Source organism: Thalassophryne amazonica, chromosome 13 (assembly GCF_902500255.1).
Source record: "Thalassophryne amazonica chromosome 13, fThaAma1.1, whole genome shotgun sequence".
Taxonomy (NCBI): Eukaryota; Metazoa; Chordata; class Actinopteri; order Batrachoidiformes; family Batrachoididae; genus Thalassophryne; species Thalassophryne amazonica.
The window spans coordinates 53,943,675-54,087,853 of record NC_047115.1 but is presented as its reverse complement, the minus strand read 5'-3'; the positions used below and the strand labels follow the sequence as shown (position 1 = coordinate 54,087,853).

General features: G+C 41.3%; 1 protein-coding gene across 3 annotated transcripts; it reads right to left on the bottom strand.

The window, feature by feature from the left end:
* Positions 1–28,854: 28,854 nt before the first annotated feature.
* Positions 28,855–103,475, bottom strand: mlip (muscular LMNA-interacting protein). Of its 3 annotated transcripts, none has more exons than XM_034185190.1 (12): positions 103,268–103,475; positions 84,638–84,757; positions 72,576–72,713; positions 66,164–67,735; positions 65,613–65,684; positions 60,981–61,058; positions 60,813–60,896; positions 60,656–60,712; positions 58,314–58,358; positions 57,855–57,899; positions 57,604–57,723; positions 28,855–29,773 (listed from the first exon to the last, which is right to left on the bottom strand). In XM_034185190.1, exons 1-12 carry the CDS (start codon positions 103,295–103,297, stop codon positions 29,573–29,575), a joined length of 2,562 nt encoding a protein of 853 aa, XP_034041081.1. In that variant the 5' UTR covers positions 103,298–103,475; the 3' UTR covers positions 28,855–29,572. The 3 variants fall into 3 exon arrangements, with proteins under 3 accessions (XP_034041081.1, XP_034041080.1, XP_034041082.1); XM_034185189.1 differs by having other exon boundaries at positions 57,855–57,974; positions 58,314–58,355; XM_034185191.1 differs by having other exon boundaries at positions 58,314–58,355.
* Positions 103,476–144,179: the final 40,704 nt, after the last annotated feature.

Genomic DNA, 144,179 nt, shown 5'->3' with positions numbered 1-144,179 from the left:
TATAGGGTCTTCCCAATTGTATTTACAGTATATAGGCCTTTCCAAAGAATCAAAGCACTAAACAAAATAAACCCCAATAATAAAACAATAAATGCCAGTAACAAGAAATACACAACACCGCATACAAGGAGAAAAAAAAGGTATGACTTCTATATATGTGTTTTTGTCTTCCTACAAAAGGTATTTTTTGACGTGTGGCTTATACTTCAGTGTGACTCATACTCTGGAAAATATGGTCATTTAAGTTATTAATGTATTACAAATTGGTCAGTTCAGGTATTTCACCACAAAAGAATTAGTGCCACTGGTGCATAATACACAATACAAGTAAGTAACTTGTCCGGCAGCGCAGTATCATTTTGTGAAGTTGCTCACAGATCTCTTGTTCCACCTGCCAGGGTGTCACCATTTCTTTTCATATGGGTCTTGCTGTGGCAGCTACATAAAAGCAACTTGATCGCAGAGAATGTAATGTTAAGTTGAGCACAGGGTTCGAGGATATAATGAGGACGCGGGACAAAATCAACCTTCTTGATTCCACATGGGAGGTGAGGATAAATCAGAGGACACCTTTGAGCCATTTGACCTCCATTAGGAGATTAAACTACACCTTAAGGAGATGAAAGAAACTGTTTTATCAGAGTTACTGAATTGTACTATAGAAATCATAATCACCATTTTTAATTGGAATGCATCCTTAACTATTTTGCTTACCATTTTTAATTTGCATATTTTAGTTATATTGCAAGGATTTAAAAGTTTCTTACAGTATTGGCATGTGTTGATGTAATATGGTGATCAATTGCATAATTTCACACTTGCTCTAGAGAATTTCGATTAGTCGCCTGCTTGTTTGACAGTGTGTATTGTAAAATATGGGCCCGTCTGTTGGTTCCATGGTGCTTTACCTGAAAACAAATACGAGGAACAAAATATCCGCACCATTGTCAGTTGTGTGTAGATTAAATAACATATGCAGTAAGTTGGGGAGTTTCTTTTCCTGCAGCTGCATCACAGAGCCACCTCACGTGACACTCAAACCTTGCTAGGAGTTGTCGTCTCGATCAGCTCCTCAGGGTGTTCTTAGCTCCTGCTGGCTCTTGTCTGAACAAGTCTGAACCGGTGACAGTATGTCATGCATGTTTTCAATCAGTTAAACATGGGAACTAAGTGCCAAACTGATGTTTTGACTAACATGACAGAGATCTGTCATTAACCTCAAATATGTAAAAGCGTTAACAAAAATGATTTGGAAATCATTTACATTTGGCTGTGATATCATCTAGTAAATATCTTTTTGACAGCTTTAAAGTTAACTTGAATTTTAATTTGAAAGTTGTCGCTTTTCTTTTTTATTCCCTTAGCAAAATAAGTTTATTCAAGTGTACTATGAGTATACTTACACTCAACAAAAATATAAACGCAACACTTTTGGTTTTGCTCCCATTTTGTATGAGATGAACTCAAACATCTAAAACTTTTTCCACATACACAATATCACCATTTCCCTCAAATATTGTTCACAAACCAGTCTAAATCTGTGATAGTGAGCACTTCTCCTTTGCTGAGATAATCCATCCCACCTCACAGGTGTGCCATATCAAGATGCTGATTAGACACCATGATTAGTGCACAGGTGTGCCTTAGACTGCCCACAATAAAAGGCCACTGTGAAAGGTGCAGTTTTGTTTTATTGGGGGGGCGGGATACCAGTCAGTATCTGGTGTGACCACGATTTGCCTCATGCAGTGCAACACATCTCCTTCGCATAGAGTTGATCAGGTTGTCAATTGTGGCCTGTGGAATGTTGGTCCACTCCTCTTCAATGGCTGTGCGAAGTTGCTGGATATTGGCAGGAACTGGTACACGCTGTCGTATACGCCGGTCCAGAGCATCCCAAACATGCTCAATGGGTGACATGTCCGGTGAGTATGCCGGCCATGCAAGAACTGGAACATTTTCAGCTTCCAAGAATTGTGTACAGATCCTTGCAACATGGGGCCGTGCATTATCCTGCTGCAACATGAGGTGATGTTCTTGGATGTATGACACAACAATGGGCCTCAGGATCTCGTCACGGTATCTCTGTGCATTCAAAATGCCATCAATAAAATGCACCTGTGTTCTTCGTCCATAACAGATGCCTGCCCATACCATAACCCCACCGCCACCATGGGCCACTCGATCCACAATATTGACATCAGAAAACCGCTCACCCACACGACGCCACACACGCTGTCTGCCATCTGCCCTGGACAGTGTGAACCGGGATTCATCCGTGAAGAGAACACCTCTCCAATGTGCCAAACGCCAGCGAATGTGAGCATTTGCCCACTCAAGTCGGTTACGACGACGAACTGGAGTCAGGTCGAGACCCTGATGAGGACGACGAGCATGCAGATGAGCTTCCCTGAGACGGTTTCTGACAGTTTGTGCATAAATGTTTTGGTTATGCAAACCGATTGTTTCAGCAGCTGTCCGAGTGGCTGGTCTCAGACGATCTTGGAGGTGAACATGCTGGATGTGGAGGTCCTGGGCTGGTGTGGTTACACGTGGTCTGCGGTTGTGAGGCTGGTTAGATGTACTGCCAAATTCTCTGAAACGCCTTTGGAAACGGCTTAAGGTAGAGAAATGAACATACAATACACGAGCAACAGCTCTGGTTGACATTACTGCTGTCAGCATGCCAATTGCACACTCCCTCAAATCTTGCAACATCTGTGGCATTGTGCTGTGTGATAAAACTGCACCTTTCAGAGTGGCCTTTTATTGTGGGCAGTCTAAGGCACACCTGTGCACTAATCATGGTGTCTAATCAGCATCTTGATATGGCACACCTGTGAGGTGGGATGGATTATCTCAGCAAAGGAGAAGTGCTCACTATCACAGATTTAGACTGGTTTATGAACAATATTTGAGGGAAATGGTGATATTGTGTATGTGGAAAAAGTTTTAGATCTTTGAGTTCATCTCATACAAAATGGGAGCAAAACCAAAAGTGTTGCGTTTATATTTTTGCTGAGTGTATTTTTTACTAAAATTGAGGAAGTATACTTGAAGGTGACTTATAAAAGAAAAGAACAGTATAGTGAAGTTACTTGGCTTATACTAAAAACTATAAACAAAAGTCTAAGTCTAAGTACATTAACACTAAGACTTACACTTATACTTTAATACTAAAACTTGTACTTATACTTTAGCATACTTTTTACATCTTTCTGCCACAAAGTACTAACACTAAGTCAAGCCATTGACTCAAGTAACTGAAAATAAGTCATAAAAGTAGAGATTTTTTTCTATGTAGTTACTTATTTTTGGTTCCAAACGTTCACACTTTCTTTTACCTTTTTTGACAAGGAAGGAATTTAGTTCTCAGTTGAAGAAGCTATGTTTACATTTTTACAAATAAGGACTTGATCTTGGAGAGACCATTATGTTTACATTTTACATGCACTTTTTCCTTTAATTTTCTCCACAAAGGAAGGACTCTTGTGTACATACAGTATGAGTAAACTTTAAGAATACTTTAGGAGTATATTTTCAGTATATAAATAGTAAGCTACAAGTAATATTCCAAGCAAAATTAAAGTATAAAAAGTAAAATAAATCAAATCAAATCAATTTTATTTATATAGCACCAAATCACAACAAACAGTTGCCCCAAGGTGCTTTATATTGTAAGGCAAAAGCCATACAACAACTACAGAAAAACCCCAATGGTCAATACGACCCCCTGTGAGCAAGCACTTGGCGACAGTGGGAAGGAAAAACTCCCTTTTAACAGGAAGAAACCTCCAGCAGAACCAGGCTCAGGGAGAGCAGTCTTCTGCTGGGACTGGTTGGGGCTGAGGGGAGAGAATCAGGAAAAAGACATGCTGTGGAGGGGAGCAGAGATCAATCACTAATGATTAAATGCAGAGTGGTGCATACAGAGCAAAAAGAGAAAGAAACACTCAGTGCATCATGGGAACCCCCCAGCAGTCTAAGTCTATAGCAGCATAACTAAGGGATGGTTCAGGGTCACCTGATCCAGCCCTAACTATAAGCTTTAGCAAAAAGGAAAGTTTTAAGGCTAATCTTAAAAGTAGAGAGGGTGTCTGTCTCCCTGATCCGAATTGGGAGCTGGTTCCACAGGAGAGGAGCCTGAAAGCTGAAGGCTCTGACTCCCATTCTACTCTTACAAACCCTAGGAACTACAAGTAAGCCTGCAGTCGGAGAATGAAGCGCTCTATTGGGGTGATATGGTACTATGAGGTCCCTAAGATAAGATGGGACCTGATTATTCAAAACCTTATAGGTAAGAAGAAGAATTTTAAATTCGATTCTAGAATTAACAGGAAGCCAATGAAGAGAGGCCAATATGGGTGAAATATGCTCTCTCCTTCTAGTCCCTGTCAATACTCTAGCTGCAGCATTTTGAATTAAATGAAGGCTTTTCAGGGAACTTTTAGGACAACCTATTAATAATGAATTACAATAGTCCAGCCTAGAGGAAATAAATGTTGTGTGAGCCGCTGAAGAGGAGGTACTGCTGGCCCACCACCACCAGAGGGCGCCCTGCCTGGAGTGCGGGCTCCAGGCACCAGAGGGCGCTACCGCATCATGGGAGTAATCTGGGTGACAGCTGTCACCCATCACCAAACACAGCTGTTTCTACTCAGCACCGAAGTATATCAGGAGGACGGCGTCTCCACCTCAGTGCCGAGATATCGCCTAAGACCAAGGTAACATTCTCTGCAGCATATTCTGTGATTGACAAACTTGTTAAACCTTTCAGGACTGGTGACTACTGAGACCCTCCTTCTTTGGATAAGTACTCACCTTCCTGCTGAACTTTGCCAAGAGGTGGAGGCGGCTTCTCCCCTCTCTGTACTGGGTGCGTTCATCCACTCCTGTGTGTTCTTGCTCTCTCCTGCCAGCAGTACCGGATCCGACGAGCGGAGGCAGTGGCCACCTGGGAATTCGGGACTTGGCGGTTCCAGTATTTCCAGGGTTCGGTGGCAGTGGAGATCTGGGTGGTTCCGGTTCGACTGAGACGGACGTCTCCTATCTTCGAGCCTGCCCACACGACACCAGCGGATTCGACCCTAAACATTGTGTTTGTTATACTACTCGTGCTTGTTTCAGTAGTACATCTTGTTTTTTACTTCCTCCATTGTCCATTCATTGCGCCCCCTGTTGTGGGTCCGTGTTCCTACACTTTCACAACAGGATATCTCGGCCAGCGTCATGGATCCCGAGGGGCGTCAACCGGCTGTTGAACGGCCAATGGAAGACCAAGGCGCGGCGGAGGCTTCGGGAGGGGTAATCGGTGAGTTGCAGCGGATCCTCACCGCCTTCACCTCTCGGATCGATTTAATGACCGAGCAGTACATTCTCCTAAACCGCAGGGTGGAGGCTCTCGCCGCACAAGTGGAGGCGCGCCCTTCGGGCGCCGCTGCGGCTCTCCCTCCCGAGGACCCTGCGCGCGAAAGTGACGTTCCACTGGTCGTTCAACGGTCCCTTCCTCCGTTCCCAGAAGCATACATAAGCCCTCAAGAGCCGTACGGAGGCTGTGTGGAGACGTGCGCGGACTTTCTTATGCAGTGTTCGCTCGTCTTCGCACAGCGTCCCGTGATGTACGCGACTGATGCTAGCAAAGTAGCTTATGTAATAAATCTGCTTCGCGGGGAGGCACGCGCTTGGGCTACAGCGCTCTGGGAGCAGCACTCGCGGCTCCTTCATACATACGATGGGTTTGTACGGGAGCTCAGAACAGTGTTCGACCATCCCAACAGAGGAGAGTCCGCTTCAACCGCACTACTGTCAATAAGACAGGGGCGTCGGAGCGCAGCTGCCTATGCAGTCGCCTTCCGCATCGCGGCGGCGAGATCCGGCTGGAATAGCACTGCCCTCCGCGCTGCCTTTGTAAACGGACTGTCACTGGTCCTAAAAGAGCACCTGGTGGCTAAGGACGAACCGCGGGATTTAGATGGGCTCATCGATCTAGTCATACGACTCGACAACCGGTTAGAAGAACGCCGCCGGGAACGAGGCGAAGGGCGTGGCCAGGCACGCGTCGTCCCTCTCCCTTCCGGGTCCGATCGAGCTCCGCCCTCCCCACGCTCCTCTGTTCCTGCGCTCCGTGGGGTCACAGCTCCCCCTACTGACGAAGCTAGGGACACGAGTAGGGCAACATTTAGGGCACCAGATGCACAGAGGAGATGGACCCACGGAGCGTGTCTTGTTTGTGGTTCAATAGAGCACCATGTGAGAGACTGCCCCGAGCGGTCAAACGCCAAACGCCCGCCCCTAGAGACTGGGCCAGGGGTGGGTCAAAACATTCACGTGGGACACACCCACATTGCTACACGACTCCCAGTCACGATCCTGTTTGAGGATTCAACCCTGAAGGCCCCAGCACTGGTGGACACGGGCTCTGAGGGGAATCTGCTTGACAGTAGATGGGCCAGGGAGATAGGGCTCCCTCTGGTGGCTCTTACCTCGCCTGTGCAGGTTCGGGCGCTAGATGGCTCCCTACTCCCACCAATCACGCATAAGACACCCCCAGTAACTCTGGTGGTGTCAGGTAACCACCGGGAGGTGATCGAGTTCTTTGTGACTCAGGCCACCTCCCGTGTGGTTTTGGGTTTTCCCTGGATGCTAAAGCACAATCCCCGGATCGATTGGCCGTCCGGGGTAGTGGTTCAGTGGAGCGAAACCTGCCATCGGGAGTGTCTAGGTTCCTCGGTTCCTCCCGGCTCCCAAGCTAAGGAGGAGGTCCGAGTCCCGCCCAATCTGAAGGCGGTGCCGGCGGAGTACCATGACCTCGCTGACGTGTTCAGCAAGGATCTGGCTCTCACGCTTCCTCCCCACCGCCCGTATGATTGTGCCATTGATTTGGTTCCAGGCAGTGAGTTCCCGTCCAGTAGGCTGTACAACCTCTCACGGCCGGAACGCGAATCAATGGAGACCTACATCCGGGACTCATTAGCTGCCGGATTGATCCAGAATTCCACCTCACCGATGGGCGCAGGTTTCTTTTTTGTGGGTAAAAAAGATGGCGGGCTTCGTCCATGCATTGATTACAGGGGGTTGAACGAGATCACGGTTCGCAACCGATACCCGTTGCCCTTGTTGGATTCAGTGTTCACTCCCTTGCATGGAGCCAAAACCTTCACCAAGCTGGATCTTAGAAATGCGTATCATTTGGTTCGGATTCGGAAGGGAGACGAATGGAAGACGGCATTTAACACCCCCTTAGGTCATTTTGAGTACCTGGTCATGCCGTTCGGTCTCACTAATGCTCCCGCGACTTTTCAAGCGTTGGTAAACGATGTCTTGCGGGACTTCCTGCACCGGTTCGTCTTCGTATATCTAGACGATATACTCATCTTTTCCCCGGATCCTGAGACTCATGTCTGGCATGTCCGTCAGGTTCTGCAGCGGTTGTTGGAGAACCGTCTGTTTGTGAAGGGCGAGAAGTGTGAGTTCCACCGCACTTCTTTGTCCTTCCTGGGGTTTATCATCTCCTCCAACTCCGTCGCCCCGGACCCGGCCAAGGTTGCGGCGGTGAGAGATTGGCCCCAACCAACAAGCCGTAGGAAGCTGCAACAGTTCCTCGGTTTTGCTAATTTCTATAGGAGGTTCATTAAGGGCTACAGTCAGGTAGTTAGCCCCCTGACAGCCCTGACCTCTCCCAAAGTTCCCTTCACCTGGTCGGACCGGTGCGAGGCCGCGTTCAAGGAGTTGAAACGGCGCTTCTCGTCTGCACCAGTTCTGGTGCAGCCCGATCCTAGCCGCCAGTTAGTGGTTGAAGTGGACGCCTCGGACTCAGGGATAGGAGCGGTGCTCTCCCAGAGCGGGAAGACCGATAAGGTCCTTCACCCGTGTGCCTATTTTTCTCGCAGGTTGACCCCCGCTGAACGGAATTATGACGTCGGCAATCGGGAACTCCTTGCTGTGAAAGAGGCCCTCGAAGAGTGGAGACATCTGTTGGAGGGAACAGCCGTGCCATTCACGGTTTTCACTGACCATCGGAACCTGGAGTACATCAGAACCGCCAAGCGTCTGAACCCCAGGCAAGCCCGCTGGTCACTGTTCTTTGGCCGTTTTGACTTCCGGATTACCTACCGCCCCGGGACCAAGAATCAGAGATCGGATGCGTTGTCCCGGGTGCACGAAGATGAGGTCAAAACGGAACCGTCGGATCCCCCGGATCCCATCATCCCGGAGTCCGCTATCGTGGCCGCCCTCACCTGGGACGTGGAGAAGACCGTCCGGGAGGCCCTGACCCGTGTCCCGGACCCCGGAAACGGACCAAAAAACAGACTGTACGTCCCACCAGAAGCTAGGGCCGCAGTCCTGGACTTCTGTCACGGTTCTAAGCTCTCCTGTCACCCAGGGGTGCGAAGGACCGTGGCAGTCGTCCGGCAACGCTTCTGGTGGGCATCCCTGGAGACCGACGTCCGGGACTACGTCCAGGCCTGTACCACCTGCGCCAGGGGCAAGGCCGATCATAGAAAGACCTCAGGGCAACTACAGCCATTGCCTGTGCCTCATCGCCCCTGGTCCCACATCGGCCTGGATTTCGTCACGGGTCTCCCGCCGTCCCAGGGAAACACTGTCATCTTCACGATAGTGGACCGTTTCTCCAAGGCGGCCCACTTCGTGGCCCTCCCGAAGCTCCCTACGGCCCAGGAGACAGCGGACCTCCTGGTCCACCACGTCGTCCGTCTGCATGGCATACCATCAGACATCGTCTCCGATCGTGGTCCCCAGTTCACCTCGCATGTCTGGAGGAGCTTCTGCCGGGAACTGGGGGCCACGGTCAGCCTCTCGTCTGGGTACCATCCCCAGACCAATGGGCAGGCAGAGCGGGCGAATCAAGAACTGGAGCAGACACTTCGCTGTGTGACAGCCGCGCACCCGACGGCCTGGAGTACCCACCTGGCCTGGATCGAGTACGCCCACAACAGTCAAGTGTCATCAGCCACCGGCCTCTCCCCGTTTGAGGTGTGCTTGGGGTATCAGCCCCCCTTGTTTCCGGTGGTTGAGGGAGAGGTCGGTGTGCCCTCGGTCCAGGCCCACCTACGGAAGTGCCGTCGGGTGTGGCGGGCCGCCCGCTCTGCCTTGTTGCAGGCCCGGACGAGGGCGAAGAAACATGCAGACCGGCGACGAGCCCCGGCCCCCAAGTATCGTCCTGGGCAGGAGGTCTGGTTGTCCACCAAGGACATTCCCCTACAGGTTGACTCACCTAAACTGCAAGAACGATACATCGGACCGTATAAAATCCTCAAGGTCATCAACCCCGCCGCAGTGAGGCTCCAGCTTCCGGCCTCACTGCGGATCCATCCAGTTTTCCATGTTTCCCGGATCAAGCCTCTTCACACCTCACCCCTCTGCACCCCGGGTCCGGCACCGCCTCCTGCCCGGATCATCGACGGAGCACCGGCTTGGACTGTCCGCCGGCTCCTTGACGTCCGTCGGATGGGCCGGGGTTTTCAGTATCTGGTGGACTGGGAGGGGTACGGCCCCGAGGAGCGCTCCTGGGTGAAGAAGGGCTTCATCCTGGACCCGGCCCTCCTGGCCGACTTCTACCGACGCCATCCGGACAAGCCCGGTCGTGCGCCAGGAGGCGCCCGTTGAGGGGGGGGTCCTGTTGTGTGGGCCGCTGAAGAGGAGGTACTGCTGGCCCACCACCACCAGAGGGCGCCCTGCCTGGAGTGCGGGCTCCAGGCACCAGAGGGCGCTACCGCATCATGGGAGTAATCTGGGTGACAGCTGTCACCCATCACCAAACACAGCTGTTTCTACTCAGCACCGAGGTATATCAGGAGGACGGCGTCTCCACCTCAGTGCCGAGATATCGCCTAAGACCAAGGTAACATTCTCTGCAGCATATTCTGTGATTGACAAACTTGTTAAACCTTTCAGGACTGGTGACTACTGAGACCCTCCTTCTTTGGATAAGTACTCACCTTCCTGCTGAACTTTGCCAAGAGGTGGAGGCGGCTTCTCCCCTCTCTGTACTGGGTGCGTTCATCCACTCCTGTGTGTTCTTGCTCTCTCCTGCCAGCAGTACCGGATCCGACGAGCGGAGGCAGTGGCCACCTGGGAATTCGGGACATGGCGGTTCCAGTATTTCCAGGGTTCGGTGGCAGTGGAGATCTGGGTGGTTCCGGTTCGACTGAGACGGACGTCTCCTATCTTCGAGCCTGCCCACACGACACCAGCGGATTCGACCCTAAACATTGTGTTTGTTATACTACTCGTGCTTGTTTCAGTAGTAAATCTTGTTTTTTACTTCCTCCATTGTCCATTCATTGCGCCCCCTGTTGTGGGTCCGTGTTCCTACACTTTCACAACAATAAATGCATGAATTAGTTTTTCAGCATCACTCTGAGACAAGACCTTTCTAATTTTAGAGATTTTGTGCAAATGTAAAAAAGCAGTGAAAAAATAATGAAAAAACAGTGAAATAACCAAAGTGTATAACAGTATACTTTAAGTATACGATAATAAACAAAAAATAGGGACTCAAAGTATACAACTAGTACAATGGCAGTATATCGATAAGTGCACTTGTGGTATACTTTAAGCATAGGAGAGGGATATATCAAGTACATTGATAGTATATAGATGAGTGTACTTTTTGGATACCTTAAAGTGTACTTTTGCAAACTTAAAACAAACTTTAAAATATACTTTTATAAACTTGAAATGTTCTAATTTAGTCCGAAAAAGTATTAAATTTGTGTACTTTCTAGTATACTAACAGTACACGGTCTGCAGAATACTTGCTATACTTATACTGAAGCATACTTAATAAAATGAACTTTAAGTATACTACTTTTTGCTAAGGGTTTCCACCACGATGTATCATTGAAACAACACTCCAGTTGACAGTTAAGTTTATTGTCAACAGTAACGTCGTAATGATGCAAATGAAATTACATGTGTCATCTGTAAATGACAGGTTTCACTGTAAATGCTGGTTGAAGAAAGTAAAGAGCTGTTTAACCCGTTTTGTATAGACGAAGAAAACGGAAGTAATAAACACAGACAGGCTGCCTCAAGTGCTACATCAGTGTAGATTTAATTGCCAATTCAATTCAATTCAGTTTGTTGACGTGGCTCCAAATGTTGACATAAATTACCTCAAAGCAGTGAAAATGAGGATGGTCGAGACTGGGAGTCGGCAACCCGCGGCTCTGGAGCCACATGTGGCTCCTTATCCCCTCCACTGCAGCTCCCTGTAGCTTTGACAAGGGTCCATGTCTGTTAATCTTTTTTCTCTCTCTCTCCATGAGTGGCAGCGGTTTTTAAGTTGAAAATCTCAGAGGTTTACAGGCAGAGTGATGCTGTAATGTAACTGTAGTGCCTTTGCAGGTGACCGATTACAGAGTATCTTCACAAAGGCAAAAACTTTATTTTTGGACTAGACACTGTGTTCTCCTGAGAGAAGGTCAGTACAGCAGTGAATGTGAAAGAGAGCAGCAAGGGCGGATTTTTGCTGTGTTCAAAACACTCGGAAGGCACCAGATTCCAAACTCTAGCTTGGGGAAAAATTTTTCGCTCAGAAAAGGACAGCCCAGTTTTTTGTTGTTTGTTTGTTTGTTTTTTCGTGCTCCCATCACAAAGTGAGTCAAATTTTCATGATGGGTTTTTTAACTCACTATTACTAACCCTACTCTGACCCCAAACTCTAACCTTAACCATAGTCTAACCCTACTCCTCTCCCCAACCCTACCCATAACCACCCCTGACCCCCCAACCACTTCTTTTTTAATCTTAGTAATTAGTGAGAAAAGCAATGTAATTATGTATTGTGATTTGCAGTGGTGGGCATAGTGCCGCTAATCCGCTAACTGCTAATTATCAAAGATAAAGTTTTCATTATCGGATTAGCTTTTCAGTCAACTTTGAAAACCATCATCAGACCAATTATCTTCCGATAAGTTGTAGTCCGATAATTTTTAGACCGTTAACATACAGTATTTTTACAGATGTGGTAAACAAAGCTTAAAATTACAAATGTGTATGAAGTCTAAAATCAGTTGTGTACCTACCTGTTAAATGCTTTGTAGTAGATGTGCAGTGCTATCCTCTGCAAAGACAGAAAAGCTGGTTCCAGAAGAAACCACTCTATCCTCTGCAAGCAAAAGAGAGCTGGTCACAGAAAAGAAAAAAGCTCATTTCTTTTGACCCCATACTGATACACTGGCAATATCACCCAAGTCATCCAGAGGCATACAGTTTTAACTTATGGTTAAAGTTTTAACCAAACTAATATCAGACAAGTTATTTAAATTAACGTCACATCTGAAGTTTTATAAAGTGGAAATATCAGATATATGTTTTAGTTTTAAAGTAATGCACTAATTTTGAAGGTTTTAGTGTGGACCGCTGTGCCCAGTGCATTATGGGTAATCTCAGTACATTCTCAACAGAAGAAATACATTTGAGACGCTCTGATCAGGCTCCACATGGACAACAGCATTAAACTCTTTGTATATTGTGCCTAAAATGCTTGTGAATATATTCTCTGGGTTTATAGACATTATTATTGTGTTTGTTTTATGTAAAAATGCCAGAAGAAGCCCAGGTTGCTTCTCCATTATTTTCAGTTGGAATCATTGCAATCAATTCCTGTTTGCTCTTTAGAATCCTGCTTATGTCAAACACTGTCTGTCATCTTTGTTCCAGAGTAATATATTTAAGATGTCTGAAATTCAGTTTGCGTTTATTAAATTCCACACATCTTAAATGTAGCAGACATGGATTAGCTGGAATTTTGTTTTGGCAGTTTTCACAGTCTCTACTGCCATCTACTGGCCAGTGGAGTTCATGGCATCTGGGCACCAGTAGATGGCAGTGTTCTATTTATTTTGATACCAGTTATATCAGACGGTTATCTAATTACAACTTGGTTTTTTGTTTTGTTTTGTTTTTTTGCAAAAGGCGTTTTTTAAGAAATAAAAAAAGGCATATTTTACAAAAGCACATTTATATGTAAACACCAACACACATTACATAGACTGAATGAGTCAACCAATCAGTATTAGCGGAGGCATATTTTAACCATAATCCCTTTGGCATCTGTCTGTGTTTGTTACAAAACTTCAGAATTAGTGCATTATTTAACATTAAAAAATATATGTTATATTTTAACTTTGTACAAATGACAGAATTGACATTAATGGAGTTATTTGTTTTATTTTCCAAGACTTCCACCTCATTGCGATGCTGTTATTGAGGAGATAGTTGAGTTTTGCTGCTCCCCCTCTCAACTGCTTCTCTGCAGTAGGCAGAGCGCTCAAAGACAGAAGTGCTGACTCATTGTTTGGGTATGTCGTTGCCTTTGATGCTACCAGATCATGGTGTTAAAACGCAAAATCAGCTTGTTAGTAGTTGCAAGTGTACTGGAGACAATACTGAAAGTTATCGGTTAGCTGTAGCTTCTGATAAATTTTTGGGGCGGTTTATCGGTTTCGCTTTATAAACGATAACTTTTCAGTTAGCTGATTATCTGTTAACAAAGCTAACTTTTTGTTTAGCTGTGCCCACCACTGGTGATTTGTACTGTAGGTGTATGTAAATATGTATTGTATTGTGCTAGTTTATTTTGTATTGACAGTAACACACATCGTTTGATTGTTATGAGCACCGATTTTTCTTTAAAACTGGAAGTGGCATAGAAACTTAATAATATCTTTTAGATAACATACTCCCCCGGGACCTTTAACTACAACCCCTGGCAAAAATTATGGAATCACCGGCCTCAGAGGATGTCCATTTAGTTGTTTAATTTTGTAGAAAAAAAGCAGATCACAGACATGACACAAAACTAGTCATTTCACATGGCAACTTTCTGGCTTTAAGAAACACTATAAGAAATCAGGAAAAAAAATTGTGGCAGTCAGTAACAGTTACTTTTTTAGACCAAGCAGAGGGAAAAAAATATGGAATCACTCAATTCTGATGAAAAAATTATGGAATCATGAAAAACAAAAGAACGCTCCAACACATCACTAGTATTTTGTTGCACCACCTCTGGCTTTTATAACAGCTTGCAGTCTGTGAGGCATGGACTTAATGAGTGACAAACAGTACTCTTCATCAATCTGGCTCCAACTTTCTCTCATTGCTGTTTCCAGATCAGCTTTGCAGGTTGGAGCCTTGTCATGGACCATTTTCTTCAACTTCCACCAAAGATTTTCAATTGGATTAAGATCCGGACTATTTGCAGGCCATGACATTGACCCTATGTGTCTTTTTGCAAGGAATGTTTTCACAGTTTTTGCTCTATGGCAAGATGCATTATCATCTTGAAAAATGATTTCATGATCCCCAAACATCCTTTCAATTGATGGGATAAGAAAAGTGTCCAAAATATCAACATAAACTTGTGCATTTATTGATGATGTAATGACAGCCATCTCCCCAGTGCCTTTACTTGACATGCAGCCCCATATCATCAATGACTGTGGAAATTTACATGTTCTCTTCAGGCAGTCATCTTTATAAATCTCACTGGAACGGCACCAAACAAAAGTTCTAGCATCATCACCTTGCCCAATGCAGATTCGAGATTCATCACTGAATATGACTTTCATCCAGTCATCCACAGTCCACGATTGCTTTTCCTTAGCCCATTGTAACCTTGTTTTTTTCTGTTTAGGTGTTAATGATGACTTTTGTTTAGCTTTTCTGTATGTAAATCCCATTTCCTTTAGGCGGTTTCTTACAGTTCGGTCACAGACGCTGACTCCAGTTTCCTCCCATTCGTTCCTCATTTGTTTTGTTGTGCATTTTCAATTTTTGAGACATATTGCTTTAAGTCTTCTGTCTTGATGCTTTGATGTCTTCCTTGGTCTACCAGTATGTTTGCCTTAAACAACCTTCCCATGTTGTTTGTATTTGGTCCAGAGGTTAGACACAGCTGATTGTGAACAACCAACATCTTTTGCAACATTGCGTGATGATTTACCCTCTTTTAAGAGTTTGATAATCCTCTCCTTTGTTTCAATTCAATCAATCAATCAATCAATCAATTTTTTTATATAGCGCCAAATCACAACAAACAGTTGCCCCAAGGCGCAATTGACATCTCTCGTGTTGGAGCCATGATTCATGTCAGTCCACTTGGTGCAACAGCTCTCCAAGGTGTGATCACTCCTTTTTAGATGCAGACTAATGAGCAGATCTGATTTGATGCAGGTGTTAGGGTGATGAAAATTGGGATGAAAATTTACAGGGTGATTCCATAATTTATTCCTCAGAATTGAGTGAGTCCATATTTTTTTCCCCTCTGCTTGGTCTAAAAACATAACCGTTACTGACTGCCACAATTATTTTTCCTGATGTTTTATAGTGTTTCTTAAAGCCAGGAAGTTGCCATTTGAAATGACTTTAGTTTTGTGTCATGTCTGTGATCTGCTTTTTTCTACAAAATTAAACAACTGAATGAACATCCTCCGAGGCCGGTGATTCCATAATTATTGCCAGGGGTTGTAGAATAAGAGGGTATAGGAAATTAATGAATAGTGAGATACCTTACATAGGTGGGTTCACAACAAACATTCACCCTGTTTGTATACACAACAACAACAACAAAAATAATTAAAAAATTATGAAACAAAATTCTACTGTAAACATAAAATTTCATTTTATGCCCAAAATACATTCAAAACTAATTTGGAAGAAAAATTCAACCCTTTTGTACCCAGTGCAGGATTTGTTGTTGTTATTGTTGTTTGTTTTGTGCACTCAGAATACACAACAAACAGCAAAAAGAAAATGCACCTGCACTTAGCATTTTAGACTGTGTTTTATAGATTGTCAACCCAGGGCCTGTTGGGGAAAATCATCAGACAGACAGAAGTTATGTGCTCTTGACGACATCTCCCACTGATAATTTGTCTGAATAAATAGGAGAGATTGAATCAGACCACTGTTTTGTTTTTACTGCATCACCCACCTCTTTGCAATCTCTGAGATTTTCAACTCCTCTCTGCATCACCCACCACAGTTTGCAAATATAAATCTAAATACACAATATAAATACCAGACATACTGATCAATACTGGTTTACTGGCTACTACTGTTCCTCTCATTCCTGTCCTCTGTTTTTCTGTTACTCCTCTTCTCCCTGAGTGAGGAGTTGTATCGTCTGATGGTCTGAGGGTCAAAAGCCCCTTTCACACCGGCACAAATGTAGAGTTGCGCATTGTGGCGTACCTACTACATTGAGTTATGCAGCTCTACGCAGCTCAGCGCAGGTTTTTGCTCCCAACGCAGCAGTAAGTGAATTTTTTGTGCATAGAGCACTGAACGATTAAACCATGCCGTTTTAAGCAAGTCTGGGCTTCTGCATGTAAGTCTGCGCTACACTGAGCTACTGCATGCAAATCTACACAGCTGTACACTGTAGAAACTGAGTCAGTGGTTCTGAATGTTGTGTGCTAGAAACAGAAGCCAGTTTGTGAGCACTGCTGTGAGAGGTTTTGCAGGAGTGCGATCACCCTCATTGCCGTGTTGCTGCTGCTGAGTGCCAACACGATCGTTGATGGCTGTATATTTGTTCCGCGATCAACCTCGTTGTCTTGGTGGTGCTGTTGCCTCGGTTTGTGCAAACCAGTCAACAGTTTACAGAAGCACGACTTCAAGTGAGAAAAGGTTTGAAATTCGCGTGTGAACAGGTTTGATCCACACAGCATGCAGCGAGTGTGATCCAACGTGCGCAAGTCTGTGATAAATAATCCACACAGACCAGCTTGTGTGAATGAGCCGGCAGGGATCATCTATTAAAATGCACATCAGAAAACATAGTTACATTCTTTCAATTCATAAAATGATTTTCTTTCGAAATCTAGAGAACACAAACAGCAGGTCTCGGGAAAAAACAGCAGACAGAGAGACAGCACGCTCTCTCTCTCTCTCTCTCTCTGTGTCTCAATACTCAGGAAAAACGCTGAGTATGCGTGCATTTCAGGTGTACTCTAAACGCAACAATATGCTACTCTACGTTTGCGCTGGTGTGAAAGGGGCTAAAGGAGTTTTTCAGTCTGTTGGTCCTGCACTTGGAAAGGAGTAGTCTGTGGCTGAAGAGGCTCCTCTGGTTGCTGATGACTATGTGCAGAGGGTGGCTGGCATCGTCCATAATGTTCAGCAGTTTGTCCAGTGTTCTCTTCTGCCACTGTCACCAGAGAGACCAGCTTCATGCAACCACAGAGCCAGATCGCCTGATCAGTTTATCCAGCCTGGATGTGTCCTTCTTGGATGTGCTGCCCCCAGCACACCACAATGTAAAAGATGATGCTGGCTACTACAGACTGGCACACAGTAAATTATGCTGAGTAAAATTTACTCTGCTGGGATAATATTTGATCCCAGTGTAAATAGAGCAAAAAAAAAAAAAAAACAGAGTAAAATCAGCTCTACATTGTCGCCGACCGAACGGTCCTCCCCTAAAAATTGGCATCCCCCTGCCTCCACTGTGCATGCATCATTTTGGAGCAAATGGATTCATGGGATTAACCATCAGATGACAAGGTAAAACCTCTTAAATCATTCTAAAGTCAGTTTTAAGCAGAAACAAGGCCGTTATAAGCAGAAACGAGGCGATACTCGGTGACACTAAAATGACAGATGAGCAGTGAATGCATCAGGTAGCAGCTCATGTAGCTACAGCGCTCTGATCGCTTCATTCATCCTTTATGATGAAATAATGCTGAATTTTTGTGGAAATGTTTGTTGGACAATAGCTTCAGATATCTATCGCTGAAACAAATGATGACTGGAGTGTAGTATTCAGTGAAAACAAGGTGATAAACAGTGAACCACAGCTGATGACGCATCCACAGTGAAGGCAGGATGGACCGAGTTTTATGGCAGACCATTTGGTCGGCGACACCGCCTAGTCAGTGCAAGTGGTTCTACTCCAATAAGAGTTGATTTTACACTATGTTGAGTTGATTTAGCCCTGTGGTAGAGTATGTTTAACTGTATTTAGATGGACCAAATGTAATCCCAGCAGAGTAAGGTTTACTCACCAAACTTTCCTGTGTAGAACATCGACAGGAGTTTCCTGCAGATGTTAAATGACCACAACCTCCTCAGAAAGTACAGCCTGCTCTGTCCCTTCCTGTATGGTTTGTGTGGGTTGTCCAGTCCAGTTTACTGTCCAGCCACAGCCCGAGGTACAAGTACTTCCAACACAAAGAATAGCAATTAATTTATTATTGGGCCCATGTGTCTCCACTCAGCAGCTCTCTCCCAATAAACTCATTATCACCTGAATAGGTCATTCATTACCTTAATGTCAGTAACGCATCTTAGGATGAAGCAAAAAGATTGGTCACACTGACCTCTTTATTCTAGGGAAATAGGTCAACTTGGTCAGTTATGTTCAGTAACAGCATAAGCACAATATCACCTGAACAGTCCAAGACAAGGTTATCATTGTGCTGTGAGTGAAGAATCTTGGGATGGACCAAAATCCAATTGAAGATTGATGACTTTCACCAGTTCTATTGGGCAAAATAGGTCAACTTGTTTAGTAACATGCAGTATGAGTCAGTTAGTCAACCAGTCAGTCTGTTCATCGGTCCATCAGTCATCATAGAGTCTATCCTGGGCATTGAACCAGAATTTTTTTTTTCCCAAGTGGTTCATTCTGAACAGAAACTGTATTTTAACATTTGTGGTTTTGGGTTCCATCCCAAAATTGAGGTTCCCGAACCAGTTAGAACAACAACCAAAAAAATTGTCCTCGAACCGGTGAGTAATATTCCATGTCAGCTGTGGGACACTGAAAACACTGCATATGCCAGCCTTGATTGTGGTGCTGTAACGCTCCTGCAAAAAGTGTGTTTCTTGTATTTTTAAAAGACACAGTGCTGTGTTGTTCTCCGAGTCACAGAGAAGCTTGCGCAAACCCACTGCTGCCCATTGATTGACTCAGCAGCAAAAGCTACAGTTCTCACATGACCATAACCATAACAAGGCTGTGCTATGTATGAGTGTTATTAATATGGCTACCTACGAATAGCCACTTCCTAAAACTAGTCACACACTAAGTAAATATAATCTTAATCTGACCTGTTACATTGTTTCATTTGGATTCATCATCACAGCCTGACGAGAAGACATTCTTGGTTTGGAAGACGACGTCTGGGAAATACTTTAATTCCTTGTCGTGGAAATTACTGAAGATTGTTGAAAGAAGTCCCTCAATGTTTTTCTGCTCCAGGTGTGGTTCTCAGGTTGAACCAGAGAACTCCAGCATTTTGTCCCGTCAACAACAAGAAATATATGTTGTTTTAAAAGTTGAAATGCATCCCCGCTAGCGTTCAGCCATTTGACATATCTTCAGCATTCTGTTTGCGACAAAAATAAATCTTTGAAAAAATGAGGACTTCTTCATCACCTCTCAAATATGCAAATCAAAAGACAAAGACCGATCAAAAAAATGACACTGAATTTTTTCACACTATCACACATAGTCACAGGGTTAAAGTGTGAAATTGTCAAATGTTTGTGTCTTGCAGGACCAGTGGCTATCATCTCAGTTTGGTCAGGATTCTGAAGTAGAAAGTCACATGGAATCTAGTTTTTTTTTTTTTTTTACTGCAGTTGGAAAGCCCTCTATCTTTGCCAGATGAGACACATGACCTGCAAAAACAGGGATACACATCTGCATGTCATCACCATAGGGTCGGGTGTGGGACCATGCGTCGATACTGAAAGTTGCTGCATCTGTGTTACGGAGCCATCTTTGGTTCTGGATCACAACCACCCGGCACCTTTAACAATATTCAGCAAATTTTGTTGGAAAATAAGATCCAATTTTGAAAGACTCCATCTTGAGTCAGAGTCTGTGACTTTGCAAACTAAAAAAAAAATTGCATATCAGAGGAAGGGTCGGGGGGTATCTTAGTTCCAATATCCTCTTTGCTGTTATTAGATCTTTCCATTAAAAAAAGTTAACTTAAAACAACAGGTAGACTGGTGGCACCAAGTAAGTTTGAAATAGTGTTGGTATTAATTAGATTGGATGTGCATTAATCAGGTTGGATTTGAATAAATTCCACTGAAATAAATTAGTAATCACAGCTACTGACAATGCATGTTTATAATTAGCCAAGCAATCACACCATTCTAATGAGTCAACCTCCAGATGTAAATGGCGCCATCTACTCAGTAACCTTCTGCAATGTCACTTTAGGCTTTGAAAGTCATTAGTAAAGTAATGCATCTGTTTTTTGTTTTTTGTTTCCCTGGGGTCATTATTTTATTTTAACAAACATCACTTAATCCAGTTGTCCCCGAAGTTCAAATAAACAGGAAGGGAAGTCATGCTGAAAGCATGGCTTCAGTGTCACCACACACTTCTTTGCTTCCATTCACAAAAGTCAAGTGTGCACATGATTGCTAATGATGATCCATGCTGAAAGGCATGCTTCTATAGGAGTAAGAAAAGGAGACTATGGGGAGAGGAAGACAACAATGAACTGTGGATGGTGAGCAGGTTGCAAGTCAAAGTATCCTGATGGAAACTGATCTTCTTGTAAAGTGTATCTAGAAATGTAACATTTTCTGGGTTATAGGAATCGAAATTAGCAGGATGATGAAGGACGCCATTCTATCCACTTGCAGGACACAAAACATTTCCTCTACTCTGTCCAGGAACATCGACAATTGCTGGTTGACCCAATGATGTCCCTTATATGGTACTTTGTTCTGGCCAGGTTGAAGACAACCTCATCATTAAAAATTCACTCTTTATGGGTCCCTCTTGGGACCACCATTCCATGACCAGGACAGAAACTGCATTGCTCCTACTGAATCTGAGGTTTGAGTAACAGCTAACGTCTCCTCTCTAATATCCTGGCATAGACTTTCCCAAGGAGACTGAGAAGTATGGTTCATTTATAATTGGAACACACCCTCTTGTCCCCCTTTTTAAAGATCAGGAGCACCAAAGTTGGAACTGTGTTTACATTCTCTGTATTACATTAGACCGGCTCCCAGTAGGTGTTTGACTCCATCAGTGCTGCCCCTTGTCACCAATCACATTTGTGATTTTCATGGAAAAGATTTCAAGGGGCAGATTTCAAGGGGTGTCCAGTTTGTGAATCTCCTAATTACATCTCTGCTTTTGGCAGTTGATGTGGTTCTGTTGGCTTTATCAGACTGTGATATCTGATGTGCACTGGGTGAGTTTGCGGTCACTGGGATGAGAATCACCACCTCCAAATCTGAGACCATGATCATCTGTCAGAAATGAGTGAATATGGGTCAGGGGAGAGTTATTGCCCCTAGTGGCAAAATTTAAGTGTATTTGGGGTCTTGTCCACGAGGGGGTTTAAGATGGAGCGTGAGCTCAATCATAATGAAGAAAGAGGTGAGCCAAACAGTCAGAATCTCAATTCACCTATGATCATTATCATGAGTAATGACTGAAAGAACGTCTACAGTTATAGGCAGCAGAAGTGTGGTTCCTCCATCTGCATATCTGGGCTTACACTCCAGGACAGGTTGAGAAGCTTGAATATCTAGGAGGGACTCAAAATACAGCTGCTGCTTCTTCAGATTCAAAGGAGCCACCCTAGGTGGTTCAGGCATCTGGTGAAGATGCTGCCTTGTCATCTGCCTAGGGAGGCCTTTCAGGCATGTCCAAGTGGGAGAAGACCCTGGGGAAGACCCAGGACATGCTAGAGGAATTATAATACACAGCTGTCTTGTAAACACATTGGAATTCCCAAGGAAGAGTTGGCCAAGGAAAGAGAAGTGTGGGGTGAACTGCTTGTCTACTGCCACTGTGTTCAGGGCCTGAATAAGCATCAGAAAATGAATAAATGTATGGAAGGGAGCAGCATACAAGACTATAACTCTCTAAAAAGACACAAAGTATGTACTAGTCGTTGATACCACCTCCTACATTTGCATCTGTCATTCTTTGATGCATATCATCCCATGTGTCCATCATTAGTAAAACGAAAGTGATTTGAGCTGGAAAGCAAATAAAATTGAAATGGTTACATAAATTGCAATGCAAAGTTAAATGAAATTAGGAGTAAATAAACAGGATATAGATCAGGCAGATAAACAATATGGTTTTAATGGAGAAATTTACATTTTCTTGCTTTACATAATGTGTTTACAGTGTGTTTGGTGTTTAATGTGTTGACGGTAAACAGTCTATTAATTAGAGGCTGTGCATACGGAGCGTTCAGTGCCATGCATTCCAATCAGTTGTTGTGCCATCGTAAATTCATTTTGTGAAGCTCATAAAATTCAGTATTCTTTAGTGGTTGTGAGCACAGATTTTGGAAGTGCTGGATTGACTCAGAATGCGCTTTGCATTAAAAAATGTACTTCTATTAATATCATTCCAATTTCAGCAGTAACCTTCATGTGTCTGGGGACTCCACCTTTGGGACGAGGATACACCTGGGAAGAGCTTGTGGAGTCATGAGGTCACTTGGTAGAGGTGTTTGGCAATGCCAATATCTTTTCAAGAGGACTTTAGGGTCTTCATGCTTCCTGATGGAAGCTAACCAGTGACCTAAGGTGAAAATTAGGTACCTTTGGTACTAAGGCTCTTCAGAGACTCCTTGGGAACCACTGGAATATATAAGCGTTGTTAGTGCAGATTCCCCCTTGGTTGATCTGGTAGACCATTGGTTTCATGACTGAGAAGTCTAGTGTTTGAATTGGTCTAGAAGCTACAAAGATATATCATTTGGTTACAAACTGCCATTGTTGATGTGATGTGACAGGTGGCCTTGCAGTTCCACTTACAGGTAAAGGTTCCTAACACTTAGAGGCATCTTTGATCTTGGAATCACGTCAAAATATGCTTGAGAGAAATTCACAATGAATATGTTAATTCAGGAAGCCTAACATTTTATCAAAGCTTTATTAGATATATACGAGGTCTATTAGATAAGAAACCGACACTTTTATTTTTTTTTTTAACTATATGGATTTGAATGACGTGCGATTACACCAATCATGCTTGAACCCTCGTGCGCATGCGTGAGTTTTTTCACGCGTGTCGGTGATGTCATTTCCCTGTGGGCAGGCCTTGAGTGAGATGTGGTCCCGCCCTCTCGACTGAATTACTTTGTTTCACACGCTGCTCGAGACGGCGCGGGTTGCTTTATCTGAATTTTTTCTGGACCTGTGAGGAATATCCGAGTGGACACTATTCGAGAAATTAAGCTGGTTTTCAGTGAAAAGTTTAACGGCTGATGAGAGATTATGGGGTGTTTCTGTCGCTGTAAGGACTTCCCATGGAGCGGGACCTCACGCAGTGCTTCCAGGCGCCGTCGTCGGCCTGTTTCGACCTGAAAACATCCTAATTTAAGGCTTTATTCACCCAGGACGTCGTGAGAGAACAGAGAAGATTCAGAAGAGGCCGGCATGAGGACTTTATGCGGACATTCCACTGTTTGACATTTTTTAATGAAAGACGTGCGCGCAAATTCGCCGAGTCGTTTCCGTGACGACTCGGCAAATCTGTGTGCGCCGCGACAGGAAAAACACCTCTGTGTTGAAAACCATTTGTAAAATTCAGGCGGCTTTTGATGGCTTTCAACAAGTGAGTAACTGAGAAATTGTTCAACAGCTTGGGCATGTTCCAACTTGCCTGTTAAGGTTTCCAACGGAGGTGTTTTTCCTGTCGCGACCCCCCGCGGTCGGGTCCAGCCCGACATGCGACTCTGCCCGCACGTTCTTTCATTACAAAATGTCCGTTAACAATGGAATGTCCGAATAAACTCCTCATGCCGACTTCTTCTGAAAGTTCTCTGTTCTCTGACGACTTACTGGGTCAACAGAGCCTGAAATGTGGACGTTTTCAACTTGAAACGGCGAGACGCTGCCGCCTCGAAGCGCAGATCGCCGTTAGGCACCATAGGCCGTCCTTACTGCGACACTACCAGACCAAAATCTCTCATCAGCCGTTAAAATTTTTACCGAAAACCAGCTGAATTTATCGAATGGTGTCCACTCAGTTGTGCCTTACAGTTTTGAAAAAATTTTGATCAAACAAAGCAGCAGTCTCTGAGCCATTCATAAACAATGAAAAAATCGACGAAAGGGTGGGCGACTCCTCACTCAAAGACTGCCCACAGGCGAATGACGTAACCGACAGGCGTGAAAAAACTCTCGCATGCCCACGAGGGTTCAAGCATGTCTGACGTAATCACACGTGATTCAAATCCATATGGTTTTTGAAAAAAATAATAAGGTCGGATACTTTTCTAATAGACCTCGTATATTTTGCAGTTGTATGTCAGAAATTCTGAGTTCCCTGTTTCCATTGATATTATTACACATGCACTTCTTCCAAATCGTCAGCAAAATATTATAAAGCGAACTGACTATATTTGCCAATTTACCCCTTCAAGTTCTTTAGCTGAAATAAAATTAAAGCTCCATAGCAAGAATGTGCCAGAGCCATTCTTGCTATGCCAGAGCCATTCTAGCAATGTGCCAGAGCCACCTCTTTTCCTCCTGACGCAGTCAGTTCTGTCAGAACGCAGACAGACTGCCTTGTCCACAAGGCACATATGAACCACGTATGTAGGCGACACAGACTGCTGTCAGATGGCCATAAAAAGCGCTGCAGACTGCCTGCCCAATGTCCAAATGTCTGGAAACCGGAGTGTTCTGTACTCCCTTTGCACAGGACCTGTACTGGACATCAAAGAACAACCAATGTATGGATGCCATATGTGTCCATCCCATTCAATTACTCCTTCGCTCATCCTCTTTTTCCCAGGCTCACTGACCTCACATGCATGTGTGTGCGTAAAAGTGCTGACATGAGGAAATGGCCGCTTATTGTATGTGTGTGTTTTCATAATAAGCCGCCACACGTGTGCATGTGCTCAGCTGTCAGTGGACAGTTTTACTGCCGGCTAAACTTCGGAGTGGCGGGGGGAGTGCAGGTCATGCCGGCAGGCTTTGCCATGCCTGATCCATCTCGAGGTTCCCTCATACGTGCTCAAATCCTTTCGGATCCTGTTTATGCCGCCTTCAGAATATGTAAATTACGGTCAAATGTATTCAGACTGCCGTTGGATAGGTGTCCCATCTTGGCCGCGCTCAGAGAGTTTTGAACATGTGCGTCACACTCGGCCAGTTTTGACCAACTGTGTCGACTTCTGCAGATGCTTGTCAGAACATTTTGAAATTGAAAACCGACACTTTTTTGATGTGCGCCGATTCATACCTGCGATGCCATTCTGCATGATTCCGGCTATGTATGACGGGGGTATAGGTATAATTTTATGATATACCACAGAAAAAGGCACTTTATATTAGATTGATTTCTGCACAAAATTAATTTTGAGGAAAATTGAAAGTGATTACACCATTAACACAACTATTGTTTGAATGGGTTACAGTACCCAAGATATTGGAGATAAAAAAAAAATGTCAACTTGTTTTCTGATATAGGGTAAAACCCCCCAAAAATTGTAATTATCTGCATTTCCCATCTCAATGGTCAAGATGAAGCATTATATGTGACTGGTTTCATATACTGCAGCATGATTTGAAGTGATTCAAATATAAGCAAAATCATAACCTGTGTATCTACTACACTCAACAAAAATATAAATGCAACACTTTTGGTTTTGCTCCCATTTTGTATGAGATGAACTCAAAGATCTAAAACTTTTTCCACATACACAATATCACCATTTCCCTCAAATATTGTTCACAAACCAGTCTAAATCTGTGATAGTGAGCACTTCTCCTTTGCTGAGATAATCCATCCCACCTCACAGGTGTGCCATATCAAGATGCTGATTAGACACCATGATTAGTGCACAGGTGTGCCTTAGACTGCCCACAATAAAAGGCCACTCTGAAAGGTGCAGTTTTATCACACAGCACAATGCCACAGATGTCGCAAGATTTGAGGGAGCGTGCAATTGGCATGCTGACAGCAGGAATGTCAACCAGAGCTGTTGCTCGTGTATTGAATGTTCATTTCTCTACCATAAGCCGTCTCCAAAGGCGTTTCAGAGAACTTGGCAGTACATCCAACCAGCCTCACAACCGCAGACCACGTGTAACTACACCAGCCCAGGACCTCCACATCCAGCATGTTCACCTCCAAGATCGTCTGAGATCAGCCACTCGGACAGCTGCTGAAACAATCGGTTTGCATAACCAATGAATTTCTGCACAAACTGTCAGAAACCGTCTCAGGGAAGCTCATCTGCATGCTCGTCGTCCTCATCGGAGTCTCGACCTGACGCCAGTCCGTCGTCGTAACCGACTTGAGTGGGCAAATGCTCACATTCGCTGGTGTTTGGCACGTTGGAGAGGTGTTCTCTTCACGGATGAATCCCAGTTCACACTGTCCAGGGCAGATGGCAGACAGCGTGTGTGGCGTCATGTGGGTGAGCGGTTTTCTGATGTCAATATTGTGGATCGAGTGGCCCATGGTGGCGGTGGGGTTATGGTATGGGCAGGCATCTGTTATGGACGAAGAACACAGGTGCATTTTATTGATGGCATTTTGAATGCACAGAGATACCGTGATGAGATCCTGAGGCCCATTGTTGTGTCATACATCCAAGAACATCACCTCATGTTGCAAGGATCTGTACACAATTCTTGGAAGCTGAAAATGTCCCAGTTCTTGCATGGCCGGCATACTCACAGGACATGTCACCCATTGAGCATGTTTGGGATGCTCTGGACCGGCGTATACGACAGCGTGTACCAGTTCCTGCCAATATCCCGCAACTTCGCACAGCCATTGAAGAGAAGTGGACCAACATTCCACCCCCCCACCCACCCCCCCCAATAAAACAAAACTGCACCTTTCAGAGTGGCCTTTTATTGTGGACAGTCTAAGGCACACCTGTGCACTAATCATGGTGTCTAATCAGCATCTTGATATGGCACACCTGTGAGGTGGGATGGATTATCTCAGCAAAGGAGAAGTGCTCACTATCACAGATTTAGACTGGTTTGTGAACAATATTTGAGGGAAATGGTGATATTGTGTATGTGGAAAAAGTTTTAGATCTTTGAGTTCATCTCATGCAAAATGGGAGCAAAACCAAAAGTGTTGCATTTATATTTTTGTTGAGTGTATATCTCCCCATACTTTGGAGGGATGATGTCATCAGCTGACAGCCATTTAAAAAGAAGCAAGAGAAAGGACACTGCATATAAACATGACCACAGATTGTTGTTTTATTCAATGTTTCCCCACACTGACTGAAGTATTAAGCTTTACACAAAGTGTGAAATGTAACTGACAATAATTTATTATGGTTACCACATTTGATGTCTGAAGAAGAGCATGTCTTCAAAGATATAACATGATTTACCACTTCACCTTTGGACTCAGAAGTGCACAAACTACCTCTGTCCCAACAAGTACCGAACATACAACGGGTTGGTTAAATGAAACAAGAATTTATTGAAAATTAAACAATGTACAATTTTATAGATATATAGCTGTAAATTCTAAAATAGCGATATCCAGAAGCTCTATCCATTGGTTCTAAAATCACTCTGAAGCAGCCATTCTAGCAATACATAAATATATTTTTTTGAATTCCTAATTCAAAAACACAGTTTGTGTGTAATGTATTTTAAAAATAATAATTTTAAAAGCTTCTGACCAAGTAACTATCATCACAATACGTATCTTATGCATCATCAGGCATGTATATTAGACTAAAACATAAAACAAAAAATTAACAACAGTTTGAATGTGGCTCAAGATATACAATATACAGAGAAAAATATACAAGATATTGTCGACCAATGCACTTAAATTGACGTATTAATGTGGGCCATGAATTCTCAAAAGTTTGACTTTTGGTTGCTGTCAGATATTCAGGGTCACCACAATGGATCCAGTACAGATGCGCATTGGGCATTGGCACAAATTTTATGCCCTTCCTGCCTGGTGGAACTGCAGTGAAACACAGAAATATACACAGCTCAGGGATCAGGTAGATACGGAGCAGACTGCCTGCCCACTAACTCTCTAATAATTCATGTAACTAAAAGACACTAAAACTCAGGTACCTCCATCAAGGCCACATACCTAACAAAAATATGTTCCAGATCAAATGCAAAATAATAAAAAAAACCCTCACATTCTAATATATTATCCATCTGCTCACCAACTTTCATCAACATACCCTCACAGCATTTGAATTTATATGTTGCTATGTGCCAAACATTCATCTGACTCTCAGTTCTAGACTATATTTTGGATTACCTCTCAAATATAACCATTTATTATTATATAAAAATTATCTCCTCACCAAATTTAAATGAAATCCATTCATTATATTTTGAGTTATCCTGCTGACAAACAGTCAAATGCTGATATAAAGCATTACCTCCTTGACGTAGGTAAAAATACAATACATTTCAAGATACACATTAATACATATGTTAGTGAATTAAATGTAGTATGTATGTATCATTGAAAGCCACAGAATAAACATCTTTGAGTTCTACAATATAGTGAAAGCAGTGGGTGGCGGTGACCTTCAACACTTTATCATCAGTTTCTTCAGATATTTTTGTAAAGGTTTTCAATCATTTGGTGAAAATTACTAATGTGGCGTAACTAAAAAGATCTCATTCCTGTGAATACCATAAATATGACCTTTGCATAGCAATTTGTATCTTGTGACATTCACAGCTTTGTCCCAGAGACTTTCCTGCCACTCACTGACAATATACCATGCACATGAAAAATTAGATTCAAATTTATATTTGAGACAGTATTCAAGGTCAAGCCATGCATTGCTATTGAATATATTTTTTATTTAACAGAGTAAACATCCTGCAGGGCAAGATCCACAATGTAGTGGCCACAGGGCTGGTGTCAGTAACGAGTTAAAGCTGGGGAGACTGCTCTGTAAGCTTTTGTCACTTGTATATTGAAATCAATCGTCCACTGTGTTGGAAATGAAAATATCTTCTTTATTCTCTGTGATGCATCTGAACTCTGACCACAACTTTCCAAGGCCAGTTTTTATCTTGAAATACTTAAATGTTATCAAGAAGATCTTCATGTCATTATGCTCCATATATATATATATATATATATATATATATATATATATGAAAACCAAGATAAATATTTCTCTTTTGTACAGAATTCTATACAGAATTTTCTATATAGTATATTAATGTGTTATAATAGATATCACTTTTTTATTTGTTGAATCAAAGATGAAGAAATGAGTGCTGCTTTCACTGAGATATATTGCACTTTGCATACTGGTAGTGCACTTTGATAAGTGTAGTTTTCTTTCTGTTTCATTGAAAACAAAATGTATTTACATCAAAACAGTCCTGAAATGTTTTGTGTTGTCAAGTGTTTAAGCTGTTTCTACACATACACATTACTCAAACTCCTCGTAGATTTCTCTGTGTAATAATGAATTGTGTAAATCAAGAAAAAAAAATGTTGTTAGTGTTTATCTGTGCATCAATCTTCAAATCTGAATATTTAACATAAGGTTAATTATGTTAAATTCATGCCTTTCGTGTTAAATAGAATACATTCTAAACCTTCCATTCATCTTTCAGTATGACTGGCAGATGTTGAAACAACTTGCTGGGATCCATTTTTCCCCGGGGGAGTGAGCTGGTCTCCAGACTCTGTAATCTGAAGGTCACTTCCAGAAAACATAGTTCTTCTTTCAGGGCTCTTGTCTTGCAGGGCTCTTGTGTTGCTTTTCAAAGAAAAATCTCTCCCTGCCTCCACAAGATTTTCTACCTGAAATGGGGAAAAAAAAAATATTAAACTTGTGAACGGACCACAAAAACAAAGACATCAAGGGGTTCATAAGTTAACTGGGTGAGCATATATTATTTCCACTTTCACAATGGACAATGTTCTACAATGTGGTTGCCATGGGCTACTATGAGAGTGGAATATCGTGACAGTGGGTGGAGACAAGCATGAAGCTATGCTCTGGAGAGAAGGTGAATGAAGGTAGATAAGTTTATATTCTTAGGGTCAACTGTTCAATGCAATGGCAGATGTTGCAATGGGGTAAAGAAGAAAGTTCAGGCAAGGTGGAGTTGGTGGAAAAAGTCCATAGGGCAAGCACATTTTAGGTACCACTTAAGAGGACTAAACAACACTTACCAACCACCCTCAGTATTCCTTGACCTACATAAATATGTACCCTGGCCATCCCAGGGTGGTAGCTATAGCCAAGAATGAGTAAATGAAGAATTATATTGGGGTTAAAATTTAAAAATGCTCAAATCATATTGAATTGAATCATGTTTTTGTGAAGGCCATGGTATACTGAGGCTGCATTGTAAGTGTCGTTTAGTCCCCTGAAGTGGTACTGATTAAGTCATAAGTGATTACTGGTTCATGGACTAAAAATTTGCAGGAGGCATTTACCATGTACCACGTACATTTGTCAGTTCCATGCTGATCGGTGTGGTACTGACAAAATGATTGTTGGCTGAGCTACAGATGTCAGAGCTTAGTTGCTGCAGCTTTTTTGTGAAGGCCAAGGATAGAGAGGATTAGGAATGAACATATCAGAGGGGCAGGACAGGTCGGATAGTTTGGAGAGGACGTTTGAGAGGCCTGATTGAAATGGTTTGGATATGTGCAGAGGTAGGGCATGGAGTATATTGGAAGAAGGATGCAGTATGGAAGTATGGATCTGCCAAGAAGGAGGAGAAGTTGACAGTCAAAGGGGAGGATTATGCATGCAGTGACTGAGGATATGCAGGTGGTTTGCATGACAGCCAAAGATGAAAAGGACAGACTAAAATTTGGTGACCCATAATGGTAGAATCACGAAAAGAAGAGGTCCTGGTTGGCAATAATCCAGGTAGGCCATCCCCACCTCTTGAAAGTAGCTATCTATTTGCCACAGCCAGTTGATATTTGGGCCTCCCCTTGGCCTTTTCCATCTCCTGGGGTCCTCAACACTGAGACAACTGGATCATGCACAAACAAATGCACCACGTGGCCATAGTGTCATAGATGATGTTTTCTGATGATGCAAGCACTATGCCTCATCTAAGTTTCCCTACGCAATTGTTCATTTGACACAAAAGCATTCCAGCAATACCTCAGGATCCTCAAGAGAGACCCAGTGCCAAAGACATCCAGTTGCCACTTTAGGTCACTGAGTAGAGACCAGGGCCCGTATCAGCGAAGCAACCCAATGTCCTTTCAAAGAGCTCGTAACTTAGCCTAAAATTTCCTGGCAAGGAATCCTAGCCTAAGAGTGAGCCAGCAGCTGTCTGAGCAAGGAGGAGACAGAAACACCTATCTTTGTGAGGAGGTAGGGTTGACCCCGCTGCTAGGTATGATGCAGTACAACCGGCCCTGAATTGGGCCAGATACTAGCTTCTCTCTCCTAGCCTGTGATTGGTTGGCGGCAGAAACGCTGACGTCAGCCCATGTGTCAGTCTCACGTTGATGTGGCGCGAGCGCTGCTCTCCTATTGGTCATTTAGGAGAGGGAATTCCAGCGCTGCTCTCCTATTGGTTGTTTAGGAGTGGGAAATCTCACTCCAAAATGAAGGCCAGTATCCGGCTCAATTCATAGCCGGGCCTGTTGTCGGGCTATACTCTAAGATCTGTGATTGGTTGTCACAGAAAGGGGAGGAGAAATAGAAAAAAAAAACAAACACGCTCCGTCGTCGTAGTCATGAATAGACAGTGAAATCGACTGATCATATAAGCTGAACTGCATTAAGACGTGTAATTGTTAGGTTAACTTTGTTATGATGATGAAACTCAGCAAAATTAAATGAATTGTTACACAGCTTGAAAATGTCTATGAATACACTGTTTCTGCCATGTCTTTTCTACAGTTGCCTGAAGAAGACCTCACGGTCGAAACTTGTGTTTGCTTTTTTAGTCAATTAAAAGATTTTGGGAGCTCTATACCAGTGTGCAAATTTTGTCCATTTTAATTCAAACAACAAACAAAATCAGGTTGTACAATGTTTTTACTGTAAGATTAGAAAACCATTTTCAGCATTTTCACTGCTACACAGCAAAAACTGATGTTAAAAATATCACGATGCACATGACAATTTCTTGCAACATGTGTTTTTAGTGGTGTTGTCTATAGTGCTGAAAATACCCTTTCATATATCATACATTTATACACCCAGTGTCAGATATTCAGCACTATTTAAAGGTTAATATTTTCAAGCTCCAAAGCGTGAGAGTCATGTAAACATGAAAGTAGTGTTGTGACTTGAATTAAGACTGGGGGTTTTCCTGTGTATCTCTTGTAAGTTTGCTAAAGTTGAAATGGGATGAAACTATCCACACTGAATAATTCATGTGGATTTTGTTGGTGAAACCGTGTTCCCATACAAATTCGCCTGTTGTGACAGGTAAAATCAGAAAAACGGGAAGTGTTCAGAGCTAAGATCGATAAGTCTTCACTGTTCCTTTGGTATTTCAAGGACAGTCTGACACACAGGAGTAGCAAGAATGGATCCAGTATCTTTAAAACATCCAAATAACATTCTGTACCACAGTTCCACAGGTGCATATAATTGTTTTTTTCCACCACATTTTCCATTCATAATGGTCTCAGTAAACAAAAAGGAAAGACAATACCATTTAGTGAAACCCCAGAGTCAACAGTCAAGATCAAACCCTTCCACCAAGCAACACTTTCACCATGTTTAGTCCATAATGACTCCAAACCATTTGAGTTAAACAGTTACCACTTTCAATTTATAAAAACACATACACGCATATACATAAACACACATTTTCTGAGTGTGCTGGTGCCACACAACACTGCATCCACTGCACTACACAACCCTCCTGGCTGCTGTATGGCAACCACACAAGCAGACAACCAGTCCATCCTTACGTCTTCAAAGTAACAATCTATTTACTAACATGTGGGCATCCCCTTGGTCATTTTCTGTTGCTAGGGTAATAAGCACTAAATCACGTGCATACTGGATCATGCCTAGAGAAAAGCACAACATGGCCAAAATCAGTGGTGGGCACAGATAACCAAAAAATTAACTTCGATAACAGATAATCAGATAACTGAAAAGTTATCTTTGATAAAGATAAAACGATAAACCACCCAAAAATGTATCAGAAGTTACAGATAATCGATAAATTCCAGTATTGTCTCTGGTACATTTGCAACTACTAACAAACTGAATTTGAGTTTTAACACCACGATCACTTCTGGTAGTATCAAAAGCGACAACAGACCCAAACAATGAGCCAGGACTTCTGTCTTTAAACGTCTCGCCCTCTGCTGGAAGCTCCAGCAGAGGGCTTCCAGCACAGCAGTGAGCAGCTGCAAAGTCCAGCTTTCTCCCCAGTCACAACGCTCCGTCAAGCCGAGGTCTTGGAAAATAAAGCAATGCTGAGTTATGGTTTGGTGTATAAATAAAATGAATACTGATAGAATAATTCCATTAATGTCAATTCTATCATTTGTACAAAGTTAAAATATAACATATCTTTTAATGTTGAATAATGCACTAATTCTGAAGTTCTGTAAAAACACAGACAGATCGCAAAGGATTCTAGGTAAAATGTGCCTCTTCTGCTAAACACTGATTAGTTGAGTCATTCATTATGTAAACCAACACGTTAATGTGACGTGTGTTGTGTGTTGGTGTTTACAGATAAATGTGCTTTTGTAAAATATTCCATTTTTTTATTTGTAAAAACAGGCATTTTTACGGAGCCCTGGAAGTGTCGTCGCAAAATGTTTTGCATGTGGAGAGAATGTGCGCTCATTTTATTATATTGTGCACACATTTTATTATGTTTTATTATGTTGTGTTATGTTGATCAATTCTCCTTTGCCTGCAGAGGATAGAGTGTTTTTTTCTTAAAGCAGCTCTTCTCTGTTTTGCAGAGGGTAGAACTACACATCAGCTACGAAACATTTAACAGGTAGGTGCTCAACTGATTTTAAGTTTTATAAATATTTGTAGCTGTTCAGCTTTATTTACAACATTATCGGTCTAAAAATTATCGGACAAAAATTTATCACAAGATAATTAGTCCGATAACGGTTTTTAAAGTTATCTAAAAAGATAATCCGATAATGAAAACATTATCTTCAATAATTATCAGATTATCGGAACTGTGCCCACCACTGGCCAAAATATTGTACAACCTCTGGCAAAAATTATGGAATCACCGGCCTCGGAGGATGTTCATTCAGTTGTTTAATTTTGTAGAAAAAAAGCAGATCACAGGCATAACACAAAACTAAAGTCATTTCAAATGGCAACTTTCTGGCTTTAAGAAACACTATAAGAAATCAAGAAAAAAGATTGTGGCAGTCAGTAACGGTTACTTTTTTAGACCAAGCAGAGGAAAAAAATATGGAATCACTCAATTCTGAGGAAAAAATTATGGAATCACCCTGTAAATTTTCATCTCCCAAATTAACACCTGCATCATATCAGATCTGCTCGTTAGTCTGCATCTAAAAAGGAGTGAACACACCTTGGAGAGCTGTTGCACCAAGTGGACTGACATGAATCATGGCTCCAACACGAGAGATGTCAATTGAAACAAAGGAGAGGATTATCAAACTCTTAAAAGAGGGTAAATCATCACGCAATGTTGCAAAAGATGTTGGTTGTTCACAGTCACCTGTGTCTAAACTCTGGACCAAATACAAAACAACATGGGAAGGTTGTTAAAGGCAAACATACTGGTAGACCAAGGAAGACATCAAAGCGTCAAGACAGAAAACTTAAAGCAATATGTCTCAAAAATCGAAAAATGTACAACAAAACAAATGAGGAACGAATGGGAGGAGACTGGAGTCAACGTCTGTGACGGAACTGTAAGAAACCGCCTAAAGGAAATGGGATTTACATACAGAAAAGCTAAACGAAAGGCATCATTAACACCTAAACAGAAAAAAACAAGGTTACAATGGGCTAAGGAAAAGCAATTGTGGACTGTGGATGACTGGATGAAAGTCATATTCAGTGATGAATCTCGAAACTGCATTGGGCAAGGTGATGATGCTGGAACTTTTGTTTGGTGCCTTTCCAATGAGATTTATAAAGATGACTGCCTGAAGAGAACATGTAAATTTCCACAGTTATTGATGATATGGGGCTGCATGTCAGGTAAAGGCACTGGGGAGATGGCTGTCATTACATCATCAATAAATGCACAAGTTTATGTTGATATTTTGGACAATTGAAAGGATGTTTGGGGATGATGAAATCATTTTTCAAGATGATAATGCATCTTGCCATAGAGCAAAAACTGCAAAAACATTCCTTGCAAAAAGACACATAGGGTCAATGTCATGGCATAGGGTCAATGTCAATGAGCAGATCTGATTTCATGCAGGTGTTAATTTGGGGGATGAAAATTTACAGGGTGATTCCATAATTTTTTCCTCAGAATTGAGTGATTCCATATTTTTTTCCTTCTGCTTGGTCTAAAAAAGTAACCGTTACTGCCACAATCTTTTTTCTTGATTTCTTATAGTGTTTCTTATAGCCAGAAAGTTGCCATTTGAAATGACTTTAGTTTTGTGTCATGTCTGTGATCTGCTTTTTTTCTACAAAATTAAACAACTGAATGAACATCCTCTGAGGCCGGTGATTCCATAATTTGTGCCAGAGGTTGTAGCTGTCATTTTCTCACAATGCAGGTGATATTCCCCATTTCAAATAAACTAAGAAACTTCATGCCATAATCATCCAATCACTACCTTAGGTCACTGGTTAGCGCCCAAATCTCAGAACTATACAGCACTTCTGTAGACCTTCTGTCGAGAGATTGAGTAGATCTTAATCCACTTATGATCTTCAGATCCAGTCACATAAATATCACAGTCCAAATAAGTACTGATTATCATATACCTATAAATGATACGCCAATATAATTGGATAAAACACTAAAGAATAAATAGCAATACACCCTTTTCACAGACAGGTAATATTTTTCATACCACCCGAGTAATCAGCCAATCCAGACAGCGGAGCAGAGCCATGACAAAGAGGCGCAGTCAGAAGAACTGTGAAATACTGGTGAGTCACTATTAATAATTTCTTACGTGTCCAACCTCATAGGTTGATTATTAAAATTAAATGTATAAGTTCTAAAAGCCATCATAATTATTTATAGGAAAGCGTTCTATTTTTTTTCTAATAAGGTTTGAACTTTGAGTGTTTACACAGGACAGAAAAGTGAGAAAATGTTAATGCCTGTTTGAGAAAAGTGTATAAAGTGTGTAGTGAGGGGTTTTACAGCATTAAAACATCTATAATAACTGTAAAAAATAACGCTGACTACTACAAATACTTATTTCATGCAATAAAAGGCAAATTAATTATTTAATAATCATACAATGTGATTTTCTGGATTTTTGTTTTTTTTTTAGATTCTGTCTGTCACAGTTGGTGTACCTACGATACAAAATACAGACCTCTCCATTCTTTGTAGGTGGAAGAACCTGCAAAATTGACAGTGGATCAAATACTTATTCCCCCCACTGTAAATAGAAACAAGCCACCATATTGTCTGTGATGTCATCACAGCCTCCCAGCTGAGGAATGCATGTGATGTGTACAAATCCCTCTGAAAAATATGGAAGAATATATATGAATTTTTGCGCACAGCGGATGTGTGTGTTTCTCCAGGTAAAACTGGAGTTGCGTCAGGAAGGACATCCGGGGTGAAACTTGTGCCAATTACCAATGCAGATCTGGCTATATCCGCTGTGGCGACCCCGAACAAAACCTGGAGCAGCCGAATGAACAACAACAACTTTTTCATACATTTTAAATAAATTTTTCATGAGAATAGGCTGAACATGCACATGCACAAATCTCATGCTGCATAGTCAGACCAAGAGGGCTTCATTCACTGCACAGGATGCCATCACATCACTAAATCTCCACATAGAAAACAGATGTCGGCTGCTATATTACAGTTTTCCTCAGTTGCTAAAACACTAAACTCCATTCTCAGTGGCCCAGAATCAGTGTTGTTAGAATCAAACACTCTTTTGGCCAAACCTTAAATGCTGTTCAGGTACTCAGACACAATTTGCAAAACACATATGCTCTTTTTTGCTAAACCTTAAACACGTCCCCAATCATGAAACACTTTTCACACCGTGATACACTTGTGTTGCAAAACTGTAAACACAGACAGCAAAATGTGAACACACCTGTAATACAGCTTTCAACTTTTACACACAACAACTCACAACTGAACACACACGTTTCTAATATGTCATCAAAGAAATTGGGCAGGAAAAAAAATCAATCAAATCACTTTATTTATCCCTGAGGGGTGATTTTAAAAAGGCATGACAGTAGCTTGGAAGACTTTAAAAATAAATAAATAAATAAATAAAATAACACAACCATCAACAATATACACAGACCATGAAACCACTGGATCATAAAGTGCTTTTAAATAAAGTGCTATTAAAATGCGCTTCAAACATGAGATTCCAAGCCATGAGGGGGTTAAAGTTCAGCATTTAGGAGCTGGACAGCCCTGGGGATAAAGGTTGTCTTTCTCCTCTGAGTCCGACAGCCTGGACAATGAAGTCTGTGTCCTGAAGGGAGCCACACAAGCTCTGAAGAAACACGTGTGGAGTCATGTAATATTTTGTGAGCAGTTTTTACTGTCAGTTGATCACATAAAGAGGTTGCCCAATGATTTTAGAGCAAACCTTGGCCACATGCAGCAGACGACTTCTGTTTTGCAGGGTGATGGAATGGAACCAGCAAGTGAAAGAGAATGTGATTACATTTTCAATGAATGCATAATAAAATGTGAGAACGACCTTGTTTACATTGAATGATTTCAGCTTTCTGAGAAGGTACTATCTCCGGTGACATTTCTTGAGCAATTCATCCGTGTTAGGGGAGAACCTCAATGAGGTGTCAAAGAGTGTCCAGAGATATTTCTATTCTTCCACTATCTCCACCGGCTCCTGATGGATGATGGTGGTGGATAAAAGCCAGTCCAGAGTGCATAGGTGGCACACGTGCTTCCATTGGCAATGGACAGAAAGATACAGAGAGACAGAGGAAGAAGAGTTTGTGTGAGAGGTGGTGGACGAGGAGGAAAGGGATGAGTAAGAAGCCAAGGAAGACCGAACAATCATTACTGATGATATTCGGGCAGCTGGATCAGAAAGCACTCCATCCTATTTATGTCGTACACTGAAAAAAGAACCAAGTTAAAGTTTTTTCCAATTGCTAACACAGTAAAATGACATCCATAGCACAATTATTTTAACTGACACAGAGACAGCAAAACCTCCTCTCAAGTCTCCAAAAGTCTAAACACAGTTTCTGCTGTATACACATTTTGCAATTCAAAATGGCACTTTTTAAATGAACTGAACACGGTTCTCTGCATAAGACGCAACAATCTGACAAAAGTCACATGTTTGCAATTTCAAAAAACTGCCATTCAAAATGACACTACATGAGATAATTGGCCAATCTATGTTCCTGTCAGGCTCAGCGGAGGCGAGGCACAGACAGAGGCTGGACACAAATGCAGTCTCTCAAACAGGATGTATGAGTAAAAAATCAGGCAATGGTGCAGTAAACAGGAAGGCAGTCCGCGGAGCAAAAGTACCACGCAGGGGCGAGACACAACACGTGGTCATAAACAAGCAGGGTCAGTACACGAGCAAACTGGGTTTTCAGAGCTGAGGCAAAAAGCAGGATCTGGTACACAGAGCAGAGTCAAAAAATGGCTAGGCAAAACAGGACTGTGACCGAGTGCTGGTAAGTGATGTAAATCATCAAACGAGCAATGAGGGAGTGAACAGACGCAGTTTAAATAAGGAATGCGGTGACAGGAAAACAAGACGCACATGAGGATGAAGGATCTGGAAAGGGGGGCGTGGTTGACGGATGAGGAACAGGTGCGAGAGAGTGAGGGACGAAAACGCAATGTAGACAAACCAAAAGAACTAAGTGACTGGAAAATAAACGGTGGAAACTGTGACATGCTTAAGGCAGACAATAATTAAAGTGAGCAAAACAAAATGGGAAAAAACTAGGAACTAAAGTGACTAAGAAGCGGAAAACTAGGAGATCAATAATAATAAACAAAAGTGGAACAGAAGTGACACTGAATAAAGTCTAAAAATCAATACGACTGATGATAAGAAGACAATACAAAAAACTAATAAAAAGTAAAAGCAATAAATCACAAACAGCACATAATGAGATAGAAAACAAAAATACCGGTAATAAGCAAAACCTGTGACTAAAGCATAATGCAAAGAATGTGAAAAATTAAACTAAACTAAGACTGAACACAAAATGAATAGTAACAAAGTAAAACTCCTGACTACCAGAACTTAACAAGAATAATAAGACAGAGAAGATAAATAAGAAGCAAGACCAGAGCATGCAAAACAACTGCAGTTAACCAATACATACATGACAAACAAAAGATAACCATGAATGAAACTAGTGACTCAAGAATAAAGAAAAGCAATAAATGACTGAACCGAAAATACAATACATGAGTGAACCAAGAATACAATAAAGAATCAAACCGGGGATCGCATGAACACGTATAATCAGAACCAAACAAGAATGAAAATAATCAAGTGGCAAAAAATAAAAACAATAAAGCCAAGATCGGCCAATAATAAGACAGGCACCCAAACCGGACTAAAGCATGACAGTTCCACCTGCCTAAACACCTGAATGCGAAATTGTTAACACTTCAATCAGGAAATAAGCACTATAAAAAAGACCACAGGTGAGCTCTTCTTTCTTTTACAACAACAATGGAAGGCGTTGCAGAGAGAGGAAGAGGAAGAAGGACGGTGAGAATGAGAGGAAGAGTGAGAGGTAGGGGTAGAGCTGGTAGAGGAGTTCATGGCAACCTTAGTAGATCATGTCATCAACAAAGGGCTGATAATGCGAGAAGCTGGACAAAGAGTGCAGCCCAACTTAAGCCGTTTTACTGTCACCTCTGTCATCTGGATATTTAGACTGGAGCACAACATTTCTTTCACACTATGTAGTACACCCCATGTCATAGTGTATCAGTTGGGTGACACCTGTTTACTTCATGAATGGCTGATGTCATACACTAACTGTACAAGTTTCCTGTACAATTTACTCTACTGTGGGGGAAATATCTTTAGGTTTCATTGTCCAAGCCCTATATATTTGTTTTTTTGTTTGTTTGTTTTTCTACCATGGTGGTGGAAGGGGCCAAATGTTAACCAGGGTAGGAAGCTGCCATTGTAAACTTGGTTTTGGAAAATAATGAAATCAGATTATGTGAAATTCAAAGCCACATCATACAAGACAACACCATATTCAGCAACATGCAATGAGTCAGTCTGTCCACATTGGCTCACATTCTCAAGTGAAACCAAATCAGACTTAAACAACTTTATAAGGTGACTTTTCAGAGAAACTCTCAAAAAACAAAGAGCTCAGATGTGCATATGTGGATGTAAGTACAATATTGACTGCAGTACACTACACACAACATGTTTTCCAGTGTACTGGATAACACCATATTGACTTTTTGTTCTTTGGTTTCAGGGAGTACTGGAAATGGATGCTCATGCAATCCCACATGAGTCCATCTTTGTAGATGAGGCTGGCTTCAACCGAGCAAAAACCAGAAGGGGAAGAAACATCATTGGCCACAGAGCCATTATAGATGTTCCTAGCCAACGTGGTGGGAACATCACAATGTGCGGTGCCATCTCAAATACGCATGGTGTCCTCCAACGTCATGCCAACCTTGGACCATACAACACAGCCCATATTCTCACATTTCTGGACAGACTCCACAAGACTCTCACTCACATTCTCACATTCTCAAGGAACCAAGATTTTGCTCATTTACTAGTGTGCTTGGGGTCATTGTCTTGTTGAAACACCCATTTCAAGGGCATGTCCTATTCAGCATAAGGCAACATGACCTCTTCAAGTATTTTGACATATCCAAACTGATCCATGATACCTGGTATGCGATATATAGGCCTAACACCATAGTAGGAGAAACATGCCCATATCATGATGCTTGCACCACCATGCTTCACTGTCTTCACTGTGAACTGTGGCTTGAATTCAGAGTTTGAGGGTCGTCTCACAAACTGTCTGTGGCCCTTGGACCCAAAAAGAACAATTTTACTCTCATCAGTCCACAAAATATTCCTCCATTTCGCTTTAGGCCAGTTGATGTGTTCTTTGGCAAATTGTAACCTCTTCTGCACGTCTTTTATTTAACAGAGAGACTTTGCGGGGGATTCTTGCAAATAAATTAGCTTCACACAGGCATCTTCTAACTGTCACAGCACTTACAGGTAACTCCAGACTGTCTTTGATCATCTTGGAGCTGATCAATGGGTGAGCCTTTGCCATTCTGGTTATTCTTCTATCCATTTTGATGGTTGTTTTCTGTTTTCTTCCACGCGTTTCTGTTTTTTTTTTTTTTTTTTTTTTTTTTTCCATTTTAAAGCATTGGAGATCATTGTAGATGAACAGCCTATAATTTTTTGCACCTGCGTATGTTTTCCCGTCTCCAATCAACTTTTTAATCAAACTACGCTGTTCTTCTGAACAATGTCTTGAACGTCCCATTGTCCTCAGGCTTTCAAAGAGAAAAGCATGTTGTGTGGGCCGCCGAAGAGGAGGTACTGCTGGGCCATCACCAGAGGGCGCCCTGCCTGTTGGTGGGTTTCAGGCACCAGAGGGTGCAGTGGCCTGGTTGGATCACCAGGGGCACCTGAGCTGTCAGCTGTCATCCATCACCTCATCACACCATTCCATAAAAGCCTGGGAGAGACACCATAACTCTGCTGAGTTATCAGCTTACCTTACAGGTAAACTTCTCAGCCGTTATTGTGCCGTACGCACATGTTTTTGCTTCTGAACCTATTTGCAGTTGTAACCTTGTGTATACTTGCAGCTGGGAGCTGGTTTTGTGGAAGTTTGGAGGAGCTGGCATTTCCATTCCTCAATTTCCTAAGTATTACATTAGGCACTGCACATGCTCAGTTTTCCTGCTCTCTGGGAGTGGAGGATTTACCCTCAGGAAGGAACTGTGTTTTTGCTGACTGTTTGCTGGGTGTACACACACCCACCATTAACCTGTGTTTGCTCCTGCCAGCAGTACCGGATCTGACAGCTGGAGCGGTGGCCACCTGGGGATTCAGGACTTGGCGGCTCCGGTGTGTTGCAGGTCTCCGTTGGCGGTGGAACTTCGTGGGTCCCGGCTCTTCTCTGGATAGGTGTCTCCTACCCTCGGGCCTGCCCACACGTCACCATTTTTGGATTGACAGTCTAAAGCATATTTGGTTATTTGTGCACTTTTGCTAAATAAATTGTATTTATTTGGGAAATCTATTGACCGTTCATTTACGACCCCTGGCGTGGGTCTGTGCATTCACTTTCCCCAACAGGATAACTCGGCCACGTCATGGACTCCGAGGGGCGTTTACCACCGAGTGAACAACCAATGGAGATGCAAGGTGCGCAGGCTCCAGCAGGAGGTGTATTGGGTGAGTTGCAGCAGATTCTCACCAACCTCACTGGCTCGGTTGGATTTAGTGAGGATGGAGGCTCTCACCTCTCAGGTGGAGGCGCGCTTGCCAGGCGCGGCTGCAGCCACTCCTCCTGCGGACCTGTCGCAAAATAAAGAAAATCCAGTGGTCGTTCAACGGACACCCCCCCGTCATCTGAAGCTTACATTAGCCCCCCGGAACCGTACGGGGATTGTGTCGAGACGTGCGTGGATTTCTTAATGCAGTGCTCGCTCGTCTTTTCACAACACCCCGTGATATACGCGTCAGACCACAGCCGGGTGGCTTATGTCATAAATTTGCTTCGAGGCGAGGCACGCGCCTGGGCTATGGTGCTCTGGGAGTAGGACTTTGGACTTTGGAGCGCCTTGGGGCAACTGTTTGTTGTGATTTGGCGCTATATAAGAAAAAAGTTGATTGATTGATTGATTGATTGACTCACGGCTCCTTTCTACCTATACTGGGTTTATTAGGGAATTTCGACAGGTGTTATATCATCCTAACAGAGGCGAATCCGCTTCATATGCTGCTGTCGATAAGACAGGGACGCCGGAGCGCGGCCGAATATGCAGTCGACTTCCGTGTTGCGGCAGCGAGAGCCGGCTGGAATTCGGTAGTGCTCCGCGCCGCCTTTGTAAATGGGCTGTCTCCAGCCCTAAAGGAGCATCTGGTGGCGAAAGATCAGCTGCGGGATTTAGAAGGGCTGATAGATCTGGTTATACGATTAGACAATCGTTTAGAAGAACATAAACGGGAGCGAGATGAAGGACGTGGCCAGGCGCGCATCGTCCCTCCCTCTTCCAGGTCCGAAGCAGCGCCGTCTTCACCCCGCTCCAAAGCCAGGGCTTTCCGCGTAGCAGCAGCTCCCCCTGCTGATGAAGCTATGGACACGAGCAGGACTAAAGTGAAATCTGATTACAGACTGAGGAGGTTGGCCCATGGAGAGTGTTTTTACTGCAGAAAGACTGCCCCAAATGGTTAAACGCCAATGCTCGCCCTTAAAGACTGGGTTAAGGGTGAACCATAACATGCACGCAGGCATTCCACAGAAATGCGCACGACTCCCAGTCACAATCCTCTGTGGGGATTTAACCCTTACTGCTCCAGCACTAATCGACACTGGGTCAGAAGGGAACCTACTGGACAGTAGGTGGGCTAAGGAGGTGGGGCTCCCTCTGGTGGCTGTTCCTTCACCATTGAAGGTGCGGGCACTAGATGGCACTCTTCTTCCAGAAATCACACACCAGACACACCCCTTAACCTTGGTTGTCTCTGGTAACCACAGGGAGGAGATTGTGTTTTATGTGACACCTTCTACCTCCAGAATTATTTTGGGTTTTCCATGGATGGTGAAGCACAATCCCCGGATCGATTGGCCATCTGGGGTTGTGGCTCAATGGAGCAAAACCTGCCACCGGGAGTGTTTAAGATCCTCGGTGCCACACGGTGATGCTGTTAAAGAGGAGGTCCGAGTCCCCCCCAATCTCACGATGGTGCCGACTGAGTATCATGATCTTGCTGACGTTTTCAGCAAAGATCTGGCACTCACTCTGCCCCCGCACTGCCCGTATGATTGTGCCATTGATTTGGTTCCAGGCGCTGAGTACCCGTCCAGCAGGCTGTACAATCTCTCACGTCCTGAGCGCAAATCAATGGAGACCTCCATCCAGGACTGTTTAGCTGCCGGGCTTATCCGAAATTCTTCATCCCCATTGGGTGCAGGTTTCTTTTTTGTGGGCAAGAAGGACGACGGACTCCGTCCATGCATTGATTATAGAGGGCTGAACGAGATTACGGTTCGCAACCGATACCCGTTACCTCTATTGGATTCAGTGTTCACGCCCCTGCATGGAGCCAAAATATTTACGAAATTGGATCTCAGAAACGCTTATCACCTGGTTCGGATCCGGAAGGGAGACGAATGGAAGACGGCATTTAACACCCCCTTAGGTCACTTTGAGTACCTGGTCATGCCGTTCGGCCTCACCAACGCCCCCGCGACATTCCAAGCGTTGGTTAATGACGTTCTGCAGGATTTCCTGCACCGATTCGTCTTCATATATCTAGATGATATCCTCATCTTCTCCCCGGACTCTGAGACCCATGTTAAGCATGTCCGTCAGGTCCTGCAGCGGTTGTTGGAGAACCGGCTATTTGTGAAGGGCCCTGACCTCCACAAAAGTCCCCTTCACCTGGTCGGATCAGTGCGAAGCCAGGTTTAAGGAGTTGAAACACCGGTTTTCGACTGCGCAAGTTCTGGTGCAGCCCGATCCTAACCACCAGTTTATTGTTGAAGTGGATGCCTCTGACTCAGGGATAGGAGCCGTGCTGTCCCAGAGCAGGGAGTCCGATATTGTTCTCCACAATGGGTGCCTATTTCTCCTGCAGGTTGAGCCCCGCTGAGCGGAACTATGATGTTGGCAACCGGGAACTCCTGGCGGTGAAAGAGGCCCTTGAGGAGTGGAGACATCTGTTGGAGGGAGCTGTGGTCCCATTTGTGGTTCTTACTGACCATCGGAACCTGGAATACATCCAGACCGCTAAGCGTCTGAACCCCAGGCAAGCCCACTGGTCACTCTTCTTCGGACATTTCAATTTCAGGATCACCTATCGCCCCGGGACCAAAAACCTGAGGTCTGAGGCTCTGTCCTTGGTGCACAAAGAGGAGATTGGAACGAGGCTGTCGGATCCACCTGATACTATCCTGCCGGAGTCCACTATCATCGCCACCCTCACGTGGGACGTGGAGGAAGTGGTCAGGGAGGCCCTGACGCGACATCCGGCTCCCGGAGGTGGACCACCAAATAGGCTGTACGTCCCACCAGACACTCGGACTGCCGTATTGGACTTCTGTCACGGTTCCAAACTCTCCTGCCACCCAGGGGTGCGAAGAACCATGGCAGTGGTCCGGCAGCGGTTCTGGTGGGCGTCGGTCGAAGCTGACACCCGGGATTACGTCTGGGCCTGTACCACCTGTGCCAGGGGCAAGGCAGTTCACCAACCGGAAAGAGGACTCCTCCAGCCGCTACCTGTGCCTGGTCGCCTCTGGTCCCACATCGGCCTGGACTTCGTAACGGGCCCCCCTGCATCCCAGGGAATGACCACCATCTTGACGATAGTGGACAGGTTTTTCCAAGGCGGCCCACTTCGTGGCCCTCCCAAAGCTCCTGATGGCCCAGGAGACTGCAGACCTCCTGGTCCACCACATCGTGCGTCTGCATGGTATTCCAACAGACATCATCTCGGACTGTGGTCCCCAGTTCTCCTCGCAAGTCTGGAGGAGTTTCTGTAGGGAGCTGGGGGCCATGGTGAGCCTGTCATCCGGGTATCACCCCCAGACCAACGGCCAAGCAGAATGGGCTAACCAAGATCTGGAACAGGCCTTGAGGTGTGTTACCTCCGCACACCCGATGGCCTGGAGTCAACATCTGGCCTGGATCGAGTATGCCCACAACAGTCAGATCTCGTCAGCTACCAGCTTCTCTCCCTTTGAGGTCTGTTTGGGGTACCAGCCCCCATTGTTTCCAGCCATGGAGGGAGAGGTCGAGGTCCCCTCGGTCCAGGCCCACCTCAGGAGATGCCGTCGGGTGTGGAAAACAGCCCGCTCTGCTCTCCTGAATGCCCGGACGCGGGAAAAGACCATGCAGATCGCTGACGAGCCCCGGCCCCAGCTTACCAGGCTGGGCAGGAGGTTTGGCTATCCACCAAGAACATACCTCTGCATACAGACTCACCAAAACTCACCGACCGGTACATCGGACCATTCACCATCCTCAAGGTCATCAGCCCTGCCGCAGTGAAGCTTAAACTCCCTGCTTCACTGCGGATACATTTTCACGTGTCAAAACTCAAACCATACCACACCTCGGACCTCTGCACCCCTGGACCGGCGCCGCCTCCTGCCCGCATCATCGACAGTGAGCCAGCATGGACCGTACGGAAGCTCCTCGACGTTCGTCGGAGGGGTCGGGGGTACCAGTATCTGGTGGGCTGGGAGGGATACGGACCTGAAGAACACTCCTGGGTCAAAGAAGAGCTTCATCTTGAATCCTGCCCTCCTGGCGGACTTCTACCAGCGACACCCCGACAAGCCGGGTCGGGCGCCAGGAGGCGTCCATTGAGGGGCGGGTCCTGTTATGTGGGCTGCCGAAGAGGAGGTACTTCTGGCTCACCACCAGAGGGCGCCCTGCCTGTTGGCGGGTTTCAGGCACCAGAGGGCGCAGTGGCCTGGTTGGATCACCAGGGGCACCTGAGCTGTCAGCTGTCATCCATCACCTCATCACACCATTCCATAATGGTGCATTACAGTTTTTGCCAATTGCTTACAGTCATTTTGCAAAATTTGGCTTGTTATGTCAACTCTACACACAAGCAAGATAAGTTACAACAATTGTTGTAAAACCCCTCACAGCTCTGTCAAAATGAAACCCTACAATCAAAACCCAACAATCCCTTATAAAAATGTCATTCTAGCAACAAAATGATACACACATGCACCATTTTGAAACACTTTAAAATCGGCACCAACACACTGATGTGTTTTACGCAAAACACTGAAGTCAATATACTTTTATTTACTTCTTCTCAAACAAGAGCTGAAAGCTACAGTAGTTAACAACAAAAGTGTTATTTCCGTTTTTTTTTTTTTTAACAAAGAAATAAAAATTTCTTATGAATACCTAAAAAAAAGGCCAGAGTACTGTACAGTTCAAATTCAAAACACAAATCAGAAAACAAGTGTTTATAGTACTGTAGTTTACATACATGGTAGAGTAACATCAGAATGATGTTGTACTTGACAGTACTACCCACTGTGTAGTGGCTGAAGTTTGAGTTGACCCTTTGGCCACACTCTAAAAAATGAACCGCTGTCTCAATAAGAAAAAGTGATGTAACATTTTGCATATTTTTTTTTAAGTTATTTTACTGTAACTTCACTTCACAAAGTTATTTCAACTTATGTAAGTTTTGTGGCATTATGAAATAACTAAATTGAAGTGACAAAAGAAAAATATCTGCAAATTGAGACAGCACCTTTTTTAGAGTGCAGCTTCCCTCAGTGTGAGGCCGTGGTTGATCACATGGTCCATCAAAGTTGATTGAATTTCATCTGAAACATTTCTCCTTCTTGCTCTTCTTTGTCTTTGTCCACGTATCTCTCTTTGTCTTCTTTGTCCTCTTACTTTTTCTCTGGGTCTTATCGCCTCAATGATTGCAGATTTGACAAAATGTCTTACGTAAGCTCTATTTGTTGCCAAATGTTAAACTGGTGAGTTTTCTGTGTGAGTGTTTTCAGATGTGTGCATAAGTATTTCCAATTGCCAGATGTTTTGCATTTTTATTAAACGTGTTTTCCCAATGATACCAAGGTGTTTAATCCTTGAGTTTGGTGTCTAATGTAGGAAACTGTGTTTAATGTTCTGCAACAACTGTGTTGAAGAATTGCAAGCAAAGTGCAAAGCAGAAAATGTGTTTTGTCAATTTTTTGTTTTAGCTATTGATCCAAGAAGTTTTGGATTTGAAGTTTTATTCTAAGCATTCACTTTTTGGGTGTAAGCAGTTGGAAAAAACTGTAATGTCCTTTTTTATTTATTTTTAATATTTTCTTACAGTAAAAATTTCCAGTTACCTTCACGCCTTGGGGCAACTGTTTGTTGTGATTTGGCGCTATATAAGAAAAAAGTTGATTGATTGATTGATGTCCTGGATTTTATATAGTGTCTAATGAATGTTCTTCAGTGAATATATTTTTACTTGCTGTGTGTATGGTCTGAACACATTGTTTGGTTCTGAACACACACTAATTTTGAGGTGACAGTGAAAAGCATGGGGTTTTGTGAATGTAGTTTGACTTTTGAAAAACTGTAATATGTAAATGCATTAATATAAAAGAGTGGCTGCTTGACCTGCCTTCTCTCCCTTCAGTGAGTAGTTTTGTGATATCTCTTTCCCATAGACTGAGCATGTTACACAGAGTGTAGGAATCCATATATGGACTTCTGTGACATATGTCACAGTTGTTTAAAATGAGCAATTTCAGGCCTAACGTTTGCTTATACACATGCACAGACATAGAAATTCACCCTATTTTCTGAAGTATAAGTTGCAATTTTTCACTAATTTGGGAGTGACCGTGACTTACATATAAAAAATCATTAATAATTGCAATTTATATAGACCTTTCCAAAGTCAAAGCAATAAACAAAATAAAGTCCAATAATAAAAAAATGAACACCAATAATAGGAATTACACTGCAACAATGTACAAAAATCCCAGATCAAAATGATAATTGTGAAAATGATAATCCCGAAAAAGTACAATTTATACACTGGTACAACTGATACTTGTATATGTTTTTTCCTCTTCAGTGACCTTTTTTAACAGGTGTGATTTATACTCCAGTGGGACTTAGAATCCAGAAAATGTACATATGTTTAACATGAAACTAGGGCTGGGCAACGTTAACGCGCTAACGTTGCATTAATTGTTGAGGTCATTATCGCCAACAATTTTGTTCCTCCCCTTAACCCTGCATGTTTTGTTTTTTTTAGCCTTTTATGACTGTTGCTCGTACAAAGTTCTACAGGATCAGGCCCGGATCCAGACCGGTTTGGACCGATGCAGGTGCATCGGTCAAATTTTTTTTACGCATCGTTCGTCATCGGTAAAAAAAAAAAAAAAAACTTAAATAATCTCGAATAGCCGAACGTGTCCCCGCGGTGAACACAGCTTTTTGGTGGTTTTCATGTCAACCTATAGTCCGTAAATTATACGGATTTTTCTGAGTTTCAGAGTCATACGGACGTACAAATAAAGTCGGATATGCAGGGTTTGGTCTCTAATAAACTATTTCTGCACCGCGGCTCCACTTTGAAACCACGAACTATTGAAACAATGCTTCGATCCAGTAGCTCGTTGGTTCTTTGATTCACTGCTCTTCAGAAACGGCAAGCCAATTCTTAACCCCTCGCAAAGCCATTAAAATATCGTCAGTCACTTTTGTGTGGATTAAAGTCACTAACTGGGACTCTTGTCTTGTTGCTGTCAAGAAACGAGAATCGTCCTCTGTTCCGTTCACACAGCTCGAAACGCTGCGCGGCTGAGACAGTCCGGTTGGAATTAATAACTTAAAAATGAATCGCCGCTTTAAATAAAATGACACCTCTTTCCAAATGTAATACAGACAAGAAACTACAATCGACTAAAACTTTTTTTTTTCCTCCCAAAATGAAACGTGCTGTATTTTATTTTCAAATTACATCCTGAAGTGAAGCACAGTGGCTGTAAGCTCAGCTCAGATATATGGAAACACATTCATGCCAATGTCTGAAAGGAAATGCTTTTGACAAAAACTACAGATTTTGTTTATACCTATTTATGTCCAGAGATCAAGGATTCACCATGTAGAGTTCATTATGTACAAAGTTTAAGGATCCAGTGACCAAATTCATATTTATTTACTTTAAGACTCAATAAAATTTCAATTCAGTTTAATCGGCTTATAAAGTGCCAAATCACAACAAAATCTAAATATACTAAAACAAATACATCACAATTGTACACATATCAAATTGTGGTATGTGTACAATTGTGATGTATTTGTTTTAGTACATTTAGTCATGGACATGAATATTGTTATTTTGATATGAAACAGGATAACAAATGACCTGTCAGTGGTTTTGTATTTGATTTCATTAGTGTGTTTCAGTTGAAATTTACATTTTCAAATTTATGCAATGTTCATTTACATTTTCAAATAAAACTGTGCTTTTAAGCGGCTTTTGAATTCATTTTTGGGTATCACATATAGCATGCAATTAATCATGATTAATCACAGAAAGTCATTGAGTTAATGCGATTAAGATTTTTTATGTTTGCCTACCCCTACATGACACCCATTCATACTGAACTGTAAACATCAATTAAAAACATTTTTGCATAATACGACCCCTTTAAGCACGTATTAGATCTTTCTTGTTATCAGTCTCACAACAAAAACTGCACACAATCATCTCATTACCTCAGAATACGCTGTTACTCTCATATTAGGTGGGATCTATATTGCTTTCTGAAATGAATTTTAGCAGGATTACAGTGAACTGAAATAATCTTGCATGCCATATGCTGTGAATTAACAGCTAGGATATTTGCAACCTCATATTAATTCAGGATTAACAGATGGCATGATGTCAACTTGAACTGAAAGATCTGAGTTTTAAGAACAGCTCTAGGATTTGCATACAAGTAAATGAGTCAAGATCAACAATAAACTGCATCAGATAAACAATTTTAAGACGGGTGCTCATAATCTCAGTCATTTTGCATATAATTGTGCTCAGCTTTACTCAACAAAGCCGTGAAATGTGAAATAGTGCAGTAAAATACTGGTGTACATTCCCACAAGCTGCTGCACTACAATTTGTGCTGTTGTTGTCTTCAACATTTGTGAAAAATGCCTGCCTTCTGGGAGGAAAACAGTGATTAATGTCAAGCACGTCTGCAGTGTTGACACGTTAAAAGTGCTGGGCTGTAGGAAGTTGTTGAATGATGGCACTCACGGTCTGGAGTGTTTCTCACAAATTTGTAGATTTTTCTTTTGAGTCGTGTTGTTGACCTTGATGACTGGTGTGTTTTACAGCGAGATTCGGGATTCGTTTTGCTCTGCAGTGTGTGGATGGCAGTTTAACTCAATTGATTCTTTGCTCTTTTCTTTTCTTCAGCTATCAGAACTAAAACTGTGGCAACAGTTTCTAAGAACAAATGGGACACTGATTTTTCTGTCTGTATTTGGAAAATGTGTAACACAAAACAGCAAGAATACACAATTATTGCTATTCATGCTGGGCATTATTAAAGCAGCACCACCATGCTTTCTTCATGAGCAAAAATGTTATCATCATCAAATCTCTTCATGCCACGAGGCGCATAAGGCTGCAACTCTCACTCTCCAATTATTTTGTGCTGAGCCTGTCTTTGGCCCACCACTCCCCTCTACACTGCTTTTCCACCCTCCTACATGTTCTCCTTCAGGCTTCCACTCCATCACCACCCTACAGTCATTATTCCTCTCCATTCTGAGCACATGTCCAATCCAGTTCTATCCTGTCCTTCTGATTTCTGATATTGTGTCATTTCAGATGCATTGTGGCCACGATACTCTGAGGATCCGTCTAAGACATGAGAAAAGAAATCTGTTATTTTCCATGCTTCACATTCACAATCAAGAAAGCCTCACCATCATCTTGAACTGTTTGAGTTTTGTGTTCTGCCCAATGTGTTTCCCATATACTCCTCAGGTTGGAAAAGGCTCCTCATGCCTTGTGTAGATGTTTGTTGATATTTTCAGTGCCTCTCCTCTCGTTTGTCATAGTCGCGACAAACTCCTCTTTTAGTATACAGTAAAACTAGTCTAAATTATCATCGTATAAACCAGATACTCACACTCACCGGACAAAAGCAAAAGTCCCAATGCCTTTGTATGGTTTTCCATGTAATAAACACTGGATATACCGCATTTTGTACGACAGATTTTTGCTCACATTGAACAAAATGTCCTGCCCATCACAATGCATTTCCATTAAAAACCCCTCGTCTGTACAGGACAGAGCAGTCTGGCCATGCCCAGTCGCAACAGAGGCATGAAATGAAGTTCAGCACTGACACTATCTGTTTCGAGGAAAGTAGGTACCGTATTTCCTTGATTAAAAGGCAAGACATTTATTTTTTCAAACCGTGCTCAAACGCAGCACCTAAATGAGGCTGGCTGTAATTCAAGGCTGGAGATTATTAACACAGTGCTGCTTGCTGCCTGTGTTGTAATATGGTATTAAGTTCCAAACATATCTCTGGGTGTGGCAAACCAAAGACAACCACTTTAGATCAGAGTCCTCTGCGTGGCTATGAACAACCCCCCTACCCCCACCCCCCAGTAGCCTGACGTGCACCCGCTAAACGATGGAGACCGCAAGGGCTGTGATTGGTCACTTTTACGTTTTCACTCCTTCCTCTCCCATCATATTTCAAAAGTTTTTGCAGGGTGCACAGCGATTACATTTTGATCATGGATCAAATAGAGAAATATTTGGCAGAAAAGTCCCCAAATATGATCAACTGTGCAACACCGAGTTGGAAAAAATGACCTACAATTCATGTAGGGAAATTACACCTAACCTTGATTTGGAGGTTGATGATTGTATAAAGAAGTGGAGCTTGTTAAGGGACAAAATGATCAAGAAAAATTCACTATTCCTGCTGTAAATTGCATTAAGCTACCCACCAATGCAACAGAGCACTTTACAAGGGTCATGCGCACATCAACATCATTGCATGGCCATGGAGTTATGGAGTTGAAGAAGCATAAATTAGGCTTTAGCATTTTAATGTACCAGTCCGCAGTGGACTTAAATTAGCAGTGGCTAATTTAAGGTAGGCATTTACTTTTTTTAGACATAGTTTTGACTGAATGAGGCAGGCCCTTATTCAACGTCAGACATTTAATCAAGGAAATACGTAAGCCTAATTGGTGCGGGGGATTCCCCGTAGATCGTTCGGTGCCTCCTGACTGTAACTACGTAAATCCGTTATATACACGTAATGGATTCTGTCCATTTTATACATATTGTGGATTTAGATTATAACGGACAAAATTCGCTGGTCCACCTCAATCCATTATATGCGAGTTTTACAGTATATTAATAATTTTCTATGGTAGAAAATTTTCTCACGCCCTTGACAGAAACATTGCCAAATGTGATTGATATTTATAGAAATACAATGACAGCTGCAAAAATGCAATCTAACATTTTCTCATATTCCATTACAACCACAATGCGATGTCTCTCAGTCACCACCACCAGATGTTGGTGATCCAGTGCAACCACAACTGCATGAATATAACATCTATAATCACTCCCTGCAACTTCAGGTAAATTTTCAGGGGGCCCATCCAACCAGCATTCATCACCTTTTTGTTCTAGGTGTAGCCCCATGTCTTTTGTCATCACTCAGGTTTCCTCCTCTTTTCTCCTCCTTTTTCTACTGTAGTCACCAAAGGACTTTAGTCTTTTTGATATGATGGCATATAGCCTATTGGAGTATAAGATGACCCTGTAATACTTCCTGAAGGCTAATTATTTTTAAAGAAAATGTTTTTATGGATGGACTATTCCATCTTTCACCAAATTAAATATTTGTTCCATTGAAATAATGTAAAAACATTCATTATTTGTTTTATATAATGGAGGTACTGCTGGCCCACCACCACCAGATGGCGCCCTGCTTGGAGTGCGGGCTCCAAGCAGAGAGGGCGTTGGAGCCGCTGGAGGTGACAGCTGTCATCAATCAACACCAGCTGTCACCCATCACCACCACTATAAAGACCGGACTGCAACTCCACCTCCTCGCCGAGAAATCGTCTACCATACAGGTAATTTTCTCTGCTGACTTAAACTTTGAGTATTAGTCTGATCTCTTTTTGCAGCCATTTTCCTGTGGTGTGCCTTATCTGTGGAGTTGGCGTTTGGTGTGGACTGCGACGGCTTCGCCTCACACCCCACTCAGATAAGTGGTTAACTCAGGAGCTGCACGAGTGTGTGATTGGAGGTGGAGGTTCTCCCTCCTTAACTGAACACAGACTGTGGGATTACTGAGTGTGCGGACTCACACTCATCCAGAACTGTTTCTGTTTTCTGCCAGCAGTACCGGGTCTGACTGCTGAAGACAGTGGCCACCTGGGGCACAGGGCTTGGCGGCTCCGGTGTTCTTCAGGTCCGTTGGTGGTGAGGCTTCTGTGGGTTCCGGCTTCTCTCTCACCGGACGTCTCCTATCTTCGAGCCTGCCACACGTCACCTTTTGTTGGATTGATATAACACATATTTGTATCTGTCTGTATCACGTTGTGCACCTTCACAACATTAAATTGTTACTTTTTGGCTATTCCATTGTCCCTTCATTAACGCCCCCTGTTGTGGGTCCGTGTCACGACACTTCCCCAACAAATAGGAGTCCAAAATTGTTCTCAGTCAACTTGGAAAAACAGTCAGATAGTTCAAAAATAATTCTGACAATGTAGTCTGTGATCCTTTAACAAAATAAATTAAACTGTGTCAGTCCAGCGAAAAATCACATCAGAAATTTGTTCAGCTTTTCATCCTAACAGCTCTTTATGCCACCAGACGGCTTATGGCATAGTGGAGTATTTTTGTTTTGTTTTGTATGTGTGTGTGTTAGAAGAATTAGAACCACCAATTAGCTCCTTCAAATTGTCGCCTGTCAGCAAAACAAACTCTGCCATGTTTAGCTAACTGCCATCTCTCCTAGACATTTCCATGCCTCCACTGGAATGTCATCTGGACCAACTGCCTTTCCACTCTTCATCCTCTTCATAGCAGCCCTCACTTCTTCCTTGCTAATCTCTTTTACTTCCTGATTTACTCTCACCACATCATCCAGCCTTTTCTCTCGTTCATTTTCTTTATTCATCAACTCTTCAAAATATTCCCTCCACCTTCTCAGCACACACTCCTCACTTTTCAGCACATTACCATGTGCATCTTTTACCACCCTAACCTGCTGCACATCCTTTCCAGCTCTGTCCCTTTGTCTGGCCAATCGGTACAAGTCCTTTTCTCCTTCCTTACTATTCAACTTCTTGTACAGCTCGCAATATGCCTTTTTCTTTGCTTTTGCCACTTCTCTTCTTGCCTTACGCCGCATCTCCTTGTACTCCTGTCTACTTTCTTCATCTCTCCGACTATCCCAAAACTTTTTCGCCAACCTCTTTCTCCTTATGCTTTCCTGGACCTCTTCATTCCAGCACCAAGTCTCCTTGTCTTCCTTCCACTGTCCAGATGTCATACCCAGTACTGCCCTAGCTGTCTCCCTCACCACATCTGCAGTACTTTTCCAGTTGCCCAAAATTGCTTCCTCTCCAACTAGTGCTTCTCTCACCTGCTCGCTAAATTTCACACAACAGTCTTCCTCCTTCAGCTTCCACCATCTGATCCTTTGTTGAGCTCTCACTCTCTTCTTCTTCTTTACCTCTAAAGTCATCCTACAAACAACCATCCTATGCTGTCTAGTGACACTCTCTCCTGCTACCACCTTACAGTCTGTGATTTCTTTTAGCTTGCATCTCCTATAAAGAATGTAGTCCACCTGTGTGCACCTTCCTCCACTCTTATATGTTACCCTGTGCTCCTTCCTTTTCTTAAAGTAGGTATTCACCACAGCCATTTCCATCCTTTTTGCAAAATCAACTACCATCTGTCCTTCCCCATTCCTATCCTTGATACCATATCTACCCATTACTTCCTCATCACCTCTGTTCCCTTCACCAACATGCCCATTGAAGTCTGCTCCTATCACCACTCTTTCATGCTTGGGCACACTCTCCACCACCTCATCTAACACACTCCAGAAATCTTCTTTCTCCTTCATCTCACAACCTACCTGTAGGGCATATGCACTGATGATATTCATCATCACCCCTTCAATTTCCAACTTCACACTCATCACCCTGTCAGACACTCGCTTAACCTCCAACACACTTTTAACATACTCTTCCTTTAAAATGACCCCAACACCATTTCTCTTCCTGTCCTCACCATGGTACAACAACTTGTACCCACCGCCGATGCTCCTGCTCTTACTTCCCTTCCACTTGGTCTCTTGCACACACAATATGTCTACCTTTCTCCTCTCCATCATATCAGCCAGCTCTCTCCCTTTACCAGTCATACTACCAACATTCAAAGTCCCCACTCTCATTTCCACCCTTCTAGTTTTCTTCTTCTCCCGCTGTTCGTGGCAACGTTTTCCTCCTCTTCTTCATTGTCTTCGCCCAGCAGTAGCCCAATTTCCACCGGCACCCTGTTGGGCAATATGGGAATTCGATTCTGAGTCTGCATAGTTGGGTTGGCTTGTTTTACGCCGGATGCCCATTTATCCGGGCTTGGGACTGGCACTCAGAATGTACTGGCTGCACACCCCATGTGGCTGAGTTATTTCCATTCAGTTGTAAAGTTGGAAATCCATCCACATGCATGACATAGAAAAAAAAGGACAGAGTTTTGCAGAACTTATAGCCCCAATGAGTCTTCTAGATCTTACTGAAATCATTATTTTAATTTATGTTGCTAGTGGATTTAGATCACGACACAGCACTGAGTCAGCACTTTTAAAAGTACATATTGACATCAATGTCTGTGGATGCAGGGAATCCTGCTGTGCTGGTCCTATTGGATCTCACAGCAGCGTTTGACACTGTGGACCACACAGTACTTGTTTCCCATTTAGAACATCTTGTTGGTATTCATTTTAGTGTACTTAAGTGGTTTAAATGCTATTTGGCTGAGAGGAATTTCTCCATTATGATCGGTGACTTCTCCTCATCAACTACTCCTCTTTGTTGTGGAGTGCCACAGGGTTCTATTCTTGGCCCTATTCTATTTTTATTGCACATGTTGCAGTTGGGGTCAGTTATAGTTGAGCACAACCTGTCCTTTCATTGTTATGCAGATGATCTGCAAATCTGTCTGCCTATGAGGACTAATGGAAGTGATGCTTTGTTTTCATTGTTAGATTGTATTTATGATGTAAAGCAGTGGCTTTCACAAAATTTCCTTTACTTGGTGTATTACTGATGGTAATACTGAGACCCGTGTGTTTGGACATTCTGACACACACAAGTATAAAGTGGTACTATAGTAGTATAGAAGCAAAAAGTGGTAAAGTGTATACAAGTATAGTAGCATTTAGTCAACACACTAGCTTGTCGGACAAACACAGTTGAGTCCAGAGCACGTAGCAGCCTTTGCTAGAGGGACCCTGTACTCATTAAATAAATGGCATCATTTGTTCATAAGGAAGAGCACAGTAGAAAATCATTTGAAAACACTTTAGTTTTTGCGGCTTGCATTTCACATTGAATCATAGCAGCAGGTCTGTTGAACCACAGCCCTCTTTCATCGTTCACATTGTCCATTTCATTCCACAGCAACATTTTGGCTATTCAGATTTCACCGTCACAAGCACTGTGTCATCGTCTTACCTTCTTGTCAGTTACGTTTTGCTTGTTGATGTGCTGCCTGAAGGGGTTCAGATAAGATTCTTCATCTTCCACTGTCAGTCTTGGAATAGCCGTCATTGGACGAATAACTCCCGGCTTCGTCTGCACATATGGATTTTTTGACAGCAAAGACAAATTCACTGTCACATGTTAATTGATTTAACATCATCAAGTCAATAAATTAAGCAGGGGCATCAAAATTGCACATGGGGTTGGGGCAGGGTGGTAATTACCTTTCTTTCACCAAAGGCAGATGAATGCAAGCTGGACAAAGATGCCTGACGAAAGAAGAAAATTGGCAATATTGTTGCTATGCTGTCATTGTGACGTCGGAATGTGGATTCAATGAGCGTCTAAATGAAAGGCGTGAAAAAAATTATTTAACTTTATTTCTTGACAGAAACTGGCCGTTAATCAATTTTAAAACTGTCAATGTTTTTCTTGAGATATAACTGACCAGATAATAGAAAGAAACCAAAACAGGACATAGCTTATATCAAAATCCGTTGTATTATAATATTTCACCAAAATTGTTTTTTCACACCATCCTTTAGTTCTTTCAGCTGTATCAGCTTCAAGTAATAAATGAAACATTTCTGAAGGTTATGCAAAATCAGTGTTGTTGGCATGTTTGTTCTTGACGAAAATGGTGGCAAGCAACATTAGACAAAACATTGAAAATTTACACTCACATATTTAGTTTCACGTCCCAGTTTTCTTGGAAATGACGTCTTCTGCTCAAGATAAGGGAAAGAGAGAAATTTCAATGTTACACAAAGTCTACATGTCAGGGAAAATTGATAGATAATATTGCAAAATGACACATCCTTCATTGTATATGTGCAAGGTGACACAGTAGCACAACCTGTAGAATTATTGGACATTCATTTTGGAAATTGTTGTCATGTGAAAATTCACTGTAAGAAGACAAAGCCTACAGCAGGGCAATCATCAAATTTGGTTAATATTCATGAATTTATATGTCATATCTCAACTGTGGATGCACCATCTTGTTAAAAGATAAGTTCATGTTTAATACAACCATTGTCTTATTTAAACACTGTGACAAATTAAACTTTGACAATTATGTCATATTGCAGAAATATTGTTTTATTTTTTAGTTTTTTTGTAATTACTAAAATTTTAATATATAGGTAAGAAGTTTCATCTTTCCTCAGTGAGTAGAATTCACACATTTTCATCATCCGTCTCTCAGTTTGAAACATGTATCTTTAACATCTCTTAGTGCCCACCAGTATGCCCACAAACACACCAGGTTGTTTTATGTGAAAACCACAGGAGTGTTTTCTTTAGATGAATAATAAAAATGTATTTTCTTTTGTAGATTTTTAGATGATCACAAAGTCATAATTCACTTTTATCACTGATATGGTTTGTGTTGCAGTATAGATTGCCTGCGCCTGTTGTGATATTGTACAGATTTATTTATTTATTTGTTTGTTTATTTTTAGACTGCAAGATGTACGAGGTCTGTCAATAAAGTATAGGTCCTTTTTATTTTTTTCAAAAACTACATGGAACCCTTGCGCACATGTGTGAGTTTTTCCATGCCTGTCGGTGACGTCATTCGCCTGTGAGCACGCCTTGTGGAAGGAGTGGTCCAGCCCCCTCGTCGGATTTTCATTGTCTGGAAATGGCGGAATGAAAAGGACTTTTTTTCCATCAGAATTTTTTCAGAAGCTGTTAGAGACTGGCACCTGGAAACCATTCGAAAAATTTATCTGGCTTTCGGTGAAAATTTTACAGGCTTCACAGAGAATAAGGTCTGTTACTACAGCATTAAGGACCCCTTTAAGGACGCTCGGTGCACCGCGCTCCGAGCTGCGACGACGAGGCACAAGTCGCCGGACCATTTCTAAACGGATGGCTCTGTGGATACGAGACCGTCGTGTGCTCTTTCTCTGGTTATCACAAGAGCTGGACATCAGCCATTTTCCAGCAGATTTCACTTTTAACAAGAGATTTTGTCATGGAAAGTTGCGCGGAGGCTTCGCGCGTAAAGACCGATTCGCTTTGGAAGCGAGACAAAGGAACACCTCTGTTTCAGCGTGTCAGAGGACAAGTTTGGACATGTCTATCTCGGCTTTCAATGCTTACCAGTCCAGTAAGTATCAGTGAAATTGTGGAGAGCTGGACATGTTTTTTTTGGACATTTTGGACATTTTTGGACATTTTTCTGAAAAAATTCTGATGGAAAAAAAGTCCTTTTCATTCCGCCATTTCCAGACAATGAAAATCCGACAAGGGGGCGGGACCACTCCTTCCCAAGGTGTGCTCACAGGCGAATGACGTCACCGACAGGCGTGGAAAAACTCACGCATGCGCACGAGGGTTCAAGCATGTCTGACGTAAAAACATATGAATGAAATCCATATAGTTTTTGAAAAAAATAAAAAGGACCGTTACTTTATTGACAGACCTCATATGAAAGTCCATATAGAGCTATTCAGCGAAATGACTCTGGTCACACTCTGGCTAATAACTTGTCTTTTATCATTTGTGGTTGAATAAAGTGACAATTTTACACCATGAAAATATGTCAGATTTACAGTTATATTTGGAACGTTGAGCCAAATCAGTACTGTATGTTGCAGACAACTACACAACACTACAGTCAAAAACACTTCAACATAACAACAAAGTTTCATATTTTAACGTTAACTCAGTTTGTGCGCTGGACCGGTTTTGCTTTATTTCTTATTTTAGCTCCATGCCTCCTTAAGTTTTTGATTTTATTCCAGTATTTCACACCCTAACAGGAGCTCAGCCTGTTCTGTCGCTGTCAAATACAGTATTAACGTAGAAAATCCACCCACATGGAAACAGTCTTTTTTTCATATCTTCTCGGGTCTTTTTCTTTTGTTTTTTTCAGTGAGACATTTTCCTAGCAAGTTTTTCTGGCAAGTTTCATTCAAATTCACATCATTTCTTGTTGATTTGCTGCTAAGATGAATGTAGAATGTGTCATAATTAATGCCAGATTTGACAAATGCATTATATTTCTTATATTTACCTGCACACTGCTGTTGGCACTTGATGCTCTCGATGTCTGCGGCGACTGGGTTTTGCTCTGAAAGGTGGCAATATCACAATTACGGGTTGTCATATGAATCAAAATGTTTGACTGTTTTGATGCATTACATATAAATACTGATATGAGGTAAACTGACTTCTGGAAAGCAGTCCCCCAGTATCTCATCAATAGCGGCATAAAGTTCCTCTGACTGTTGCCTGAGCTGAGCAGGTGAGCACATCTGCAGAGATAGCAGAGAATAATTGATCTGTTGTGTGAAAGGCACAGTTTAAACCAGCAGATTATCTGTCAGCTAATACTATACCTCAGCATGGGTTTCTGGAGTACAGCCGTCCAATGCGGTGCATGGACTTTTCTGTCTCTCTACTTGCTTGTCTATTTCCTGTGAAATCAAGGGAGATCTGAAGAAAATATTCGGTTCCCTCTGCTTTAAGACTATGGATGCTAGTACCACAGAATATTATAAAACATCACCTCCAGATCATTATCAATTATTCAACCTTTGTTCATCTCAGACACTTCAGCTTCCTCTGCAGATCTGAACTGTTCTTCAGTATCAGTAATACTACAATGTGGCCTTTTAATTTTGCTTTTCAATCAGGCTCAGTTTTTAATGTTTTATTTATTGTATTGGTGATACGTCATTCATGAACAAATGAATGTTAAAGTGAAGACTCTATCTTGACGATCTATAGTGCACACACTAAAGGTGCCCTGACACTTGCGCGACTTTGATCCGCGCTTACACACCCATCGTCGTGACAATCCCACCTGCTGTTTTCCCAGCTGGACGTCGTGCCTTGTTCCACTGGATGACACGTGTTGTGTGCTGGACGCTGCGTATATAAAATAATAATTTCATAGCGGATTAATCATTTTCTCTCCGAGTTGGCTGTTGAAAATGCCTCTAATTGCTTCTGGAATCACAGAGGGCTGTTCCAGGTGGAACTTTTCTCTCTCGAGTGCACACCCTTAATGAGGTGGAGAACGCATTTGAAACTGTCTAAAAAGGTAATCATTTGTGATGTTTATATTGTAATGGCTTGTTAAATGTTTATGTTTTTATATTAAAAAAGTGAAAGGTGAATAAATCAACGTTTATGTATGTAACTATGATTGAAGGAGAGAAATGTAAATTTATTGTATTTTATATTGCAAGAAAAAAAAATTAAGGAAACACTTTGTAATCAGAGTACAGCATTAAGTCATTTCAACTTCTGGGATATTGATCTGGTCATTTAAGTAGCAGAGGGGGTTGTTAATCTGTTCTAGCTGCTTTGGTGTTAATGAAATTAATAAAGCCTGACCGATATATCGGCCAGCCAATATTATCAGCCGATATAAGCCCTTTTCAAAGTACTCACTATCAGCCGAAATTTTGCCGAAAGAATCCCGATAATTTCTCATAAACAGAACAGTTACTGAAATAATGTTTGTGTCGGCAATGTAAAATGTCCTTGCACCGTTTGTCCAGTAGATGGAGCTCTGACTCCATTCAACTGAGAGCTGCTTACACCCCTGCTTAAATGTGTTTATCATCGGCCCCCGTAGTTCGCCGTCACACTGCACTGATCGGCTGACAAAAGCATACAAGTAAGTTTACAAGTTAATTTAAAGATCTATATCCTTATCCTGAACCTATATCTAAGTTGTAGCAACAAGAGGTACAAGATCAGATGTATTTCATAACTCTTTTTAAGGATATCCATCCATCCATCTTCTACCGCTTAGTCCAATTAAGGGTCGCGGGGGGCTGGAGCCTATCCCAGCAGTCATAGAGCGCAAGGCGGGGTACACCCAGGACAGGACGCTAGTCTGTCGCAGGGCCACAAATAGAGAAACAAACACAGACACACCCACACACACACCTACGGACAATTTTAAAGTTTCCAAACTACCTAACCTGCATGTCTTTGGATGTGGGAGGAAACCGGAGCACCCGGAGGAAACCCACGCAAACACGGGGAGAACATGCAAACTCCACACAGAAAGGCCACGGGAATTGAACCCACAACCTTCTCGCTGTGAGACAACAGTGCTAACCACTAAGCCACCGTGCTGCCCTCTTTTTAAGGATATGTATTTGCTAATTTAACAAAGGTTTAATTCTTGATTGCATTTTTTGAACTTGAAACAACTTCTCTGTTATAAAGTTAATCAATATGAGGACAAAGCTTCGGCTTTTAGCTCATACCTTTTTTGTTTAGGGTCCAAAAAAAGAACATTTTATTCATAATAATAATATTGGCTGATTTATCAGCTATCGGCAAATCAGCCAATTTATCGATTATCGACATTTTTTCATCCAAATATTGTTATCGGCATCAGCCTCAAAAAATCCATATCGGTCGGGCTCTAGAAATTAACAACAGGTGCACTAGAGGGGCAACAATGAGATGACCCCCAAAACAAGAATGGTTTTACAGGTGGAGGCCACTGATATTTCCCCCCTCATTTTTTCTGACTGATTTTTCATTAGTTTTGCATTTGGCGAGGGTCAGTGTCACTACTGGTAGCATGGTGTGGTACCTGGACCCTACAGAGGCTGCACAGGTAGTCCAACTCCTGCAGGATGGCACATTAATATGTGCTATGGCCAGAAGGTTTGCTGTGTCTCCCAGCACAGTGTCAAGAGCTTGGAGGAGATTCTAGGAGACCGTTGGTTACTCTAGTAGAGCTGGACAGGGTCGTCATAGAAGGTCCTTAACCCATCAGCAGGAATGGTATCTGCTCTTTTGTGCAAGGAGGAATAGGATGTGCACTGCCAGAGCTCTACAAAATGACCTCCAGTAGGCCACTGGTGTGAATGTCTCTGGCCAAACAATCACAAACAGACTTCATGAGGGTGGCCTGAGGGTCTAACATACTGCAGTTGGCCCTGTGCGCAGTGGTTGGCATCATGGAGCTTGACTGGCATTTGCCATAGAACACCAGAATTGGCAGGTCCTCCATTGGCACCCTGTGCTTTTCACAGATGACAGCAGTTTCAACCTGAGCACATGTGACAGACGTGAAAGGGTCTGGAGACACCGTGGAGAACATTATGCTGCCTGTAACATCATTCAGCGTGGCAGGTTCATTGGTGTGTCAGTGATGGTTTGGGGAGACATGTCCCTGGAAGGACACACAGAAAAGCTAGACAATGTCACCCTGACTGCAACTGGGCATCGTGATAAAATCCTTGGACCCACTATGAGACCCTATGCTGGTGCAGCAGGTCCTGTGTTCCTCCTAGGGCATGACAATCCCCGGCTTCATGCAACAAGAGTATGTAGGCAGTTCCCGGAGGATGAAGGAAGTGATACCACTGACTGGCCTCCAGACTGGCCTGAACTAAGTCCAATAGAACACTTCTGGGAGATTATGTTTTGGTCAATCTGACAACACCAGGTTGCACCTCACACTTTCTGGGAGCTAAGTGATACGCTGGTCCAGATCTGGGATGAAATCCCCCAGGGCACCATCCGTCATTTCATTAGGAGCATACTAGGCATGAGAATTTCATCTCTGACAACGATTCGATACGCACCTCGATACACTACCAACAATACGATAGATATAGTGATACGATGTGATACAATTCACCCCTGTTCCCGATTCAATGCGATTTGATATGAATTTGATGGTGATTCAGTTCCTCACAATGCGATATATGCAATTTGGTGTGATACGACGCGATTCAACATGATGCAAATAAATTAAACCAAAAAAAGAAGCTGCAAGTCAGTATGGTACTATGGTATTCTTCTTCTGATTCTATACTAGAGGCAGATGATTTGTTTTGCTCCTTATAAGCAGCAAATTTACAAGATTCAACATTAAGGAACAGGAATCAGTTCCCTCATATTTGGAACCTGTTTGATCACAGTGTCAGAAATTAAACAGTACAGTAAACAGTAAGACATCATCACTCTCAATGAAGTGAATCACTCATTGACAGAGTCCCGCCTTGGCAAAAGTCATTTGAGATATTTTCTCACCAGTTTGCTGGAGCTTGGTTTACAAACTGAGGAATCCGAGTGGAGCAGCAGCGGTCGTATGGTTTAGCAGCACGGCATTCTTTACAAACGACCTGCTTCTTGTCAAGTTTCCCATTTTTTTTTAAAAGATGCTGCTGTTCTCTCATGACCTCCATGTTTGTAGTGGTAAAAATGTGCTTTCTGGTTTTGTCTGTGTTCAAAACACAACATGAAGCAGTGATGGTGCGTTGATGGATGCAAGCACGCAGCAAGCAATGCATCACGATTTCGCCCGTCATTTGTTGAATCGATGCACACTGAATGAATCAATACACTCACATAGCACATGTTTGTATTTAGATACCGATTCGTAAGGATGAATCTCCACATGCCTAGAGCATACACCGACGTTGTCAGGCATGCATACAAGCACGTGGGGGCCATACATATATCCCTGAGTAACATTTTGAGTTGCTGCAATGAAATTTTAGCAAAAAGGACAAGTCTGCCACATCATTTTTTCACTTTGGTTTTTGGGGTGTCTTTGAATTCAGCACACTGTAGATTGACAACTTTCATTTCCATCAAATGATGTGGGATCCTTTCATTCCTAACACATTACTCAGTCTATATCAGGAAATATCCAGCATGATTTTTTTTTTTTCCCCATTGAGATATGATGTGTTTTCAAAGTGTTCCTTTAATTATTTTGAGCTGTGTGTGTGTCTGTGTGTGCGCGCGTGCATGCGTACGTGCGTGTGTGAGGTTTTTTCCTCTTAATGATGCATTGTTTTGACAGATGTGACTAATAATAGTCGAAAAAATACGATGCTGACTTTTCTTTTGACTATGATTTGTTGTGATCAACTTGAAAATAATTTTCTATTGCTGCTACTGTTATTAATATTCACCAACACATGAGATGGGCCAGAGATAGAACTATGAATTCTCTGAATGCTTGATGCTGAGAAACTCACCTGCTGATCCAACAGAAGTGTGTTCGTGGGAATTGCGGCAAGTGATTTGTAGTTTAACCTATTCTTGTGTGTCTAGAGATGATGAAAAGAAACACAGGCAAAAAATGAAATTAAATAATTAAAACTGGTACATTCTCTGCAGAATGCCATTTTCATGCATTTTTACGATTTATGAAGCTTTCTCAATTTGTTGAACAGTTTCTGGTATTTCAGCAGCAAGTATTTAGAAGTCTTTATCACACAGCACACACAGTGTCACTGCACTTATACTGCTGCAGTTCTGACAGCGGATGTGATTACTGATGTTGGCCAAAAAAGCTCAGTGTCAGACAACTTTTCCACACTTTGAAGCGTGAAAGCACTTAGAGTTCCATACTTGCTGCAATTAGCTCGTTTACGTTTCATTAAATCTGTCTAGTCTGGAAGACTGAGCTCAGAAAAGCTGCTGTAACAATGAACACTTATCACCTGAGCCACACATATTAGTTGCACATATGTTAAAGTGCACATCCAATTAATATCTTCATGCACATGGCATGCACTGCAGCTACCTTTCTTTTTTTACCCTCCCTGTCACCGCAGTCTGATATTCCACTCCCCGGCCTTGGTGAGGGCGTGGAGCGCAGCGACAGAGACGGGGACAGAGTGAGGTCTCGGACTGGTGGAGCAGGAGAGGGTGTAGGCGTGAAGCAGTCCGGAGAAGGAGAGTTACCGGGCGACGGCCACCCGGGAAAAACAACATGTGTGTAGCTGGAGGGTGTCAGGCGGTGAAAGTGTTGTGGTGTCCTGATGCATGCAGAATCAGGGCGGATCTTCTTTGATTCACACCTTTCTGCTGTGTTTTGGCAGGAAGGGGGTGGTGTTGTGACGGTGTGTGCGGAGAAAGGTGTAACAGCAGGCGAGCATGATGTAGGTGGACAGGAAGGCAGTGATCTCATTTTCTGAGAGAGCAACTGAAGTTTATAGAGGGACGGATTTGTCTGGTGAATGGATTCTTTGGGCAGAGACGCTTCTTGTTCGTAACGATTATCATATGCGAGTTCCTTCAGATGTCTCTGAGTGCCGCTGCCTTCCAGCTCAGCGGACAATAACTTGGAAGCTGAAGTAGTTGAGTGTTGCTCTTTTTTGGAAGTGGCAGAGTCTGGTAGCTCTCGGTGCCTGGCTGGAGCTGCCGTTTTTAAATTTGATGCTGCTGAGCAAAGCAGTGACAGTGGCGCTCGAGGCAGCGTGATGCTTTTGTCTACATTGGAGGGGCTTTGAGGCAGCGGTGGAATATCTCGCCTGCCCCCGCTGACATAGGGAATTTCTGAGCTTATTTTCTCGGCAGTTTCACTACCTGATCCGCTGAGCTTGGTTAACTGCACGTGCAGCGAGGCGTTGTGAAAATGGCTCTGATTCTGCCCATCTATAGATGCAGATGAAGAGAACCTGGAGGAAATCTCCAGAGGAATGGAAGCCACGCTGGAGGCTGCCGAGCAGGCCTTACAAAAGGACAGCGTGACAGGGTTAACAGGCCAGCAGGGGGTGTACGGCCTCTGCAGAGTCGGGGACAGAATGGGAAGACGGCCTTTCCTCAGGATGGCTGTGAGGAGGGAGAGGCCGGTAAGAGGAGGCCGGTGCCTGGGAGGTGACGGCTGGGGGCAGAGGGGAGAAGATAAGCTCTCACAGGATGAGAAACAGGTCTCGGGGATGTGAAGCAGACTAGAGCCAGGAGCCAGAGTGTGCCTTTTGACCCGCACCACAGCAGGGGAGAAAATGCCAGAGAGGACAGAGGAGCAGGGGGAGAGTGTGTGACTAAAAGAGAGAGGAGACGCCGCAGTGGAAAGCTGCATGGCAGACCAGCTCTTGCAGTCTGAATGTATGGATTCTCGAGAAGAAGCCGGGGTGGAAAACAATCCTGCAGGGTGCACAGGGCTTGATCTGTCTTCTGACCCAGATGATCTGTTTCCAAATAAACCTGAGCTAACCTCAGCACCTCCGGCATCGTGGCACTGCTGCTGAAAAATTCCTCCGTGTTTATCAGTTTCCACAGAGGCTGTCCCAGCAGCTACGGGGTGGACGGGGGTATTTTCAGACAGACCGCTGACAGGACAGGGTGTCACATGATGCAGGGGTGGCTTCAGCTGCAAAAAATAAAATAAAATAAAACTTGTAACATAGCTACCAAAACATATCTTGTGTGAAGCCATTTATTGTCATACAACTGTGTTTACTCTTTTGAAATCATTATGACAGCAGAAACTAACCGAATAACCCTGATCAAAAGTTTACATGCTCTGGTGATTTTGACCTGATAACATGTAAACAAGGTGACACAAACGGGTTTGAATAGGAACAAAAGATAACCATCCTCACCTGTGATTTGTTTGTTTGTAATCAGTGTGTGTGTGTGTATGAAAGGTAAATATCAATTTTTCAATTTAATTTCAATTTTCAATTTATTTTCATTTATATAGCACCAAATCACAACAGAGTTGCCTCAAGGCTCTTCACACCAATAAGGTCTAACCTTACTAACCCCCAGAGCAACAGTGGTAAGGAAAAACTCCCTCTGAGGAAGAAACCTCAAGCAGACCAGACAAGCCCGGCACCAGAAAAAAAATATTAAGGGGGCGATGAGTTTATCACGGGAGCTGGGTTCCCCCCCCCCCCCCAAAAAAAGTGCGCACAGGAGGGGACGTGCCTCTGAGCGTGCGTAATGAATTGGGCGCGCTCCTGGAAAGCTCATGTATTTAGGCTACACCGTTGTAAGAGACTGACTGAGTAAGAGTAAAGAGTGAAGACAGTATTTTTTAAATTATTATTTGAACGTGTAGATCCTCGGTCAAGTGATCTCCTGCATACCACAAAACCAAACCAACAACTGATCTGAGAAACGACGCGAGACAGTAGATTAACCCCACATACAGTCCTCCATCACAAGCGCAAACACAGCGCAGTTGGGCATGTGCGCCACTCCATGGCACAGGGCACAACTACGCATGCAGTCACAAAGTTCTTCTGAAAAACTGGAGCGATCTGAATTCGGTTGGATGAATATGGGTGTGTGTGTGTGGAGACCATTCACCTCGTTCACAACGTGACAGAACTTAACGATGCGCTGTTACACGCAATAGCGCGCAACAACACGGAGCACTATTCTTGACCGTGCGTAATGGTTCCTGATCATTCTCAGACACAAGGGACTACTATTACAAATGTTTATTTGAACAGCTGTTATGATTGTGGAGTGCATAGAGTGGAAAATAAGGCGCTGTAAATATATTATAACCTAGGCAGCCTGATCTTTTAAATTTTTAGTTTTATATTTAGTTTTAATCAGGTTCCTTTTGTCTCTTTCTCTAAAATTGTATTGTAGCATTATTAGTTATTATTACTATTGTTGTTGTTGCTATTATTATTAATAGGCTATATAAACAAAAATAATTTTAAAATATTACAATTTGTAATAAATTTGACTCTTTTACGACAACAAACGCTGAGCCATTATTATACAGAAAACAAATGCACACAAATGGGCTGAGAGCTGCAACAGCTTAATGCTAACTTTAACATTGAAAATGCCATAGACATGCTAACGCCTTAGCATCGGTCCCGTTTTTAAGTTAGAAAATACAGACCATAAAATAATAGAAAATAAAGACCATAACAGGTCAGTTTAACATAAAATAGGTAAATATTACTCATAGACATATGCCCTTTAGGGTTTTAGTGGGGGAAAATTAAGATAATGAAAAATAAGACAATGAATCAACGAAGCATGAGATCGAAGCACTGTTTTGATCTGCGAATCACTGCTTCGATTGGTTCAAGGTTCAAAGCAAAGCCGGGCTGCAGAAAAGTTGTTACAGACCCACTGCAGGGTCTGTAATCAGTGTAGAGAAATGATCATTTTCCTAACCAACACCCCCAAAAACAACGGCCACTCTGAAGGACTGATAAGGGAATTGTTAAGCAAAAAGGTTATTAATGTCGGTGGATCGAATCATTTCTTAACGATACCCTTTGGAAAGGAGTAGAATGCCACTTCCTTGTTTGTTTTAGTGTACTTGGTGCAATTGACGTTTCTGGTTTCTGAGTCATAGGGAAAGCAACAGACTGGTCAAAGGTAACTGAACTGTATAAAACAGGAAAGGGATATAAAAAGATATCCAAGGTACTATGAATGACAATGAGCAGTGTTCAAACTGTAATTAAGAAGTGTAAAATGAGGAATTCTGTTGGAATCAAAACATGGTCAGGTAGACCAACAAAAATGTCAGCAACAACTGTGAGAAAATAGTTTGGGATGCAAAAAAAACCCCTCACAAACAGCTTGAAGAAAAATGGGCTGCATGCTCGAGTCACCAGAAGAAAACCATTACTATGCAAATGCCACAAAGTATCCTGCTTACAATTCGCCAAACAGTACAGAGAACAAAGTCATTTGGAGTGATGAGACCAAAATTGAACTTTTTGGCCACAGCCGTAAACATTATATTTGGAGAGGAGTCAACAAGGCCTATGATGAAAGGTACACCATTCCTGCTGTGAAGCATTGGAGGTGGATCACTGATGTTATGGGGATGTGTGAGCTACAAATGTAGAGGAAGCTTTGTCAAAAGTGATGGCAGGATGAATGCAGTATGTTATCAGAAAATTCCTGTTATAAATAGCAGACTTAGCCTCCGCCTAAAACTTGTGCCAATTACCAATGCTGATCGGGCTGTATCCGCTGTGGCGACCCCGAACAACACCAGGAGCAGCCGAATGAACAACAACAACTGGAGTTAATTTGCACTCATCAGCCCGAAGCTGCACAATGGAACATATTTGGATGTTCCACCATGACAACGATCCAAAACTTAAGAAATTTAAGAACTGGGGCATGTAAACTTTTGATCAGGGTCATTGGGTAGTTTCTGTTGTCATTAAGATTTAAAAAGAGTAAACACAAATGTTTTTTGTTGTTGTTATCAATCAGACTCTCTGAAAAATGGCCAAAAAATCAAAAATTCTGCCAGGGTATGTAAACCTTTGAGCACAACTGTCATTTATATACAACAGACGGAAGAAGTAAGTCCTAAATAGGCCTTAAGGCAGACTGCTACTGGTGCTTATCTCCTGATTCTGTAATGTCAAGCGGATGAGAGTCTACTACTCCCCCTGGTTGGGACACCAGTCCAACACAGGTTACTCCCAACTGAGGCCAGTACCCATTTACATCTGGGTGGACTGAGACAATGCAGATTAAGTGTCTTGTTTAATAGAATTCAAACCGAGGTCTACATATTTGCAGGCAGTTTGTTATTCACCCAACCACCTGCTCTGCTAGTTATATACAACTTATTATTATTATTATTATTATTATTATTATTGCTGTCTATCTATCTATCTATCTATCTATCTATCTATCTATCTATCTATCTATCTATCTATCTATCTATCTATCTATCTATCTATCTATTTATTTAATTAGCACTTTAATTGAAAAAAATCAAAATGTTCATCGGAACAATAATATTCTCCATAATAAGACTGAAAATTCAAATTTCAAATATAAAAATAATCTAAAAGTAGAAAACTACTAATAGACAGAAGAAAATAAGTTTGAAGATTAGCCTTAAAAACTTGGACATGGACTTTTCCATGTGAACAGGCAAAATGTTCTGCAAAATAAAAATACAATATGCAAAAGTTCTGAAGCCTCCTGAGTAATATCCAACACTTTTGATACAGCACAAGCTCACATCCTGTGACTGTAGGGAACCAGAAGGCACACATAAAGTGTAACAAGTTCAGCAAGACAGGTGGGTGCATGACCATTTCTCACTGAATTAAAAAAAAAATGAGGATTATTTTTAATACAAATCAGCACTTTTTCAGCCAGTTTTCTTTCAACAAGACACTGGATGGATGTGTGTATAATTAACTACTAATAACTAATAACTTTATTTCCATCAATTATTACAAAATACAAACAGTATATAATCTGTCTGGTGTAGGCAGTTCTCAAAAATTCAAATCAAATTACGAGTAGATGGTAGCAAAATATTCCATCTTTTCACATTTGATGTATAACTCCATGCCCTGACCGCGTTGCTGTGCATGTGTCAATCACGGCACTGTCAGCTGAGAGCAACAGAAACTGGTGGAGCGACGACGCCAAAATAAGTGGATTGAATGGATTTAACTGGATTGATTGATGGATTTACCATGGATTTAACTCAGTGCAGCTGAAGAGATGGAGAAATCTGGGGGCTACTCACAGAATTTCCAGTTTGGCAGAAGACACTGTTGCTACAGTAAGCTTTTTTGATGAGCCGACCACACCCTTTCGCAACAATTCACCAACCGAACTACTTACATAAAAATACACTGTGCAAATGATGGAATTGGATTAGAATGGGAATAACCATGTTGTGTCTGATGATTTGTGGATGTTCATGCTGGATTATGGTCACAAATATCCATTTTAAAACACCTATTTACCAGCTCCACTAATGTGTCGCCAGTAAAACTCAATTTGCGGCCGTACATTCCATGTCCGCAAATCATCAGACACAACAGAGTTATTCCCTAAATGTGTTGGAAGATGAGTAAGAGTAGTGAAGGAAGCCTCCAAGACATACAGACAATAAAGAAGGACTATAATCCTCTATGATTATGACTCAATGTGTTTATGCATGTGTGTGTGTGCATGCCTGTGTGCTAGCATGCGTGCATTTGCACACTATTGCACAAAAGTTTGAAAATGGGAATTGTGTGTTTTTCAACTTGAAAAGTGGTCATTAATTTTGCTTGTTTGTATTAATTATGTGTTTTAAAATGTAATTTTAAGAGGTTTAAGATGCCTGAAATATGCCTAACATCGTTGCACAGCACTGTATAGAAGCTGTTGCACTCACACTTATTTATATTGTCATCTTGCATGCAGAAATATTTCAACATCCTCATGCACAGACCCTGTTCTTCTATACTTACTTGAAGTTTTGTCTCTGGTTGGCTGGTGTTTCCTGCTCCTCCTTCCACCGAGTCCTTGATAAAAATTATCTCTGTTTTCAAAATGTCCCCGTCTGACATGGTCTTCCGAGTTGCCTCCTCATGGGACACAGTGAAATCCTGACAAGAGAAAACAAATCAAATGTTTAAGAAGAACTAAGAGAGTGAAATCTGAGAAAACCAGAGCTGAACTCCACCGAACCACTGAGCTCAGGGGTGTGATTGTTTGTTCCACATGCCATATTAATACGGTATGTGAAACACAGAGGTAACTTCGAGGCTCGCAGCAAATCTGTCAAACTGCCAGTGATGTCACACAGTAAACATATAGTCTGTGTATGGATAAAAATTACAATGGGATCACTTAAAATAAAGGTACATTAATTGATATTATTTAATGCAGCAATAAACATTTAATCACAGTTAATTATGAGTTCACTAATGTGTTTAGTAATCATTCAGTAATGTTGCTCACTGTATCCTTATACATTATTAAACTATGGGTAAATTAAAACTTTAGTTAACATGAACACCATTAATAAATGATGAGTGAACATAGTTACTGTATGTCTGGAAAGAAAATAGTGTGTAAGAAACCATGATCAAAATCATGAAACAGGTTAACATCTTTTATTTTTAAGAAAATCTGTGAAAGCTATGTGTCATCACTTTTTCTGGGATATAATATGCACAATTTTGTCTATCCAGTAGCATTATATTCAAGTTAGAATTCAAAAAGTATTCCACAAAAATATGTGTGATTATTATGTGACCCTAAGAGCTAATGGTGTTCTTATTTTTATGTGACATTAAATCTCACATTTATAGTAATAACCCCAAAAACATATATGACGTGATGCTCTCTTTCTTTATCCTTACTGCAGATAAGCAGTAATGAAATAAATGACTGATGGCCAAGGATGACATTTTATTCCTGGGACCAGAATCCAGGTAATTGGTAATGGCTTATGTCAGTAATTTCATTATTACATGTGCGAGCTTGGGGTATTTATGAGACGGGGCGTAGCTCGCACTGACGCACTCTGTGATGCAGTAATGGGGTACAAGTAAGAAGAAATACTGAGCTGTCTTTCTTGGAGCTTTCAGGGGTGTATTTGAAAGTTGCCGCATTGCAAAGCTTCTATTAGTATAATCAGACAAATAAAACTGCTGTTCTAGTGTGAATTAGACAGCTTTAAACACAACTTTACATACAATTTGGCAAAAAAAAGAAAAAAAAAACTTCCCCAACAGTCTATATTCCATTTCATCAAACAATAGTTATATTAAGTCACGTAGAATATCTGCTTCATTTCCATATGCAAGTAGTTTAAATTATTAGTTAGAAGACAAATGTATTTCAGTTTTTCTTCAGCGTCCTTTTCAGTCGGTAACTAGATTACTATAAATACACCAAGATAAATGGCTTGTTGTGTGGGCCGCCCGAAGAGGAGGTACTGCTGGCCAACACCAGAGGGCGCTCTGCCTGTAGACGGGCTTCAGGCACCAGAGGGCACAGTTCACCGCCAGGGACCCTGACAGCTGTCACTCATCATCTCATCTAGCCATCCATAAAAGCCTGGAGAAGACACCACACCCCTGCCGAGAAATCATCTGAGGTACTCAGGTAAAACTCTCAGCCATCTTTGTTCTTGTTCAGCTAAGCTTATTGTCGCAACGTACTTTCCTACTAAGCTCGAAAAGCTGTTTGCAGACGTTTCAGTACACTTGCAGCTGGTCAGGAGGAGTTGGTGTTTCCACTCCTCAGCTGTGAAGTGTGATTTGGGATCTGCACGACTGTGGATATTGTGAGAGTGGGAGGTGGTGTTTTTCTCCCTTTATCATCAGAACTCTGCTGACTGTTTGCTGGGTGTGTGCACACACCCACCCTTGACTGTTTCTGCTCCCTGCCAGCAGTACCCGATCTGACAGCTGGAGACAGTGGCCACCTGGTGACCTGGGACTTGGCGGCTCCGGTGTGTTCCAGATCCGTTGGCGGTGGAAATCGTGTGGGTCCCGACTCCTATCTGGACAGGCGTCTCCTATCCTCGAGCCTGCCCACACGACACCAACTGACTGTAGTATTGAATTGTATCTGTGCACATTTCACAACATTAAAAGTGTTACTCTTTATTTCCATTGACCGTTCATTTACGCCCCCTGTTGTGGGTCCATGTCATTACACTTTCACATAACATGGCTCTTTAAACAGAATGGGACATTATAAAAGATTGCAGAAATTGGTGGAATTACAGTACTCGGAAAATCTTTTCAATAGCTAATTTGCATTATTTATTTTTAAATAATTTTTAGGCTCCAGCTGAAGCAATGACTTTCTCCATAAATGACAGCCTTTTCATACAATGCTTCAAAACCCTGAATCAATTCATCAGTTGTGATTTTAAGATTCTGTTTGACCAAAACTTTTACAAAATGCCTTCCTAAATTCTCCATATTGCATATAGGTATTTATGTACTGCCATAGGGAGCACACTACTTGTTTTTCCCTGAATTTTACGAGGTTGGCAGGGTAACGCATTTCCATCTCCACCTCCTTTGTAACCCAGTCTGAAAAAAAGAAAGGTAGCACTAACGTATTGAAACATGCTATGTTTGCTTATTTTTGCATTTAAGATGACAAACTATGGTTATTTCATGAGTCAGCATCATGATTTTCTTCTTTGATGCTCACCCTGAGCTGGCCCCATGCCAAAAAAAACCCCACAAAATATCTGTAGATGAAGACCATCAGTTAAGTTCTCTAAAGACTGCAAAAGCTGTTGCGCCATAAGAACGATGAAGAACTCGCATTTGTGTTTGGTGCAAAACAGTTTAATGCAGATGCAGCTGCTGCTAGCGATCCAAAATATTTCTTTTGAAACAATTATGGAATAGGAGAAGTGAACCAAAAACCACCGATGGACCCAAGATTGTTGCCAGCAGATGGGAAGAAAGACAGCCACTCAGCTCCTGATCGCCCGGGTGGAAATAACGCCGCCGCACGATCTTTGATCGCCTGGGAGGAAGAAACACCAGGATGGAGCTTTCAAACACCCGTTTGGAAATAACACCCCTGCACGGCATTTGATTGCCTGGGAAGAAGAAACACCAGCACGCAGCTTTCAATCACCCGGGACGAAATAACACCGCCGCACAACATTTGATCACCTGGGAGGAAGAAACACCAGCACACAGCTTTCAATCACCCGGGAGGAAATAACGCCGCTGCACAGCATTTGATTTCCCAGGAGGAAATAACGCCGCTGTACAGCATTTGATTTCCTAGGAGGAAATAACACCGCTGCACAGCATTTGATTTCCTAGGAGGAAATAACACCGCTGCACAGCATTTGATTTCCTAGGAGGAAATAACGCCGCTGCACAGCATTTGATTTCCTAGGAGGAAATAACGCCGCTGCACAGCATTTGATTTCCTAGGAGGAAATAACGCCGCTGCACAGCATTTGATTTCCTAGGAGGAAATAACGCCGCTGCACAGCATTTGATTTCCTAGGAGGAAATAACACCGCTGCACAGCATTTGATTTCCTAGGAGGAAATAACGCCGCTGCACAGCATTTGATTTCCCAGGAGGAAATAACGCCGCTGCACAGCATTTGATTTCCCAGGAGGAAATAACGCCAATGCACAGCATTTGATCTCCCAGGAGGAAATAACGCCAATGCACAGCATTTGATTTCCCAGGAGGAAATAACGCTGCTGCACAGCTCTCAATTGCATGAGAGAAAGAAACACCAGCACGCAGCTTCAATCACCCAGGAGGAAATAATGCCACCGCATGACATTTAATCACCTGAGAGGAAGAAAGCCCAGCACAGAGCTTTCAAACACCCGGGAGGAAATAACGCCACTGCACGGCATTTGATCGCCTGGGAAGAAGAAACACCACCAGCACGTAGCTTTCAATCACCTGGGAGGAAATAACATCGCCGCACAACATTTGATCGCCTGGGAAGAAGAAACACCATGATGCAGCTTTCAATCACCCGGGAGGAAATAACATCGCCGCACAACATTTGATCGCCTGGGAGGAAGAAACACCAGCACGCAGCTGGGCAATTCTACGGTAACGAAATTACAATCTGAGCTAATCTGTCGTGGTTAGATGCCATATGTCCAGATTTTGCTGCTGTTGTAATTCCGTTACCATAGAATTGCCCAGCTTTCAATCACCCGGGAGGAAACAACGCCACTGCATGGCATTTGATCGCCTAGGAGGAAGAAACATCAGCACACACACACAAAAACGCAGTTTCAATCACATCCCAGGTGATCAAAAGCTGCACAGCTGTTGATTGCACAGGAGTCTCCTGAAAAAAATAATACCACCACACATCGACCGATCACACAGGAAACCTCTGAAGGAAATAATGCCAGCGCACAGGTACCGGTCACATGGGAGATTCCTGGATGAAATAATGCCACCGCACAGCTCTCGGCTGCATGGGAGACTCCTGGATGAAATAATGCCACTGCACAGCTATCAATCACATGGGAGACTCCTGGAGGAAATAATTCTGCCACGCAGCTCTTGATCACATGAGAGACTCCTACAGGAAATATTGCCCCTGCACAGTTCTCAATCACACAGGTGACTTCTGGAGGAAATAATGCCACTGCACAGCCCTTGATCGCATGGGAGACTCCTGGAGGAAACCTCCAACCTTATTGGGGTTGATGGCCTCCTGTCCAGGGGGAGTTCTAAACACTCACCCACTTCATGCTGTGGTGTCTTATGTGGTCATTTGGGAAAAAAATGGGTTTGATGAGACGTGGCTCTTTTTCCAGTATAACTGCTGTGGATTAAAGATATCACATTTGCCAACAGGTAAGCAGATAATCCTCTACATTCTGCCTACGTGTATAAAGATGGCATGTCACCACAGGGATTATTACTCATTTGTCCTGGGTACATAGAAAAAAAAACACAGTCATTCTTAGCTAGACACAGCTGTGTCACATCACCATTTTTCTGGAGTCTTTTCAGAGATTCTCACTTGTGTATGTGGGAAGAGAAGTACTATTATATATATTTATATAACGGCTGAGTGGATCCTTGTCATTTGATTGGTGCTTTGTATGTCACATGACATGGATTAATTCGTCCCATTTGTGTTGCATTGCATTTAGATTGCAGTTTGGTTCCATTTAGAGTGCAAATTTGGTTCCATACATTTGGTACCATTGCACTCTGCACACGTGCACACGTGCTCGCGCATGCACACGTGCCCCACACTTGCTCATGCACATGTCCACACGTGCTTGTGCACGCACATGCACATACACCCCACACATGCGCATGCACGTACACACAACACGCAGACACAAAACAAATCCACTGTGCTGTCTGGATGCTGTTGACAGAAAGTTGGAATGAAAAGCTGGACTAATTTCTGATGTGATTTTTTTTTTTTTTTTTTCGCTGCACTGAGGACGTACACAGTCTTTTTTTGGTAGTACACCTGCACACAAGCGCCGACCCAGTTGCGTATGTGTGCATGCACACGGGGGACAATGACTCTACTGACACATGATTTGATTGAGCTAACTGACGCTGTGAATTCTTGTAACACACACATATAGACACACACAAAAGGAATTTTTCAATACCACTGTTGCAAATGTGTTTGCTCTTGGTGTGGGTAAGTTTTAAACCATACTTGTGGGTACCACCTTGTGATTTAGCGCTGTATAAATAAAGTGATCTGAACTCTGTAGCATAATCTGAAATCTTGAATTTCATGATTGTGTAAATACGATTTTGGTGTATAAACACAATTTAACTTATTGGGGTGCATCACAAGCAGTTCCCTGAAGCAGAATTTCGGACTGGTTTAATATGGTTGATGTTGGTGTCATTTCATCTTCAACTGCTTATCCAAGATCAGGTCACAGGAGCAACAGCTCCAGTAAGGGACCCCAAACTTCCCTTTCCCAGGCCACATTTATCACCTCTGACTGGTGGATTTCCCAGGTCATTGTGGAGATATAATCTCTCCACCTAGTTCTGGGTCTTCCCAGAGGTCTCCTCCCAGATGGACATGCCTGGAACATCTCCCTAGGGAGGCACCTAGGAGGCATCCTTACTAGATACCTGAACCACCTCTACTGGCTCCTCTCAATGTGAAGGTGCAGCGACTCTGCTCTGAGCTCCTCACAAATGACTGAGCCTCTCACCTTATCTCTACAGGAGACACCAGTCACCCTCCTGAGGAAGTCCATTTCCACTGCTTGTTCATGCGGTGTAGTTCTTTTGGTTATGACCTAACCCTCATGACTATAGGTGAGAGTAGGAACGAAGATTGACCTTTCAGCTCAACTCCTTTTTCCTCACAAAAGTACAGTAGAGGGAATGCAATACCGTCCCTGCTGCACTGATTCTCCAGCCAATCTCATCCTCCATTGTCCCCTCACTTGTGAACAAGACCCCAAGGTACTTGAACTCTTTCACTTGGCGCTTAACTAAACTCTGGGTGTTTTAGTGAAGCATAGGGCTAGTGGCTGGTGATCACCTTCATATTTCGTGTTTTTCTTGTTGATTAATGTTGGCAAATTATACTGTATTTCTTGGCTTTCTGATGCCTGATTCTGTTTTTTCTCTCTGTTTAAGATGCAGCTTCATCCAGAAATGGGTGTGGTATTTGCGCTAGAGACACTCCGGTCCTGTGCACCAACAGCATTTCCTGTATATTCGTTTTGTGAATTGTTCTGTAATTTATGTCTGTAACATGGCCCAAGCAGAGGATCACCCCTTTGAGTCTGGTCTGCTTGAGGTTTCTTCCTCAGAGGGAGTTTTTCCTTACCACTGTTGCTCTGTGGGTTAGTAAGGTTAGACCTTATTTGTGTGAAGTGCCTTAAGGCATCTCTGTTGTGATTTGAAGCTATATAAATGAAAATAAATTAAAATTGAATTTGGGGCAAGACCGCATTCCCTACCCGGAGTAAGCAATCCATCAGTTTCCTGCAGAACACAATAGCCTCGGGTTTAGAGGTGCTGGTCCTCATCCCAGCATCTCCACACTTGGCTGCAACTCAATCCAGTGAGTGTTGGAGGTCACCGGCCGATGAAGCCAACAGGACCGCATCATCTGCAAAAAGCAGTGATGAAACCCTGAGCCCACCAAACTGAAGACCCTCCTCCCCCCAATTACGCTTCAATATCCTGTCCATGAATATTACAAATAGGATTGCTGACAAGGCGCACCCCTGGCAGAGGTCCACCCCTACCCGAAATGAGTCCTACTTACTGCTGAGGACCTGAACTTTGTGATTACAGAGATTGGATGGCCCTGAGAAGTGACCCCCCTGACTCCATACTCCTGCAGCACCTCCCACAGTATCTCCTGGGGTACCCAATCATATTCCTTCTACAAGTCCACAAAACACATGTGGAATGGATCCTTGTGAGAATGAAGAGCTGGTTGGTTGTTCCACAGCCAGGACAGGACCCGTATTGTTCCTTTTCAATCTGAGGTTTCACTGTCGGCTGAACCCTCCATTCCAGCACCCTGGAGTAGACTTTATGAGGGAGGCTGAGTAGTGTGATACCTCTATAGTTATATACTCTATACATGCATATTACATATAATATACATACACTCTCTGGTCCCCTTTTTTTAAATATGGGGACCACCACCCCAGTTTGCCACTCCTTAGGCACCTCCACACAATATTGAAGATACATCTCACCCAAGAAAGTCCTTCCACACCCAGAGCCTTCACTATTTCTGGATGGATCGCATCAACCCTGGGGGTTTTGCCACTGCAGAGTTGTTTGACTACCTCAGTGACTTCCACCAGGGAAATTGATGATGATCCCCCATCAGCTTCCAGCTCTGCCTCTACTATAGAGGGTGCTCCAGTCTGATACAAGAGCTCCTCAAAGTACTCCTTCCAGCGACCAATTACCTCCTCAGTTGAGGTCACATTCTTACTGTAGAGAGCTTGGATGGTTCCGTGTTTTCCTCTCCTGAGGTGCTGACTAAAAGTCCTTCTCCTTGGTTGCTCCAAGCTCCACCCACACTCGCTGCTTTGCCTCACCCACAATTGGGGCTGCCGCCCTTTGGGCCTGTCGGTACCTTGCAACTGCCTCTGGAGTCCTCGGAGATAACATATCACAGAAAGACTCCTTCGGACTGATGGCTTCCCTGACTACCAGTGTCCACCACGGTTTTCAAGGGTTACCACCCCTTGGGGTACCTAATTTGATTTGATTTTGGTGTCAAATTATTCTAAAATTTCAAAATAAACAAATAAATAAATTCCTGTCTCCATAACTTAAAAAAATGTTTTAATTACAATTACAATTACAATTGTAATTGTAATCACAGTTGTACAATTACAATTATTACAATTACCATTACAATTGTATTACAATTATTCTGACATCAAACTTAACACAGTGATATTGAGCCACATCTGAAATGTTATTTAAGCATATTAAACCAATCCAGTAGTGTCCATGCATAAATACAGAGGTGTGTAATTTAGTAGCTCTGTAGTTCAGTCCTGTTACATGGTGCAAAACATACGGATATTTTACTAGTCAGCACAGGAGGAGAAGTTGAAAACTAACAGTGGCACCACTCAGTGAGAACAGCTTTGAAGTCTGCAGGTCGGCTGAAGCATTTGGCTGTCGTAAGGCGCAGCAAGCTGCTGCTGTGATGTTGGTTCTGGATGTATCCAGCAGGTACCCTTCAGCGATCACAACAGGAGGTCTGCATCAGCCGGCAGGAATGAATACTTTCAATAGTTTTGTTAAACATGTACTTATGGCTACTTCTTGCAGTTGGGTGCAAGGTAACCAAAAAAATGCTCTGTAAAACATTTGTTGAGACAAATTAAATTATTTTTATACTGATATGCATCAAGCTACTGACAATGTACGTGTGTGGACATATGTTTAAATGCACATTCTTTAATAACATTCAAACTCAATTTCCCTCTGTTGCACATTTCATTTTATAAAAAAAAAATGTATGCTAAGTCTGTATGTACAAGTTACAATGTCTAATTTATCTCTCTATAGTTAATTTCTGAAAGAAGTGTTACGAAATAGATTTTCATTTGTCTTCCCACTCAGACATATTTTCAGTGATCACTGGTTTACGCAGCCTAAGATGAATGCTTCTTTGAAGAGCACTGAAGCTTCCAAAAATGGATAGCATACTTATAAAAGCTTCTAAAGGACTTGTTAATTTGTTAATTGAGGGAACTTTGTGTGTATTTAGGAGCTGAACTCACAAACCAACAGCATTTTACTTCACAAAGCTGCTTAGTGCCACAAGCAACTAATCTCTTATGCAAAAATATAAGAAGGTTGGAACAATACAGACTTCACATCATTGAGAAAGATAAATGTTGATGTTGTGTGAATTACACACAAACAATGAAATTATGTGACAGTTTCATTTACTGTGGTGGCACAGCAGTAGAGAAGGAGTACTCTTGCCTCACAGATCGGGGGCTCAAAGGAAAATGTAGTTTTTGGAATTTTGTCTTACAATGAAGCAGTTAAGATGTGCTTATAGATTTTCAGGTAGCATTGAAGGGTTAAACAAAACTATTGCAGTAACCATTTAGGAATTATAGCCATTTGGATACATATCGCCTCTATTTTCTCAGCAGACAAACTAAATATTAGGACCCCTTCGCACATAACACGAAAAAAGCAGGAACCGGCCGAAAAACCATGACAAAAAATGAATTGGGCAACCGCGAAAAATTCCACTTGCTGTCTGGAGGGACACATGGTCAGACAGGCGTGAACGATACCACGGTGACATTTTCATGCACACTTGTGCATGCGCACAAACACAGCGTGAGCAGGTTAGAGGTGTGATATGACATTGCACTCCCACAGCAGGGCAATTAGATGTTGGTCATATGTACATAAATCAACAAATACAGTTGTATGCAAAGGTTTGGGCACCCCTGATATTTTTCATGATTCTCCTTTATAAATCATTGGTTGTCTGGATCAGAAATTTAAGTTAAATATATCATATAGCAGATGAACACACTGATATTTGAGAAGTGAAATGAAGTTTCTAGTATTTACAGAAAGTGTGCAATAATTTTTTTAAACAAAATTAGGCAGGTGCATAAATTTGGGCACCCTTGTCATTTAATTGATTTTAATACATTTAGTACTAATTATAGGAACACAAAATTGGTTTGGTAAGCTCATTGACCCTTGACCTCCTTACACAGGTGAATCCAATCATGAGAAAGGGTATTTAAGGTGGCCATTTACAAATGTTTCCCCTCTTTGCATCTCTTCTAATGAGTGGCAACATGGAACCCTCTAAACAACTGTCAAACGACCTGAAAACAAAGAATGTTCAACATCATGGTTTAGGGAAGGATACAAAAAAGCTATCTCAGAGATTTCAGCTGTCAGTTTCCACTGTGAGGAACATAGTGAGGAAATGGGAGACTGCAGGCACAGTACTAGTTAAGGCCCGAAGTGGCAGGCCAAGAAAAATCACAGATAAGCTGAAGCGAAGGATGGTGAGAACAGTCATAGTCAACTCACAGACCTGCGCCAAAGACCTACAACATGATCTTGCTGCAGATAGTGTCTCTGTGCATCATTCAACTATACAGCGCACTTTGCACAAGGAGATGCTCTATGATGCTGTAATGCAGAGGAAGCCTTTTCTGTATACACTCCACAAACAGAGTCGCTTGAGGTATGCTAAAGCACATCTGGACAAGCCAGCTTCATTTTGGAATAAGGTGCTGTAGACTGATGAAATTAAAATTGAGTTATTTGGACATAACAAGGGCCAGTATGCATTGCTGGAAAAAAAAACACAGCATTCCAAGAAAAACAGTAAAATTTGGAGGTGGTTCCATCATGCTGTGTGGCTGTGTGGCCATTGCAGGTACTGGGAATCTTGTTAAAGTTGAGGGTCACATGGACTCCAGTCAATATCAGCAGATTCTTGAGAACAATGTTCATGAATCAGTGACAAAGTTGAAGTTGCACCAGGGCTGAATCTTTCAACAAGACAACGACCCTAAACACTGCTCAAAATCTACTAAGGCATTCATTCAGAGGAACAAGTATAATGTTCTGGAATGGCCATCTCAGTCCCCAGACCTGAATATTTTTGGAAAATCTGTGGTGTGATTTTAAGCGGGCTGTCCATGCTCGGAAACCAACAAACCTGAGATGTTTTGTAAAGAAGAATGGTCCAAAATACCTCAACCATAATCCAGACTCGCACTTGGAAGCTATAGGAAGCATTTAGAGGCTCTTATTTCTGCAAAAGGAGGAGCTGCTAAATATTGATGTGTTTTTTCTGTTGGGGTGCCCAAATTTATGCACCTGCCGAATTTTGTTTAAAGAATTATTGCACACTTTCTGTAAATCCTTAAACTTCATTTCACTTCTGAAATATATGTTTGTCTGCTATATAATATATTTAACTGAAATTGCTGATCCAAACAAACCAATGATTTATAAAGGAAAATCATGGAAATCATCATGGGTGCCCAAACTTTTACATACAACTGTATATGGAAACCCACAATAATGCGAAGCACAGATTCAGAACATTATAGGAATAATGAATGTACTGTATAACACAGTCATGTCACTGATCATGAATCTGTTGTTACTGTAAAAAAAAGAAAACACCACAGTTTCAAATAATTCCTCTCTGTACATGACCCATGGCCATGTATGTAAACAAGCTGATGGACTGACACATGGATGGCCACATCAGCCGCCACACCATCTGTCGTCAATGAAGAAGAAACCTCAAGCAGACCAGACTGAGAGGGGTGACCCACTGCTTAGGCCATTCTAACAGTTACAAGGTATTTACAGATTGTACAAGAGTTTCTTTACAAACAGAAAAAACAGAGTCCTTAATTTAAAATAGAGTCCACCTTGGGTCTCTAATACATAGACGTCCATGTCCAGCACCATGTCCAGGCTTCATTACGTTATAAATAACAATAAAACCAGTGTTTTTGATCATTTCAGCATTTATGTTTTTTCGACGAGCATACCTTATGTGTTGGTGCTGTCAGATCTCCAGCAGTTTCACCAATAACTCTTTGGATTGGTAATTTCTGCACCATTGGCACAAATGTGAATATCGAAGACTTTGGCAGCACTCCTAATGAAACCTGTAGAAGGAAAGAGAGTGAAAAAGAAAATGCTCATACCACAAAAGAAGAAGTTCACAGCTTCTTCTGTGGGCAGCTCCCGTTAGGGGTCGCCACAGTTGATCAATAGTTTCTATCTCACCCTATCCTCTGTATCTGCCTCTGTCACATCAACCACCTGCATGTCCTCCCTCAGTACATCCATAAACCTCCTCTTTGGCCTCCTTCTTCTCCTCCTGCCTGGTGGCTCCATCCTCAGCATCCTTATACCCTGGGTCACTCCTCTGCAAATATTAAACCATCTCCATCTCACCTCTCTGAGTTCTATCTAAACCATCAGGTTTGGAGACGAGACATTCATTCCTAATCCTGTCCATCCTCGTCACTCCCAAAGAGAATCATAACATCTTCAACTCTCCCACCTCCAGCTCTGCCTCCTGTCTTTTTGTTAGTGCCACCATCTCTGAGCCGTACAACATAACTGGTCTCACTACTGTTTTGTAAACTTTCCCCTTCACTCTTGCAGATATTCTTCTATCACAAATCACTTCTGCCACCTTTCTCCACCCACTCCACCATGTCTTCACTCTCTTCATCACCTCTCTACCACACTCTGCATTACTTTGGACAGTTGACCCCAAGTATTTAAACTCATCTACCTTAACCTCCTCTACTCCTTGTAACCACACTATTCCACCGGGCTCCTACACATTCACACAAATGTACTCAGTCTTGGTCCTACTGACTTTCATTCCCCTGCTCTGCAGAGCATATCTCCACCCTTCCAGGCTAGACTCAACCTGTGTCTGCTCTCACTACAGATCACAATGTCATCAGCAAATGTCATAGTCCATGTAAACACCTCTCTGATCTCATCTGTCAACCTGTCCATCACCATTGTGAGCAAGAAAGGACTCAGAGCAGATTTTTGATGTTATTCCACGTCCACCTTGAATGAGTCTGTCATTCCTACTGCGCATCTCACTGCTGTCACAGTGTTCTTGTACAAGTCCTGCACCACCCTCACATACTTCTCTGCCACTCCAGACTTACTTGTGCAATACCACAACTCTTCTCTTGGCATCCTGTCAAAAGCTTTCTCTAAATCCACAAAGACACAATGTAACTCCTTCTGGCCTTCTCCATACGTCTCCATCAGTACTCACAGAGCAAACATTGCTTCGTAGTGCTCTTTATCAGCATGAAACAATATTGCTGCTCCCAGATCTTCATCTGTTCTCTAAGCCTAGCTTCTACTACTCTTTCCCATAACTTCATGCTGTGGCTGTTCAACTTTATGCCTCTGTAGTTAATGCATGTCTGCACATCACCCTTGTTCTTAAAAATCAGAACTAGCATCCTTTCACTTAAGAAGATTTTAATAAACAGTCTGGTTTGGAACTCCACTGACATCTGGATCAACTGCCTTTCCTCACTTCATCCTTACTAATCTCTTGCACTTCCTATTTACTCTCTCCACATCATCAAGCCTTTTCTCTCATTTTCTTCATTCATTAGCTCCTCAAAATATTCCCTCTGCCTTCTCAAAACACTATCCTCACTTGTCAGCACATTACCATCTGCATCCTTTATCGCCCTAATCTGCTGCACATCCTTTTCAGCTCAGTGTCTTTGTCTGGCCAATCAATACAAGTCCTTTTCTCATTCTTTAGTGTTTATCTTCATGTACAGCTCACTATTGGCCTTTTCCTCTACTCTTGCCACTTCTCTTTTCACCTCACATTGCATCTCCTTGTACTTCTCTCCACTTTCTTCATCTCTCTCTGACTATTCCATTTTTTTTCACCAACCTTTCTCCTTATGATTTAGAAGAAGAATTTCATATAATTCTAACTGCACATGAATAATAAATAAATCAAATGTATCATTATGTATTATAAATGTATGTGATTCACTCTAAAAGCATTTTCTCATTCATTTCAGAGTACAGCTGATATCCTTCTCCTGTGTCAGGTTATGCAACCACATAATGATCTAACATGCAGGGATCAGGCAATCAAGCCCCCAGACTCAAAGGAGGATAATGACGCGCAATTAAATCAATTTATACACTTTCCTTTGGAAGGGGCCTCAGGGTTTCTGTTGTACAGCAGAAGTTTTCATGCACTATAAGCTGCCACAGACGCTGCTCTGGTGTTAACCTGCGTGCCTGTGAAATCTTTCAAGTTCACACCAATGACAAGCATGCCTCCAATGTCATTTTTTCTTTCATTACGTTTTCGGTCATTAGTACTTTTTGCTACTCTGAGCTTAAGCAGATCCGCAATTCCTTCTGAAAAATTAAAGGTTAGGAGTTAATTCTCTGCCAGTCTATTGCAAATACTCCATGTTATAACACACCAGCCCTGCAGGACAACTAAATGCACACTGTGAAACATTATTCACATCAGCTTGCCTCTCATCTAGCTTACAGTCTGAACACTAAAGGGTTTGTGGGTACAGCAATGCAATGCTGACACATTATCAGCAATAAATGATCAGATGCTACTGTAACCAACTACAATGTGCTTTCAAGCGTTGAATCCAAACCAACAGACACAAAAATTGTTTCTAATTACATCCTTGTGGTGTAGTTCCCCTTTGCTTTTCTACAGACTTCATGAGACTGAATTTGTGTTGAAATTCACTTATTATAAATGACCTTTATTTTTTTGTTATTTCACAAAACTGCAGCTAATTTTACTGATTACTTCTGTATTTGTGTTTTGGGAGTACCATACAGAGTTCACTGCATGAGATCATGTTTGTGTAGTTTATACTGCATTCAATGGAAACAGGGAACGTAGAGTTTTTGCCTTCCAGTTTTAAACACACACACACACACACACACATAAATAGTGTAATAAAGGTCTGATTAATCATTATGTCTCCCCACTGTGTCGTTTTAGTCATGCAATTTAGAAAAATATGGAACAGGGCTGCAACTAATGATTATTTTTGTAAGCAGAGGACAGAAAAGTTCAGGGCACAGAGGGAGTGTTGATTCATTCACTGTACAGGGCACCATTTGGACACAAAGGGCTTGATTCCATAAGACCCCACAACGAGGGCTAATTTGCATGGGCTTTCTAAACTTTTGGACATTGGGGTGAAGAATGATTTGCAAGTTATTTACTCAAAATAATTGCTCAAATGACACCTGTTGATAACATGACAGCAGTATTTAAATGAGGATTTTGTGTGTGTTTATGACTGTTAAGTACAAAATGAAATTCAATCAGCCACTTGCAGGTATGCACAAAATAAGAAGAACACACATTTTAATTGAACATGTCAGTTATTAAACATTTACCAAATCAAAAACTAATGTGTCATGACGTCATGAGGTTTATGACGAGAGGTGTACAGTGTTTGGCATTAGTCCAAATTCAGTACTGCTTGCATTAAGATGTTGGCTTAAAGCAACAATATTTCTGTGTGCATTCCCACAACAGCAGGGTCACTCTAGTGTTAATATAAGCTCTTCACCTTCACATAATTGGAGGGGATGTGATATTGAATTACAGTCATTTGTGTATGTATGATATGCAGGTGGTTGCAGCTGTTGTCCATATTGTCCAAGGAGCTGTCCAATGTCCTGACCATGGACTGGTGCTGATCGTTGTTAAGCAAATGTGCACAGCACATATGCACACAGGGCATTTTATTTCTATTTCTGTTACATAGAAAGATAATAACAAATGTTACATTTAATTTTATTCATGTAGTAGATGTTTTCTTCTGTTAAAATAGGCCACTATAACTTAATGTTCAATCATCGTGTTTGCTGTGTTAAAGAAGAACATTGAGTTGAAATAAATAAATGCATACCCAAACAGCTCATGGGGCATGACTACATCTGATTTATTGATTGCAGCACATTGGCTCAGTCACAACAGAATTTTCAGATGTGCTAAATTATATATGCAATTTCAGCCCCTGAAATTGTTTGGAGCCTCAGTAAATCATGTTGTGTGTGCTCACCTCACTTATATGCATGTTCAACACCCCCTCACTTTTGTCCACTCACATGAACACACTCCAAATTGCATATGTTTGAAGGCAAACATGCTAAATACACAGTCAATTTATTTCATTTATATATCACCAAACCACAACAAAGTTGCCACAAGGCACTTAACACAAGTAAGGTCAAACCTTACCAACCCCTAGAGCAAGCACACAGGTGAATGTTGTGTGGGCCACCAAAGAGGAGGTACTGCTGGCCCACCACCACAAGATGGCGCCCTGTTTGAAGTGCGGGCTTCAAGCACGAGAGGGCGTCGGAGCGACCAGGAGTGACAGCTGTCACACATCATCCGTACCAGCTGTCACTCATCCACTACTCATCACCACCACCATAAAGGCCGGACTGCAACTCCACCTCCCCGCCGAGAAATCAGCTACCAATCAGGTAATTTTCTCTGCTGACTCAAAACATTGAGTAATAATCTGAACTTCTTTGCAGCCGTTTTCCTGTGGTGTGTCCTTATCGGTGGGATTGGTGTTTGGTGTGATCAGCGATGGCTTCGCCTCACACCCCAAACCAGATAAGTGGTTAAACAGGAGCTGCACGAGTGTGTGATTGGAGGTGGAGGTGCTCCCTCCTAACTAAACACTGACTGTGGGATTACTGAGTGTGCGAACTCACACTCATCAGGACTGTCTCTGTTCTCTGCCAGCAGTACCGGGTCTGACTGCTGAAGACAGCGGCCACCTGGGGCGCAGGGCTTGGCGGCTCCAGTGTTCTTCAGCTCCGTTGGTGGTGGAAGCTGTGTGGGGATCCGGCTCTTCTCTCGCCAGGCGTCTTCTATCGTCGAGCCTGCCCACACGTCACCTGGTGTATGATTGACAGTCACCATATTGTTGTTGTCTGTACGTCGTTGTGCGATTCACAACATTAAATTGTTACTTTTGGCTTATCCATTGTCCATTCATTAACGCCCCCTGTTGTGGGTCTGTGTCACGACACTTTCACAACAGTGACAGTGGTAAAGAAAACTTCCCTCTTATGATTTGAGGAAGAAACCTCAAGCAGACCAGACTTAAAGGGGTGAAAAAATCCAGAGAATATATTCAAGAGAGTTTTAGGCACTAGAGTTTAATGCTGTTGTCCGTGGAGCCTGAACAGAGTGTCTGAAATGCATTTGTCCTGTTGTGAAGGTACTGAGATTACCCTATCCTACCCATAATGCACTGCTGGGCACAGCCTGTGCTCACTAAAACCTTAAAAATTAGCGCATTACTTTAAAACTAAAACATATATCTGATATTTTCACTTTATAAAACTTAAGACGTGACAGTAATTTTAAATAGCTTGTCCGAAATTAGTTTGGTTAAAATTTGAACTATAAGTTAAAAATGTATGCCTCTGGATGACTTGGGTGATATTGCCAGTGTATCAGTATGGTGTTAAAAGAAATGATTTTTTTTTTTTTTTTTGTGACCAGTTTTCCTTTGCCTGCAGAGGATAGAGCAGTTTTTCCTAGCAACAGCTCTCTTCTGTTTGCAGAGGGTAGAACTATACATCTGTTATGGAACTTTTAACAAGTAGGTGCTCAACTGATTTTAAAAATGTTTGTAGCTGTTTACTACGTTAACGGTCTAAAAATTATCGGACGAAAATTTATCAGAAGATAATTAGTCCGATAATGGTTTTTAAAGTTATCTAAAACGATAATCCGATAATGAAAACATTATCTTCGATAATTAGCTATTATCGGAACTGTGCCCACCACTGCTTTTGGGATTACCTGTATTTTCATCTTTTCAAACCAACAAACTGTACCTCGCAGCGGTTTTTCTGAAAAAAATTTTCAATTCCCATCTTTTCAAGATTACGACTGACTCCACTGAATATCACCAAGGTCGTGATGTCATGAGAAGACACTGTGGGGAGTCTTATAAGCTCAAGAAGTTGAAGTGTTCACACTGAACGCTCATCAGTGTGGCTGTAGAACAAAGGTGTGGTCAGATGGAGGCTTTGTAGCTTCACCAAGGCCAGTGAGAGAGATTAGCATGCAAGGAAAGTTCCTGCAAAAACAACGAATGACCAGTCTCCAAAGCTGCTCAAATGACCAACCAGCACTTATGGAGTAAGTCAGAGGTTCTGCCTTTGATCCCAAGAGAGCAGATGGAATTGATGGGTTGTTTTTGAGATGCCAAGCATCAACTGAAACAAAGAAGAAGTTCACTGGTCATGACCAATTGTCTGTCATTACTCAGCCACGCCACAAAACTAAGTTACTGTACCTCCGGTGTGCCTGAGTTACCAAAGGATACCAACAACTAGTTTGAGATAATAATTATTAAATGTCATTTATTGACTCACCAGGTTTATCTGCACTTGAAATCCCCTCCAAAAGCACACAGTCACTTCACAGTGGCTATGTGCGCTAATGGTGCCCTCAATTTTCAGTTAGATAACCTGGTTAGCGTTGCGTCAAAAATGTGATGCATCTCATTGAAAATAATGCTTTTTAGACCAATTTAGACCTACTTAAGCTGATGCTTCTGGTGTGAAAGCCCATTAGCCTCACTAGCAGGGAGAATTCTACAACTTATTCTCATACTGAAGTTGTGAGACATCAAGAAGTTAGTGAAGAGCACACTCATGTCTTTATAGAGACATAAGAACATTCCACAATTAACATACAAGTATATGATTTAACTGCGTTGTTTTACATGATTCATGTGTATGATTATTCTTTAACTATTTTGATGGTTATATACATAGATCAGAATGGTAAACCTCACTCACTCAAACACTCATCTTCAACCGCCTAGTCCAATTAAGGGTCGCGGGGGGGCTGGAACCCATCCCAGCAGTAATGGTAAACCTAATTCTTCAAACTATAATGGGTAATTATATTATTTTTGTAAAGCCTTTTAAAGCCAACTAAGGTACCAAGTAATTTAATATTATCAGGACAATTATTCAAAATATTAACCCCTTTAATGCAAACACAATGACTTTTTACAGTAGTTCGAATCTTTAGTTTCTCAAATAATAATATCCCTCTCAAATTGTCGCTGGAGGCCCTCATTTTGAACAGATCCTGGACATTACCAAAATGTAGTGATAATTTGTTTGAATTGAACCAATGTTTAAATTTCTGTAATTCATTCTCCATTGTGTCCAGGAGCTGTCCCAAATGCTCTCCACTACAAAACACAGTCGTATTAGCACCAAATAAAATACAACTTGTGGACTTGAAAACCAAACATATATCATTAATGTACAAAAGAAACAGCAATGGCCCAAGGACTGAACCCTGGGGCACCCCACATGTAATCTTCAAGAACTCAGCATTTGTATCACCAATGTGGACACACCTACTGTGTAAGTAACTGGTTATCCAGTCATGTGCCAATCCCCTGATACCATACTTCTGTAATTTGTCTAATAGCAAAACATGATGTATAGTATCAAATGCTTTCTGTAAAAAAAAAAAAAACCCTACAGTATATTGCCTATTCTCATCGCATTGGAAATTTGTTCAACGAAATCCATTGCAGTCAGTGAAGTAATGCGATTTTTTTCTAAAACCCTATTGCTGCCCGCTAAGAAGATGATGTTTAGCTAAGAAATAATTTAACGACATTACAAATACCTTTTCCAAAATTTTAGAAAATTGTGGTAAGAGGGAGACTGGCCTATAATTTGAAAAACAAAAGTTTGTCACCAGATTTGAACAATGGTATCACTTTAGCTATTTTCATTTTGAACGGAAATTTCCCAGTCATTAATTACAAATTACAGATATACATTAAAGACTTAACAATACAACCAATATTTTTAACCAAAAATATATCAAAATTGTCACTATCAGTAGATTTTTTTTTTCTCTTAAGTTCATGAACTATGTCAATAATCTCTTTTTCATCCGTTTCTTTAATGAACATTGAATCCAAAGCTGTTTTAATTGTTTTGCTGTAATCTGAAGAGCATGTTTTAGAAGATACAATTGAATTTGCTAAATTTTTACCCAGGATATTCTTTAACAACTTTTTTCTTATTTATGATTTAATTTAAAAACTTCCAAGTACTCTTTATATTCGTTTTATTTTATCTAATAAATCACTGTAGTACTGCCTTTTTACATGATCGTATGATCTTAATTAGTTTGTTTTTACATGTCTTATGTCATGCCCGGCCTGGGTCTAGGTCTTAGTCCTTATTTTGGTTCCCCTTTTTGCTCATCTCCGACCCCAGCTTTGATGTATTAGTTTTTTATTTTCATCATGAGTTATTCGGCTATGTTTTTCTTATCATTTTGTTACTTTTCATACATTAGCCAATGTCCAGTTCTGTTCTAGTTCTGTTCAGCCGGTTTGTGTTTTCATTGTTTATCATTTAGCTTTGTTCTGTATATGTTGGCTGTGTACTTTTATACCTGGTTTTGATTTTTGTTTATTAGTTTGTTCCTGTTTAATTTTGCTTTTGTATTGATTCCCTGTTCAGTTCTACTTGCTTTTGTTCTCATGCTCATGTTTGATTATGGTTCCTGTTGTTGCATTATATTCTGACCATAATTTCCAATTTAGCTCTGTTCTGTTTTTGTCATTTTGTTTCCACTCCGCACCTCCCATCATGTCTTTGTTCCTTGTCTCACGCCGGGTTACTTATGTTCACTCCACACCCTGCACCTGCCCCATGTCTTTGTTTCCCACCTTGTTTATGTCTGCTTTGTGTTTTCATTCACTCCCACTCTTGCTCCAGCTCACGTGTCTTTGTCTGTTACTTCACTTCACTCTGTGCTTTCCTTCCTTCACTATCTTGTACTCTGCACAACCTTTGACTCCCCCGGTCACGCCCCCTTCCAGAGACTTCCACACACCTGCTTCACATCACCCTAATTTGTTTGCCCCTTATTTAAACCATCACAGTCTCACAGCTCACTGCCAGTTTGTCGTCGTTAGTACACATCCTAGCTCTCGTATCCAGTCCTGTTTTGCCTAGCCGTGTGTTTTGAAATCTGCTCTGTTTTTTGACTACGCTTTTTGCCTCATCCCTGATGTCCATGTTTGCTCGTGCTTCTGAACCCTGCCTGAATATGACTGTGTTTTTGCCTGACCCTGCTTGTACCTCCGCTCCGCTGACTGATCACCTGTGTACCATACCTCAGCCTGAAATAAAGACGACATTTGCTTTTACACGTGAACCTGATGTGGGAGTCTGCATTGCGGGTCCAGCTGCTTCGGGTGCCCGGCACCCGCCCGCTCTGACATCTTATACCTTCTCTCAGCTTCATTTGTTCTAAATTTTACAAACGGCTTGTACAACAAAATTTTTCTTTTTACATGCATTCTGTACCAATAAGCAACTGGCCTTTCATTTACATGCATCCAAGGTTGATCAATATTTTTCTTATTTCCAACTTTTGACACAAAAGGGAAATGTTTATCATATAACTTGGAAATAACTGAAATTAATGATTCATAAGATTGATCTGCATCCTCAGTATAAATGTCACTCCAGTTTTGATGTAATAAATCCATTCTAAGATTTTCCATAGTTTCCATTGTTATTTTCCTTGTCAAGTTCGTTATGATGCTATGGTCAGTTTTATCAACTAATGAATTGCTATAATATGTGATATCCTTCAGACGCGGGCTGATAGAGATACATCAGGACATGTGAAAAGGTATACTTATCCATACATATCACATTGAGTAAACATGGTCCAAAAAAAGTCAGGAAGTCTGCAGCTATGTGAGTTCCTTTTTCAAATTTCTTGACATTATTTAAAGTGCAGACGGGATTAGGTGTGTAGTTCAAATAACCAGATTCAAAGCTGTGATATGATCTGAATATTTATTGTCATGGCACTCCATTAGACACGCTGACTAAATGCTGCCATTAAAAGAACTGTGTGTCCTCTTCTAAAATTGTTGGTGTATTTGAAGTTCTTATGTAAGTTTGTTTGCATGTGCTCTGTAGTCATAGCAGAGTGGGTTTAAACTGTGAAAGGTTAAAGAGAATGTTTCCTACTTGCCCATTGGAGCCCTCTTGAATGAGTAATTGCTGAGTGTTGCCGAGGTCATGCCGTCCTAAAAGATCGCATTTCCACCACCATTGCTTCACTGTGCTGCCTTGCTCAACATTGCCTGTCACCTCAGCACAGTTATGCACTGTGGTATGCCGGACCGTCCCATAGACCAAATACAAACAGCAATAAATCATCTCCTCAGGCCGACCCCCTTCCATGGGGAGCTTTTTAAAGAGACACATACATGACAAACTAAAATGTGCAAAACATACTTTGTAGAAGTGTATGATGTTTAAACAGAGTCAGTGTATTTGGAAGGTAGAATAAATGCTATTTTCTGAGATATTGCCAATTCTCATGAAAAATTAAACTTCCATCTACATATATGTTGACAGCATGTGCTGTTTTGTTCCATATCCCCTCCAACAGTTTTGCAACTAGGCCATTTGTTGAAGGTCTAGGTCCTTGAGGCCATTTTGCGGTGCTGGAGTATGTGTGTGAAGGGGAATACACGCTGAAGTAAGCTCCCATGTAGTGACATAACTGATCTGTAACTGTGCTGTAAAACCAGGGCAAACCCAGTGTAAGGAAGGTTTGTACATAGCGGGAAATCTACTTGCACTCTGGACACAAATTACTAAGTTGAAACTGTACCACCAAACTGATGATCGATACTCCAACTGTACAAATAACTCATTCTATGTGTTTAATCCATCACTGCTGTAGACAAGGATGAAAAAGTTGATACATTGCACTCAGATTGGTCTTCAAAACACAGTACAGCCATTTTGAAAAGCTTGGGTAGAACCAGCTTGAGCATCGTCATGGATGTATACTCAACAAAAATATAAACGCAACACTTTTGGTTTTGCTCCCATTTTGTATGAGATGAACTCAAAGATCTAAAAGTTTCTCCACATACACAATATCACCATTTCCCTCAAATATTGTTCAGAAACCAGTCAAAATCTGTGATAGTGAGCACTTCTCCTTTGCTAAGATAATCCATCCCACCTCACAGGTGTGCCATATCAAGATGCTGATTAGACACCATGATTAGTGCACAGGTGTGCCTTAGACTGCCCACAATAAAAGGCCACTCTGAAAGGTGCAGTTTTGTTTTATTGGGGGGGATACCAGTCAGTATCTGGTGTGACCACCATTTGCCTCATGCAGTGCAACACATCTCCTTCGCATCATCTGTGAAGAGAACACCTCTCCAACGTGCCAAACGCCAGCGAATGTGAGCATTTGCCCACTCAAGTTGGTTACGACGACAAACTGGAGTCAGGTCAAGACCCCGATGAGGACGACGAGCATGCAGATGAGCTTCCCAGAGACGGTTTCTGACAGTTTGTGCAGAAAGTCTTTGGTTATGCAAACCGATTGTTTCAGCAGCTGTCTGAGTGGCTGGTCTCAGACGATCTTGGAGGTGAACATGCTGGATGTGGAGGTCCTGGGCTGGTGTGGTTACACGTGGTCTGCGGTTGTGAGGCTGGTTGGATGTACTGCCAAATTCTCTGAAACGACTTTGGAGAAGGCTTATGGTAGAGAAATGAACATTCAATACACGAGCAACAGCTCTGGTTGACATTCCTGCTGTCAGCATGCCAATTGCACGCTCCCTCAAATCTTGCGACATCTGTGGCATTGTGCTGTGTGATAAAACTGCACCTTTCAGAGTGGCCTTTTATTGTGGGCAGTCTAAGGCACACCTGTGCACTAATCATGGTGTCTAATCAGCATCTTGGTATGGCACACCTGTGAGGTGGGATGGATTATCTCAGCAAAGGAGAAGTGCTCACTATTACAGATTTAGACTGGTTTGTGGACAATATTTGAGAGAAATGGTGATATTGTGTATGTGGAAAAAGTTTTAGATCTTTGAGTTCATCTCATACAAAATAGGAGCAAAACCAAAAGTGTTGCGTTTATATTTTTGTTGAGTGTATGATGGGGGAGATTGGGTATTTTGCTAATGTTTAAGATGTACCAGCTGGGGCATTGTGACAATAGGCCCTCGAATACATGAGCAGTTTTTCTGTTATGTTTTGATTATTCTCCTCCAGTCCAGAGCTAACAAAATATTAAAGTGTCTATAAATTAACAATTGTGCTTTTATTGTATAAAGGTTGGAAGCAACAAAATAAAATTTTCAAAAATAAACTGAGAAATAATTAAGTGATTGAAACAGAGCCGTATTTGATAATTTTCCACTCTCAACAATCATCCTTTACAACAGAAAATTGCTATTTACTATTTCAGGAAAATGCCCTCAAGTATGGAAATTGCAAAAATTAATTTAGAAGTGGCAAGTCAACGTCTCTGCAAGTTTCACACTTTCACCGCTTACAGATATACTTCTGATGACTGAGTCCAGGAACTCGCTGAAAGCCTGGATCTTAGTGTTGATCCATGACATCTACAAATCCAGACGCTGACTCCTCGCTCAGCTCCTCAGGTTCTGCAATCAGGGCATCCATGGATTCTTCAAAGTCAATAAACCTTTCCATGCCAACAAAGACACCTAAGCCACTGTTTTCTACAACCCTAACCAACACCCATAAGTCAGAACACTAGTCCTAGTATTCTTGCACAGTACAGGACACACAGTACCTGTCCATAGGCTCACTGGGATGTCCACCAACTTTTTGGGGATCTCAGGAAATTTTCTGGATGTCCTGGAGAGTAGCTCAGTCAGTTAATTCAAGCACTTTACCAAAGTCAACATAGGCTGCAAAGAAGGAAAGCAAGTATTCACACTTGCATTCAATGAGAACTAGGATGCGGTCTGCGGTTGACCTCTTGGGCATGAAAGCAGACTGCTGTGATTGCTAAGTAGCAAACATTAGGCACTGACTTCTTTTAAGAATAATCCTTCCAAGCACCTTTTCCTGCCACAGAGAGCAGTACAAAACCACTGTACTTGTTGCAATCACGGGATCACCCCTCATTAATCGTATCAAGCACTATTTAATCTTTACAGTTCCTTCACTCCAGTGCCAGATTGTCAATGTGCCTATTCCTGCTGTTTTACATTTGTTTGTGTTTTCCTTAGATTTTCCAACCGATGCTGCCTGTCCGCATCTCCTGAGTTTAGCCTTCTGTTTCTTGGTTCATACACTTGGTTTGTGTTCTGACCCTCTGCTTGTTTATCTTGATTACTGTCTTGCTGCTGCCCTCAGGGCTACTAGACTTTCAAAAACTATCTTCCTGTGTGCTGAACCGATCTTTGACCGATCTTTCAGCCTGTTTCCGCATGAATGACACTGTTACACGGACTCATCCTGTTGTGTATTCTGGTACAACTGACTTTTACCTCAAGCCATTTTTCAAACTTTGCTCAAGACTCTTTTCGACAACCTTTACACTAATATATCGATGAAAACTAACACTTGCACTGGGCTTTGCACTGGGTGTACAATGGGTTAGTTATTCTTTTATTGTACCAATAAGCAACTGGCCTTGAATACACTATCTGTATTATGATTGCAACTACATCAAACATCATAGATGTCAGGATATATTGTAACCATTCAAGTAATTGCATGAAAATACTATCTCCCTGCAACTTGGATGCTGTTGTGGTTCACAGATGCTACAAAAATATCTCAGTAGCTCACATTTTGAAGTAAACACATAAACAGTTGGGTGTGGCATTCAGCAAAGTTTAATTACAGATGAAGGGGGGGCCTCTCTTCGGAGCAGATAGGGTGTGTAAATATAGCAACTGCCAGCCGCAGCGATGGGAACGCTACTGAGCATGCAGGATCATCACTCCAGATCATAAACAAATGTTATTAATGCAAAGTATGATGTGAGGAGGAAATGCACATCTACAGGGGAAAACATAACCATGGTAATGTAAAGTTTAAGGTGGAGTTAGATTATCGTTCTGCATAATGTAAGACCGGCAATATATTGAGAATCTAAATAAATGTCACATATTCTCTTAGAATATTTTATTTTTTACAGCATGTTGTCTAATGTATTTAAATCTAGGCCATATTCATGTGAGTACAGTACATAAGCAGTTTGGTAACATCTATTCTTTTGTGCCAGTACAAAATATCCCATAACTTCAGTGGAGTATACTGTATGTAGTGTCTATGTGAATTCCTGAAAGCTGACAGAGGGTGGTTGTGGGAATATGAGGAGGAGGGTGGGTGGATGGTATTGAATATCTTTCTAGCATTACAGGATTTAATATCTTCACATTAAATGAAAATTTATAAACTGGATTAAATCTCAACTAAAATGACTATTCAATACAATCAATCTGGATTAAAGATTAAATTAAAAATTACATACAGAAGATGAAGGGGCAATGCTGAATGTAAGTGCAAACAAAATTATCATCACTCAAATACAAAATGAAAAAGTTTGAACCTGTTGAACAACATGCTGATTAACAATACATGGAAAAATATTAATACTATGTGATATTTTTTATTTATTGTTTATTTGATGAGGACAATGCACATTAATGAACACTTTGTACATTTTCATGCCATAGTGTAAATATGCCAGATTTAGCTAAAAGCTACTTTCCATCTGTAGTCCTCAGACACACAACAAACAATTACAATAAATAAATTAAAACAAAACATGAGATTATGTACAATACATCTCACCTGTGTTGACAGGTTTGATTGTTTTTGAGCCATTTTTTAAGATCATTTTTAAAAGCACTCAGGGTGGGACTGTCTATGTGCCAACAATGGACATCTAGGGGTTTCAATTTGTTGCTCAAAGATTATACAACACTCACATATTCGCAACAGTTTTTAGTGGCCATCCGTAGCTGAGTGACTGTGCTGGCACACTGGCAGCAATATGTACTGTGTGTGATACACACACACACACACACACACACATACATACATACATGCATGCATACAATGATTGATTGATTGATTGATTGATTGATTGATAGATAGATAGATAGATAGATAGATAGATAGATAGATAGATAGATAGATAGATAGATAGATAGATAGATAGATAGATAGATAGATAGATAGATAGATAGATAGATAGATAGATAGATAGATAGATAGATAGATAGATAGATAGATAGATAGATAGATAGATAGATAGATAGATAGATAGATAGATAGATAGATAGATAGATAGATAGATAGATAGATAGATAGATAGATAGATAGATAGATAGATAGATAGATAGATAGATAGATGTGTGCGTGCAAGAGCTCTCTCACTGTTGCGCCCTGTAGTGTGATAAATTTGCAAAGTGAAGCGATCTTGTTATGTGACCAACAAGAACAAACGATAAATAAATGAATTATAAATGAATGAAATAAATGAATCCGCCATTCCGGATCCGGCTCACCTCCAAAATTCGATGAAGTCTTCCATGTCATAATATCTATCGATGGTGCAAATTTAATTTCATTTTGTTTGTCTACATAAGTACAAAAACATTCCCTTTCCACCCAATAGGAATTCACCTGCACCACAGCTGACCACACCTCATTTTTAGACCAACATGCCCAACAGCACACAAATGAGCACAATTAATATACGAAGTCTATTAGAAAAGTGTCCGACCTTATTATTTTTTTTTTTCAAAAACCATATGGATTTGAATCACGTGTGATTACATCAGACATGCTTGAACCCTCGTGGGCATGCAAGAGCTTTTTCACGCCTGTCGGTTACGTCATTCGCCTGTGGGCAGTCTTTGAGTGAGGAGTCGCCCACCCTCTCGTCGATTTTTTCATTGTTTATGAATGGCTCAGAGACTGCTGCTTTGTTTGATCAAAATTTTTTCAAAACTGTAAGGCACAACTGAGTGGACACCATTCGATAAATTCAGCTGGTTTTCGGTAAAAATTTTAACGGCTGATGAGAGATTTTGGCCTGGTAGTGTTGCTTTAAGGACGGCCCATGGCGCCCAACAGCGATCTGCGCTTCGAGGCGGCAGCGTCTCGCCGTTTCAAGTCGAAAACTTCCACATTTCAGGCTCTGTTGACCCAGGAAGTCGTCAGAGAACAGAGAACTTGCAGAAGAAGTTGGTATGAGGAGTTTATTCGGACATTCCATTGTTAACGGACATTTTGTAATGAAAGAACGTGCGGGCAGAGTCGCATGTCGGGCTGGACCTGACCGCGGGAGGTCGCGACAGGAAAAACACCTCCGTTGGAAACCTTAACAGGCAAGTTGGAACATGCCCAAGCTGTTAAACAATTTCTCAGTTACTCACTTGTTGAAAGCCATCAAAAGCCGCCTGAATTTTACAAATGGTTTTCAACACAGAGGTGTTTTTCATGTCGCGGCGCACACAGATTTGCGCGCACGTCTTTCATTAAAAAATGTCCTTAAACAGTGGAATGTCCGCATAAAGTCCTCATGCTGGCCTCTTCTGAATCTTCTCTGTTCTCTCACAACATCCTGGGTGAATTAAGCCTTAAATTAGGATATTTTCAGCTCGAAACAGGCCGACGATGGCGCCTGGAAGCGCTGCACGACGTCCCGCTCCGTGGGAAGTCCTTACACTGACAGAAACACCCCATAATCTCTCATCAGCCGTTAAACTTTTCACCGAAAACCAGTTTAATTTCTCGAATAGTGTCCACTCGGATATTCCTCACAGGTCCAGAAAAATTTTTGATAAAGCAACGCGCACCGTCTCGAGCAGTGTGTGAAACAAAGGAATTCAGCCGAGAGGGCGGGACCACATCTCACTCAAGGCCTGCCCACAGGGAAATGACATCACCGACACGCGTGAAAAAACTCACGCATGCGCACGAGGGTTCAAGCATGATTGGTGTAATCGCACGTCATTCAAATCCATATAGTTTTTTTTTTAAATAAAAAGGTAGTAAACTTTTCTAATAGACCTCGTATAACAGCTGAGTGGATCCTTGTCATTTCATTGGCGCTTTGTATGTCATGGATTATTTGTCCCATTTGTGTTGCATTGCATTTAGAGTGCAATTTGGTTTCATTTAGCGTGCAAATTTGGTTCCATACATTTGGTACCATTGCACTCTGCACACATGCGCACACGTGCTCGCGCATGCACACGCGCCCCACACTTGCTCATGCACGTGTCATTACACTCTGCGCACTTACATGTACGTGCGCACACACACACAACGTGTGTGCACACACAAAACAAATCCATTGCACTGGAAGCCGTCTGGAGGCATGAAGAGCTGTTAGGAGGAAGTTAGAATGAAAAGCTGGACTAATTTCTGACATGATTTTTTTTTTTTTTTTTTCGCTGTACTGAGGAAGTACAAAGAATTTTTGACATGAAGTTGGTGCACGGCATCACAGACGACATCATGACAATTATTTTTGGACTCATATTTAAAGTTCATGTTGGATTGTTGATGTCAGAGCACCAGTGATGCACCAAAGCTGGACAAATTTCTGACGTGATTTTTCACTGGAGTGAGGAAGTACACAAACTCTTTTTCTTTTCTTTTTTTTTTCTTTTTTTGGAAGTACACAAAGTCAGTGCAATGCTGCACCAAAATGTAAGTCCCTTTTCTGTTGTTTATAAATTAATATAATATCAAATGACAAGGATCTATTTTAGCCATTATATAAAACAAATAATGAATGATTTTACATTCTTTCAATGGAATGAATATTTAATTCTGTGAAAGCTGGAACATACCATTCAACTTGGCTTCACTTTGTTGAATGGTATGTTCCAGCTTTCACCTCATGAAATATGTGTATCATTGAACTCATAAACATTCATTATTTGTATAATTGTATAATTTGTATAATCATTCATAAAAATGATCAATCTCATGACCGTGTGACTGCTTCACGTGACAATCACAACAGCGTTTGTTTTAATGAAACAATCTGTTGAGTTTACAGTTTAATATTTACCTAAATATTTAGCTAAATGAAATAAACACAGAATAAATACTTGGCTAAATAGTTTGTCAGCATTGAATAAATGTTTGGTTAAATAGTTTGTAAATATTTAATTGATTAATTTAAGACAATTTAAATTAACTAATTATGTAAATAAATTGAATAAAAAGTTATCTTAGTTTGTTGCGCTTTTTTCCACAACAGTTAAGAAGCAATAACATGAAAGATTCATTTTCAACCTAAATATCACAAAGAAGTGAGCTAGAATATGTAAGCCGACTTTTTCCGTCAACATATCTAAATGTGGAAAACGAAACCTTTCATTTGAAAACATATTTGTTTACAAATAGCACCTGATATTGCACTGCTGTAGTCTGTTTGTTTACATCTGTGTTGTTTTGTAAACACTGCTCTAATAAGGCTTATAATTTTGTGATCAGTTAACAGACATAGAAAATGCAGATTGTTTTGATTTGTTAGTGAAACCCTTAAATTAGTGATGTGAGGTAAAGTCAAGCTGTAATGGTTTAAAAATATCATGATTGTTGTTGTAAAACAATAATAAGCCTTTAAATCAGAGTTGCTTTGTTATTCATCCATAAAGCAAATACACACAAAAAAAAGTTTATGATTGACACATTTTGACAATTTAGCTTGTGTTTGCCAACCTTCTTACCTTCCCCAAACTCTTATTTAAGGTCTCCATTCTGTGTCATGTGTCTCTGTATCCACGCTGTCTCTGAGTCCAGACTTTGGCCAACTCCCCTTTATAAATCTATTTTAATTTTAATTTTACATAAATATAAATGTTGAATTTGCCACCTCCGGAAAGAAAGTTGCCTACGTCTCAGCCTGTGTGATAAAGTCCAGTGTGCATTAGGCTCGGCGTGTGCGTGCTCATGCAGAGTTCCTTTTATAGATACATTATAGCCACAAATAGTCAGGAGTCAGCCTGCAGGGCACCAGTCACAATGTGCACGCTGTGAGCTTCATGCTCCACCGCTCTTTGTCGTCCTGCCATGAATTATAATCGCTCCTTATTTTATCCTGAAGATGCCAAAGTAAAAATCTCGCTGCTTCTTCTTACGGTGAACATGTGCAGAAGCCGGTAAATTTCCTGGCTGAGTGAGTTTAAATGAAGCAGCTTAAGAACTGCAGATACCTGCATTGAGAAAAATGACTTGGTAAGAAAAACAGTGCTGCAGTGGAGAATAAATCATTTTGATATGTTCGTACGTGTCTGATTTTCCTCCGCTGGCCACTGACACTCATCTTATCTCACATTGTGTTGCGAAACTGTTTAACTTGCAATTAAAAAACTTTACTGGCAAATAGAAATCTTGGATTCTCAAGAGGGCAGCGTTACATTTAAATCACTTTGCTGCTGTACTGTTTATATTAAAAATAATCACATGATGTTTCATTGGAGTGCAAATGACGTGAACATGAGATGACCTGGCCTTCTCAGCAGGCTTCCAATAATGACATATCAGACTGCTTGGAACAAATTGCTTTCTCCTTTCCCATATCAGTGAGTGAAAGCAGACCTGTGGAGTGGATGCTAATCCTTTAAGTACACTATTCTTCATTCCTCTCACAGCTGCTCTTGTCTGTTTTCACTCCAATTCCTCCCCCCCCCCCCACCCCCCCCGCACCTTCCCAGTCCTGTTTGTGGCAGCAAACCACAATCAAATCATATAGGAACACCATGAAATGTTCCTCTTCCTTTCTTTTTTGCGTTAATCATTCGGTGTGATTACCGGGGTGTGGGGGCTTCATATGCATTCCCACAGCTACAGGGGAAGCTTGTACCTCCGTGCACCAACACACTGTTTTAGTGTCCTTGGTTGAGCCACATGGTGCACACAAACACAAAAATGATGATGGTATATCATTATTTTATACAACATATTTGAGGTTTATAGAGTATTTGCTGGAAGACACATTAGTCCTACTTGGAGCGTGCACATTTAGAAAACTACTGTGAAGCTGACGTTACGCTTATTTGCGGTGCACGCTAGTGAAGTGGCAAGCAGGGTATTGTTTTCACTGCCGTGTGAGTTTCTGTGGACAAGATAAATAAAAAACAGCTGGATGGATTTCCTTCAAACTAGGTGGAAATATTACTTGGAGAAATATCTAGAGGTGAATCGATTTTAAAGTAGGTTTGTAAAAGGTCAAAGGTCAAAATCAAGGAAAATGTGCTCCAAAACAAGCTAACAACCAACTGTAGATGGATCATTAGATTTTGGAGTAGTTTGGTCAAAGGTCAAGGTGGGGGATGTGCCAAAAATGCCTTTTTTTGTAGGTCTCAATAAGCAAGAAGCATAGATAGATCAAATCATAGAAATAGAGCGATGGAATGCATGTGTGAGAGGATTTGGGGCTCTTTACTTCTGATCTTTGGCTCCAGTCACATGTATTATAAACTCCAATATTCTGCTGGGAATTGGCAATATCAAACATCACAAAATAAGGTTAAAGATAAACATATATTTTGATCAATTAGTATGAATAATGTACCGAGCTTTACATTTTGTAGCTGCCCTGATTATCACTCACAAAGTTACCCTGCTTTCAAAGTGAAAATGCTTCGTTGGTGCCAAACTGTTATTGCTGTGAAGGTTTGCAAACAACGGTTAGGTTGAAAGATCAAGATATAACCCACATATCCCTCATGTCTGGAACTATTCAGATCAAATATATCTTATATAAAATATACATCTTGCAGTCGATTAGCAAGAAGGGAAGTTTTAAAAGACAGTTAATGTCAATTTTATTCAGTCAACTAAGGGAAGAGGAACTCATAAAGTGATGACGTCATATCATGCGCAACCCAACCCATGCGCAACCCGTTGCAGTTATCAGTGATGACTTTGTCATCAGCACCTCAAACAAAGAGACAGAGCAGTAATCAATCAGCTGGAGTGCACAACTCACAGACAATAATTCTCAGCAGAAAAGTAACAGAGCAGCAGAAAGGATGCTAATGTGATCACCGGAAGGTAGTTCTTTGGTTTCCCAAACATTCCCAGAATTGAGAAATGATGAAAGTGAGTTCAGATCCTTTATTAGTGACATGATTTAAAATGGAGGAAAAGTAGTTCAGTCCAAAACCAACATGTTAGTCATATGGAAGGGAGAACAGACAGGGAAGTGCTGGACTGGGACCAAAAAATGGCCCTGGCATTTTTGACCATGGCAGCCCACCATGATTATTTATACGTTATGTGAAGGCGCACAACATACCAAAGGATATATGTGCATATTGTGTTGTTTCAAAAATAAAGTAAACCACAGCAGGCTACATGGAAGAAAGCAACCATGTTAAAAAAAATTGATACACTCTTTCTCTACTTACAGAGACTTTCATCTTGGGAGAGATGGCCACAGTGTCACAGTTCCCATCTTTTCATTGTTTAATGTTGTTTATACAAATACCCAGTGGTGGGCACATTTCTGATAGTCCGATAACCGATAATTGTCGAAAAGAATGTTTTCATTATCGGGTTATCTTTTTAGATAACTTTAAAAACCATTATCGGACTAATTATCTTGCGATAAATTTTTGTCCGATAATTTTTAGACCGATAACGTGGTAAATAAAGCTGAACAGCTACAATCATTTATAAAATTTAAAATCAGTTGAGCGCCTACCTGTTAAATATTTCGTAGCAGATGTGTAGTTCTACCCTCTGCAAAACAGAGAAGAGCTGCTTCTAGAAGAAACTGCTCTATCCTCTGCAGGCAAAGGAGAACTAGTCACCAAAAAAAAAACCTAATTTCTTTTAACCCCATACTGATACGAGGGCAATATCACCCACGTCATCCAGAGGCATACATTTTTATCTTTTGGTTCAAATTTTAACCAAACTAATTTTGGACAAGTTATTTAACCTTCTGGGGTCCGAGGGCATTTTTTTGGACAGTTCACCCGCCTGCCATAAATGCTTTTTGTATTGCTATTAACAGCTCTCCTTGCATTATAACCTGTGCTTTCAGAATATATATGTTTTTGTTGTGTTTTATAGGTGTAATAAAGGTTTACAATCAAAAATAGGCAAGGAAAAAATAAAGCGAAAAATAATTTTCCACACACATTTATGCAAAACACACAGCAAACTATAATAAACAACTGTTTTGACACTTTATAAAGGTAATTTGAGGTCTTATGTGAAAATCTGTACAACAAAAAGGTTCAAACAATAAACACAAATGCATATTTTGAACAATATATACAAAATGGTCTATGCGTTTTGTTGCCCATTGATATGGTAAACAGTGCTTTACGCAGAGAGCAATCCTGATAGTTACACACTCTTTGTTTGAGCACATGAGATTGTCATCAGAGGCTCTCTGTCTGCTCCTGCTTTCACTGATCGCTATGCGTAATGGCGCAGGGCACACTGAGTATGCACTCACTTCGATCTTAAATATGATCAATCTATCTTTGTTAGTTGGCTATGTACCACAGGCTTTTAAGGTGGCAGTAATTAAACCATTACTTAAAAAGCCATCACTTGACCCAGCTATCTTAGCTAATTATAGGCCAATCTCCAACCTTCCTTTTCTCTCAAAAATTCTTGAAAGGGTAGTTGTAAAACAGCTAACTGATCATCTGCAGAGGAATGGTCTATTTGAAGAGTTTCAGTCAGGTTTTAGAATTCATCATAGTACAGAAACAGCATTAGTGAAGGTTACAAATGATCTTCTTATGGCCTCGGACAGTGGACTCATCTCTGTGCTTGTTCTGTTAGACCTCAGTGCTGCTTTTGATACTGTTGACCATAAAATTTTATTACAGAGATTAGAGCATGCCATAGGTATTAAAGGCACTGCGCTGCGGTGGTTTGAATCATATTTGTCTAATAGATTACAATTTGTTCATGTAAATGGGGAATCTTCTTCACAGACTAAAGTTAATTATGGAGTTCCACAAGGTTCTGTGCTAGGACCAATTTTATTCACTTTATACATGCTTCCCTTAGGCAGTATTATTAGACGGTATTGCTTAAATTTTCATTGTTACGCAGATGATACCCAGCTTTATCTATCCATGAAGCCAGAGGACACACACCAATTAGCTAAACTGCAGGATTGTCTTACAGACATAAAGACATGGATGACCTCTAATTTCCTGCTTTTAAACTCAGATAAAACTGAAGTTATTGTACTTGGCCCCACAAATCTTAGAAACATGGTGTCTAACCAGATCCTTACTCTGGATGGCATTACCCTGACCTCTAGTAATACTGTGAGAAATCTTGGAGTCATTTTCGATCAGGATATGTCATTCAAAGCGCATATTAAACAAATATGCAGGACTGCTTTTTTTGCATTTACGCAATATCTCTAAAATCAGAAAGGTCTTGTCTCAGAGTGATGCTGAAAAACTAATTCATGCATTTATTTCCTCTAGGCTGGACTATTGTAATTCATTATTATCAGGTTGTCCTAAAAGTTCCCTAAAAACCCTTCAGTTAATTCAAAATGCTGCAGCTAGAGTACTAATGGGGACTAGAAGAAGAGAGCATATCTCACCCATATTGGCCTCTCTTCATTGGCTTCCTGTTAATTCTAGAATATAATTTAAAATTCTTCTTCTTACTTATAAGGTTTTGAATAATCAGGTCCCATCTTATCTTAGGGACCTCGTAGTACCATATCACCCCAATAGAGCGCTTCGCTCTCAGACTGCAGGCTTACTTGTAGTTCCTAGGGTTTGTAAGAGTAGAATGGGAGGCAGAGCCTTCAGCTTTCAGGCTCCTCTCCTGTGGAACCAGCTCCCAATTCAGATCAGGGAGACAGACACCCTCTCTACTTTTAAGATTAGGCTTAAAACTTTCCTTTTTGCTAAAGCTTATAGTTAGGGCTGGATCAGGTGACCCTGAACCATCCCTTAGTTATGCTGCTATAGATGTAGACTGCTGGGGGGTTCCCATGATGCACTGTTTCTTTCTCTTTTTGCTCTGTATGCACCATTCTGCATTTAATCATTAGTGATCGATCTCTGCTCCCCTCCACAGCATGTCTTTTTCCTGGTTCTCTCCCTCAGCCCCAACCAGTCCTAGCAGAAGACTGCCCCTCCCTGAGCCTGGTTCTGCTGGAGGTTTCTTCCTGTTAAAAAGGAGTTTTTCCTTCCCACTGTAGCCAAGTGCTTGCTCACAGGGGGTTGTTTTGACCGTTGGGGTTTTACATAATTATTGTATGGCCTTGCCTTACAATATAAAGCGCCTTGGGGCAACTGTTTGTTGTGATTTGGCGCTATATAAAAAATTGATTGATTGATTGATTGATAATAGTATGTACTCATTGGAGCACCCAGGGGGCTATTCAAACGGGCCAACTAGTAACACATCACTCCTGAAAACGATATTTGGCTTTTCATGTGAGGTAAATCTGCCCTACGATTGGATTTTGGAAAACCATGTGATGGTGAACCAATTACGATTGGACACTCACATTGCATACGTCATCACACAGCTTCTATGAGGAGTACAAAGATGGCCAATGGCTGGCTCAAAAGTCCGTGGAGTTAACTTTTCAGCAAAAAAAGTATGTTTCTATCTCATATCATTCAAAAGTTATTTATAATTTAGTAAAGCTTGGTCTTAGCCGTCATATACGACGGTGTTCACCCCAGAGGGTTAAATTAATGTCATGTCTGAAGTTTTATAAAGTGAAAATATCAGATATATGTTTTAGTTTTAAAGTAATGCGCTAATTTTTAAGGTTTTAGTGTGGATATATGCTGTGCCCAGCAGTGCATTATGGGTATCTCATTACGTTCATGACATTAGAAATGCATTTGAAACACTCTGATCAGGCTCTACAGACAACAACATTAAACTCTAGTGCCTAAAACTCTCGGGAATATATTCTCTGGGTTTATAGACGTTGTTATTGTGTTTGCATTTATTAAATTCCATGCATCTTAAATGTAGCAGACACAGATTATATGGAATTTTGTTTTGGCAAGTTTTCAAGGTCTCTACTACCATCTACTGGCCAGTAGTGTTCATGGTAGTATCGGCCCTGAAGCTGGGCTGATATTTTCAATCACTGTACTCAGTTCCAGCTCAAACTCTACGACAGAACCGCACAGTGTAAAAGTTCAGAGCGCACGATTTATGTTCTCACACACATTGCATGCTCAAAAACCACACGTCGGACTCGTGTTTCCAGAAGCAAAATGTAAACAGAAGCTTTTTTTTCAAACTTAATTTACAAAAACCTTTGATGGGAGACATCAAAGTTAAAAAACAACAACAAAAACATTACAAGACAGGTCTGCAGTGTTTGCACATGTACAGTGACTACGTTTACATGCAGCCAATGACCCTTTCATAACCCTTTCATAACCGTAATATTAGCAATAACCCAGTTGCGTACGGTCATGTAAACACCCACAAAAACCCGAATATGCTCATATTCCGGTTTTTAAAAATCCGAATAAGACCCCTGGATTACTCCTTTTCTAACTGGAATATCAGGTCATGTAAACGCACATCGGGATATCCCCATAGAAAAGAACATTATTTTGTGTTCTGCGCATGTCCTATCTTCAAGGAATCTTGGTCTTTTGAGTACGGCAACTACTTGTATGTGGCACACGCAGCCCACCGGAGACCACAGAAGCAGATGTAAACAGCGCATTGTGTTGCATCCTTATCAGGCGGGCCGGTCGTGGCACCGGTCGGCATATCACCGCAATTTCTCTCACTGCCTCCGATGCACTTACCGTGTCTGCGGGCTCGCTAAACGCCACAGCGGGCCACTCACACCGCCCCCTCTCTGCTGTGCGGAGCTGCACGAAATCTGTCAACAGGTCCAGAGACTACGCTCGTTGTTTTGATGCGGAGGCAGCCCGCAGAAGAGAAAAGTGAGAAAAATGTTAATGCCTGTTTGAGAAAAGTGTATAGTGAGGGGTTTTACACGAAGCAGGATTTGCACGAAAGCCAGACCAAATCAAGCACCCGTGGAAGACGTGCGTCGCTGTTTAGATGGGGATATTCCAAATGATACCAATGACCATGTATACAGGAGTAACTCTGTCTGCTTAAGCATGTAAACAGGTTATTCCTAATGATTCAGAAACAGGAATATTGACCTTAACCCGAATATTAACGGCATGTAAACACAGTCACTGTGAGAGGTTGGATGCTTGAAGCGCTTCAGCAGCGGGATACCCTCACAACGGCCGACCAGAATATCAAACAGGTTTGATTTTCATCTGACCATACGATCGTCGATCAGGAGGTGGTCGTGAGATGTTAAATGCAGCTCATTACTCCATGTATACTAAACGATGCAGGACGCGCAATTAACCTGAAACTCAGTGCAATCCAAGAAATTCTTGCATGAATGAAAAATCAGCTGAAAAAGGGCCAAAACTCACACAGTGTAAACCCAGCTTAAGTACTGAACATCTGGCACCAGTAGATCATGAGAGTGTTCTATTTATTTTTGACACCAGTTATATCAGACGGTTATCTAATTACAACTTGGCTTTTTTTTTTTTTTTTTTTTGAAAATGCCTGTTTTTACAAATAAAAAAATGGAATATTTTACAAAAGCACATTTATCTGTAAACACCAACATACGACACGTCACATTAACATGTTGGTTTACATAATGAATGACTCAACCAAATCAGTGTTAGCGGAGGCACATTTTACCCAGAATCCTTTGCGATCTGTCTGTGTTTGTTACAAAACTTCAGAATTAGTGCATTATTCAACATTAAAAGATATATGTTGAAGGCTTCCGGTGACTCTATGCTGGCTGCAGCCTAAAAGACATGCCCTGTCCAGATTAGTTTATTTCCTAACTAAACCAGCAAATTACTCAGCATTTCTTTTCTCTTTTAACTAAATAGACATGCATCATCTTTGAGGGTTAAAGGACAAACTAGGCAGGATTCTGCCAAGGAGAAAGGTGACAATTTGAAACAGCTCACGCTGATGCAAACACCGAGCGAGCCCACAGTTGCTAATGCTAACATCCGTGACTCTGAGTCAAAAATACTGGCTGAACTTGAGAAACTAAGGAAAGACAACCAAGAGGGCCACACGCAGACACAACCTCCCTTGACAAGACTGGAGATGTCATTTCTCAATCTAAAAGAAGATTTCACAATTGCAGAAGCGAACTGCAGAAGCGGAGGACCGCATTAGCACCCAGGAAGACACTGCTAAACGTGATGAGCAAGCCCTTCGTTATCTGCTGCACAGAGAAATGGATTTGACTGCAAGATATGATGAGATGCAAAATCGACTGAGGTGTAACAATATAAGAATTTATCAAGTGGCTGAAGACAGTGAGGGAAGAGACGTCAAGCTTTTTGTACATGAGCTGCTTAAATCCACTCTTTGCCTCCTCTCTGACCTTAACATCGTCATAGAGAGGGCCCACACAGCCCCTACCGGTAAGCCACGGAGCCCTGAAGCTGCCCCGCACTCTCTGGTTGTCAGATTTTTGGACTTCTCAGTCAAAGAAACCGTGTTACGACAGGCCTGGGAGCAGAGAAAAGTCATGTACAACAGAAGACAGATCTACTTTGACCACGATTTCTCTCCCGAGTTGCAGAAAAAGAGAGTGCTGGTGCGGGTCGCAGTAAAGCAGCTAAAAGTGAAGAACATCAGAGCAAAGTGTATTTTCCCCGTACAGCTCAGAGTATTCATGGAGGACGGTGTGAAGACCTACCCCACACTGACCAATGCTTTGCCAGCACTTGAGAAGCTGGGGATACACGCATGAGGGAACGAACAGGAGCTGCTGGAGATGGAGCTGTCCCGAGACGGGTGGAGCACCGCGGGAAGGAGAGCAAGTCGGGGCCCAGCGGGTCTCTCCCACACTGAGATTAAAACTTTCTTACTGAGGGCTGATTTACACTCCGGCCGAGTTCATCTAACTGATTTGACCAGTACACGTTAGGAGAGGAAAAGTGAAGATTTTCAGCATGGATGGGACGTGAGAAACAGTGAGTGGAGTACCACCAATCCACAGGTAAAGTCGCTCCAAAACACTCTGGAAGCGACAGCGACAGCGCACACGTTGTGCCTTTTCCCCTCGGAGGACCAGTCACCATCCTCCGCGCAGGATAGATCGGGGACTGGGTCTTTTCTGACTTCATCAGGTTTGAGAGCTAGAGTTTGTATATATTAATAATTCTGTTTGATCCAGTGGGGTATGTGGAAGCACATACTGTTCGTTTTATTCATTAATTGTTCATTTGTTACTGTTCATTTTGTCCTGAGACTCAAACTGGGCCATTATTTTGTTATAAGCAATGATTCTTTATGTGAATTCTTTGTGTATGGGTGGGTGAAACAAGATAGGGTACAAATTACAAAATATCTGGCAAAACATTTAATGACTGATATAATCTGTGTTACTAATAACGTTAAGGGCTTGGGTAACCCAATTAAAAGAAAAAAAGTGTTAAATCAGCTAAGAAAACTTAATTGTGCTGTGGCGATGCTCCAGGAAACACACCTTTCAGAAAAAGAACATATAAAGTTGAGAAGAGAGTGGGTAGACCAGCAATACAGCTCATCATATCAAAGCGGGAGGAAAAGGGGTGTCGCAATACTTTTCAACAAGTCCATATATTTTTGTCATGAGAAAACCTTCAGTGACAAGGAGGGGAGATATGTAATGGTGACTGTCTGTGTGGGAGGCATTAAAATTACACTACTTAATCTGTATGCTCCAAATGAGGATTGCCCAAATTTATTTAAAAATATTGCATTCTTTATAGCAAATAAAGCGGAGGGAATTATTCTTATAGGGGGTGATTTTAATTGTGTTTTGCAAGCATCTATAGACTGACTACCTGCTGATTTTGGTCCAAAGTCCATAAAATCTCACACACTTTGTGCATTGAAGGATGAGTTGGGTTTGGTAGATGTGTGGCACCATCTGCATCCCAGGGAAAAAGATTTTAGTTTATTCTCACAGGTTCATGGCAGCCACGCAAGGTTAGATATGTTTCTGATGTCAGGAGCAGACTTCTACAGAGCAACCCAATGTGATATAGAAGCAATTACCATCTCAGATCATGCTCCAGTCTCCTTAAAAATAAGGATGAGTTCAAATAATATTTTTAAATACTGGAGAGCAAATGTATCTATTCTAAATAATGAAATGGTTTTACAGACAATTAAAAAAGGCTTAATAGAGTATATTCAATTTAATGATAATGGTACGGTCTCTCCATCTGTGTTATGGAAGGGGGCTAAAAGTGTTCTAAGGGGAAATATAATTTCAATCTCATCTAAAATAAAAAAGAGAGGCTTGCAGAACAGTTAAAATTGGAAAGTAAAATTAAAAACTTAGAGGTAATATACCAAAGAACACAAAACAAAGACACAATTAATATGCTAAAAGAAAATAGACAGAAATTAAATGATTTACTAACATATAAAGTAGAGGGATAGATTCACAAACCAAATCTTCTTTGTCTTTTGGCTGTTCCCGTTAGGGGTCGCCACAGCAGATCAATCGTTTCCATCTCACCCTGTCCTCTGTATCTTCCCCTGTCACACCAACCACCTGCATGTCCTCTCTCAGCACATCCATGAACCTCCTCTTTGGTCTCCCTCTTCTCCTCCTGCCTGGTGGCTCCATCCTCAGCATCCTTCTCCCTATATACCCTGGGTCCCTCCTCTGCACATGTCCAAACCATCTCAATCTCGCCTCTCTGACTTTGTCTCCAAACCGTCCCACCTGAGCTGTCCCTCTGATATGTTCATTCCTAATCTTGTCCATTCTTGTCACTCCAAAAGAGAATCTCAGCATCTTCAGCTCTGCCACCTCCAGCTCTGCCTCCTGTCTTTTTGTTAGTGCCACTGTCTCTAAACCATACAACATAGGTGGTCTCACTACTGTTTTGTAAACTTTCCCCTTCACTCTTGCTGATATTCTTCAGTCACAAATCACTCCTGCCACCTTTCTCCACCCACTCCACCCTGCCTGCTCTCTCTTCTTCACCTCTCTACCATACTCTCCATTACTTTGAACAGTTGACCCCAAATATTTAAACTCATCTACTTTCACCACTTCTACTCCTTGTAACTGCACTATTCCACTGGGCTCCCTCTCATGTACTCAGTCTTGCTTCTACTGACTTTCATTCCCCTTCTCTCCAAAGCATATCTCCACTTCTCCAGACTAGACTCCGACTGCACATCTCACCGCTGTCACACTGTTCTTGTACATGTCCTGCACTACCCTAACATACTTCTCTGCCACTCCAGAGTTCCTCATACAATGCCACAACTCTTCTCTTGGCACCCTATCATAAGCTTTTTCTAAGTCCACAAACACACAATGTAACTCTTTCTGTCCTTCTCTGTACTTTTCCAACAGTATTCTCAGAGCAAACATTGCATCTGTAGTGCTTTTTCTCGGCATGAAACCATATTGCTGCTCACAGATCTTCACCTGTTTTCTAAGCCTAGCTTCTACTACTCTTTCCCATAACTTCATGCTGTGGCTGATCAGCTTTATGCCTCTGTAGTTACTGCAGCTCTGCACATCACCCTTGTTCTTGAAAATAGGAACCAGCACACTTCGTCTCCACTCCTCAGGCATCCTCTCACTTTCCAAGATTTTATTAAACAATCTGGTTAGAAACTCTACTGCCATCTCTCCTAGACATTTCCATGCCTCCATTGGAATGTCGTCTGGAGCAACTGCCTTTCCACTCTTCATCCTCTTCATAGCAGCCCTCACTTCTTCCTTGCTAATCTCTTTTACTTCCTGATTTACTGTCACCACATCATCCAGCCTTTTCTCTTGCTCATTTTCTTTATTCATCAACTCTTCAAAATATTCCCTCCACCTTCTCAGCACACACTCCTCACTTGTCAACACATTACCATGTGCATCTTTTACCACCCTAACCTGCTGCACATCCTTTCCAGCTCTGTCCCTTTGTCTGGCCAATCGGTACAAGTCCTTTTCTCTTTCCTTACTATTCAACTTCTTGTACAGCTCGCAATATGCCTTTTCCTTTGCTTTTGCCACTTCTCTTCTCACCTTACGCCACATCTCCTTGTACTCCTGTCTACTTTCTTCATATCTCTGACTATCCCAAAACTTTTTCGCCAACCTCTTTCTCCTTATGCTTTCCTGGACCTCTTCATTCCACCACCAAGTCTCCTTGTCTTCCTTCCACTGTCCAGATGTCATACCCAGTACTGCCCTAGCTGTCTCCCTCACCACATCTGCAGTACTTTTCCAGTTGTCCAAAATTGCTTCCCCTCCAACTAGTGCTTCTCTCACCTGCTCGCTAAATTTCACACAACAGTCTTCCTCCTTCAGCTTCCACCATCTGATCCTTTGTTGAGCTCTCACTCTCTTCTTCTTCTTTACCTCTAAAGTCATCCTACAAACAACCATCCTATGCTGTCTAGTGACACGGTCTCCTGCTACCACCTTACAGTCTGTGATTTCTTTTAGCTTGCATCTCCTATAAAGAATGTAGTCCATCTGTGTGCACCTTCCTCCACTCTTATATGTTACCCTGTGCTCCTCCCTTTTCTTAAAGTAGGTATTCACCACAGCCATTTCCATCCTTTTTGCAAAATCAACTACCATCTGTCCTTCCCCATTCCTATCCTTGATACCATATTTACCCATTACTTCCTCATCACCTCTGTTCCCTTCACCAACATGCCCATTGAAGTCTGCTCCTATCACCACTCTTTCATGCTTGGGCACACTCTCCACCACCTCATCTAACACACTCCAGAAATCTTCTTTCTCCTTCATCTTACAACCTACCTGTGGGGCATATGCACTGATGATATTCATCATCACCCCTTCAATTTCCAACTTCACACTCATCACCCTGTCAGACACTCCCTTAACCTCCAACACACCTTTAACATACCCTTCCTTTAAAATGACCCCAACACCATTTCTCTTCCTGTCCTCACCATGGTACAACAACTTGTACCCACCGCCGATGCTCCTGCTCTTACTTCCCTTCCACTTGGTCTCTTGCACACACAATATGTCTACCTTTCTCCTCTCCATCATATCAGCCAGCTCTCTCCCTTTACCAGTCATACTACCAACATTCAAAGTCCCCACTCTCATTTCCACCCTTCTAGTTTTCTTCTTCTCCCGCTGTTCGTGGCAACATTTTCCTCCTCTTCTTCGTCGTCTTCGCCCAGCAGTAGCCCAATTTCCACCAGCACCCTGTTGGGCAATAGCACCGGTGGCGGACGTTGTTGACCCGGGCCGCGACCGATCCGGTATGGGAATTGGATTCTGAGTCTGCATAGTTGGGTTGGCTTGTTTTACGCCGGATGGCCTTCCTGACGCAACCCTCCTCATTTATCCGGGCTTGGGACCGGCACTCAGAATGTACTGGCTGCACACCCCATGTGGCTGAGGTTAGAGATTCACAAACCAAATACAGTGAGGAAAATAAGTATTTGAACACCCTGCGGTTTTGCAAGTTCTCCCACTTAGAAATCATGGAGGGGTCTGAAATTTTCATCTTAGGTGCATGTCCACTGTGAGAGACATAATCTAAAAAAAAAAATAAAAAAAAATCCGGAAATCACAATGTATGATTTTTTTTTTATAATTTATTTGTATGTTACTGCTGCAAATAAGTATTTGACCCCCTACCAACCAGCAAGAATTCTGGCTCTCACAGACCTGTTAATTTTTCTTTAAGAAGCCATCTTATTCTGCACTCTTTACCTGTATTAATTGCACCTGTTTGAACTTGTTACTTGTATAAAAGACACCTGTTCACGCACTCAATCACACTCCAACCTGTCCACCATAGTCAAGACCAAAGAGCTGTCTAAGGACACCAGGGACAAAACTGTAGACCTGCACAAGGCTGGGATGGACTACAGGACAACTGGCAAGCAGTTTGGTAGAAGACAACAACTGTTATGATTATTTATTAGAAAGTGGAAGAAACACAAGATGACTGTCAATCTCCCTCAGTCTGGGATTCCATGCAAGATCTCATTTTGTGGGGTAAGGATGATTCTGAGAAAGCTCATAACTACACAGGAGGACCTGGTCAATGACCTGAAGAGAGCTGGGACCATAGTCACAAAGATTACATTAGTAACACATGATGCTGTCATGGTTTAAAATCCTGCAGGGCAGCAAGAGCCCCCTGCTCAAGCCAGCAAATGTCCAGGCCCGTTTGAAGTTCACCAGTGACCATCTGGATGATCCAGAGGAGGCATGGGAGAAGGTCATCTGGTCAGATGAGACCAGAATAGAGCTTTTTGGAATCAACTCCACTTACCAAGTTTAGAGGATGAGAACAACCCCAAGAAAACCATCCCAACAGTGAAGCATGGGGGTGGAAACATCATACTCTGGGGGTGCTCTTCTGCAAAGGGGACAGGACGACTGCACCATATTGAAGGGAGGATGGATGGGGTTATATATTGCAAGATTTTGGCAAACAACCTCCTTCCCTCAATAAGAGCATTGAAGATGGGTCATGGCTGGGTCTTCCAGCATGACAATGACCCCAAACACACAGCCAGAGCAACTAAGGATGGGCTCCGTAAGAAGCATTTCAAGGTCCTGGAGTGGCCTGGCCAGTCTCCAGACCTGAACTCAATAGAAAATCTTTGGAGGGAGCTGAAACTCCAAACCTGAAAGATCTAGAGAAGATCTGTGTGGAGGAGTGGACCAAAATCCCTGCTGCAGTGTGTGCAAACCTGGTGAACAACTACAGGAAACATTTGACCTCTGTAATTGCAAACAAAGGCTACTGTACCAAATATTAACATTGATTTTCACAGGTGTTCAAATACTTATTTGCGGCAGTAACATACAAATAAATTATTTTAAAAAATCATACATTGTGATTTCTGGATTTTTTTTTTTTTAGATTATGTCTCTCACAGTGGACATGCACCTAAGATGAAAATTTCAGACCCCTCCATGATTTCTAAGTGGGAGAACTTGCAAAATCACAGGGTGTTCAAAGACTTATTTTCCTCGCTGTGTATTATGAGTCTGGTAACAGGGCCAGTCGGTTGTTGGCATTTCAACTGCAAAAATCGTAATCAAGCAGAGCAGTTCATAAAGTTAAATGCCCAAAGTCTGGGGATATGATGTTTCAGCCCAAGGATGTGGCAAATGCGTTTGCCATGTACTATCAAGAACTGTACAAGGAAGAAAGCTGTCAAAATAAAGGGGATAAAGTTGAGACCTTACTAAATTCAATAAATTTTAACAAACTGACCGAGGAGGAAGCTAATGCAATAACAGGTCCAATTACAAGAGAAGAAATTAAAAATTCTATTTTAAAACTTAAGAACAATAAATCCCCAGGGGTGGACGGTTTTCCAGGAGAGTATTACAAAGTACTGGTCCAAGAGCTTGTCCCACTTTTGGATAAAGTGTATAACTATGCACTTTCAGAGGGTGATCCTCCTCAGTCATGGTCTGAAGCTATTATAAGCGTCATCCACAAAGATGTTAAAGACCCGACTGTGTACAATTTATCGACCCATCAGCCTCCTGTGCGTGGACCTTAAAATACTTACTGCCATTATCGCAAACAGAATACAAAAGTATATTAGGAAGCTTGTGTTACCTGATCAAACTGGCATTAGCACCCAAAGACATGGAAGTGATAATGTTCGAAGAGCTTTAAACCTCCAAATAGTTGCACAGAAAAGAAACACCCCATCAATGCTTCTCAGCTTGGATGCTGAGAAGGCATTTGATCGGGTAGACTGGGACTTTCTACAGCAGACACTAAGATACATGGGCTTCAATGAGGTGTTCATAAAATGGGTCCAGACTTTTTATAAGAATCCAAGGTCACGAGTGAGGGTCAATGGCCATTGCTCTGATTTTTTTAAACTGGGACACAGCACTAGGCAGGGCAAAATTCTTTCTCCCTCTTTATTTGCTCTGTATACAGAACCATTAGCCGATCTTATAAGATCCAACCCTTCCATACAGGGAATAAGAGATGAATCCAATGTACAACATAAACTGTCGCTTTTTGCAGATGACATTTTGTTATTCCTGGAGAATCCTATCATTTCTGTTCCTGCTCTGCTCCATAGTCTTGAAGAGTATAGTTTGGTATCAGGTTATAAAATCAACACTAACAAGTCGGAAGCTTTAATGATTTCAGGGGATTGGCCATCACAACTGAATAATCTGGTTTCATTCAGACACTCTAAACAAGGGTTCAGATACTTAGGAGTAATTCTCACATCTAAGACCACACAGTTATTCTCATCTAACTATGATAAATTGCTGAAAGAAATTAAGATGGACTTAAACAGATGGGATGTACTACCGCTCTCTCTCCTGGGGAGAATTGAATGTATAAGAATGAATGTTCTTCCTAGACTATTATTTCTGTTCCAAAACATCCGTGTTTTAATCCCACAGTCCACTTTTAAATTATTGAATAAATTAATTTCAAAATTTATTTGGCAGAACAAAAGATCACAAGTACATCTTAAAATTTTAATGACTCCTAAGGAAAATGGAGGATTAAACATGCCTAACTTCAGACTGTATTATTGGGCGGCCCAAATGAAAGCTATGGTGGCATGGATCATTAGTGATCCAGAGAAGCAATGAGTCTCTATGGAAGAATATTCTGTACCAGGATTTACCCTTTACAACTTTTACCATTTACAACTTCCATTTCTCAGCATGCAGGCAATAAAAACAATTAAAATTACAAATATTTGGGTCAAACATACCTTAACAATTTGGAATAGGATTCAAAAGCAGTTAAAAGGAAAGGCTGTCCTCTCACGAGCTATGCCCATTAGTGGAAATATTGAGTTTTTTCCTTCCTTATTAGATAGTGGTTTTCATGGGTGGGCCAAGAGGGGACTCATCACACTGAATCAGTTATTTGATGGAAATGTTATGAAAGGTTTTGCACAACTAAAAGCTAAATTTGAGTTATCAACAAGCGATTTTTATAGGTATTTACAAATAAGAAGTTACATCACAAAACATACAGACTGGGAACATATTAGAAGAGAATCTACAAACATAGTAAAACATTTTATCAATGTGGTTGAAAATGCAGGGGTAATGAAAAAAATTTCATTAATGTACCAAAATTGTTGATTGATATGGCACACGCAACACATAAAACAGCAATGGGAAATGGAGCTAAATGTCATTTTAGAGGATGCTGTTTGGAGGGATATTTGCTCTGGTTGCCATAGGGGAGTCGGCAGTCAAAGTTGGAAGGAGTTTGATTGGAAGATGAAAATTAGATTTTTCAGAACACCATTGAAGTCCTTCCACTTCAAAGTAAATGTCAATGACAAGTGCTGGAGAAATTGTGGATTTGTGGATGACCAAACTCACATCTTCTGGGACTGTCAATATACAGAACTACTGGAAAAACATTAAAAGCAATGTGGAGAATTTAATGAAAGTGAGCATCTCTCTGGACCCTATTATTTTCTTATTGGATGTTTTTCCAGACAACTTTTCTCAGGATCAAAAACTTCTGCTTCACCTTCTTTTGATGACCGCAAGAAAAATGATCACAATTTATTGGTTGAAACCGGAATCTCCCACAGTTGAACAATGGACTCAAAAAATCAAACATATGTATATGATGGAGCGGTTGACAGCTCAACTTAATTTAAAGGCTCCAGTCTTCGATAGAAGATGGGGCCAATTATTGACTTTCTTAAATAGAGCTTAAGCCTACACCTTTGTTTTCGATTTTAAATTGTATGTATTTTTATGTGATGCCCAGTCTCAGGACAATGTTATTGTTATTGTCTTTGAAATGACAATAAAGTTAAAAAAAAAAAGATATGTTATATTTTAAGTTTGTACAAATGACATAATTGACATTAATGGAGTTATTCTATTAGTATTCATTTTATTTATACACCAAACCATAACTCAGCATTGCTTTATTTTCCAAGACCTCGACCTGATGGCAATGTTGTGATTGAGTAGAGAGTTGAGCTTCGTGGCTCCTCTCAGCTTTCTTCTGTGCTGGAAGCCATGTAGTAAACAGGAGCTTCCAGCAGGGGACAAGATGTTCAAAGACAGAAGTCCTGGCTCATTGTTTGGGTCTGTTGTCGCTTTTGATGCTACCAGAAGCGATCGTGGTGTTAAAACTCAAAATCAGCTTGTTAGTAGTTGCAAATGTACCAGAGACAATACTGGAATTTATCGATTATCTGTAACTTCCGATACATTTTTGAGTGGTTTATCGTTTTATCTTTATCAAAGATAACTTTTCAGTTATCTGATTATCTGTTATCAAAGTTCATTTTTTGGTTATCTGTGCCCACCACTGCAAATATCCAATTATGCCCACACTAAGACAGTGGTGTGCACAGCTAACCAAAAGTTAGCTTCAATAACCATTAATCAGATAACTGAAAAGTTATCTTTTATGATGAAAACTGATAAACTGCTAAAAAATGTATCTTTATTACAGATAACCAATAACTATTAGTATTGATTTGGACGCAGCCACATCAGATTACACTGTTGGCTTCTGATAAACCAGTTTCACTTAAGCGCCGCAGGGGCTGCTGGGTAAATTCAAGGATCACAAACACAAAGAACACACGAAAAATGAATAAATAAAAAAATAAAACCCCAAACACTGTCATCATCTTTCAAAAGCAGCAAAACATGGGATTAGAAGTCACAGTTTATCTCGGTATTACATACACTGTCATTTACGCGCTAAAATCTGCTGCTTTTTTCGCACGCTTTGAACCCTGTGGCTTAAACAACTGAAATATGTCCATTAATGCATTGACTGGCAGAGTAACAACACGTAGTAAACAGAAATTCTTACCTGTTAGTTTCAGTGGGATTCATCTGAATAATAATCCACATAAAGCATCCTTTTTTAAAATCCAAAAGTGTCTAAACGTGAAGAAAAGTCCCTCCCTCTGTACACACAGCTGTGCCATGAGAGCTCCTCTCAACCACCGCGTCTTGGCAGTTAAATTACAGCCACAAAGAAATAAAATAAAATAATGTTAAAATTAGTTTGTTTGGTTTTTGTGTCGAGTGGACGACTCACTGTAACATCCAAAGTTAACCTGAACTGCACTACCCACAATGCTCCCTGCGTCGACCAGCCAATCATGTTTTGCACTTAATGATGACATCATCGGCAACCGACAGGCAGCCAGTCTGTTACAAACACACAACAGATGGCGTAAAATGTTTGATTTTAGGGTTTACAAACATTTTTGACTGTTAAACTTTGCTCACTTTACCAGCAGAAAAAAAATGTTATCGGACTGTGAGTTATCGGAACTAAATTTATCGTAAGGTTATTGGTCCGATGATGGTTTTGAAACTTATTTGAAAAGCTAATCCAATAGCAAAAACATTAGCTTTGATAATTGTCTGTTATGGATTAGCTGAACTGTACCCACCACTTCAGTAAACCCAAATATCCATGTAAAATAAATTGAATTTCAATTTACTTCAATTTATTAAATAAATAAATAGAGTTCCTCATTAAAGTATGAAAAACAGGCAATGAGAGAGAGAAAGACAGAGAGAGACGCAGAGACAGGCAGACAAAGGAAATAAAGAGAGCAGAGATCAGTTAAGGTATAGTCTAAATAATGTTTAGGTGAACAGAGAGATATCTTATTTTGTACTTACATATGCTGAGACAAAAGGCTGTGTGGACCTTTGTGCTCTGAGGGAGACAGAAATCAGAGTTGAGGTCAGATACGCTGGATTCATCTGATACTGTGTCTTCTAAAATTAAAGTAAGACCTGTTTAATAAACTCACAATGAAAGAAGAACACACGTAAACTCCACATCATGAAAAGGTGAACCTTCACTCCAAATATGTCCTATTCGGGGTTTTCATGTATCCCATAATCCCTTGCGTGCCAGAGAGTCGCTGCAGTCAAAACAACATAGAGAATCCACAATTTCAATGTAAATTAATATTATACTACAAAAATTTAATTTTTATGCTTTTCATCACGTTAATAAGAGACTGCTGCATGATACCCTGAAAACTTGCTAAAACAATTATAACAAATAATCTGTGTCTGCTACGTTTAATCTGCGTGGAATTTAATAAGCGCAAACCGAATTTCAGACATATTATATATATATTAGTCTGGAACAAAGAGGACAAACAGTGTTGTAAAGAACAATAATCAAGATGTTAAAGAAAACTTCACTTTCTCCCAGAAAGACATGATCAGGAAGCGAGTGTAGCTCACAGCAGCTCCCACTGAAAATAACGGAGAGACAGACTGTGATTCTCACATGTTTACATAAAACAAATGCAATAACAACGTCTATAAACCCAGCGAATATATTCACGAGAGTTTTAGGCACAATATAAAAATAGTCTTATGCTGCAATGTTAATGGTGTTGTCCGTGTGCAGCGGTTAAAGTGCAGCTTGATCAGAGCATCTCAATGCAGTTCTCAATGTTACTGAGATCTCGCAGCGCGGCGACCTCTCCGAGGTTTTGCGGGATTTGAAACCTGAAAAGCCTCAATGGGGAAAGAAAGAGAGGCCAGGTGGGTCAAGAGAACAGTGAGAATGAGACTGTTTCAAATAATTTACATTAACAGTACCAGTGTCTTCAAAATAATGCAATAATAGATGGTTGCATTCATTATAGTCACTCCGTAAAAGTAGTCGGTTTTATGATCATCCAGGTGGTGTCAGTATTGTAGGAACACATAGCAGTATACAGTACAGTAAACTTACAAATGTGAAGAATTCCTCTTCTTAACCTACTCACAGTGTCCTGTCAGCCATCTTCCCTCAAGGAGGTGTCCAATGCTTGCTGTGGAGCAGTTCAAAAAATATGCCTCAGCACACTATCTATGTGCCTCTCTCATGCTCCTCTAGTCTTTGGTGCACATGCCTCCAATCTGTCATGCCACTAATGAAAGTACTTTGATCATTGGGCTTGCTAAAAGCAAGGCAAACAAAAGAAAATAAAGCATGGCGTTGACCACAATAAATCAGCCATTTCCATGCTATGTCATCCATTCTAGTGAACAGCCTCTGGACGACAGGGTTTGTTGGCATCCTGTTGTGAGTGAAACTTAAAGAATTCCTGCCTCTTTGTGGAATGAGGGTGGTTAAAAGTCTACAACTGCCTGATCTCTTTGTGACTCCACTCCTATTTCAACAGACTGGCTTACCTAAACAGAGAAAGCGAGAGAGGCAGGACTGTTAATTTCACTTGTTTATTTGTCTGGTTACCTATCAATGAAAAATCATCTATTTTAATATTATATGATAATACTAACTGTAAGCTGTAATGCCTGCAAACTGTAACTGTACGAAACATCAAGCCTACTCATAGTATTATTTGAAAACAAAGGCTAGAAAGGAAATTCTCTCTCTCTCTCTCTCTCTCTCTCTCTCTCTCTCTCTCTCTCTCTCTCTCTCACACAACACACACACACACACACACACACACACACACACACACTAGGGTGACCACCTCCAAACCAGCAAGGGTGAGGTTGTGCACAAAACTCTTTAGGCTAATATTATTATATGTTTTAAAGCTCACTGAATAAAATGAGAGTTGTAATAATTTCCTATGTTAATAATAATAATATAATAATACTAATAATAATATTAGCCTTTTATTGTCATTGTACATATACATAGATACAACAAAATTTGTCCTCTGCATTTAACCCGTCTTAATTACAGTTAAGCCCCTGTCACACATAGCAAGAATGTGAGGAACTATTCCCAGATGGCAAATAGTGCCATAATCTGACCAGTCGGGAGGAAAAGAGGCGTGGTCAGCCGTGGTCCGAACGCATCCGGACTGCCATATGCACACTGCAGGATGCAGCCCAAACATATTTCAGATAACAGTCAGATGACACAGAGTGCTGTCAGACAGCACCGACATTGCAGCTGTCACTCACTCACTCACTCACCCACGCAATCAAATCTCACTTGGGCTCACATTCCCAGCACTAAACTGACTCAGTGTGTGTCTTACATGATGGAGTGCACGTGTACATGCATAGAACAGGTGATCCAAGTGATGAGTGTGTGTCCACTCAGCTGTGCGTGTGTGCTCACAATGGCTGAATGAGCCGCATGTGCCTGCATGTGTAGAACAGGTGATCAAAGCAGTGTGCAAGTGTGTGGCCGAAATGTTTGCTCAGCTGCGTGTATATGTGTTAATAAATGCTGTACCCAGCCACTCCAGCTCCTGTGCACACGTTAGGTGCACGTGCGCACGTGAGCACAGGAGCTGTCCATCCAGAGAGCGCACAAACAGACTGACAGCTGTCAGTTTTCACCTGCTTTTCATCCAGTGAAAATCCTTTTAGGTGTTTGATCAGTATATACTTGCATTGCTAGATTTTATTTGTCTGGCTGGACTCCGTAACTGCTGTTGACTGCGCTGGCAGTGCACCAACTTCCACATGTGCGCAACTTTCAGATGCAGCCAGTGGACTTTCTCTTTTCTCTTTTTAAACTCTTTTTTGTTGTCATTTACTTGACACACATCTTAACACAACTGTAGTTGGATTATTGTTGTGGGACGGCACTTCAAATGGGATTATTCATACCAGAGGTGGATTAGTATTTGTCATCTGATCGATGTTGCCAGCACGCAGTGCAGCCGGGTGAAAGGGACTTGATCAGCTGTCTGCGCTGCTCTGTGGAGCGTGGGGTACCGGAGGTGAGTTACATGTTTATTTATGTCGTCATGTGCTGGGCAAACATTTCCACATCATACCTGCTACAGACTTAAGAGGTGAATGTGTAATAATACGTGCGTTACAGCGGTGACATCCCGTTCAGCTGCATTACTGTACTGCACCAAGCCTCTGACGGCTGGCACAGTGCCACTTACATGTTATTACATAACATTCCTTCGCTCTCCCTGGCCGGGGTCCAGTGGAGGGGGCCAAATGTGGCACAACATATCGTCAGGCTTTACTGTGACCAGATCGATCTCAGAGCTCAATCAACCGTGATCGATTGTTTCAGATGCTGTTTTGATGCCATCAGAATATGTAAATTGCGGTCAGATGGACGTCAGATTACACATGGATCGCCGTCAGATAGTGTCCATCTCGACGGTGCCTGGAGAGTTTTGAACATGTGCATCACACCCGGATCTACCAGCTGATTTTGACCAACTGTGTCGACTCCCGCAGATTGCTGTCTGCTGTTTTGGAACTGAAATCTGACACTTTTCGGATGTGCACTGATTCATAATTCTGATGCCGCTCTGCATGATTCCGGCTATGTGTGACCGGGGTATTAGACACAATCAATTATGGGGGGAACCAGAGTGCCCAGAGGAAGCCCACGCACACCAGGGGAGAACATGCAAAACTCCACACAGACAGGCCAGGAAGTGACCACACAACCTTCTTGTTGTGAGGCCACAGTGTTAAGCACTAAGTCACTGTGCCACCAACTTTTTTAGCCTGAATTTCCCCAGATACTATTCAGAGAAGATATGTTCTAATCAATTTCAGTAATTCTTAAATTGTATTCATCAGTTTCCTAACTGTTCTAATGTTTTTTCTTGCTTTTTATGCTTTCTAACTTATTATTATTATTATTACTACTACTATTATTATTATTGTAACAGCCTTTGTGATGCTTGCTTTATTTATCATTATGTTGTACTCATCACGCCTGCAACAAACCCTCATCAGCTCGGTTACTTATTATTATTATTACTACACACCTCCCCATTTTATTGTTCATTCACACAGGCGTTCATCATTTCTGTCTGTTTCTGACTGTGTGCTGTCCCCCCCAAAAAACATACAAACCAACAACAGCCCTCCACCATGGTGTCATCCCTACATGAAACATCTCTCTTTATAAACATTACTTCTTACCAGGCTGACAGAAGCTTTAATGAGCTGAGTCCCATGTCTTTCTCTTCCGAATCACATCAGTTAGCTGAAACGGCAAGGGGCAGGCCGAGGAGGGCTGAGAGATTTAAACTGGTTCAGCCCAGTGTCCTTCATAAAAATCACCCAATGGGCCATCACAGTCGATAAAAAATAATTTATAATATACTTTTTCTTAAGCTATGACGACAGCCGGCCCAAAAGTAGCCGTCGACCCACCGGCATTGCTTTGTATGCCAGAAAGCCTGTCCATGCCTGCAGACAGGTCTTTAATCTGAATTTAAGTGACTCCACAGAATCAGGCTGTTTTATCTCAGCAGGCAGACTGTTAAACCGAACAGCTGCATGATAAGAAAAATGACCTGCCCAAATTCTTTTTAACCTTTGCAACATACAACAATCCTGTATCCTGAGAACAGTGCATGGGCTGGTACATAAGGTTATTTATATCAGCCAGATAGGGAGGCTGTACATTTATATTGTGTGTTGTAGAACAAACTGTCAAGTTTCATCAGCACACCCAGTAACATAATATCAGATTGGTTACAATCTAGGTGATGTATCAGGATGGCACTCCACATCAACAACAGGGGTTGTACTGGGCCGGACTACGGCATGCTGGGATAATTTCACGTGACCTCATCTTTTTCTATTTCATATATTATCTTTCAATATTTTCTTCTCAAAGTAATCTAAGAAATCTTGGGCTGTAAATGGAGAAGAGCATCTCTACAGGTGGTTGTCCTTGAATAAGTGTTGCACCGTTGTTGAACCGGAACTTTGAATTATGCTTGGTTTGTTCATCAAATCAGAGTAGTAGGCCCGTTTTGCAGTCAATCAGTGCATGCTTATAGTCAGTGGTGAGCACAGTCCTCTAATCTGTAACTGCTAATTAGAAACCTACACTTAGCTTTTCAGCTAACTTTGAAAACCACTCAGCAGGACAATTAACCTACACAAATTTAGTCCCCAATAACTTTTAGACCACTAATAATCTTTTGTGGGCATAGTGAATAAATGTTAACAGTTAAAATCATTTGTAAAGCCTGAAATCACACATTTTAGTTCCTGCCTGTTACGTGTTTGGGAGCAGACAGACAGCTATGAGAGGTAGAGCTCAATCCTCTGCCAGCAGAGAAGAGCTGCCTGTAGAGACAAAAGAAAAGAAGAAAAACACGTAACTTATTTTCACAGCCATATGGTCGTACAGACATGTTGGAGGAGTCATGCACAGCAACATAGTTTTGACTTATGGTTAAAATTTTAAACAAATTAATTCCGGACAGGTTTTGTTAAATTAAAGTCACCTCTGTTGTTTTTACAAGTGAAAATAGCAGCTATATGTTTTAGCTTTAAAGTACTGCACTAATTTTGAAGGCTTTAGCATTTACAGGTTTTAGCAGGTTTTGAAGGTTTTAGCATTTACAGACACACATGCAAAAAGGCATTATGGGAAAATGAAGCTTCCTGTCCTTCTCTGGAGAGATCTGAAAATGGCTGTGCACCGACACTTCCCATCCAATCTGATGGAGCTTAGGAGGTGCTGCAAAGAGGAATGGGCAAAACTGTCCAAAGATAGGTGCACCAAGCATGTGGCATCATACTCAAGAAGACTTGAGGCTGTAATTGCTGCCAAAGATGCATTGAGTATTGAGCAAAGGTTGTAAATACTTGTGTACATGTGATTTCTTACTTTTTTATTAAAAAAAAAAAAATTTTCATGTTGGCATTATGGGGTGTTGTGAGTAAAATTTTGATGGAAAAAAATTCATTTACTCCATTTTGGAATAAGGCTGTATGCGTAACATAACAAAATGCGGAAAAAGTGAAGCACTGTGAATACTTTACGGATGCATTGTAGTTAGATTGTCAGTTTTTCAGGCAGCATGTACATTTAAGTACCTGCAGTTATGCAGTAAGAATTTTCTCAGAAAAACTGTACTTTTTTTTAGTCAATTATAAATACATTTTCTAACAATGGAGACACTCACTCAGCTCATGCTAATATTAGCCTGTTTTGTTAGTGGTTTTCATGCTGAAGTTCATTTGTTATGATAATGAGTTTGCTTTCTGCTTTTAATCAATTAGCATTACATTAACATAGCTAACGGGTTAACGTTAGCATGCTTGTATTTATAATAAATCCTGTTTCACCTTGACATCACACCTAAAATACAGTATATTTTATCTAATCATATTTCATAAATGCTATGACTAAAGAAAGCTACTAAAACAGTTATTATTTCAGACATGCCATATTTCATTCATTAAAATAGAGTTACAATATATATTTCAAGCATTTCTATTTTGCAAAGTGTCAGCTGGAGTGGTATATTTCCATGGCGATTACTCGAGTTTATGGTATAATGTGTTAAACGAAAAGGTCTATTTGCAATTCGTTGTTTCATAGTTGTGAATCTTGCACCATCTCCCAGTCCGTGACTCACGCGAGAGGTCGGTTTCAGCAGAGTTCCGGTTTAGGGCACAATGTAAAAAACCTCATTAAGAATGGACAAGACAACATCGGGGCATGGCAGAAGTTCATCACAGGTGCTACACCTCCTCTAATCGCTCCTGAACTCACTGAATCAACGCTATCCACATCCTCGCTAGCCATTGTTTCCATAGCTTTGAAACGCTGGAACTCTCCTGGACCCCGCAGTGCATTCTGGGAAGCACAGGGGGATTATGGGAAACATTAAAACAGTGAATGTTATCAGGAACTTCATCCGAATTATTTTTAAGGATTTAGAGGTGGTGTTGCTGTCTGATTAGTGCAAATAATTTGATTTCTTTTTTGTCAATTTTCTTGGACACCAAGGATCTGCAGAAAAAGATCACCAACCTGGAAACCAGGAAAATGGGACAAGACCTTTGCTGTGACCGCTGAGCTCAAGTTAGCAGTGATGAGTTCAAGGTAACAGACCAAAAATACTTTAACAGGAATATTGTCACATTCTGCTTCAGAAACAACAGTGTGTATGTGTTTGTGTGTGTGCGTGTTAGCGCGCGCGTGCGTACATTTTAAAAAATGTGAAACTTCATCTACAGTTTGCAAGAAGCCAAATGGGACATTGAAGCATAGATTTTACGGTTGTCTTATATTGAATTAGTTCTGAATTATTTTTTACACCTGAAGAATTAATTATTTTATAAAATATTATTTGTCCTGATTTTTTTTAAATACACATTTTAAAAAATGCATGTAAATAGCCCATTGGTTACCAAACCTTTGCATGCCAGAGTATATATAGCCTTCATTAATTAATTTTATATGGAAGCCGACAGAGGACTTCATATAATCTTTTAATTCACCTTGTTATCCCGAGATAACGACATAATTAATTAGAGATCTCGAGAAAACAACACTTTTATTCCGTGATCTCGAGAAAACAGATAATTATTCCATGATCTCGAAAAAACAAAACAATTATTTCATGATCTCGAGAAAACAACTGAGATTTCTAGCAGAGCTGCCTGCGCCCCCCCGTGTCAGGGCAATCTCTGCCTGTGTCAACCCCTGATCAAAATATTGCCTTATTAGGTGATCGATTATTCCAGACATTCTAAAGACCAGCGTTGCATCTATACAGAATGAGATATAACCCCGAAGTCATCATACAAGCCTCTTAGCGTAGCCTACCTGAATGACCCATTTGTCAGCTGTTTACTCGAGATCATGAAATAATTGATCGCGGCATAATTGGTGTGTTTTCTCAAGATCTCGAAACAAAGGCTTTGTTTTCTCGAGATCTCAAATTAGTTGTGTTGTTTTCTCGAGATCCTGAATTAATTATGTCGTTATCTCAGGATAACAGGGTGAATTAAAAATGTATTACAAAAAGGGCCTCTGTCGGCGTCCGTAATTTTACTTATTGCTTTGAAGTACTTTATTTTACACACTTTTACATGTTTATGATATTGACCCAAAAACAGCATAAATATCTCAATTTTATATCTTAAATAAAAGAAAAGCCTTTTGTAATAAAACTTTAATTGAAAATATAAACAAGTAGCCACTGCAGAAGCAGTAGAATCACACAGGGAGTTTACATCTGTAGTTTGCACAGTTTTGCTGTAAAGCAACATTATGAATTTGTAGCAAGGTGTCTGTGCTCTTTTGATTGAAAAGCATTTCTGCAGCATGGATAATTGCACAAATCTTAATGTACATGGTATAGGCAGGTGTGTGAAGATTTGAAGCACAGTTATCTCCAGACTCTGCAGATCTCCAGCTCCCTGCTGTGAGTCATGTGGGATTTTATCTCAGTGTACGACAGAAAAACCTTCATCACTTCACACTAAAAAAGGCAAAAAAAAATATTTAGCAGCACATCTGCATCATTAGCTGATGATCTAAAGTAGAGGTAGCCAGCATCATATTACTGTTAAACTGACAGGAATTCAAATTATTTCAATTTTGAAGAACAGTCTATGTTTTGTCATCTCAAAAGTACAGTGACTGACACTTACAAATTAAGACAACACCAGCAAAGGCAGAACACTAATAGGGGTGGATGCTTGCTTTTTGCACAAATATAACCTGTAGCAATTAATTTAATTTGATAATGTTTCTGCTGCATATTCAACAATGCAGCCAAATGCAGGTTTGGTTAATTGGCGACTCTAAGTTGGCTGTAGGTGTGTGTGTGTGGTGTGTGTGTGTGTGTGTGTGTGTGTGGTGTGTGTGTGTGTGTGTGTGTGTGTGTGTGTGTGTGTGTGTGTGGTGTGTGTGTGGTGTGTGTGTGTGAATGTGTTTGTCTGTCCATATGTGACCCTGCGACGGACTGGCAGTCTGGCCATGGTGTATCCTACCTCTCACCCAATGAGTGCTGGGGTAGGCTCCCCCATGACCCTTAATTGGATTGAGCCGGTGTCACAGACCAAACGGTAACCTAAAAAATTGGCCCACCTTGCCTTCATTGGGTATGCGTCATTTCGGAGTGTCAGCAGCGTCATTTCTGAGCATCACCAGCGGTGCACCGATTATCACCTCGTTTCTGCTTAAACCTGCACTTCAGTCATCATCCTTCTCAGCAACACATATCTGAAGCTTTTGTACAACAAATAAACTCAGCATTATTTCATAATAATTCAATTTATTTCATTTATAAAGCACCAAATCACAACAAAGCTGCCTCAAGGCGCTTCATACAAGTAAGGTCTAACCTTACCAACCAATAATAAAAGACAGGGAAGCAATCAGAGCGCCACAGCAGCACATCTGAGTCTGACGTGCTGCTGCTGCGCCAACGTCATTTCGGAGCGTCAGTATTCGACTCACCGTTTATCGCCTCGTTTCTGCTTAAAACTGACTTTAGAGGTTTTACTTTGTCATTTGATGGTTAATTATACTATTCCCTTTCATTGCTTTGGGTGTAGAGAGTCAGACTCAGACTGCTGTGGTCCCAAATGACACGTGTGCAGTGAAGACAGGGCAGACAAATTTTTAGGGAGGACCGTTCGGTCGGCGACACTGGTCTTGAAAATCAAGTTCTTTCATTTGTTTGTTTTTTTTGTTTGTTTTAAAACATTTTTTGATGCAGCTACCTGCAGTTGGATTAATCCAGATGGGGTTTTTTTGTATTTAAAACTGTTTTCTGCTTTTGCTAACGTCTTAATTTGAATTCTTAGCAATAATGACAAAAACTGAGCTGAGTAAAAAACAAACATTCCAGTTCTTTTTCTTTCACTATTCCTCAAAGGCTACATCACTCAAAATGCTTCAGATGCAAATAAATAAATAAAATCAAGAGCTTTTTAATAAAAGTCTGTTTCCTTAGTGGTTAAGGAAGGTACAAAGTGCTTTGTGACTGTGTCTGTCAGCAGCATCAGGGCCATGGAAGCGCTCTCTGCTGGGACTGTGTGTCAAGAGTTCCACATCATCATCTGAGGTAGACGGATGTGTTAGGATGATCCGCGGAATCTGTCAGATATCAAAAAAAGAGATATGGGTAGGACAAAGTTCTGAACCCAGTCCTCAAGTGACGTCAGATTTTTTACTGACACCTCACGAACATCAGATGCAGATCTATACATTTAAGATGGTTCCAGTGAAAGCACCAGAGACTTTTTTCTCTGTCCTTTATAGGGAGCATGATTATTTCATAGTGAGGTGACAAAATTTGTAGAAAATGTGCAAATACACATTTTTGTAAGGTTCCACCATATACTTTCCTGTTAACACCATTGACTGTATATATACCGCACAAACCTACGGTGAAGTCACACATAGTTTTTTGGGTTTTTCAGGTTTGAATCTCACGTGGGTAAGATTTGGATGTTGTCATCTTGGCAGTGCCTCATTCCATCAAGCTCATGGTCAGCCCAAAAAACAGCCCACCTTTTCAAAGTTACTGCCTCAATAACCATGGCACTGTCAATACAGCTAACAACAAGTTTTCAACAACTAATAATTAGTGCTAAGGATGCTAACATACTAATTTAATAAGACTAAAATTCTGCACAATGAAAATACTAAAGCAACAACTTTTTAGATGTTTGGTTCATACATTTAACCCCATACAAGCCATATTGTCTCAGATATTTGTAATAAAACACTCAAAATGGACAAGCTGTTATAAAAGTTAATGTTGTTAATGCTCTGTCAAATATATTTACCATTATAATTGTCTTGTGACTAATAGATTGCCATTTTATTACTGCTGTGATAGCATTTAACACTCAGTGTATTGAAATGTTTTATCTGACAAAGGTTGTATTGTAGAACACTGCCATGGAAGAGGGAGTGTACTAAGAGTACAGATAAGAATGATGAGGCGAGACATTATTTCATCAGTGCATGATGAAGGAAGAAGCAGAAACGGTCTATGAGACTGATTGTCTTATGCTATGTGATGAGGCGAGACATTATTTCATCAGTGCATGATGAAGGAAGAAGCAGAAACGGTCTATGAGACTGATTGTCTTATGCTATGTGATGAGACGAGACATTATTTCATCAGTGCATGATTAACGATTGGGAACGGACTTTGAGACTGACTGTCTTATGCTATCAAATGATTTCATTCAGTGAACTTTGGCACACCTTGGGACTGTATATAAGTGGCATGAAAACAATGCACTTGTATTTGTCTTCAGACCTACACTCTGTATGACATGTACCTTTAAAGCTTTAAATAACAAAAGATCTTAAAAACTGAAACCTGTTTTCCCTGGTTTTCAGAGAGTTTTTAGGTAATTTTTCCTACGCAAACACATTCTAGTCCACGGCAGCTGGCAGCAGCCACTGCTAGCAGGTGGGTGTCTGGAGTCCGTACTGGCAACACTAGCTATGAATCAAAGTAACTGTGCCCCAGATTCTTTAGGAATTTATTGCTGAAAATAGCTTGAACTATTTGTCATGACTGAGGAAACCCAAACTGTTTTATTTGTACCAAGCCTGTTGTTGTTGTCCATTCAGCTGCTCCCGTTTTATTCGGGGTCACCAGTGTGAATAGAGCCTGATCCACATTCTGCATTCATACAACCCCAGTTCCAATGAAGCTGGGACATTGTGTGAAATGTAAATAACAGAATACAATGATTTGCAAACCCTCTTCAACCTATATTCAATTAAATACACCACAAAAACAAGATATTTAATGTTCAAACTGACGTTTTTGTTTTTGTGCAAATATTTGCTCATTTTGAAATGGATGTCTGCAACACATTTCAAAAAAGCTACAAAAAACTGGGAAAGTCGATGACTGCTCAAAGAACACGTGTTTGGGTTCTACAGGTGAACAGTTTAATTGGAAACAGGTGAGTGTCATGATTGGGTATAAATGGAGCATCCCCAAAAGGCTCAGCCATTCACAAGCAATGATGGGGTGAGGGTCACCACTTGTGAACAACTGCGTGAAAAATAGTCCAACAGTTTAAGAACAGTGTTTCTCAATGCTCAATTGCAAGGAATGTATGGATTCCATTATCTACAGTCCATAATATAATCAGAAGATTCAGAGAATATGGAGAGCTTCGTAAGCGGCAAGGCCGGAAAACCAACATTGAATGCCCGTGACCTACTCACGCATGCGCACGAGGGTTCAAGCATGATTGGTGTAATCGCACGTCATTCAAATCCATATAGTTTTTTTTTTAAATAAAAAGGTAGTAAACTTTTCTAATAGACCTCGTATAACAGCTGAGTGGATCCTTGTCATTTCATTGGCGCTTTGTATGTCATGGATTATTTGTCCCATTTGTGTTGCATTGCATTTAGAGTGCAATTTGGTTTCATTTAGCGTGCAAATTTGGTTCCATACATTTGGTACCATTGCACTCTGCACACATGCGCACACGTGCTCGCGCATGCACACGCGCCCCACACTTGCTCATGCACGTGTCATTACACTCTGCGCACTTACATGTACGTGCGCACACACACACAACGTGTGTGCACACACAAAACAAATCCATTGCACTGGAAGCCGTCTGGAGGCATGAAGAGCTGTTAGGAGGAAGTTAGAATGAAAAGCTGGACTAATTTCTGACATGATTTTTTTTTTTTTTTTTCGCTGTACTGAGGAAGTACAAAGAATTTTTGACATGAAGTTGGTGCACGGCATCACAGACGACATCATGACAATTATTTTTGGACTCATATTTAAAGTTCATGTTGGGTTGTTGATATCAGAGCAGCAGTGATGCAACAAAGCTGGACAAATTTCTGACGTGATTTTTCACTGGAGTGAGGAAGTACACAAACTTTTTCTTTTCTTTTTTTTTCTTTTTTTGGAAGTACACAAAGTCAGTGCAATGCTGCACCAAAATGTAAGTCCCTTTTCTGTTGTTTATAAATTAATATAATATCAAATGACAAGGATCTATTTTAGCCATTATATAAAACAATAATGAATGATTTTACATTCTTTCAATGGAATGAATATTTAATTCTGTGAAAGCTGGAACATACCATTCAACTTGGCTTCACTTTGTTGAATGGTATGTTCCAGCTTTCACCTCATGAAATATGTGTATCATTGAACTCATAAACATTCATTATTTGTAATTGTATAATTTGTATAATCATTCATAAAAATGATCAATCTCATGACCGTGTGACTGCTTCACGTGACAATCACAACAGCGTTTGTTTTAATGAAACAATCTGTTGAGTTTACAGTTTAATATTTACCTAAATATTTAGCTAAATGAAATAAACACAGAATAAATACTTGGCTAAATAGTTTGTCAGCATTGAATAAATGTTTGGTTAAATAGTTTGTAAAATTTAATTGATTAATTTAAGACAATTTAAATTAACTAATTATGTAAATAAATTGAATAAAAAGTTATTTAGTTTGTTGCGCTTTTTTCCACAACAGTTAAGAAGCAATAACATGAAAGATTCATTTTCAACCTAAATATCACAAAGAAGTGAGCTAGAATATGTAAGCCGACTTTTTCCGTCAACATATAAATGTGGAAACGAAACCTTTCATTTGAAAACATATTTGTTTACAAATAGCACCTGATATTGCACTGCTGTAGTCTGTTTGTTTACATCTGTGTTGTTTTGTAAACACTGCTCTAATAAGGCTTATAATTTTGTGATCAGTTAACAGACATAGAAAATGCAGATTGTTTTGATTGTTAGTGAAACCCTTAAATTAGTGATGTGAGGTAAAGTCAAGCTGTAATGGTTTAAAAATATCATGATTGTTGTAAAACAATAATAAGCCTTTAATCAGAGTTGCTTTGTTATTCATCCATAAGCAAATACACAAAAAAAGTTTATGATTGACACATTTGACAATTTAGCTTGTGTTTGCCAACCTTTTACCTTCCCCAAACTCTTATTTAAGGTCTCCATTCTGTGTCATGTGTCTCTGTATCCACGCTGTCTCTGAGTCCAGACTTTGGCCAACTCCCCTTTATAAATCTATTTTTTATTTTAATTTTACATAAATATAAATGTTGAATTTGCCACCTCCGGAAAGAAAGTTGCCTACGTCTCAGCCTGTGTGATAAAGTCCAGTGTGCATTAGGCTCGGCGTGTGCGTGCTCATGCAGAGTTCCTTTTATAGATACATTATAGCCACAAATAGTCAGGAGTCAGCCTGCAGGGCACCAGTCACAATGTGCACGCTGTGAGCTTCATGCTCCACCGCTCTTTGTCGTCCTGCCATGAATTATAATCGCTCCTTATTTTATCCTGAAGATGCCAAAGTAAAAATCTCGCTGCTTCTCTTACGGTGAACATGTGCAGAAGCCGGTAAATTTCCTGGCTGAGTGAGTTTAAATGAAGCAGCTTAAGAACTGCAGATACCTGCATTGAGAAAAATGACTTGGTAAGAAAAACAGTGCTGCAGTGGAGAATAAATCATTTTGATGTGTTCGTACGTGTCTGATTTTCCTCCGCTGGCCACTGACACTCATCTTATCTCACATTGTGTTGCGAAACTGTTTAACTTGCAATTAAAAAACTTTACTGGCAAATAGAAATCTTGGATTCTCAAGAGGGCAGCGTTACATTTACATCACTTTGCTGCTGTACTGTTTATATTAAAAATAATCACATGATGTTCATTGGAGTGCAAATGACGTGAACATGAGATGACCTGGCCTTCTCAGCAGGCTTCCAATAATGACATATCAGACTGCTTGGAACAAATTGCTTTCTCCTTTCCCATATCAGTGAGTGAAAGCAGACCTGTGGAGTGGATGCTAATCCTTTAAGTACACTATTCTTCATTCCTCTCACAGCTGCTCTTGTCTGTTTTCACTCCAATTCCTCCCCCCACCCCCCCGCACCTTCCCAGTCCTGTTTGTGGCAGCAAACCACAATCAAATCATATAGGAACACCATGAAATGTTCCTCTTCCTTTCTTTTTGCGTTAATCATTCGGTGATTACCGGGGTGTGGGGGCTTCATATGCATTCCCACAGCTACAGGGGAAGCTTGTACCTCCGTGCACCAACACACTGTTTTAGTGTCCTTGGTTGAGCCACATGGTGCACACAAACACAAAAATGATGATGGTATATCATTATTTATACAACATATTTGAGGTTTATAGAGTATTTGCTGGAAGACACATTAGTCCTACTTGGAGCGTGCACATTTAAAACTACTGTGAAGCTGACGTTACGCTTATTTGCGGTGCACGCTAGTGAAGTGGCAAGCAGGGTATTGTTTTCACTGCCGTGTGAGTTTCTGTGGACAAGATAAAAAAAACAGCTGGATGGATTTCCTTCAAACTAGGTGGAAATATTACTTGGAGAAATATCTAGAGGTGAATCGATTTTAAAGTAGGTTTGTAAAAGGTCAAAGGTCAAAATCAAGGAAAATGTGCTCCAAAACAAGCTAACAACCAACTGTAGATGGATCATTAGATTTTGGAGTAGTTTGGTCAAAGGTCAAGGTGGGGGATGTGCCAAAAATGCCTTTTTTGTAGGTCTCAATAAGCAAGAAGCATAGATAGATCAAATCATAGAAATAGAGCGATGGAATGCATGTGTGAGAGGATTTGGGGCTCTTTACTTCTGATCTTTGGCTCCAGTCACATGTTATAAACTCCAATATTCTGCTGGGAATTGGCAATATCAAACATCACAAATAAGGTTAAAGAAACATATATTTTGATCAATTAGTATGAATAATGTACCGAGCTTTACATTTTGTAGCTGCCCTGATTATCACTCACAAAGTTACCCTGCTTTCAAAGTGAAAATGCTTCGTTGGTGCCAAACTGTTATTGCTGTGAAGGTTTGCAAACAACGGTTAGGTTGAAAGATCAAGATATAACCCACATATCCCTCATGTCTGGAACTATTCAGATCAAATATATCTTATAAATATACATCTTGCAGTCGATTAGCAAGAAGGGAAGTTTTAAAAGACAGTTAATGTCAATTTTATTCAGTCAACTAAGGGAAGAGGAACTCATAAAGTGATGACGTCATATCATGCGCAACCCAACCCATGCGCAACCCGTTGCAGTTATCAGTGATGACTTTGTCATCAGCACCTCAAACAAAGAGACAGAGCAGTAATCAATCAGCTGGAGTGCACAACTCACAGACAATAATTCTCAGCAGAAAAGTAACAGAGCAGCAGAAAGGATGCTAATGTGATCACCGGAAGGTAGTTCTTTGGTTTCCCAAACATTCCCAGAATTGAGAAATGATGAAAGTGAGTTCAGATCCTTTATTAGTGACATGATTTAAAATGGAGGAAAAGTAGTTCAGTCCAAAACCAACATGTTAGTCATATGGAAGGGAGAACAGACAGGGAAGTGCTGGACTGGGACCAAAAAATGGCCCTGGCATTTTTGACCATGGCAGCCCACCATGATTATTTATACGTTATGTGAAGGCGCACAACATACCAAAGGATATTGTGCATATTGTGTTGTTTCAAAAATAAAGTAAACCACAGCAGGCTACATGGAAGAAAGCAACCATGTTAAAAAAATTGATACACTCTTTCTCTACTTACAGAGACTTTCATCTTGGGAGAGATGGCCACAGTGTCACAGTTCCCATCTTTTCATTGTTTAATGTTGTTTATACAAATACCCAGTGGTGGGCACATTTCTGATAGTCCGATAACCGATAATTGTCGAAAAGAATGTTTTCATTATCGGGTTATCTTTTTAGATAACTTTAAAAACCATTATCGGACTAATTATCTTGCGATAAATTTTTGTCCGATAATTTTTAGACCGATAACGTGGTAAATAAAGCTGAACAGCTACAATCATTTATAAAATTTAAAATCAGTTGAGCGCCTACCTGTTAAATATTTCGTAGCAGATGTGTAGTTCTACCCTCTGCAAAACAGAGAAGAGCTGCTTCTAGAAGAAACTGCTCTATCCTCTGCAGGCAAAGGAGAACTAGTCACCAAAAAAAAACCTAATTTCTTTTAACCCCATACTGATACGAGGGCAATATCACCCACGTCATCCAGAGGCATACATTTTTATCTTTTGGTTCAAATTTTAACCAAACTAATTTTGGACAAGTTATTTAACCTTCTGGGGTCCGAGGGCATTTTTTTGGACAGTTCACCCGCCTGCCATAAATGCTTTTTGTATTGCTATTAACAGCTCTCCTTGCATTATAACCTGTGCTTTCAGAATATATGTTTTTGTTGTGTTTTATAGGTGTAATAAAGGTTTACAATCAAAATAGGCAAGGAAAAAATAAAGCGAAAAATAATTTTCCACACACATTTATGCAAAACACACAGCAAACTATAATAAACAACTGTTTTGACACTTTATAAAGGTAATTTGAGGTCTTATGTGAAAATCTGTACAACAAAAAGGTTCAAACAATAAACACAAATGCATATTTTGAACAATATATACAAAATGGTCTATGCGTTTTGTTGCCCATTGATATGGTAAACAGTGCTTTACGCAGAGAGCAATCCTGATAGTTACACACTCTTTGTTTGAGCACATGAGATTGTCATCAGAGGCTCTCTGTCTGCTCCTGCTTTCACTGATCGCTATGCGTAATGGCGCAGGGCACACTGAGTATGCACTCACTTCGATCTTAAATATGATCAATCTATCTTTGTTAGTTGGCTATGTACCACAGGCTTTTAAGGTGGCAGTAATTAAACCATTACTTAAAAAGCCATCACTTGACCCAGCTATCTTAGCTAATTATAGGCCAATCTCCAACCTTCCTTTTCTCTCAAAAATTCTTGAAAGGGTAGTTGTAAAACAGCTAACTGATCATCTGCAGAGGAATGGTCTATTTGAAGAGTTTCAGTCAGGTTTTAGAATTTCATAGTACAGAAACAGCATTAGTGAAGGTTACAAATGATCTTCTTATGGCCTCGGACAGTGGACTCATCTCTGTGCTTGTTCTGTTAGACCTCAGTGCTGCTTTTGATACTGTTGACCATAAAATTTTATTACAGAGATTAGAGCATGCCATAGGTATTAAAGGCACTGCGCTGCGGTGGTTTGAATCATATTTGTCTAATAGATTACAATTTGTTCATGTAAATGGGGAATCTTCTTCACAGACTAAAGTTAATTATGGAGTTCCACAAGGTTCTGTGCTAGGACCAATTTTATTCACTTTATACATGCTTCCTTAGGCAGTATTATTAGACGGTATTGCTTAAATTTTCATTGTTACGCAGATGATACCCAGTTATCCATGAAGCCAGAGGACACCACAATTAGCTAAACTGCAGGATTGTCTTACAGACATAAAGACATGGATGACCTCTAATTTCCTGCTTTTAAACTCAGATAAAACTGAAGTTATTGTACTTGGCCCCACAAATCTTAGAAACATGGTGTCTAACCAGATCCTTACTCTGGATGGCATTACCCTGACCTCTAGTAATACTGTGAGAAATCTTGGAGTCATTTTCGATCAGGATATGTCATTCAAAGCGCATATTAAACAAATATGCAGGACTGCTTTTTTTGCATTTACGCAATATCTCTAAAATCAGAAAGGTCTTGTCTCAGAGTGATGCTGAAAACTAATTCATGCATTTATTTCCTCTAGGCTGGACTATTGTAATTCATTATTATCAGGTTGTCCTAAAAGTTCCCTAAAAACCCTTCAGTTAATTCAAAATGCTGCAGCTAGAGTACTAATGGGGACTAGAAGAAGAGAGCATATCTCACCCATATCTCTTCATTGGCTTCCTGTTAATTCTAGAATATAATTTAAAATTCTCTTCTTACTTAAGGTTTTGAATAATCAGGTCCCATCTTATCTTAGGGACCTCGTACCATATCACCCCATAAGAGCGCTTCGCTCTCAGACTGCAGGCTTACTTGTAGTTCCTAGGGTTTGTAAGAGTAGAATGGGAGGCAGAGCCTTCAGCTTTCAGGCTCCTCTCCTGTGGAACCAGCTCCCAATTCAGATCAGGGAGACAGACACCCTCTCTACTTTTAAGATTAGGCTTAAAACTTTCCTTTTTGCTAAAGCTTATAGTTAGGGATGGATCAGGTGACCTGATCCAGCCCTAAGTTATGCTGCTATAGATGTAGACTGCTGGGGGGTTCCCATGATGCACTGTTTCTTTCTCTTTTTGCTCTGTATGCACCACTCTGCATTTAATCATTAGTGATCGATCTCTGCTCCCCTCCACAGCATGTCTTTTTCCTGGTTCTCTCCCTCAGCCCCAACCAGTCCTAGCAGAAGACTGCCCCTCCCTGAGCCTGGTTCTGCTGGAGGTTTCTTCCTGTTAAAAAGGAGTTTTTCCTTCCCACTGTAGCCAAGTGCTTGCTCACAGGGGGTTGTTTTGACCGTTGGGGTTTTACATAATTATTGTATGGCCTTGCCTTACAATATAAAGCGCCTTGGGGCAACTGTTTGTTGTGATTTGGCGCTATATAAAAAATTGATTGATTGATTGATTGATAATAGTATGTACTCATTGGAGCACCCAGGGGCTATTCAAACGGGCCAACTAGTAACACATCACTCCTGAAAACGATATTTGGCTTTTCATGTGAGGTAAATCTGCCCTACGATTGGATTTTGGAAAACCATGTGATGGTGAACCAATTACGATTGGACACTCACATTGCATACGTCATCACACAGCTTCTATGAGGAGTACAAAGATGGCCAATGGCTGGCTCAAAAGTCCGTGGAGTTAACTTTTCAGCAAAAAAAGTATGTTTCTATCTCATATCATTCAAAAGTTATTTATAATTTAGTAAAGCTTGGTCTTAGCCGTCATATACGACGGTGTTCACCCCAGAGGGTTAAATTAATGTCATGTCTGAAGTTTTATAAAGTGAAAATATCAGATATATGTTTTAGTTTTAAAGTAATGCGCTAATTTTTAAGGTTTTAGTGTGGATATATGCTGTGCCCAGCAGTGCATTATGGGTATCTCATTACGTTCATGACATTAGAAATGCATTTGAAACACTCTGATCAGGCTCTACAGACAACAACATTAAACTCTAGTGCCTAAAACTCTCGGGAATATATTCTCTGGGTTTATAGACGTTGTTATTGTGTTTGCATTTATTAAATTCCATGCATCTTAAATGTAGCAGACACAGATTATATGGAATTTTGTTTTGGCAAGTTTTCAAGGTCTCTACTACCATCTACTGGCCAGTAGTGTTCATGGTAGTATCGGCCCTGAAGCTGGGCTGATATTTTCAATCACTGTACTCAGTTCCAGCTCAAACTCTACGACAGAACCGCACAGTGTAAAAGTTCAGAGCGCACGATTTATGTTCTCACACACATTGCATGCTCAAAAACCACACGTCGGACTCGTGTTTCCAGAAGCAAAATGTAAACAGAAGCTTTTTTTTCAAACTTAATTTACAAAAACCTTTGATGGGAGACATCAAAGTTAAAAAACAACAACAAAAACATTACAAGACAGGTCTGCAGTGTTTGCACATGTACAGTGACTACGTTTACATGCAGCCAATGACCCTTTCATAACCCTTTCATAACCGTAATATTAGCAATAACCCAGTTGCGTACGGCCATGTAAACACCCACAAAAACCCGAATATGCTCATATTCCGGTTTTTAAAAATCCGAATAAGACCCCTGGATTACTCCTTTTCTAACTGGAATATCAGGTCATGTAAACGCACATCGGGATATCCCCATAGAAAAGAACATTATTTTGTGTTCTGCGCATGTCCTATCTTCAAGGAATCTTGGTCTTGAGTACGGCAACTACTTGTATGTGGCACACGCAGCCCACCGGAGACCACAGACGCAGATGTAAA

What these genes read in the sequence shown, in the direction of transcription:
- mlip (XM_034185189.1), bottom strand. Translation starts at nt 103,297, where the DNA reads ATGGAGACCTTAAATAAGAGTTTGGGGAAG. An exon ending in TAAATAAGAGTTTGGGGAAG is followed by an intron (nt 84,758 to 103,267) that starts GTAAGAAGGTTG and finishes TTCCTTCTACAG; the next exon opens with GTTTCATTAGGAGTGCTGCC. An exon ending in GGGAGGGTAAAAAAAGAAAG is followed by an intron (nt 65,685 to 66,163) that starts GTAGCTGCAGTG and finishes CATCATCTCTAG; the next exon opens with ACACACAAGAATAGGTTAAA.